We start from the raw sequence: 123,162 nt of genomic DNA on the forward strand, positions 1-123,162 counted from the left end.
AATTCAAACTTTCGCGCTCAACTTCATCTTTGACAGATTTGAACCAAGCAAAAATAAATTGTTTTAATATTTTAATTAACTAAAAATAACATTAGTTTTATAAATATTGATTCATATAATTGTTACATTATTATTGTGTTAAATTACATTTATTTATTTATTTATCTTTAACATAATATGTAAAAGTGAACATTATAAATATACAAAATTTAAATTCAAATTTTCGCGCAATTTCAAGTCCGCCATATTTGACAGTTCTTAGATAAAATATAAACTGTCAACGTCAACAGTATCAAAACAAACAAACATTTTCTGAAAATTAATTAACAAAATATTGATAATTGATTTATACAAGTTCTGTCTTATTATTTATTTAAATCGCATTTAATGCATTTGTTGATCGTAAATTTCAAAATACTGAATCCGCCATTGTTGATCAACAGAGAACTGTCAAAGTCATAATTAAAATTAATTTATAAATAATCAATAATTAGGTTATTACTTAAAAATTATAATAGTATTCCTTTGTTACTAGGCAAATTGAATTAGGAATATTAAACTGCGTTTTGGTTTACCAAATCGCCATAAGTTTTATTCTAGGTTACATTCTACATAGAAAATGTCAGAATCCCTTAGTGATCAATCATCAGAAGTAGATCCTTTATCCTTAGATGATGTCACAGACGAACATTACGATGTCGAAGAATATTCTTGTGAAAAATGCGACTTCAACACATCCTCTCTCAATTCTTATGAAAAGCACATCACCGACTGCAAAGACCTAGACCCAGACCAACTAGAAGACCCCTCCGATAAAAATTTTGAATGCCCCATGTGCAACCAAAAGTTCGCTTTCCTAGCTTATCTATCCCGACACATGAACAAACATCATGTAACAGACAAAGCCTTTCATTGCGATGTTTGCAAAAAGACTTTTCAGGGAAAAGAAGTCTCGCTATGCATATGAGGGTTCATAAAGAGAAAGAAGTTCATCAGTGTCAGGAGTGTCCCAAGACATTCAAGAGTGAATTGGAGTTTGCAAAGCATATGATTTTCCATAAAGGTGAAAATCCTTTCGAGTGTGAGGTGTGTCATAAGAGGTTTGCTGTGCCGAATACGTTGTTGGTGCATACTAGGACTCATACAGGGGAGAAGCCTTATAAATGCAGTAATTGTGATAGATGTGTTTTCGACGTCCAGCTATTTAACAGTAAGCAGTAAATACATACCATATATATACTTATTAATAGGCCCTAGAAACATTCATATGTGGTATGCTTTGCAGTGGGGAAACCTTCCATACAATTTGTAGTAGGTGCCCCTTTTATTTATATACCACGTGCTTTAATATATAAACATATATATAAATAAAATACGTACTATATGTATATATATACTTATGAATATGCCCAGGAACATTTATATGTGGCTCGTGCCCCTTTTATTCATATAACACATACTTTCACAGTTACAATCAGTTATTTTATATCCTAAGAATTATCTAGAAATATATATGTGTATACTAGATGTCCCAACAGACACTATTCCTATGTGTATCATTCAATCTGCCGTACATATACTGTATCATTCATTATTTTAATTTCTGGCACATCTCAGCTGCTTTTTGGCAATAATAATGTAGACATTTCATTTTTCTTATTCATAATCATGAATTCATTATACATATTCTAATATTGTCTATGCTCATAAGTAAATTGAAATTTTTGGCAGATGAAAGTTTTCATTTGTTTTTCAATGTTTAACAATGACATCGTTTTTTTTTTTTGCGATTTTTTTCATTTATTTCTACAATATTACTCTATTTTTATAATCACATACTCCTAAAAAATTCCCTTAACACACTTCAGAAATAAACAAATAAAATAAGCCTTTTTATTTCCTGCCTTTTTACATATTTTTACAGATTTTACAACCTTTAGAAAGATTGATCAAAATCCGAATAATCGTTCAGGAGTATATTTACATACTTCATTACAGAAGAATTTTATATGTAAGAATATATATATATATATATACTAAATATTTATATAAATTATTTCTAGAAAAATTAGTATAAAATTTCTAGTATAAAAAATAACAAACTGATTATGTGTGTAGGATTATGAATCTATAAATAAAAGGGGCGGCTAACACTAATCAAAGGGATGCCACTTATAAATGTTTTTTGGGCATATTAACAAGTCAATGCAACCAGTCTACTCAGAATCTGTTTTTATTTATAGAATTTGCCCCTAGCAAATATTAAAACTCAATTTCTAGTTATTATTTGTGGTATCAGCCGAATTTTCTTTAAATTGTTGTCTGTTAAAACTCAAATTAAATTATTTGACAAACTGACTCCTTTGATTGATTCCAAATTTAAGATATAAAATTAAATAACCTGAATAAAATAATAATATAAACTTGAAAATGTTTTATAAATACAAATGAGTATAAAATTATAGAAATAAGTTTATTCAGATACATAATTTGAATTAAATGTGATTTGCAAAAAATGAGTGTTAAAAGCCTAAAACTGTATTTTCATAGTAACATTTTAAAAACGTTTATATTTTGAGTTTCTAATAACTCTTGCAAACCTATACTTGCGAAAACTGTTTACTATAATTAAATAATATTTATCTAAAACATCTTGTTAAATTTTATTGAACATAATCTCTCAAAACCATTTAACATTTGACGTATGAGCTGCCGTACATTGTTTTATTTTAAATTATGCTTCTCCAAAAAAAATTTAAATCATAAATGTAAAGTTTCTACGCGGTTTTGAAATAATATCTGACCTTTCCCACAACCTCTGGATTAGCACAAATATTTCAAAACTAAGAATGGCCAAATCGGTTTAGCCGTTTTTGAGTTTTAGCATACTTAACATAATGTAAAGCACCATTTTTATTTCTGTCAAAACATTTGGCTTTTGACGTATGAGCCGCCGTACATTGTTTCATTTTAAATTATGCTCCTACAAAAAATTTTAAATCATAAATGTAAAGTTTTTACGCGGTTTTGAAATAATATCTTACCTTTTCCACAACCTCTGGATTAGCAGGAATATTTCAAAACTAAAAGTGACCGAATCAGTTCTGCCGTTTCAAAGCATGCCTAACATAATAGCAAGCTTCACTTTTATTTCTGTCAAAACATTTGACATTTGGTGTATGAGCCGCCGTCCATTGTTTCATTTTAAATTACACGCCTCTGAAAAATTTTAATTAAAAATGTAAAGTTTCTATGCGATTTTGAAATACTATCTCACCTTTCCTCACAACCTCTGGATTAGCACGAATATTTCAAGACTAAGAATGGCCAAATCGGTTCAGCTGTTACCAAGGTTTAGCATACCTTACATAAAATCGAGCTCCATTTTTATATGTAAGAAGAGGATATATATTGTAGGAACCACCGATGACACCAAAATACCACCGAGGATGCCAAACGTTTATGTTGGCTCTTGCTGCTGCTAAACAAAGCCATTACCAAAGCTGTGGAGGCTTGATCATTAACACAGATGATGGCGTTTGATGTTTTTGTTTATTTCATGACTTCTTCTTTACTTCACATATAACTTGACTTAACAACTGAACTTGAATATGAATCTATTGATTAACTAAAATACTACTGAGCTCATATTGATCTGAACTTTGTGAAAACTAACCCTAAATGACGACTGAACTCAAATTGCGTCATAGCTTGGTTTTTATGTGCTTTCTTCAAAGTGACATTGCAATCCTTGTTCAATGTCACCTCATAGTGCAATTCTACGCTTAGTTGTTAAGGCGTAGTTAAAAATGAATTTTATCAATGCTTGCAAGGTTACTGCAAGCATACCAAGTTGTAGCATGTGTAATTCTAAACTGCGTTGTTTGTATTCTGACCGTTTATAATATTATTTATAATTATTATGAATGGGTGGATATCCACTACTTTTACCTTTTACCTTTTTTAGGTTCATATGAGGAGCCACACCGGAGAGCGCCCCTTCAAATGCATTCTCTGTGAAAAATCATTCACCCAATCAACCAGTTTGAAAATACATTTTGAAACTCACAAACAACAAGACGACAAAGAACTTTTAAAACGTTTTTCATGTGAGTATTGTGAAAAGAAGTTCAAAACGAAGCATGTACTTCAAAAACATACGAGGCTTCATACAGGTGAAAGGCCTTACAAATGTGAGCTATGCGATAAGACTTTTGTACAAGCCATTAATAAACAGAGGCATTTATTACAACATAGTAAAAAAAAGGAAGGTAAAGGGGCTCCGAAGAAGAGTAAAAAGGTTGTGAAGGATGTGGAGGAGGGTGGTCAGCATTTTTTAGTGAGTTGATGAGTAAATAAATAATAATAAGACTGTGATTACATTTAATTTTACAAACTATCTATAGATATAGGCAATTATCTATAAATATGAGAATTATCTATTATAATATATAATGTATTTTATTACTACTTGTATAGTAGTACTAAAATCCATAAAATATGGATTCTATGAACAAACTTTATAAATATTATATGAATATTATTCAAACAAACTTAAATTTTTGTCTGATGCTCGTTAAATCTTACAACAAAACTTATTCCTGGTGATCTAGGTGCATTTTACAGACCTTGGCGTCAAGCCGAAACGGTGTGATAGTATTGACCTTAACTGTCCTGAAAAAAATTAGAAATAAAATTGTCTAAATTAATTATAAATGTTTATATAGTAATTGCAAAAAAATCGAAAATGAATTTTTTTATATATCTTTACGTTTCAGAGGTTTCTGAACATTTTGGCATATCTTAGAAAAAATTGATGTATGTGTGTGTGTATGTGTGTGTGTGTGCGGATACAAATTTTCGTCGACGATTTTGGAAACACCCATCAACCGCTTTGAATAATTTAGAAAACATTCGATTCGTATTGATAAAGAGACTGTATGTAGATTTTGGCATAGGCAGGTCTAGCCGTTTCGAAGGTACGGAGCAAAAAATTGCCACAAATGGTAACTCAGGTTTTAAGAGAACGGAGCGTCCGATTTTAATAATTCAAAAAGCATATATTTTACTTGTATTGACAAGATGAAGTACTGATTAATTTTGCATAAAGACAGGTTTAGCAGTTTCGGAGATCTAGTGAAAAAAGTAAAAAAAATGGCATTTGGCGGTCAAAAATGATCATTAGACATAAGCACATAAAATTATCAGATATTTTATAGAGATTTTAACAATAAGTATAAATTTTGTTTACATTCCTATGGGTTCTGTACCAATGTTTATCCGTTAGACGGCGACGCGGCGCATACGCGCTTTGATATTTCGTTTTCTATGCAGTTAAAGCAGTACGATTGCTTTGAAAAAAAGCTCAAAATTTCCAAAATAAAGAAAAAATTTTGTGAAAAATTTATAGTTTCTCTAAAATTCTATTTTTCCAAAGTAAATTTTTTTCAAAAATGTTAATCTTTAAAAAAAAAAATTTGGTACGGGAAGTTCCAGCAATTTGCCTTAAGGCACCATGCCATGCGCCCCACTAGTTAGATAATTAATTCTATAATATAAGAATTGTCGTGGCGAAGATCGTTAACGCGCGGTCACATATGGATGGGGTCGCGCGTTCGATTATCCGCTTTGGCAATCCGACATCGAGCAGCGCGATGTCCCTTTTCAGTTGAAACTAGTGGTGTATGGCATCGTGTCTTTAGGCAAATTGCTTCCCGTACCGTAACGAAATGTTCGAGAATTTTTTTGAATCATTCAAATCGGATGCTTAGTTCTCTCGCACAGCAATTTTTTGTACATTTAGTTCTGTATCTCCGAAACGGCTAGACCTGCCTTTGCCAAAAACTAGTCACCACTTCTCCCCATCATTACGAATTGAATGTTTTTTGAATCATTTAAATCGGATACTCCGTTCTCTCAAAAACTCGATTTTTATTTTCTGGACTCTTTGCTTCGTATCTCCGTAACGGCCAAAAATTAATCAGCACATCAGACCATTTTTTGCACATTTAGCTCCGTATCTTCGAAATTGCTGGGCCTGCCTTTACTAAAAACTAATCACCACTTTTCCCAATCATTACAAACAGAATGTTTTTTTGATCATTCAAATTTGATACTCTTCTATTCTCCTAAATTCTAAATTTCTATTTTCTGCATTCTATGCTCCGTATCTCCATAACGGCTGGACTTGCCTTTGCTAAAAACTAATCAGTACGTCTCTTCATCAATAGAAAACGATTTTTTTTTTAACGAACGAAATCTTGGACGAAAAATTGTATCCACACAAAACACACAATCATCCATTTTTTCTAAGGTATTCCAAAATGTTCAGAAACTCTAAAACGTGAAGGTATGCAAAAGTTTATATTTTCGATTTTTTGACCATTACTATAACTTACCCCACGGGAAGTTGATAATGATGATAAATACCCCGGCGCCAGATATAACCTCAAAATCTGTTCAATGATCACTTGACTTTAAATCCGCTACTTGAAAATCAATCTATGAATGAATCAATAATATTTATTACAGATAAGATAAAATTGTAAAGATCTTATGATATTACTCACAGTCGAAAGAATGTCAAGAATTTTTGTTCTATAATTTTTTTCCGCTTTGTTTCGCGAAATTATTAATCTTCTATTGTTCGTTCGAAAGATAAGATAAATGATGTGATATATTTATATTGGGTGCGTTCGACTTGGACGCTTACGCGCTGTGAGCGCTCACGCTTATAAGCACGAATTTTTAGCGTTCGACTTGGCCGATAAGCGCTCAGAATCGATAACTAAATTCCGTTCGTTTTGGAAACTGTGAGCGTCAATAAGCATCAAAATGGCGGCAACTGGCGGTAACGGTAATTGTGTAAATTTTATTACTTTCTGGATCATTCAGCGGGATTATATACAATTTAACAATTAATGAATAAATGAAATTTGGTTAGCTTATGCTTAATTATTAGTAATATTAAAATTAAAATTTAAAATTATTTAAAATTAATTGAATTTAAAATTAATTAATATTAATATTAATATTAAAAAATAATTGTGATATACAACTTGGCATTTTTGCGGAATTATAAAGAATTTAACAATTAATGAATAAATGAAATTTGGTTAGCTTATGCTTAATTAATAGTAATATTAAAATTGAAATTTAAAATTATTTAAAATTAATTAAATTTAAAATTAATTAATATCAATATTAATATTAAAAAATAATTGTGATCTACAGCTTGCCATTTTTGCGGAATTATAAAGAATTTGACAATTAATAAACAAATGAAATGACAGATAGTAAAAACAACTGACGCTCACGCTCACGCTGCCCTACCTCTGTGGCGTGAGCGTATGTGAGCGCAAAATATGTGCTACGAGCATCCTACGATGGTGCTACGAGCGTACTTATGTGACACTCACAGCGCCAAGTCGAACGATGAAAGCGCGCTCACCGCGCGCTCACAGCGCGTAAGCGTCCAAGTCGAATGCACACATTGTGTCATCAGGCAATACTATGGACTCTATTTCTATAGAAAGTTTTTGTTTTCACCAAAAAATGCAATTTACTAATTTTAAAGTTTTACGACATTTCAAGTCATTCTGAACCGCTTGAAACCAAATTAGACAAACTTCGTGTGTGTATGTATATCAGCCGATGTTTGACTTTTCATTTTTGCAAAACGGCTGCACCGATTTCAAAAATTTAAAAACCAATCGATGGTACTCGATTGGGACTTGCATTTATCAGTTTTGCGCGATTGTTGCAGCAGCTTTTTTTTTTAATTTAGCGCAGAAAAGTGCAAAAATTTTGAAACTGATTTTGAAAATTTAAAAATTATCCGAAAGATTCATTTGGGAGTCGTGCTGATTAGTTTTATGCAAAGATCGGCCGTTTCTTCGTTATTTAATAGTTTTTTTGGCAATTTTAATGAAACCTTGTATGACAATTGAGATCTTAGTCTTAAAATATTAGAGGCCTACGACAAGTGATATTTCATTAAGTCGTTTATTTCCACATGTCCACAAGTTCTTGCAAATTGCATTAAGGAAAAATGCCACTTACTCCTAGTTAACTTACGGTAGGTTAAGTTATATAGTGACGGACGAAAAATCGAAAATGAACATTTTTACATTTCTTCACGTTTTGAAGGTTTCTGAACATTTTGGCATACCTCAGAAAAAATGGATGTGTTTGTATAATGTATGTATGTATGGATAAAATTTCCAGTCACGTTTTCGGGCGCACGGATCAACCGATTTGAATAATTCAAAAAACATTTGATTCCTATTGATAAGGAGATGTGCTGATTAGTTTTTTGCAAAGGCAGGTCCAGCAGTTACGGAGATACGAAGCAAAAAGTGCAGAAAATAGAAATCGAGTTTTTGAAAGTACGGAGCACCCCATTTGAATGATCCAAAAAACATTCAAATCGTAATGATGGTGAGATTTTGTGATTAGTTTTTGGCAAAGGCAGGTTCAGCCGTTTCGGAGATGCGTAACTAAATGTGCAAAAATTGGCAGTTTTTGAGAGAAATAAGCATTCGATTTGAGTTATTCAAAAAACTTCCTGCTTGTGTTGACAAAACAGTTGCCTTTGGAAAAAAAAATCAATTTTTAAGGTTGATAGTGTTGCCTGATGGCGACTATTATGCAATAATAGTGCAATAGTGATGTGCAATATCGTCATACTTTGAAATTTACACAAATCTCATCGAAATGATTAATTCCATTTGTTTTCCGAGTTGTTTAGAAAATAAAAATAAAAATCATGTTACGTTTGATAAGATATGGCGATAAAACAAAAGATGATTCAAACGAATGCCTCTCCATTCATTCCGAAACGATTACGTGGTTTTTCCAAAACAAACTTGTATAATTTGGCATTCGTCATCACTTTTAAAAGGTTCCGAACCATTATAAAAATCAATAAAAAAAAATAAAACAGGTGTAAGTGGCATTTTGCCTTAATGCAAATTGCATGAACTTCTGGACATGTGTAAATAAGCGACTTAATCATTAAGTCCTAAACCTACCTTTGTGAAAAACTATCACTTCTCCCCATCATTACGAATTGAATGTTATTTAGAACTTTCAAATCGGATGCTTCGTTTTATCAAAAATTCAAATTTTCTATTTTCTGCACTCTTTGCTCCGTAACTCCAAAACGGCTGGAGCGACTTTTGCCAAAAACTAATCAGCACATCTGCCTATCAATAGGAACCGAATGTTTTTTTAACCATTCAAATCGGCTGAACCGTGCGCCCGAAAACGCGGACGAAAAATTGTATCCACACATATATAAACACACACACACATATCCATTTTTTCTGAGGTATGCCAAAATGTTCAGAAACTTTCAAAACTTGATGATATGCAAAAAAATATATTTTTGATTTTTGGACGTTTACAATATCTTGCCATACGGGAAGTTAATTATAAAAATCTATTCAAAATTTTCAAAAAAGTCGAATTTTATCAAAAAATTATAAAGCTTTTAAGAAGAATACGGGAAGTTCCAGCTATTTTCGAAGGCATAATAATAATAGGTGTTCCATGGCGCTAGGGATAGCGCATAGTCTTGTGTGGAGAGGGTTGTGAGTTCGAACTCTCGTTTTGGATATCATGCAGTAGTGATATCAATTTTCATTTGAATTCATAGATTTCAAGAGCCTCTCATATTATTCTTCCCAGAATCGAGTTGGAGTTTAACTCATCTCACGGACCTACCCTAGGAGAGTACTAACCATCATCATTATTATTATTTAGCTATTTTATCCGAGAATTGGACCAACATTGTGATTTCGTTTAAATCGGTTCCTTCCGCGAATCCCGATGTCGGCACTCGTGTCGTGTCCGTGTCTGTTTTCTTTTCGTTTCGTTAGATTAATTTTCGTCCGAAGCAATTCAGCATTTTATCACTAACTCCCAAGTCGTCTGTCTAATCAGCAAATCGGCAAATCAGCTGAGTGGGTGTCCGTCGAAATATTTATATATTTATATTTATATTTATAAATGGCCAAGAGGAACAGATGTGCTTCTCGAGAAATTATTGAAATGCGATATGCGACAATAGGAATTAAATTTGGATACGTAATTACACACACACACACATACACACTCGCACGTACGTAGGTTCAACTAGGTGTAAGTGGCATTATCCAAGAGGCAAGATGCAAAAAAATTCACTATAAGTGTAAACTAGTTGGTATTGGTATTTTGCCTTGAAGTTACATGAACTTCCCAAAATGTGTAAATAATCGACTTAATCAATAAAATATAAATTAATTTATGAGTGATTAAAAGTATTCCGAGTGGATTTTTTACACATAATTGAAAATGAATGAACACGTTTACTCGGAGTATTTTCTAAAGGCAAATTTTCAAAATTCAACAATTTTTATAATTGAACCAGTTTCCGTGGGACTTTAATTAAGTACTCTATCAGTATACCAAGTAAATCGTCTAATTTTAATTTTAACAAACGTCAAATAAACTACTCATTTCCTCAAACTTTAATGAATTTTTAAAATTAAACTACTTGTCGTAAGGCCGTAATATTTCAGTAAGTTCTATAATACCATGATATATACGCCAAAAAAAGTTCCATGAAAATCGGCTTAAATTTTTTTTCAACAGTTAATTACAAGAAAACGGCTCGGCAGATTTTCACCTAAAACTAATCAGTATAATATTCCCAACTAATAACTGTCGAACAGTTTTTGATTTTTTAAAATCGATTCGGTAGTATGAGCTTAAATGTGGACGAAAAGTTTAACACTTTTTTTCAAATTACAAAGAAACGGTTCGGCCGATCATCGCACAAAACTAAGAAGCGATAATCCTCATCGAAAACATCAAATGGCTTTAAAAATTTCTGAAATCGGTTTAGGCGTTTTTGAGCAAACGTCGATGAAAGGTCTAATTTTGACAAATGCCAAAAAAAACGATAATAATTTCTGCAAACTTTGACGAATTTTCAAAATTAAACGACTTGTCGTAGGGCCGTAATATTTTAGTATGATCTATAAGACTATGGTATCATTCATCAAGGAAAATTACTGGAACTTCACGTACCGTAATCCAACATTTTTAATAGCTTTAAAAAATTTGAAAACTTTGAAAAAAATAGGTTTTTGAGAATCTTGAAATTTTTGAAAAAAATGACTTGAAAAATTTTATTTTTAACTTTCAGTAGGGTAAGTTATTGTAATCGTCCAAAAATCTAGATTGAAAATTTTTGCATATCTTCACGTTTTGAAGGTTTCTGAACATTTTGGCATACCCTTAAACGGATGTTGTATGTATGTATGGATTCAATTTTCATCCACGTTTTCGGGTGCACGGATCAACCGATTTGAATGGTTCAAAAAACATTCGCTTTCCATTGAAAGGGTGATGCAAGTAACATTTCCTTTAAATACTCATTTGACTTTAATGAATAAACCTCTTTTACCTTTGCATATGGCAACACTATTTTTTTAATTTTGGCAAACACGTAGTGGGCTATGTTCAGACAATGGAACAAATCTACTTGCTCCTTTGACGTAAAACCATTTTTTGTCTATAAATACAAAAATTACTTTTATAGTTATTTTTAGCAATCAAACAATTTAATTATAGTAAACCATGTTCTAAAATAAGCATAAAGAACTGTGTTGTTTTAACTTAAACAATCGACCTAATCTTATTGTTAATATTTAATTAATAAACAAATATTTAACAACGCTGACGACGTCATAAGATTATAGACGGCGCACTTTCGTAGATCGGAAAAATTTATTTAAAAATAAATTCACAACAACGTAATTGATAAAATTTAAAATTGTATAAAATGTTAATAATCGAATAGTATAAAACTTATATTTAATTATTATGGTGTTCCATGGCGTAACGGTTAAGCGCACCCTCTGTTAAAGATAACTTAATATCATGCAATAGTGATATCAATTTTCAATTAGAATTATAGACCAAACATATGTTTCCAGTTGAAAATAGCCTATTTTGGGCACTGCGGCATTAATTGGCAATGGGAAATCTGTCAGTTCTTCTGAATCTAGTAGTAGTTTACACAAAGTTATTATATATTTTATTATATGGCAATACTAATTTTTACCTTCCCCAAGCTAAGGTTCATGTTTTTGCCAGAAAATCCGACTTGTTAAATATTTATTATCTCAAAATTGGAAAAAATATGTGTGTTCTAAATTTCATTTTTAACTTCCTGTGGTTTCAATTCAAGTTATAGTAATCGTCTTAAATTTGTATATATCTTTACGTTTCAGAAGTTTCTGAGCATTTTGGCATACCTCGGAGAAAATGCATGCGTGTGTGTGTATGCATGGATACAATTTTTCGTCCACGTTTTCGGGCGCATGCATCAACCGATTTGAATGGTTCAAAATATATTCGATTTCTATTGATAGGGAGATGTGCTTATTAGTTTTTGGCAGTGGCAGGTCCAACCGTTTTGAAGATACGAAGCAAAGATCGCAGAAAATTGAAATGAGTTTTTGAGAGAACGGAGCATCCGATTTGAATGAATCAAAAAACATTCGATTCCTATAGATAGGGAGATGTGCTGATTAGTTTTTGGCAAAGGCAGACCCAGCCGCTTTCGAGATACGGAGCAAAAGGTGCAGAAAATAGAAATCGAGTTTTTGAGAGAAAGGAGCATCCGATTTGAATGATCCAAAAAACATTTAATTTGTAATGATGGGGAGAAGTGGTGATTAGTTTTTGGCAAAGGCAGGTTCAGCCATTTCGAAGATACAGAGCTAAATGTACAAAAAATGGCAGTTTTTGAGAGAACTAAGAGTCCGATTTGAATAATTCAAAGAACTTTCTGCTTGTTTCAACAAAATATTGCTTTTGGAAAAAAAATTGTTTCAAATTTTTTTTTTCAAATTTTTTTTTTGTATATTGAAAATAATTAAGATTTTAATTTTAATTCGGACTAAAGTTCTAATATACTTTGAACAAATAATTTCAACTTTGCAATTCAGTTTATATAATTCTTATAAAAAAATATTAGACAATGTTACAGTATTTATAATTATCTATTTGAAAATATTTAATATTCCTGAAACATTTTGTTACGGTACGGGAAGTTCCAGAAATTTACCTTAAGGCTCGAGGCCATGCACCCCACTAGTTTATTTATTTTTCATGTAAACCTATTTAAGCGTCATCGTCTAATTCATAAACCTTTATATTTTGTCTATAAAATAGGAAAAATGAAAGTTACAGTATTTATAATAATATATTTGAAAACATTTAATATACTTCAAATATTTCATTACGGTACAGAAAGTTCCAGCAATTTGCCTTAAGGCACGATGCCATACACCACTAGTTAAATTATAAGCAATTATTAACTTCCCGTAGGGCAAGTTATAGTAATCGCAAAAATATCGAAAATGAAAATTTTTATATATCTTTACGTTTCAAAGGTTTCTGAATATTTGGCATACCTTAGAAAAAATGGATGTATGTGTCTTCGGATACAAATTTTCGTCGACGATTTCGGGAACAACGGATGAAGCGATTTGAATAATTCAAAAAACATTCGATTTGTATTGATAAGGAGACGTGCTGATTAGTTTTTGGCGAAGGCAGGTCTAGCCGTTCCGAAGATATGGGGCAAAAAGTGCCAAAAACGGTAACTCAGTTTTTAAGAGAACGGAAAGTCCGATTTTAATAATTCAAAAATCATTTTACTTGTATTGACAAGATGAAGAACAAGACCTGCAACAAGATGCATGTCTAGCGGTTTCGGAGATCTAATGAAAAAAGTAAAAAAAATGCCATTTGGCGTTCAAAAATGATCATTAGACATATGCACATCAAATTATCAGATATTTTATAGAGATTTTAACAATAAGTATACATTTTGTTTGCATTCCTATGGGTTCCGTACCAATGTTTATTCGTTAGACGGCAACGCGGCGCTTAAGCGCTTTGACATTTTGTCTCTATACGGTTAAAGCAGTACGATTGCTTTGAAAAAAAGTTCAGAATTTTCAGAATATTTCAAAATAAATGATTTAAGATAGAATGATTTAATATGGTTCGAAATTCTATTAAAAGTTTCGAATCATTGATCAACTTTTATTGATTATTTTTAATTACTCGAATTTTGAATTGCGGTACGGGAAGTTCCAGCAATTTGCCTTAAGGCACGATGCCCTAATTGCCTTAAGACAGAATTCCACTTACAGCTAGTTAGCAATTATATTCAAATTCTGTAACTTTCACCACTTGACTGTATCCTTATCAAATCGTGTCCATACCTCCCGGACTATTATCACGCACACTTATCACCGTCCTTATCCCACCGCTTATCGCCGTCCTCTTCCCACTCTCTCTATCCTCTCATCCGTCTCTGTCACCCGTATTAATCGCCATCATCTCTCTCTTTCACCGTCGCCGTCGTCGTCTATGTCGTCGTCTCAGTTCGTCAGTCGCCTTTGGGCAAACGTGGAGAGAGGACTGAAATGCGCCCGGTACTTTTGTAATTTAAAATTTTAAATAAAATATTATAGCTTAGTATTTATTACATCTTGTTCTTTAAAAGAATGCACGTCGGTCGGGTTCGGTTCTAGCCGTCTGCAGGAGTTGTTCGGTTGTTGTTGTTGTTAATGTTGATCGTGTTGTTGTTATTGTTGTTGTGATTTGTTTATGTTGATGCGATTGACTTTATATCAATTGTGATGAAAGTGCGGTAAAAAGGGATTGCAAACAAATTTCTTTTTGTTGTTGCGAAAGGAGGAAGAAGAATGGTTCGGGTTGTTTCGAGGGTAAAACAATAATAATAATAATAATATATGAAAACTAGTGGTGTTCGACATATGGTAATTAGATTTGAATTAAATGAATTTTATTCAAAAAATTAGATTTTTGAAAATATTGAAAAATTTGATTTTTTGTATATTTTAAATATTTTTGGAAATTTTGAACGTCTTTTCAACGAAATCGTGCGGATGTAAAAATATCCGTACGTTTTGTAAATTTAATTAGTGTCATCAATACGTAATTTTATGATTCAGTTTAAATCATCTTGAGATTTATAATATTTATCTAATTTCTTTTTGTTGTTGTCGCGAAGGAAAAGGATAAGAAAGTTTCGGGTTATTTCGGGTTGTTTCGTGTTGACGAGGGTAAAACTATGAGTAATTTTATATAAAAATATTCGTACGTTTTGAATTTTAATTTGTGTCATCTTAAGTGACAATAATTTATTAATCTACTCAGTTTTATATTTATACGTCACAAAATTAATTTTTTACATCATCCTCAGAGTTACGTTAATATTAATTTAATATTTTATGTTAATATGTTTGGAAATATAATTTAAATATTATTTTTTTTTAAATAACTTGATATTTTATATCTCAACGTTCTGACATTTTATTTGCGCCAACTTCAGATTGAAAATTTTATTTGCGCTAACTTCACATTGATGATTTTTATCTAATTAATAATTTAATTTTAATTGCCTTTGGTAATGACAATGAATTACTTAATTAGTTAATTAAGTTAATATTTCTCTATATAATATTTTATTTGTCATCCATACGTTTTGAGATTTAATCTAATAATTTAATAATAAATATATTATTTATATTATAATATTTAACGTTTATATGTTTTATAACGGTTATAATTATTTAGGTAATTAATTACATGATTTGATAATATCTTCTAAATATTGGTAAGTTTAGATTTTTTATTTGCGCCAACTTCAGATTAATAATTTTCCTATTTATCATTTTACATTTAGTCATTTAGTACACTTTAAGGTCTGTGTCAACGAAATAATACTAATAGTTCATTTATTCAATATAAATGTATATTTGTTTTGATTTTTGATATACGACATTATGATTTAATCATAGATAAAAGAAGAGTATAAAGTATGAGTAGATTTAATTATAACTTCAAAAAAATTCAATTTTTTATATTGGTACGTTTTGAAGTTTTGTTTGCGTCAACTTCAGGTCAATCATTTTTTCCTAATTAATTAATTAATTTAGAATTTTACATCGTTTATATCCATACGTTTCGAAATTTAATTTACCACATCCTTAGGTCAGTGTCAACAAATTAATTAATTAATTTTTTATTTATTTATTTTAAGATATCCTTAGATTTGTGTAATAATAATTTACATTTTTTTATTAATCAGTGTTAATTACTTAATAATATTTTAATATTTTTTGTCCATACGTTTCGAAATTTAATTTACGACATCCTTAGATCAGTGTCAACGAATTAATAATAAATAGATTATTTATAATATAATATTTTACGTGTGATGATTAATTAATTTTTTTTCTAAATAATTTGATATTTAATATCTCAATGTTCTGAAATTTTATTTGCGCCAACTTCAGTTTGAAAATTTTATATGCGCCAACTTCAGATTAATAATTTTTCTCTAATTAATAATTTAGTATTTTATATCTATACGTTTCGAACTTTAATAATTAGATTATTTATATTATAGCATTTTACGTTTATACGTTTCGATTTATGATTTACGACATTCTCAGGTGTGATGATTGATTTTTTAAAAATAATTTGATATTTTATATTTCAGCGGTCTGAAATTTCATTTGCGCCAACTTTAGATTGAAAATTTTATTTACGCCAACTTCAGGTTGATCATTTTTATCTAATTAATACTGTACTATTTAGGGTTTTGTTTACGCTTAGCGTTTCGATTTATGATTTACGACATCCTCAGGTTTGATGAAAAAATAATTAAATTAATGATTTGATAATATTTTCTAAATGACATAATCCAATATTTTATATTCCAATGTTTAGAAATTTCATTCGCGTCAACTTCACATTAATGATTTTTCTTACAGCTCTCTTTTTTTGCAATAAGCTAGAAATAAGATAATAGAGCAAAGCTTATTCTTAGGCATATTTTTTATTGTCATTTAACTATTATTTTCTTAAAAATGCACTTAATTTTCTTTTATTGTTGTCAAGAAATTAACTAAACAAAATTCGATTCAAATAAATATTTTAAGCGTGTAATTTAATTTACTCCGAACTCGATTACAATTTAATTAACCAATAAAAAAACCGTGCACATAATAATTTTATCATTTGATTTAATTTATTTTATTCACATTCAAATCGTTCCATTTTATTATTTTATTATTGTTATAACTTGAATATTTATGTAAATCAATTATTCGAACCGTTTAATAACTTAATTTATTATAACTTAAAGTGATTCGTTACACTCCCACGCTACGAAAAAATAAATTTGCCACCATTAATCATTTTAATATATTTATTTAATAGCTTAAACATATTAAAATACAGAACCTTTATTATTTCCTATTTCGATATTTCGATCTAATTTATTAACGTAGTTTCGTGTACTTTGAATGTACAGCTTTTAGTTTTTTTTTTCTTACGTTGGAATTGTTTCATATTTTGCTAATTTCATTTTGTAAAAAATGCTCCTACAGCAATTTCATGAAGTTTGTCTTTATTATTTTAATAATTATTATATACTTCTATCCCAATAATAATATTTTATTTAATTTGATTTATTTTATGCTTACGATTCAATATAATATTTTATTACATCAGACAATAATTCGTTTTTCCTTACGTTGGTAGTGTTTCATATGTTGCTGTTTTCACGTTGCTTAAAAAATGAAGTTTGCCTTTACTCTTTTAATTATTATGGCATATTTCTATTTCAAATACTATTATTTTAATTTTGATATAACATTTTACAGATCATGATTAACATTGTGAAAATTTAGTTTATTTCGATCTAATTCAATTTTTTATGCGCAATTTTATAGCAACTTAAAATCTAAATTAATATTTCATATATTTCAACATCCAGCTCCCTGGCAATTTGACATCGGGCAGCAGCGATGTCAAATTTCGCTTGAATTATAGATCTAAAATATATTTTCATTTGAAATGAAGCACATTTCTGGTGCACTGCGAAGTGAAACGGCAATGGAAAATCTCTTACGCTATTCTTACCTGAATCGAGTTGGAGTTCAACTCAGCTCACGGATCTGTCCTAGGGCATATTTATTTTATTCATATTTCAAAATATTAAAAAAAAAGTTAATGTTGGTAATACTGGGAAAGTTATATTGGTAACATTGGTTTTTCAATTAATACATTTTATTTCATTGCTCGAACTTCAGATACGTTTCTATAAATAATGTTGCACTTATTTTAATATATTAAAAAAATAGTTGTTCGTAACACCCGTTAATTTAATATAATTTAATATTTATCTATAAAATTATTAAAAGTATGTTTTTATTTCTTTAATATATAAATCAATAAATAAATGAATAAATTTATTATCCATAGTGAAGTTGTGTACGTATGAAATCAATCATGGCGGCCAATATGGCGACGAGAAAACTGTAATTCAGCCAAAATGTTAAACTTTTATTTAAAAACTGTTAACTTTAGTGACTGTTAAATCAAATAAAAAGTGATTTTTAAAAAAAGTGAAAGAATATGCACATGGAGAGGATTTTAATGGTGAGTTGAATAATAATAATTTAAACATAAGATAACATATAGAGAAGAATTTAAGTTATGTCGTGTACTTATTTTTAAAATACGGAAAGTAGTAAGTTAAAAAAAATCCATTAATCCTAACCTAAAATTATCATTTTAATTCCTCGAAAAATCACATTCGCCGTCGTCACATCCTGTCGCATCCCACTTACGTGTCCGTGTCTCACGATCATAAATAACTCAATTCATAAAACCTTATCTGATCGGATCGGAGGTCCTTTTTGAAAATTATAAAAATGTAAACAGTCATCATCGGCGAAGGGGGCTCTCCTCGGGCTACTACCTATTTTGTAATTATTTCGGGACCCTGTGAGGTCCACGTACCGTTTCCTTTTGTTCCTTTTTATTTTTATATTGCCTCTTATGTCTAGACAGGGATAATGGGATCTTGATAAATTGACCGACGAGGAAGGAGGAGGAGCAGGGAAATTGTCCAACGTTTCGATTTTTAATTCACGAAAAAAAAAATCAGAAAATTGAAATTCTCAAAAAAAATTAACCCTTATAAAGACGAGTTTTATGAATAATGACTGTTAATATTTTATTTAATTTGTTAGTTAATATTCATTAGATTTTTTTTTAAATACTACGTTTCGCATTTTAATTCAAGTCATTATCAGGATCCAGAATTTTTAGATGATTCAAAAACAATAAAATCTCGTAAAATATTATTAGTTTATGTTATGTGTTCTTTTGAAAATGTGATTTTTCTTTAATAAATAAATAAAAAAAACAATTAATGTTGGTAACACTTTTTTTATTTGTCCAAACTTCATTCCTAATTTAAATGTTAATATTTAAATGCTGGCAATACTGCTTTCAAATTTTATTTTACGTCGTAATATAGGTTTAAAATAATATTAAAATTATATATTTTTTTATTTATACGTTGTTTCGACATTCAATTAATGCCATCTTCTGATTCTCATCCCTTCATCAGGATTTAATTTTTGACATAGAAGGTGAAACATTTCGTCTATTGTAATTAAAATATTACAAATATTTAGATATTTAATTCACATCATCCTCAGGGTATAAAGTAATATTAAAACTATTAAAAAATATCTAATGTTTCGTCTTTTAATACACGTTGTCTTCAGGGTTCAGTTTTTGTCTAAGTTTTTCAATTTTTCAATTTATAATTTAATTTCCAAGACACGACTTCTTATAAATTGGTCTAAACAATTTATATAAAATATAAATAAATTTAATTATCATAACAAAAAAAATTATCAAAAAAAAAAAATTTATATAATTTACAAAAATGGGATTTGGCAATATGAAACGTAAGAAGTATGAATAATTAATTATTTAAAAAAAGCAAATTATTTAATGCTACTTTGCAATAGGAAATGTTTAATGTCAAATTTATTCAAATGACATTATTTATATTATATTGTTAATGTCAATAAATCAGCCCATGTGCCCACTGTCTTATCAAATTTCCATACAAAATACTAATATAAGGGTGCGGACACACTTGTCTATTTCGGTAAATTGACAAAATACATTTATTATTATTAAATAAATCTTATTATTACTTATTTATAAAGTATTTATTTAATTGTTCAATATACGATTTTCGTTTTACGTTCGGAAATATTTTGAATTTATTTACATTTTTTGTTTCAAAAATACTATTTATTAATTCATGAATCTTTATTTAATCATAGTGTTAGCCACTTTTTTGTATCCTTCTTCAAGTATTATTATTATTTTTTTGTTTCACATTGTTGTGTTTCAAATATCATTTAGATTTATCTCTATCTTTATATTATTTTCTTTCTATCCCACTTCTAGTATTATTTTGATTTTGGTTTCAATTTTTTACTTTTCAAATAATATTTGGATTTATTTCTATTTACCATTTCATCTTTATTTTACCCCTAAGGCTGCTCTGTGAAAAGTCCATTTAAATATTAAACCTGATTATCTATTGTGATGTCAAAATTTAACGATCGCGTCAAGTACTTGTCCATTGTTGTCCTAAGGGTCATAAAGACCTCCTCGAAGGAAATAAAAAAGGATACGACTACCTGGGTTGAATTATAATATGAAGCTCGGTGTAAGTGGCAATTTGCCTTAAGAAAAATTTGAATAAATATAATCGACTTAATCAATTGAAAAATATTAACAAAAATATTTAATTCAAAAGAGTTTTTCAAAATTTTTGACATATGCCATTTTTGTAATTTAAATATTTGCAGGAACTGCTGAGTTATGACACGTATTAAGTGTCAAAACGTTTAATTAAAAATTTTCATATATACTTATATAAATATATTTGACATAATTTTATCTGCGAATGTTTCTCAGAAAATGATTCACATTTCCAACTCGTGCGCGTATGACAAATGCAAATCTATTTTTTTCTCAAATAATTTGTGGTTTTATTTTATGATCTATTTAGCTTCTCGGAATAATAATTCATGCGCTTTTCAAATTACTCACTTCATTCATAAAATAAAGATAAAAGACACAAACACATTTATAATAATAAAATAAAATAATTGTAAAAAAAACATGGTGGTTGCCGACATTTTGTTTTTCATATTTGCTTTATATAAAAATTATAAGAAATATTATTAATGAATTTTAAACAAATTATAGATGTTTTTGTATATATATAATTTATTTTTAAATATTTGTTCACAATTTAAAAAAAAACTTTTTTTTCTGTCAAAATCTTTTTAACATTTAAACGTGCCGCCATTTTGTTTTTTTTATTTCTTGTTGTTTAAGTTTTTAATAAATATTTATTAAAAAATATTAATACAAATACTTGCTAAAATAAATTTACACTTTATTAAGTATTATTTTCACTCTATATTTAACATAAAATACATTTTACTTGAAACATAATTAATTGACAATTATAAAATTGACATTTGACACTTGTCAATAAAAATGGAGTTTAGTAAAACTTAATCAGTTTTACTAAACTTTATTTTTATATACAAGTTTTTATGTTTTTGTATAAATTTTGATTCCAAGATAATATTTATATAAAATTCTAACGATATTTATTTTTTTAGTTAGTTTTAGTTAAATTCTTATCAAAACCTTATTAATATTTATTAAATTATAATAAAATAGTTTTAGTTAAAACAAATCTGAAGTTTATTGTAAATGTTAACACGTTCTATATTTCAATTATTACTCGTTGTTTGCAATTAATTCTAAATTAATTCTTATTTAAATTCTAAATAAATTACTTGAAGGTGACACAAACTTAGTTCCGAAACGTCGAATATAAATAAATCCATTAAAAACTATGTTTTGACTTCAGATATAATTTATTTATATTATATATTTATCAAAGTATGTAATGAATATAGCCTATTATCAATTTTTATGTGTGTAGTGAATATAGCCTATTATCAATTATTATTGTTGTTATATGAAACAACAATTGACTGAAGATGACACAAACATATTTACGAAACGTCGAAAATAACTAAAACACTTCGAAAAAACATTTTAAATCAATTTGGCTTTAGATATAATTATATTTATGTACTTGTCAAAGCGCGTAATGAATATAGCCTATTATCAATGTTTAGTGTTGCCATATGCAATAATTGTGTATTTAATAGAAAACTTGATGATGAAATAAAATTTGTTATTTATATATTATTATTATTATATTATCTTTTTATTTCAGAATGATGTCAAATGAAAGAAGACGCCGGCATGGATTTATCTCTCTTAGGATTACGGATTGTACGGAACCCTTTAGGGTTCTTCTTTATGACGATTTTAATCCTTTTGTCAATAATTTGTTCAACAAGCGCAGAAAGCAGAGTCGGAATAGGTAAATATAGATATTAATATACAAATTTATTATTTATTAATTTAAATTAATATATAAATAAAAAATAATTTCATACAAATGGCTGCCTAACTTTAAATGGCTGCCAAAAATTTTAAATGGCTGCCAAGAAAAACGTTAGATGGCGGACCCAAAAGAAAAGTTTTATGTTTTGAATATAATTTTTGGAATATTTAACTGTTAATAATGGAAAATCATTTCATGAAAATGGCTGCCTAACTTTAAATGGCTGCCAAAAATTTTAAATGGCTGCCAAAACAAAATCGTTAGGTGGCTGACCTAAACATTTTTTTTATGTTTTTAATATAATTTTTGGAATATTTAATTTTTTTTATTCTTTCAATAATTTTTTGAATATTTAACTGTTAATAATGGAAAATAATTTCATGCAACTGGATGCCTAACTTATAAATGGCTGCCAAAAATTCTAAATGGCTGCCAAATAAAAAACGTTAGGTGGCAGACCCAAAAGAAAATTTTTAAGCTTTCAATATAATTTTTGGAATATTTAACTGTTAATAATGTAAAATAATTTTATGCAAATGGCTGCCCAAAAAGACTTTAGGTGGCGGACCCAAAAGAAAATCTATTTGCTTTGAATATAATTTTTGGAATACTTAACTGTTAATAATGTAAAATTATTTTATGCAAATGGTTGTCAAAATTCTAAATGGCTGCCAAAAACAAAAACGTTAAGTGGCATCCCCAAAATAAAATATTTTACCATTGAATATAATTTTTGGAATACTTAACTGTTTAATGTAAAATAAATTTATGCAAATGGCTGCCTAACTTAAAATGGCTGCCAAAAAAACGTTAGGTGGCCGTCTCAAAAGATTTTTTTTTATACTTTGAATATAATTTTTTGAATAATGGAAAACAATTTCATGCAAATTTTAAATGACTGCCGTTAAAAACGTTATATGGCGGACCTATAAGAAAATTTTTATGCTTTAAATGTAATTTTTGAAATATTTAACGACTAGATCTACATGTGTTTTTTTCTAAAGTTTCTCATTATTATTCTTTGTAATAATTTGTCAGAAAATAGTTTTTTGACGATTTTAATTAAACTTCGCACCGTAGAAAAATTCGTGGTTTAAACCTAAACGAACATATTAAAATATTATTATAGGCCTATGAAAAGTGGTTTCTACTTAGCCCTTATCACATACACCGTGCTTGTTCTAATATCAATTTCTACATAAGTTTATTCAACTTGCCTCAATCCAAAATGCCACTTACAACTAATTTCCTATTTTTTTCTAAACAAATCCTTTATATTTTTCCTAGAAATCTAATTGTAAGTGAAATCTTTCCACTTGTAACGCCATAACCTTGATTCGATGAAATCGCATTGAAAATTGGAAATTGGAGCATAAATATTATTCTAAAGAATATAAAATAAATGTATCTGCTTCGTTTTAAAAGTTAGACGGAAAATAAACTATGTTATTGTTAGGTAAAGAGTTACTTAACTAGGTGTAAGTGGCATTTTTCTTAAGTCAAGTTGCACGAACTTGGTGAATAATCATTTTAACCAATCAGATCTGAGATTTAGATATTTAGTTCAAATTTTCAATGTATTTTCAATATATATGTATATAAATGTATATATGTGTATATATTAATATTTGCGATGACTAAGGCAGATTTCGTTCTCGCAATATTTTTTTAGACTAAACATACAATTCATAACTTTAGTGGGCTGTCATCGTAAAACATATATATTTTGATAAATGTATATATAGATTACTTTTGTACAAATACACTTGAATATGTAATATATATATATATATATATATATATATATATATATATATATATATATATATATATATATACGTGTATATTCGCAGCGTTTTCATTCATGGGATATCCCCAAAAGATTAAATCCTTATGTAAATATATACATAGCCAGGAGCGTATTAGGATATTTTATATTTTTTTTAAAATATATTTTCAATTTACTCTTAATTCTTAAACGACGTGATTTATAATGATGGCAACCCAAATGGATAACTATGTGATAAAATTATTCTCACAATTTCTGCCATAATGATAACTTTATCAATGTTGCATATGTACCGGGTAAGGTCACTTGAAAATATATTGCAATCATTACTTTTAAGTGAAAATTGATGTACTACACTACTGCTTGACATCAGGCTGTCCGGCAATTGACAGACAGGACCGTATTAGGACATTATATATATTTTTTATACGTTTTCAATTTAACGACTCCTATGAGCTGTTGTGCTAACTTTAAACGACATTATTTTTAAAGATGGCAACCCAAATGGTTGTCCCACCATTATTTGACAAAATTATTATTACAATTTCTGCAATGTTGATAACTTTATCAATGTTACATCTGTACCGGGTAAGGTCACTTAAAAGTGTATTGCTATCATTATTTCAAGTAAAAATTGACGTCACTACTGCTTGACATCAGGCTGTTTGGAAATTGACAGACAGGAGCGCATTGGGACACTTTATATATTTTTTTAAATATATTTTCAATTTACTCTTAACTCTTAAACGGCGTGATTTTTAAAGATGGCAACCCAAATGGTTGTCCCATCACTATGTTATAAAATTATTATCAAAATTTCTGTAATAATGATAAATTTATTAATGTTGCATCTGTATCGGGTAAGGTCACTTGAAAGTATATTGCAATCATTAGTTTCAAGTGAAAACTGATGTCACTACAGCTTGACATCGAGGTGGGTAACGCACTTGGAACTTCTGATTCGAAGCACATAGCTCTTACCTTAGACACGTTTTTGTGAATCGTTTTAACGAGGTTTTTACTGTATTTATATAATCTTAATCTTATATAACTTTTTCCATTGGAAAAAATACACGGAAATTTACCGTTTACAAACAATACGAACAATATTGATTGTTAATTATCGGATCGAAGAAATGCATTTAAATAAAGTTTTAAAACAAATAATATTTATATTTTATTTAGCCAAACATTTAGAGTCCATTGTGTTTGGTCTGACGCCATTGTTTTATCGATAATTTCAAAACTATCGATTACAAGAATAAATATTTGAAAATCAATTTTTTGTCGAACCTGTTGGGAAAATAAAGTAATAATAATATAATACGTTTACATACATATATATTATAAAATATAATTTACGATATAAAATTATTTTTGTTAATGACACATGTCAAAATCAAATTCAATATGGCGGAATTGTCAAAATTGTTTTAAATTTTCTAAAATATAAATAATAAAATAAATAAATTTAGTAAAATCCTCATATATTGACTACTAACTAATTATTGCTTATTATGTATTATTCAATTATGATAATTATTATTTTTAAATTTACTACTTATTTATGCAAATTTCGTATTCTAAAACGTAAACTAATTCGTTATTAATCAAACAGTAAAAATAATTTAATGCAATATTTAAAGTACTCAAGATATTGAGAAATAGCTGTTTTGATAAAATATTGTCGGTTAAATTACTAAGTCGTTTTTTTTGTAATTTAGTATAATATTTTTAACAAATTCGCCATTTTGAAATATTAAATTATTTTTGCAGAATTGGAATCAAAATGGCGGACGTTAACTGTCAAAGTTGACAAAAAAAATGAATTGTTTTTTTACGAAATAAATATTTTAGTAACATTTTATATTTGTATCTCAATTAAATGTGTTTTGTGGTTGTAGAACAAGTTAATAATTGATATATTAAAACTGTTAAAATCGAATTCAAAACTTTTAACTTTTCAACTTTGAAACTTGTTTTACAAATACGCGAATATTTTTTTCATTAATAATCATATTAATAAGGTGAAATATTAATGTATTGATTACTAATGAATACTTTTTATTTATTTATACTAGTTATTACTTATATTTATTATTTATTTATGCAAATTTTTATTTTTGGCCTGAACTTTAAAATTCAAAATAAACTAATCAAAGAATCAAATTCAAAACTTTCAACTTTTCAACATTCAAAATTAGTTTAAATTTCGCGCGAATATTTTTTTTTATTACAAATATTAATAAGTTATTAATAAAGTAAAATATTAATACATTGTCTACTAATGAATACTTATTATTTATTAATGCTAATTGTTACTAATATCTATTAATTATTTATGCAAAGTTTGTATTCTTGGCGCGAACTTCAAAAACTTCAAACTTCAAAATTTCAAAAGAATTTAAGTACTCGAGATATTGTAAAAACTGTTGTTTTGATAAAATATTGTACTTAGCCTATTTTTTGTAAATTAAAATAATATTTTTAACAAATTTGTCACTTTATATACAAAAATAATTTAAAATATTAAATTATTTTTGTGTAATCGAAGTCAAAATGGCGAACGTTAACTGTCAAAGTGGAAAGAAGTGCATTGTTTTATAAAGAATAATTAGTTCTATGAACATTTTATATTTATATATCAATTAAAAAGTTTTGTGGTTCTGGAACAAGGTAATAATTTAATAATTCAAATAAAATATGAACCGACTTTATTATCCAACTTTCATTCATAAAACTAGTCCTCCGTCAATCGATCGTAGCCCCATTAGCGCATTTTATAGCAAACCATAAACCTTATATATTCATTCGCCCCCTTAGCTGAATTATTTTATGTGTCTGAATTGATTAAATCATTTCTGCTACTCGAGGACTACCGCCCACGCTAGACATTCGATACGGGGGGAGCCAGAGAGCCCCCCAGTACATTCAGAGGGCTTCTCTTGTAGTGGACCCCCCTACCAATATATATAGAGTTCCTCTTGTAGTTTCGTACATTATTTGTTTTATTGCATGTCATAAAATCCTGTAAGGGGGCGGTGAGGGATGACGTGGATGATTGTTCGTTTTATGCGGAAACTCGAAGAAGTTTAAAATGGAACTAGGTCTTAGTGGCATTTTGCTTTAAGACAACTTATATAAACTTTCCCTTTTGCGAAAAACATTTTTTAACTTTGCGTAGGGTAAGTTATTGTAATTGTCTAATAATCGAAAATGAAAATTTTTGCATATCTTCACGTTTCAGAGGTTTCTGAACAATTTGGCATGCCTTAGAAAAAATGGATGTGTGTATGTGTGCGTGTGTGTGTTTTGTGTGAATACAATTTTTTGTCCACATTTTCGGGTGCACGGATCAACCGATTTGAAGTATTCAAAAAACATTCGATTCCTACTGATGGGGAGACGTGCTGATTAGTTTTTGGCAAAGACAGTCCAACCGATTCGGAGATACGAAGCAAAGAGTGCACAATATAAAAATCAAGCTTTTGAAATCGCGGGCATCAGATTTGGATGGTTCAACAAACATTCAATTCGTTTTGATGGGGAAAAGTCGTGATTAGTTTTTGTAAAGACAGGATCAGCCGCTTTGAAATTCTGTTTTGTTTTCGTGAAAATATCAGATTTGTTAATTTTATGTTTTCTCGACGTTTCAAGTCGTTCTGAATCTAATGAGACCAAAAGTATGTGTGTGTGTGTGTTTTCTTTTTATAAAGCAAAAGAAATGCATTTACGCATACCAGACTAGGTCTTTTGTCTGGTTATGTTGGACTCATTATAAACAATACCAACTAAAACTTCCGCTTATATCTTGTCTCTTGTCTTATGGGGGGAGGCTCTAGATTACTATAATTCCCTCTCTCAATTAAACTTTCGTCCAACTTGCTTTAAGACAATATGCTACTTGCAGCTAGTTTATAAATAAATTTAACAGTTAAATAAAATAATATAATAAATTCAAGTGTTGATAATATTTTTTTATTTCCAGATGGAAGTCGTGAGCCTTGTTCCAACGAAGGCGAAATTGTTCCAGTGGAATCCATCAAGGATATGAACTGTTTCAAATGCATTTGTAAGGTGAGTTTTGATCATAATTAAAGACTTTAATTTTACTATTACTTTAACTTAAAGTAACTAGGTGTGTATACTAATAAAAATAAAATTGTCGTTTTTGTATAATAACAATTATGTAAAAGGTAAGGCGGTTTGCTTATTATCTGTATGTGTAAATATGTATACTTATATGCATAAATATATGTATATATATGTACATATATACAAATATATATATATATATATATATATATATATGTATGTATGTATGTACATGTACAAATATTTATTGTGTATTGTATTGTATATAGAAATAATAAATGCATAACAGGTCAGGAGGTCGTCCATTACTCTATGCACTAATCTTACAAGTTTCTCAAAACAGTTTTATCTAATAAAAAGAAACAGACCAAACACAAACTGTACAAAACAGAAATATGTATATATATACTAGGTGACCCGACAGACGTTGTCCTGTACCCACGTCTACAATTCGAAAGTTCCAATTTTTTAATATCTTATCTTATACTTTTTAATATCCTATTTGATGTCCTGTCTTCGTGATTCATTTATGGTTTTAGCATATGCAGTATAAGAAATCCAGAAAAAAATAATATAGTATCTGCGGTAAAAGAACGATATCACACTTGATTTTACTACACAACATAATTGCTTCAATAATTCAGTCTATAATTTTCTTAATCTCGTACGACATATTAGTTGCTTTTTGGCAATCATAATTTCTAAAGTACATTTTCTTTACTAGTAATTAACAAACGTGATTGTTTATGTTCAAATCTTAGGTGAATTAATTTGTAAAATCTAGTTCATATGTGCACTATTCAATCTAAGATCAACTTACTAAATATTTCATATCCAATGCTACCCAAATAAATTTTTGACACATGAAACAAAATTCTAAATCATTTTTTTAATAAGTAGAAATATTTTTTTGTGTTGTTAAATAATTTAGTAAAGTAAACCCAAATGCGACAAGTTTAAAAAAATGATGTATATGCAATTTTGGACTTATTGCGTCATTTATTGAACTGAATTATATAATTTCATCTGCCAACATTTACTGTTGTCAGTATCTTATATTATTTTAATTTCTGGCACACCTCAGCTGCTTTTCGCCAATAATAATATAGACATTACATTTTTCTTGTATATTACATTCTAATATTATCTAGGCTCATAATTTCAGCTAAATTGAAATTTTAAGTGAATTGACATTTCTCAGTTCCAATATTTACAATGTCAAACAATGATAAGTGTTTTTTTGTTATTTTTACCATTTATTTCTACAAAATTACTATAGTTTTATTGTTCATTAAATCTCAAAAACTTTCTTTGACAAACTCTAAAAAGAATTATCAAAATGCGAATAACCGTTTGGGAGAAGTATCAAATCATGCACCCGTACAGAAGAATTTTATATATAAGTAAATTTATTGCCCGACATTTCATTCGTGGATAACTTCGTTACATTGCCAACTTGCAAAATTGAAATTTCACCAGAACGAAGTTAGCCAAATGCAAGTGCATTGTTCAAATTGTTTAAATTATTTGTATTATAATATTACGATAAATATCATCAATTTTCAAATTTGTTATTATAGTATTTTTATCAAGAATTAACATATTTAAATTACAAACAGTTGTAGTAAAAATGTTTTTAATAAAATCCCCAATATTTGACAATAGATAAACAATTTTACTATTTGCCTTTACGGAAATTAGCAATTTCTGGAAAAACATAAACTTTTTCTTCAAGAAGTTGATAATATTTTAAGTTTTATAATTTATTAATTAATTATTCATGAATTTATTACCTGACATAACATTCGTTGATAACTTCGTTATATTGCCAACTTGCAAAATCGAAATTTCACCAGAACGAAGTTAGCCAAATGCAAGTGCATTGTTAAAATTGTTTAAATTATTAGATTTAAAATTTCGATAAATATGATGAATTTTAGTATTTGTTGCTATACAGCATACTTATAAAAATTAACATATGTAAGTTACAAACAGTTGTAGTAGAAATGTTTTTAACAAAATTCCAAATATTTAAAAATAGATATTATATTTTAGTGGAAATTAGCAATTTTTGAGAAAAATAAACTTCTTCGAGAAGTTGATAATATTTTAAGTTTTATAATTTATTAATTTATTATTTATAAATTCATTGCCTGAAATTTCATTCGTTGATAACTTCGTAACATTGCCAACATGCAAAATCGAAATTTCACCAGAATGAAGTTAGCCAGATGCAAGTGCATTGTATAAATTGTTCAAAATTACTTGAATCAAAATTACGATGAATATCATCAATTTTAGTATTTGTTGTAAAAAACATACTTATCAAAAAAATTAACAATGAATAATCAATTTCAATATTTTATTTTAGAAATATGTGTGTGTATAATTTATTGTGTGTGTGATGACCTTCTGCAGCAGGATATTTGTCGTGTTGAAATTGAAAAATAGTTTTGATAAATCCAACTTTTTATTTCCTGTTTCAGATAATAATTCTATATATTATTAAAAATATATTTCATTGACAAATAGAATAATAATAAAATTTAAATTAACTAATTATTTTAAATGATATAAATTAAACTAGGTGTAAGTGACATGTAAACAGCTGTGTGTCAGTACGATTACTAACAGATATCTTTCGTACAGTTTTTGAATTTCAAATTTGGTTCATGAATTTTGCCGAAAACCTTGGAGTTGAAAATTTTTGTAATAATCTACTAATTTAAAAAAAACTTATCGAGTTTCATCAAATGCCTTTTATAATTAATAACTTGACCCGTCGAGAAAACAGGAAAATACCAAGTCAAATTTTCTGAAAAAAAAACAAACGTCTTTTATAAGTTAATAATATTTAAAGTTTTATAAATTATTAACTTATTATTTATTACATATTTATTATTAATTTATTATTTATTATACATTTCTTTTGTTGCTAACTTCACAACATTGCCAACTTACAAAATCGAAATTTCACTAGAATGAAGTTAGCCAAATGCAAGTGCATGCAGTTTTTTTTATTAAAAACAAAATGTTCCTATACAATTTCATAAAATCATCCATGTACATTATATCATTCTATACATTAATAAAAATAAATTCCATTGACAAATATAATAATCTAGTGCAAATTAACTAAGTACTTCAAAATATATAAAATAAACTAGGTGTAAGTGGCATGTTAACTGGTGTAAGTGAGTACAATTTAAAACAGATATCTTTCGAACAGTTTTTATATTTTAAATTTTGTTCTTGATTTTAGCCGAAAACCTTGACGTTGAAAATTTTTGTAATATCTACTAATTAAAAAAAAAAAACTTATCGAGTTTCATCAAAAGCCTTTTAAAATTGTTATTGCAGTTGTTTTTTAAAAAAATCATCAGATGACAAACGATTCAGAATAACTTGACCCGAGGAGAAAACATGAAATGACAAAGTCAAATTTTCTGAAAAACACAAACTTTTTTAGAAGTTTTATAAATTATTAATTTATTATTCATCACCTGACATTTCCTTCGTTGATAACTTCACATCATTGTCAACTTGCAAATTCGGAATTTCACCAGAACGAAGTTAGCCAAATGCAATTGCATGCTGATTTTTTTTTATTAAAAACAAAATGTTCCTATACAATTTCATAACATCATCCATGTACACAAGAAGTTTTTTTTGTTTCGCATAATAAAGAAGTGGAGCTTTGCAATATTTTTTGGCAAAAGTCCAGGAAGGATTTTTCAGGGAAACTCAGTACATTCTAGTAAACTTTCCTGTTAACATAATTCTAAAAGGATTAAGAAAGAAATAAAGTAGTAAAACAATAAACAGGATCGTACACTGAGGGTGAAATAGGAAATATTTTTTTATTTATATTTAACCCTTTCCACTCGGATGTCGCCGCTGCGGCAACAAAATGCATACAAATTAAAATAAGAAATAAAGTAATAAAGAAATAAACAGAATCGTACACTGAGGGTGAAATAGGGAATATTTTTTTATTTATATTTAACCATTTCCATTTGGATACCGCCGCTCCGGGCGACAAAATGCATACAGTTTTTGAAATGCTTGAGAGAAAAGGGTTAAAGAGCTTTCTGGGAAGTACTGATAGTAATAAATTACTGTAATTTAAATATATGTATTGTACTTTAATATGTTTATCGTGATGACAAATACTAAAACTGATGTCATTTTTTGTAATTTGTAAGATATTAATGATTTATTAATAAAAAGTAGATACCATTAACCATTTGCCATTTACATATGTTAATCTTTGTTATGTTTTCTATGAAAACACATATTAAAAATGATGATATTTATTGTTATTTTAGTATAAAGAATAGTGCCAATAGTGCCAAAATACAGTGTTGCCAACTATCAGGATTTAATTTTTTTTCCACAAAAAAATACATAAAATATCTAAAATATTTATATAAACGTAAGGGGTACTCAGTTCGTACTGGCTCTTTACATCAAGCAGTAGTGATATTCAAATTTACAGATTAAAAATGTGTATACAATTAAAAATGACTCATATATATATATATATATATATATATATATATATATATACTAGATGACCCGACAGGCGTTGTCCTGTACCCACGTTTACAATTTTTTTAATATCCTACTATTTATTTACCCCCCCCCCCTATTATTTTGACTTGTTGTAACAGTTCATTATTAAAATTAAACTTCTCCTAATTGTTATCGTAATAGCAGAATTGTATGTATTCATCTTTACTTGACCATTTGCTATTTTAAAGTGAAATTTGTAACATATTTTAAAAATATTGTGCAAAGATTAGTAAAAGATCCAAAGAAATTATATATTTCCTAAATTATATTGAAAAATATATTTATATATTGAAAGTTTCATACCCGAATCTTGTGTTGGCGCCCCCTAATGCGTGCGCTCGTATTTTTCGCATGCGTCGCATTCAAGGTAGGACCAGCTCTGATTATTACTTAATTTCATATTTTAAGTGAATTAATTTGTCAAATCCTGTTCATATGTGTATCATTCAATCTGCCATACATATACTGTATCTAATATTATTTTAATTTATGGCACATCTCTGCTGCTGTTTGGCGATAATAATGTAGACATTTCATTTTTTTTATTCATAATCATGAATTTATTATACATATTTTAATATTGTCTAGGCTCATGAGTAAATTGAAATTTTTGACAAACAATGCATCAAATATTTTCAATGTCAAACAATGGCATGTCGGTTTTTGCAATTTTTTCCATTTATTCCTACAATATTACTATATTTTTATAATCACATACATCCTAAAAAAAATCCTTAACAAACTTCAGAAAGATTTATCAAAATCCGAATAATCGTTTAGGAGGAGTATATTTACATACATCATTACAGTAGAATTTTATTTATAAGATATATATGTATATATATATATATATATATATATATATATATTATCTAGTTTTTCATCCCTCTCTGCATTTTCAAACTACAAAGTTAAAGGAAATTTATCGCATCGTTCGCGAAATTAATGTTCCCATTATATTAAATGAATTTATGCTATTGCTCCTTCATTTTTCGGACAAAAACACTAAAATTTAATTTGAAAAATTAATATTTATATATATATATAGAAATATTCATTTTATATTATATTAGATGCCAACAGCATAAAAATAAAATAAACCAGATTGTTTTAACTAACTTCATTGATATGGTTAAAGAAATAGTTTTCCTTTTCTCAATGAAGTTAGTTAAAACAAGGTTTATTTTATTTTTATGCTGTTGGCACCTAATATTTTAATATAAAATAAATACTTCTATTTCTGAAATAGTTTCTACTATTTCTGAAATAGTTTCGCCATTTTGAAATTATTTTAATTTAGGTTATATTAGTTTTCATTTCATTATTTAGCACTAACTGAATATAATAAAAAAATACTCTTTTTTACTACTTTCATTCGTAACCTACCCAACAAAATTTTATTTAACATTTTGAGATTGAATTAATTAAAATTAGTAAATTATGAAACCGTAATTTGGTACCAACTGCAAAAAACATAAATAAACTAGTTTTTTTGTTACTAACTTCAAACTTATTATATGAACGGAATGTTATGTTAATTATTTCGTACCAATTGCATAAAACTAAAATAAACTAGATTTTGGAGTAATTGCATAAATTATAATATTCGATAAAAAAATTTATACATACATACATATATATATATATACATATATATATGTATATAAATTTTAATATGTGTGCGTAAGAATTTGATCTTTGATTGTTTTAGTATAAAGAGAAAGCTGCCAGTTGTATTGCAACATTTATCAAATCTTATTATTATACATGTATATATATATATATATATATATATATATAATCTAGCGACTAAATTTAATAAATAAACGTTTAAACTATTAAATTTACTATATATATATTTGTTTACACACAATACTTATTTTATTACGATAATAATAGCAGATCCTAGACGTATATTTGTATAAATTAAGTATTTGTCAACTTTTTACAATTAATTTTTTTTTTTATTTTAACATTAAGAGAAATTATGTTGTTGCGCCATCAGGCAACATTAAGGGCTCATATTTTAACATATCCTAACATTACACCATACCAAACTATGGGGCTAATACTCCGATAAAATAGAAATGTTACGATCCTATCTTCATATGAATTCGTAGTAATAAGTGCTAAATGATACGTGTTTAATGCGCGATCGGGCGATTTACACATAAACCTAATTTCATGTTAAAAAGATACGCTAATGCGTAATTTCATGTTTCTACGTTTTGTAGGTTAGGTTTTATGTGTGAAATGTTTGATCGCACTGCAAATACAAAGAATTACTATTCATACGAATGTAGAACCATAAAACTTCTATTTTGGCCCCTATGTATAAATATAATATAAATAACAAGAAATATAATATAATAAATAAATATAATATATATATATATATGTATATATATATATATATATATATATGTATATATATAACACTAAATTTTGGTTTTTTCTTCATTGGGCAACACTAAGCAATTATATATTGAGACAATTTCAAACATTGACCGTACTTGTTCCTCGTGCATTTCAAATGTAAGTTTTTTAAACATTTGTGGACAGTACAAAAATAAATTACAAAAATATTTATACATTAACGTAAATGTTGCGTTTTAGGTTTATGAAGTAAAGAGAATTTATTATTAATAAAAGAAATAAATTATATGTATATACTATATATATATATATATATATATATATATATATTTGTGTGTGTGTGTGTATTTGTGTGAATTTTATTATATGATTTACGTCATATTGAAAAAATACATTTTAGTACGTCTGTCAAAATAATAAGGTTATTATATATATATATATATATATATATATATATATATAATATATATATATATGTATATTTGTATATTTGTATATATAATATGATAATATGCAAATATTTCGTTGTAGTGTAACTTTTAGCCCGCGGCAAGGACCATTCCAATACAGAACAGTGCTCGCGCACTTCTTCGATATGGGGGGCCCCTTTTATAAATATACACACATATTCATACATATCTACCTGTATATAATTTGTCATCCCAGTGAATGAGTAATCAATTTTCACTATTTTGCAAAGCTTGATTTTAAAGTTTTATTACTTGTGTAATATCGAGTATTTGAAATTAATGGTTTAAATTTTATATAAAGTGCTTAATTAACGTTTGTTCCTAACCAATAGTTTTTCAATTTAATAAATATTTTCAAAGAAATAGTTAATACCGCGATTTAAAACATTTCTGCCGAGATTTTTGTTTATACATCGAAAATTTGCATATTATGTTTTCCTGCTGCTTAATCGACAGAAATTAATTCTGAGTAGTACAATACCTAACTCCAAATTTAATTTGAGAGCAAAGGGTTAATATTGTTTTTATATCGGCAAAATACTGGTTAACCAATATTTACTCTATATTGTTTTATCAACAGTTGCCAATATGGGCCCCATATTGGGGTAAATAATATACAGCCAATATTCAAAAATAATAAAAATAATATTTAACTTAATTCTTATTAGATTTGTACTTTTGCTTACGTAGTTATAGAATTTATTAAAACTCTCCTTCGATAATTCAGGTTGTTGGATTATAATTTAACCCTTGTAGCTGTGGACTGTATTAAACACTGATTTGTTTGTATATTATGTATTTGTTGCAATTCTAATTACAATCACTGATTTGTTACTAAGTTATAATGAAAGAAGATATATTTATTTTTATTGGTTATTTACATGTTGTTAAGCGGACTTTACTTTTTGAAGTGAACAACTAGTTCAATTAAAACAATCCGCTATCCCCTTTACCAGGGGTATCAACCATCCCGTGTAAAGCTTAATGCCCTGAAGTTTGTCACATTCATGGCCAATATAATAAAACGAAAAGATGTCCGAACAAGATTTTTTATTAAAAATTCATATAATAGTTAATATATTGAATCTTTTTAATTTAATTACACACAATATATTAATGTTTATGTTCATAGGTTCTAAATTAATTAAAATATATTCAATATTTCTAACAAAACATTTTAGATCATTACGACAGACATATTAATAATCTTCTAGTCGTGCATAACATTATTAAAAAGCATAAAAAATAAAAAATATTACAGATGTATATAATTTATTCTGCGTATATGTTTATTTTTCATAAGTTGAATTTTAATAATATTACGATTAATTTTTGTTTGAGGTTATGTTCAAGCAGTTTGCAAGCAGTGTTTAAATTTTTTAAACACAAACACACATATAACTTGTATATAAGTATATAAATGTATAATACGAGTTATATAAAGTATTTTTCGCTTGCATAAAAACTAATATAAAACATAATTACTATTTTCAACATTATTTCATTCCAGACTAAGATATGTAATGGAAACTATTACATAGTCAAAAATTCTTTTACTTACATATATATATATATATATATATATATATATGTATATATTTGTATATTTTTGTATAAATGTATATATTAGGCGCCTGGCGCCTATTCGACTACATATATTCGTGAAGAGATCCGGGTACTATACATTTATATATACATACATACATAAGTATATATATAAATATGTATAAATATGTCATGTAGATTTCATTTTTGGTTTTTCTTGGGCTTTGACATTAGACAATAATAAAGTTATTTAATTAATTGTTTATGCAAAATTCTTGTTTACATATGTTTCAATATTTCCAACGACGCCATATAATTATATATATATACATACACATACGTATATATATATATATATATATATATATATTTATATATATATATATATATATTATACTATTAAGACTATAACTAAGAACGTATTACTTTTATAAAGTATCGCCTTTCAAATATATTAAATTGGGTGTCCGTTGCCTTAACCACGTGACCATCTATCAAGACTATAACTAAAAACCTGATATTTTCATAAAGTAACGTCTTTAAAAAATATTAAATTGGGTGTCCATCGCTTTGACCACTTGACCATCTCGTTTGAAACCCTTGTATTGCTCACAACCGATTTTTCTACACTTTAATTATTTTTAGTAAATAAACCGCGTCTCCTAGGCCTATAATATTTTAGGAGGTTCATTTTCAACCGGATCAAAAGGATGTCTTAAACAAGAAAACGTATTATGATAGGGACAATATGTATGTGCAGTGATGATGTCAGGCATAAACGTCTTAACAGGGTTTTTCCTGCCCTTGAGCGGAATTTAAATATTATGATAAGGACAATATATTTTATAGTGCAGGGACATGAATAAGGCGGCGAATTAGGCGGGATATAATTTTTATCATAAACGTCTTAACGGGGTTCTACTGTATATTGAGAATACATATATTTATATATGTTAGTGTGTGTCTAAGAGTATTCAAAGTGTGCAAACAAAATATATATTCCGCAACGGCAACAATGTCTTCTCGTTGTTGACTTTGGCTTATTAAAATAATCCTTTGATGCAAAAAGGCACTTGAATTAATGCTATGTTTGTTTAAAATATTACTTACTCTTCAAATATTGTAAATATAATACACTATACATGCATATGTATATATATATATATATATATATATATATATATATATAATTATGTGAGTTTAAAGATCGGGCGTCAATAAAAAATAGTTTTTAGAAAATTTAAAATTCATACGTTTCATTCATACGGTAGGGTTTTGTCATTTTTTAATAAATTTTGACACGATATTTAAAAACCACGTATTTGTTTCGTCCAGTGCCACGTGTTTGTTACGTTCCACAATTCCAAAAATATCCCCACAGCGAATCATTTTTTAATTAAGTTTTTTTTAAAATGTAAAATTTTTGGTTTAAAAAATATATGTTATGATTTAAATTATTTATCTCTTCGGTTAACATAGTCTTGAATTGTGTGCATTGTTTAACACATGTTCAAAATTTACAAAAAATTAAATAACGATGGGATTTTGTATTTTTTTAAAATAAATTTTGACAGGCTATTTAGAAACCACGTATTTGTTGTGTTAAACAACTGCAAAAACAACCCCTCAGCGAATCTTCTTTTAAATAAGTTCTCTTCAAAATGTAAATGGACTAACGAAATCTATGTTATGATTTACCTAATTTATTTATATGTTCGGTTAACATAGTCTTGAATTGTTTGTTTTTTTACGCAGAAATAACTCAAAAAAAGAAACAAATAGTTAGAAGTCTTAATGTAACGGCCATTAGTGTGAATCAATTGGATTGATAACTCTGTGATAGCACCGGGTGAATATTTTCTGTTTGCCAGTAAATGTAAACTATGAAGTTGGCTAATAATGAAATTATTAAGTTGGTGGATGATATGGGTGTTTTAGTATAATTTTATGAAGAAAAATAGAGAATCACATTACACTAGTAATTATAATATATGATTTCTTTATTTTAATTGGTCAAATCAAATTTAAAAAATTTGTGTTATTTTGGAAAACCAAGATGGCCTCTGCAGGTTTCGTTGTTCAACAAAAATATTAAGATCTCCCAACAATTTATTATATTATAAACAATTGCATTATGAACAAAATCTATACATATACAATTTGATTTATTTATTTATTTATGTAATAATATTTGATTTATTTTCGGTATTTATTTCGACAGAACGGGTTCGTCGAGTGTCAGCCCGAGTACGAGTGCCCGCCTGTCGACAACTGTTATATGCAAATCGTCAAAGCCAAAAATGAATGCTGTTATAAATGCAAAGGTAACAAATATTTCTTTTATTAACATCAATTCAATATATATATACACTTACAGTTATATATACATATATAATAAATTATATCTATAACAGTTTGTATAAACATTTTAGGTTAGGCCTAAAAATTACAAGTTGTACAACATAAAAATGTTATAAATTCGAGAAAGTTATAAATATATTTATTTACCATGTGGTGAAAAGTATATAATATAAAAATATAATTGAGTACAACTCGCTTAAGACGATTTTTCAGGTAGCAAAAATTCAAAAAACATTTTATTTGTAAGAACTGATTGAATTTTTGGAAAGGCAGGTGCAGCGGTTTTAGAGATCCGATAAAAAGTCATAAGAATACTATTTGGCTGTCTAAAATGATCATTAGACATAAGCACATAAAATTATCAGATATTTTATAGAGATTTTGATAATAAGTATAAATTCTGTTTACATTTCTATTGGCTTAGTACTAATGTTTATCCGTTAGACTCCGACGCGGCGCTTACGCGCTTTGTTATTGTTTGGTACGGGAAGTTCCAGCAATTTGTCTTAAGGCACGATGTCATACGCCACTAGTTTTACTTTTTAATATAAGATAATGTTAAAGTTCGTTAAAGCTTAAATTTGTCTAAAAGAGCAACTTGCCAATTGGCAACACTTTTGGGCATGCGACATAACACTGTAAAGATTTCAAAAAGACGAATACAAATTTATGGGGTAATTCTGCCACAATATAGCTCATAACATAGCGTTGTCATGGCAACGCTATCCTGTGCTTGTTTATTGGCAGTGAAAATTGTGAACGTGTCTATTTAGCAGACGTATTTTACATATAAACATGCAAGGTAGAATCGGCGATGATGCAGGTATCACAATTTTCACTATTAATAAACAAGCATAAGATGGTGTTGCCATGACAACACTATGTAATAGGCTCTATTATGGCAGAATTGCCCATTAGTATTTGTTTTACCCAATTTTTTTTTTATTTTACTCAATTTATATATTTTTCCAGGGTGCACTTACGAGGGGGCCCGTTACCTCAGCGACTCCTCCTGGCGAGACAAAAAGGACCCCTGCGTGTCCCTGTCTTGCGAGGCAGGGGTCGTCACTTCTTCGAGGGTCACCTGTTACACGCCCTGCGAGAACCCACGGCCCCCCAAGGAAGGGGAGTGCTGCCCCACTTGTGACGGTGAGTAACTGGATGAATTATTTTGCAGTTTTTGTGTCTTGTAACATTTCACCTGTTCGATTGATATGGACAAGAGATAGGGAAAAGTAGTGCACGTATCAACAGGCCGATTCGGACTACTTGACATCATGCAGTAATGACATCAGGTTCCACTTGGTTAAAAATTTATTTAAAATTAAAAAAAAAACTTTTCATGAGTGTGCACTGCGATGAATGAAGGCAATAGAATATCTTTAACTCTTAGAAAGTCAACTTGGCTGATTTGTCAGTGGTGATGTAATGGTTAAGAACGTGTGCTAACACAACCTACTCTGGGATTTAATTGAACATCGGCCAGCTCGATATCAAGCAGTATGATATCAAATTCCCACTTGAGGTTCACTAGATCTCAAATATAATCTTAAGTAAATATCGCTTTTCTTGGGCATTTCTGCAACACATTATGTGTGAGAGGGATTTGTAGATAGAGAAATTATCTATAAGATTGTGTTTTTCCATAATGCTCTAGAGCAACTCGGTATACTTTAAAAACGCATTGGAAAACAGAAAATTTTAAACCGTAAATTTATATGGTTCGTAAGAGCCTATGCATTTATTTACTGTTTCTCTTGTAACTTTTGAACCGTTCGATTAATATGGATGATGTGTGAGAGAGATTTGTAGAAAATAAGATTATCTATAAGATTATCTTTTACCATAATGTTCTAGAGCAACTCGGTTTACTTAAAAATGCGTTGTAGTGCTGCAACTTCAACCGTAAATTAACTCGCTACTATTTGTTGTATGCATTATAACTTTTAAACCATTCGATTAATATGAATGATGTGTTCAGGAAGCTTGTACAAAATTAATTGATCTAAAATTTTTTCTAACAACAATACACCCTAGAGCAACTCTGTATACTCATAAATTGTAATAGAAAGGGAAAGATGAGACCAAAACTTCAAAAAAGAAAGTTAAGTAAGATCAAAATAATTCAAAGAGATGCAATACATGTCAAAGTGCAGCGATCAATGTAAAGTGGCGTATTAAGCGAGAAATCGTGTTAAACATCATTATTATTTCCACCATATATATGTTTTATAAATGATTCACTGATTCCAAAAGAGAAGAAAAAAGATTTATTAGAATTATCTCCGAGACGATGAAAAAACAAAAGAATGTTCGGACCGAACAAAAAATCTTAAAATAAATAAAAAATAAAATGAATGAATGAATTTAAAAGCAAAGAAAAAACGTTCTAAAAAATCTTCATCTTTTGTTTTTCAATTTCTTCTCTCTTGGGAGGTCTTCATTATCGAAAATATTTATATATGTACATACATATACGTATGTATACATCCATACATATATATGTATGTATACATACATACATATATATGTATGTATACATACATACATATATATGTACGTATTCATACATACATATATATGTACGTATTCATACATACATATATATGTATGTATGCATACATACATACACCTGTACGTATACAAACATACATTTGTATATACAGATATACATATATTTTTGTCATTTGTATGTATTTTTAATTTTCATAGTATTTTATGAGTATGCAGAGTTGCTGCAGGGCATTATAATATTAGACAATATTGTAGATTATTTAATTCACAACAAATTCGCCGAATACATCATCTATATTAATCGAATGGTTTAAAAGTTACAAATATTTAGGTAGGTGGATAACTTTAAGTACTTTTTTCACTGTACTTTTTCAATTCGATTTGCAATTTTATAAACTTGTTCCAACAAACATACTTTATCTTTCTCCCTTTGGACCCTATCTTAATATCAGCATATGTATGGTTCAACCGTACCCAGTCTCCCCTATTTGACTGGTTAGTTAGATTTGATCCAACATCGGCTAGCTCGATATCAAGCAGTATGATATCAAATAGGTTAGAAGTCACAAATATTCATGCAGGTAGATAACTTTTTAAGTTATTGCTGTCAAGTACTTTATATGTATAGGATTCAATTTGCAATTTTAGGAACTTATAGATAAGCATACTTTATCTTTCTCTCTTTGGACCCTATCTTAAAATCAGCATAGGTATGGTACAACCGTACCCAGTCTCCTCTACAAGGGTTTTTACTGGTTAATTAGATTTGATCCAACATCGGCCAGCTCGATATCAAGCAGTATGATATCAAATGGTTATAGATCTCAAATATAATTTTAGGTTAAAATCACTTTTCGTGGGCATTGCTACAACAACAACATATACGCCAACACTATTAGATATACATATCTAATATTTATATATAGTATTAGAGTATATCGAGTTGCTTTAGGGACTTTTTGTTAGTAAAACTTGTAAATTATTTTATCTTGCACAAATCTCCCGTATAGTTCATTCATATTAATCGAATGCTTCAAAAATTACAACGGATAGAGTAAAGTAATGCACTGGCAACAGGGCGACTCGGACAACCTGACATCATGCAATAGTGACATCAGTTTCCACTTTGATAGAAATATTGTTATAATTAAAAAAGCTATTTTTGTGAGTGTGGACTGCGTTGGGTAAAGGCAACAGAATATATTTTTTTTGAAACGTCAAAAGTTGGCTGATGTGTCAGTCGTGATGTCGTGGTGTAAACACAGACTACTCTCGGATTTAATTCCACATCGGCCAGCTCGATATCAAGCAGTACGATATTAAATAGATCATAAATCTCAAATATAATTTTAAGTAAAAATCGCTTTTTTGGGCATTGCTGCAACAACGACATATATACCAACACTATTAGATATACATATCTAATATTTATATAAAGTCTACACATAAAAAGAAAAGCGTTAGAGTATATCGAGTTGCTCTAGGGACTTGTTTGTTAGTAAAACTTGTAAATTATTTAATTATTATAAAATTATTTAATCTTGTACAAATCTCCCGTATACTTCATTCATGTTAATCGAATGGTTTAAAAATTGCAAGAGATAGGGTAAAGTAGTGCAGGCATCAACAGGACGATTCGGTCATCATGCAGTAGTAACATCAGTTTCCACTTTGATAGAAATATTGTTATAATTAAAAAAAACTATTTTTGTGACTCTGCATTGCGATGGGTAAAGGCAATATCTATAACTCTTATTAAGTCAACTTGGCTGATGCGTCAGTAGTGATGTAACTAATATCAACTACTCCCGGATTTGATCTAACATCCGCCAGCTTGATATCAAGCAGTATGATATCAAATTCCCACTTGAGGTGCACTAGATCTCAAATATGATCTTAAGTGAATATCGCTTTTCGTAGGCATTGCTGCAACACATATACGCCAACAATGTTACTTATACATATCTAGTAAATATAGTCTACACATAAAAAAGAATAGTGATTGACCATTGGGTTGCCCTCTCAATAATAATACTATGGAACTATGGAGTACCTAATTAAATATATATAGCGGTTGACCACTGGGTTGTCCTCTCAATAATAATACTAGAATAGAACATGTAATTCTGGTCGCTGTTAAAAAATACTTGGATCATGTACCTGCCTTCGGACGAAGCACCGAATTAAATATATATAGTGGTCGACCACTGGGTTGCCCTCTCAATAATAATTATTTATATATATATATATATATATATATATATATATACCTAAGTCAGTTTTTACACGGAGATTGGTTCCAGAAGAAGCCGTGTAAAAAAAAAACGTGTAAAAAAAGACATTGATCTTATACAAAAATGGGTGATTTGTTCCTAATCTCTAAAACCTATTAAAATTGGTGAAAAACAAGAATTGTTAAGAACAAGAATTAAATTAGTGCTATTCACATTTGCTTTGACCAGTAAAAATTGTTTGTACGCGCTAAAGGGGAATTCACTAAAATCTTTAAGCTAGTGTTCGCAAATTATCGATACTATCGATGGTTTCGGACTTTTTTCTTTCACAAATACTTTTTTGTGATATGAACATACTTCGCAAAAATTTGATTTGACAAAAAAAATTTAGGTACATAAAATTTCAAATCGTGCTAAATGGAATAAATTCGTGTAAAAAAATTAAAAATATTCAATTTTCAAACCGTGTTATATCAAAACCGTGTACAAAAAGACCGTGTAAAAACAGACTTAGGTGTATATATATATGTGTGTGTATGTATCTAAATAAGCCATCATTACCTCAATTACGGCAACAGCGCGTTGCGGGGGTTCCCCGTGTAATTATTTTAACGACATCATTTCATCTTCTAATATTTATCTCGGCGTGGAGCCCCCTTCGAAATTATTTATCATCTCATCGACGATTGTTTCTTTTTTGATGGACATGAAAATTGAAATAATGATACAGGACGAGAAGAAGAAGATGAAGATGCTGAAAAAAGGACCCCCCACATGATAATGATCCTAAGGTTCTTACAAATAAATGATTTATTCGGTTTGGGTGAAGTGGCTTTGAGGGGAAAAGAGATAACCAGGATAATGATTTTAAATTACTGAAGGACAAGTGATAATTTTGCCATAAAGTATGGATTATCTGATTTTTTTCTTCAAATCAGTCTGAATCGTTTGACACTGAAATTGGCACAAAGTATGTGTGTAAGAGAAAATTTGACGTTTTCCCAAAATCTATTCAATTCATTTGATCAAAATCAATAAAGACTCGTGCTGATCGATTTTACGAGATGATCGGTCGAGCCGTTTTTTCTAAATTAGCAGAAAAGTGCAAGAGTTTGCGTCAACGTTCTCGTCAAAAATCGTGTTCTTGATTTTGAGAATTCAAGAACTGATCAAAAGATATCAAATGTGCAACTTGCTGATTAGTTTTTGGTGAAGATCAGCCAGGTCGTTTTTTTAGTAGTCAATGATAGAAAGTGAAACATTGTAACGGAGTGATAATGTTCATGGTCTAAATGAATACTCTAAAATATTATAGGCCTACGAAAAAAGGATCAATTATAAAAATTTATTCAACGAACGGCGCCAGGACATACACAGTGTATGCCCTAACCGATTTTGACCATATTTTATTCTCCGATAAATATTTCAAGAATTTGATTGACTTATTTTATTCAAACTCTGACATCATGTAGCAGTGATATCCGTTTTCACTTACTAATGTAAATTTGGAATCCAAGTTCAATTCTTCCTATTTTGTAATCTTTTATCTTTGTATATGTATATATGTGATTTTTAACTTATACCACTATCTGCCTAATCATCTTCCTCAATCTACTATCTTTTTTAGGTTGTGTGATCAATGGACAGCAAGTGACGGAGGGCAGAGATGTGACAACCCCCGAAGACCCTTGTTTGAGGTGCAGCTGCTCTGGAGGACGCCTTACATGCTCCAAGAAAGCCTGCCCGGTGCTCCAGTGTCCACCTAGAAACCAGATCAGAACACCCGGAGAATGCTGCCCCAAGTGCGAGAAGGCGAGACTCCTCATGGATAAACAAGGTTGGTGAATGAAAGAAATAGCCCTACATCTGGTTAAAATCACCTGTTATCAATCTATTTTTCCTCCAGCAACTTCTTGTCTCTTCAACACCGCCTACCATTCCCATGGAACTTCTTTCGATGCTGATCCCTGCAGCAACTGCACTTGTATCAACGGGACTTCCATATGCCAAAGGGTTACTTGTCCAGTTTTGGAGTGCAGACAGGAGGTGCAGGTGCCTGCTATGATGTTAGGGGCTCCTGGAAGTGCAGGAGCCACGAAACTAGTCAAATTTTCTGGAATGGGAGGAGGTGCTAGCGTTTTGGGAAAGGTGGTTGGTGGAAACACAGGTAGGAGGAAATTTTTTTATGAAATAGGAATATATATATATAATTTGATTTTTTTTTGTAAGGACCCTTAGCAATGTTACATGATGATGGATTGAACTCGATGTGCTGTCCAAGATGTCCACCAGCTGAGAAAGTTAAAAGAAGTTGTACATTCCAAGGAAAAACATACAAGGTATATATGCATAAATATAAATCTATCATAACCAATTGATTTCCATCATTAATTCTTCCTCAGGATGGTGATTCGTGGAAACTGGACGCTTGCAAATCTTGCCAGTGTAGAAGTGGTGAAATCCGTTGTGCTATGGAACGTTGTCCGAAGACTCCAATGGGTGCCATTCCACAAAACGGAGGAGCTACATTTCAAGGAGGCGCCAGTGCATTTGCTATATGCCCACCAGGACAGAGACTCATGAGAAGACCTGGACAATGTTGTCACCAATGCGTAGAAAGTAAATAGAAGAATATAGATTAATGGTTTTTAACCAATTCTGATGGTTCTGTTTTTTGTAGATGATGGTGTCTGTACAGTATTTGGAGACCCTCATTACAGAACTTTTGATGGTGCCTTCTTCTCACACAGAGGGTCTTGTAAATATCTACTAGCAGCAGACTGCTCCAACAGTACATCTGGAGGCTTAGGCGCTTTTTCTATACGAGTCACTAATGGGGGCACGCGTAGACTTTTGTGGCGCGTCAAGAGACGTAAGGAGAATAAAAAACCTGATACTAGAACACGAAGAGACCTTGTGGACACAATTTTGATCAACAATTCTTCTACGGATGATTTGATTCTAACAAATAGAGATGAAAATTTTGGTCTTGAAAGATTTAAAAGAGATGATGTGAAGAAACAAAAATTGGGAAAGAGTTCTGGAGGTGCAAAATTGGATCGTTTGAATGAAAATGATTCTACTACTAAAAGTGGACAGAAAGTCAGGTTGTCTCATAAAGTGTCAAGAAGGGATGGAGATGCTTATATCATGACTGCTTCGGCTTGGACAAGAACTATAACACTCAGAATAGGTAAAAGAAATTAATATCTAGTTGTTCAAGGACTATTTTGTAGACTATTCAATGTTGATCCAATTTATTAACCAGGTTATGGACTGTAAATAATTTTGTTAGCAATTATACAAGTTAATTTGTTCGTTTCAGGAGATGATTTGAAAGTGAATTTGGGCAGAAGACAGAGAGTCAAGGTAAATGGGAAACGAGTTGAATTACCATTTTTCATGCCAGATAGATTGAGCATTGAGAAGACTGAAGGCAATATTAAAGTGGATACAAATATTGGTGAGTAATTTTATTTAAATCCTTTACATATTTAATTTATTATTATTATTGTTTTTTGCAGGAATATCATTACTCTGGGACGGCGTAAGCTTTTTAGAAGTTTCTGCTTCGACCGACTACAAAGGAAAGTTGTGCGGACTTTGCGGCAATTTCAATTCCATCGGACGAGATGATTTGATCAGTCGAGGAGGTAAGTCCAATCATATCTAATATATGATTACCATAATTAATATTTTATATCTGCTATGTTTCCTTTAGAATCGTCCATCGATTCTCAGCCCGCTCAAGAGATAGACATCCACAAGTTTGCCGAATCCTGGCGAGTTGGCGGCAAAAAAGCTTGTTCGTCGATCCCTCGGTTTCCACAAAAGCCTCAGCAAGGGAAGAAGACTTCTGTGAATAAGCAGAAGAAAAATAAACAACAAGGGAATGGAAAGAATAAATCCAAGCAAGATTTGTCAAATGATTACTTTTGGTATCAGGATTTCAAATGTGACAAAAGGATGAGAAAGCAGGCTAATTTGCAGTGCAGATTGTTAAAGGATAGCGAGGTGAGGGAAAATGATACAAAAAAGAAAAATACTGCAGTAGATGGCAACATATGTGTATCTGTTTTTTTTCTAGTTATTTGGAGGTTGCGATAGTCGTTTGAATCCCCAGAACTTCATCTCCGCCTGCACTCAAGACGTCTGCGAATGCCAAGCCCGCCTCGACTCTCACACTCTGGAACTCAGCCGAGTAACCCGATCCCATCTGGACAACCCGTCATCCGACGACAACTTCAGCATCTCCGACGAAGAAATCAGCACACCAACATCACCATTCACCATTAACCAGGGTACAAGTGACAGAACAATATTGACTGAGTCAATACTCAAAAACAGTTTCAAACTTCTAACCGACGACAGCTCCACTGTCAGGACTGTCAACAGACGTCTGTTTACCAACGATGATGACATTGTCACCAAACGCGTTACAACCCATGGCGGTATATTTACAAGTGGTGATATTTTGAGGGATTTTATGAGATCCGAGGAAGAACAGTGATGTGAATGATTGGCATGTGGGTAGACAGCAGAGTGACAGGGATTTTAAGATGTCCACTGTTATTGTTGGTTGTCATTGTGCAGCTTTTATGGCTTATGCCAGGTCTTGTGCCAGGTTGGGAGCAGCACCTGCTGTCCAGTGGAAGAACATCACGGGATGCGAGAGGAAGGACAGCAGTGTGGTGCAGCATGAACTACAAATGGACAGGTACAGGCAATAAATGATACCTGGGAAGATTATTTAATTGTTTTAATATTGGTTTATCAAAATATGTTCTGACGACATTTTTGTAGAAACTCCTGAACAGATTTTCAAAATTCAAAAACGTTATAAAAAAACGTTGCCAAAAGTTATCAGCTGGTGGTTAGTTTTTGGTAAAGATCGGTCGGGGCGTTTCTTTATAATCATTGTACAAATGATACTTTTAGTTCTGCTCATAACAATGAAACTAAAGTTAGAAACATTTGTTAAATAAAATATTGAAGTAACGCTTACCATGCATATCCAAACCTAAGTAAAAACTGGAGAAACTGTATAGGAAAGCGTTGTGTTAGGTTCGGACGACATGGCAAGCACTCGTGTTTTTTTAGAAATCAAATATTTGTCTTTTGAATTCTAAAATTTAAAAAATTAATAAATATAAATTATCATTTTCTGCCCTGGTTTTTATCAATTACTTTCCTCTTATTCAGGTGGCACAAAAACCAACAGCGGAGACGCAAACTGCAGCCTTATGCAACGTTGGTGACACCTAATGGCCGTACTGCCAAACATGACAGACGTGTCATGCAATCATCTTATGAACCCAGAGATGTTTCACTTCAAATGGCTTATGAACTTGCTTTGAGGGAGCACTTGTTGCCTAGCGAAGGAGCAGGTAAGAGGCGAAAGCACCCTCCTCCGGGACTCTATTAGAAATGATATTTATATATATATATATATATATATATATATTTATATTGTATGTAATTGTTATCATTGTCTATATTATAAATTTTAATTAAGTTTTAAATTAATTTAATTCATAGCTTTAAATATAAAATATGTAATGACTAAATTTATTGTAGACATTGATAGTGATTATATATATACTTTTCTAATTATACATATTATATATATATATATATAATATATATATATATATATATATATATATATATATTATATCGTGTGTTTATAATCGATTGCTACTATTGTAACATCATTAGACGATGCATCTTATTTTCTGCTGAGGTTTTAATATAACTAAACTACTATTCAAATAAATTTGTTTTACAACCAATTAAATAAAATATAGTTAAAAGGTATGAATCTTAAAACCGTCCATTTTGTTTGATTAATCTATGAAACCTTGTAACGTAGCTGCCACGTAACGAACAAAACCGAAGCATCTACGTTCAAGCCGATTAAAGGTTACAACTAAACGTATTAATAACGTAACCATCACAACGTAACGACGTTTCTTCTGTGCTACGTTATTTTAACTTTTCTTTCTTACTGGGATGATTTTCTTTGGTTGTATAAATGTATTCAAGTCTTACAATATTATCAATCGATTGCAAACATCTTTTTAAATTAAATATATTACTTAATTGTAAAATTTATAGGAATTTTTCCTAGTCACCATTAAAACTAGATTTAATAACAAAAACACTTACTATGTGTACGTTTATATTTATATAGTATTTATTATTTTAAGTAGCAACAATTACAATATAATTATAGTATTACTTAATTTTTATTAATTTTAATTCTGTATATAAAGTATTACACACAAAATTACATAGTTAGCTCAATTTTTTTTATCATACTCTTAATTCTAGTATTAATAACATGTATATATATTAAAAACTTATACATATTTAAATTAATATTAATAATATTTCCTTAATAGATCTCAATATTTAATTGTATAAAAGTTTTTGATAAATTCATATGAATAGCTTTTTGCAAACAATTTCTCGACAATAAATAGATAGATTGATAGATTTTTCAACTTTTAAAATGGCAATAAGATATTTGATAATTTAATAAATTAAAATTATAGGGTAGGGCGGGGCACAAAGGTCGAATTTGACTTTAAGAAAAAATCTTGTCCAATCTACATTATAACACAGATCAAACAAACAACTATCTGACCATGCTCAGTAAAACTACCAGCTAATTCATCAGTGTAGAAATGTATTTTTTTGCTGTTTTTCAAAAAATTGTAACCTGGTCTTTTTTACCCCATAGGCTGGGTAACATGTACAACCAGGGGCCAAACAGGTCCAATGTCTAATTTTTAATTTTAAAGGGATTTTACGAAATAATAGCTACAATATTCAACCAATGCAAAATGTAAATTTCATGGGTACATTTTTTCCTGAGATAACACTGTATATAACCTTGATCTAGTGTTTTGTTTAGAAATACTCATCAGCAGAGTTGGAATAACTATTTATTTAATTTATCTCTTGTAAAATTGCTTTTGCTAACTTTTTACTTTTTTAATTGTTTACACCTTTGCAAGAGTAAAGGTTCAGTTGGTCCTTTTTACCCCACCCAGGTGCAAGCTTTTATAGAGGTTATATGAAAAACTGTTGAATCTAACTTAAAACTAACAATATGTGTTACAAAACAATTAAATAACGTATTCTTAAAAATTATATTGAGGTCTCGTAAACTAAACAACAGTGCTCACGACCAAAAAGACTAACAAGGGAAAAAATTTTGTTTTGGATTTTTAAACATTTGCTGTTTATTTTCTGATAGCAAAGTTGTAAGAATCAAGGTTATGGCTGGTTATACATCTTTTGCCCTTTATAAATTTTTGCCCTTTAAATATTTTTGGTGAAAAATTTTTAACTTTACTTGTTATTGAAATATTGGTGGTAGACCTTTTAACTTGCGGACCTTTGAACCCCGCTATACTATAATATAATTTTATCGTTTTAAGGGTTCAATTCTCGGATAATACAGAAATGTTATGGTAAGGCTATTCTACAGGTCTATATTCCTATAAGTTGCTATGCTAAAAAAAAGGAAAAGAAAATGCTATGTTACGGGTCTATATTCGTATCAATTGGTAGTCACGATTTGTTAAAAATCTACATATTTGCGAGCGTTCCAGCGTTTTACACATAAAACCTAACCTCCAAGTTTCAAATAAAAATTTTATCATAAGTGCAAATTCATGTTGTCTCATTCTTAACACATATGTGAAGTTAGGTTTTATGTGTAAAACGCCTGATCAAACACAAAAATACAGATTTTTAGTAGTTCCTGACTACCAATTGATACGAATATAGACCCGTAACATAGCATTTTCATTTTATCCAAAAATTAGCCTCTAAAATTTGATGTTTGAAGTTAAAATGTGTATTGAAGATTATTTTTAATATTATCAAATATCTTATTACAAATAAATATATAAATATATCAGGGTGGTCCTTAATATGGATGTTTTTAAATTTTTTTGCTCCCAGGGGTTTAAATGCTTCCAAATTGATAAAACAAAATCCTATGAAAGTTTTAGCTTTTAATATTATAACTTTAAGATAGTCCGCACTCCAACCAAATTTTTTTGGTTTTTCTTCCTAGGTAAATACTTATTTTAAAAAATATATCAAATTTTTATTGCAATTTTTTATATATTGTCAAAATAAGCAAATACAATGTTATTTTCAAAATTTTGATTCACTTGTCGCTAAGTTATAAAATTCTAAAAAATCAAATTGAATTTTACCCATAAGAAGCTTTGGTTGGAGTACGGACTATCTTAAAGTCAATATTAAGAGTTAAAACTTTCAGAGAATTTTCTTTTATAAATTTGGAAGCATTTGAGATCCTGGCAGCAAAAAAATTTCGAAAAATATCCATATTAAGGACCACCCTAACACAACTCGTATTGCTAAATCAATAAAACTTTAGATAGTCTTTTTTTATAAATCGTGCAAAATGTTCTTTAACTATAATTCTTATATTGAAATATTCAAAAATTTAAATGATTATATATATATACAATATATATATATATATATATATATATATATATATATATATATATATATCGTATATATATTATTTGGGAATATGAAAAACAACACTCTTTTGTGCACTAATTTATTAAATAATAATTTTCACAAACGTTTCGAGACTAGGTTTGTGTGTAACGGATAACACATAATGCTAATTTAGGTTTCCAAATTTCAAATTTTAAATTATAACACACTGATGATGAGACAAACCTAGTCTCGAAACGTTTGTGAAAATTATTATTTAATAAATTAGTGCAAAAAAGAGTGTTGTTTGTTCATATTTCCAAATGAATATCTATTTATCCACTCAGAATACATTTGTTATACTCGTATATATATATATATATATATATATATATATAATTATTTATAAATTATATTTAAAACTAGGTGATGCATTGTGATTCTATTACATAGATTCTAACTAACTAAATACATAAAATACAATAAGTACTACTTACTTTATATATTATTAAGTTTACGTACAACAATATTTTTTTATTTATTACTTTTTTTATATTCGACTTCTCAGATTATATATATTATTAAAATTTATTATTCGATGTATTATTACAATCGTGCCATAAATTAAAAAATATGAGTATCGCTTGTAAATATATTAGTTACCAGTTAGATGTAATTTTTGTACTCTCAAATTTTAATCGAAACCAAATTTTTGATTATTTTGATAATTGATAAGTAGTTTTAATTAAAATAGTTGGACGTTTGCATCTCAGATAAATTATATTAATTATTTTATAAGTTATGTATGCATTGTAATAAGTCACACTTACTATAAATTAATTTTTTAATCAAATTCTTGTGTATAATGTGTAAAATTTAATAAGTCTCACTATATATTTATGCTTATATATATAAAAAATATATTTATTTATAATTCACATTAAATTAAACACTTTTTTTATTATAAGAGTACCGGAATTTATGTTTTTTATGCTCTAAGACAATATGTACTCATATGATTATTGGGCTCTACCTTGTAAAGGACACGAGACTCCAAAAAATCGGTATTTAAGAATACCGCTCCATCTAATATATAGATATATATATATATATATATATATATATATATATATATATATAATATTCTGAAAAATTTCGGCATTAAGTAAATTAAAGGCAGTACTCTGCGGCGCATGTTTTATGCCGTTTCGTTGGGAGCTACTGATTACAGTTTACGTCCAGAATTGAATAAAATACATTTTTAGAACACGAGTTGCGTAGACTGTCCAATATAAGGAAATAACAGGTTTAATCAATGAGAAAACTATATATATATATATATATATATATATATAATGTATATATATACATTCAATAAAAACAGTTTTATTGAATGAAAATGTTTTTATTCATAGAACATACGTTTCGGTTCTAGATTTGACCCATCTTCAGTGCATACAAATAAATTTGAAAAAAAAAAACACAAAAACACACGAAATTGCACGAAAAAATGAATATTAAACAAAAAATTGATAAGACGTCGAGTTATGATAAATTTTAAAAAATATATGTGTCACACGTAACACATACTCCAAGCTGACAACATGTTCGTTTGGAATAAGCTTTTTTATAATAAAATATATTATTTATTTTAATTTTACAATTTTTTAAAATTTATCATAACTCGACGTTTTATCAATTTTTTGTTTCATATTTATTTTTTCGTGCAATTTCGTGTGTTTTTGTGTTTTTTTCAAATTTATTTGTATGCACTGAAGATGGGTCAAATCAAAACCCGAAACGTATGTTCTGTGAATAAAAACATTTTCCTTTAATAAAACCGTTTTTAATTACTGGATGGATGCCTAAGAAACAATTTTATCATACATATATATATATATATATATATATATATATATATATAATTATGAGTGAATTATATATATATATATATATATATATATATTATGAGTGAATTATATATATATATATTATATATATATATATATACCGAGTTGCTATTATAGTTTTAGTTAAATGGAAAAAGGGCGAAATTTAATATATTATATTTCAGTATTCGTATTCTGTTCAAAAAGACCTTTTAAACAATACCCCACATGCCACAAAAACACAATCTGAAATTGTTGAAGTAAAACTTCATTAGACTTAAATTTTAAATTACTGAGTATAAGTGCTATATTCTTTAAGACAATTTGCGTAAACTTCCTAGTATAAGTTTAAACTTCACTATTTGAAGCAAATACAAGTTTTAGACTTAAAATTTATGTCTATTTATGCCTTAGACAATATGTACTCATATGATTATTGGTCTCTACCTTGTAAAGGATACGAGACTCCAAAAAATGGGTATTTAAGAATACCCCTCCTATTCAACTAATATATATATATATATATATATATATATATATATATAATAAACTAAAAATTTTCGGGACTAAGTAAAGTAAAGGCAATACTCTGCGGGGCGAGTTAAAATTAATACAAAGTTATCACGTTCTGTGGTGTTTTGTTGGGAGCTACTGATCACAGTTTACGTGCAGACTCGAATAAAATATATTTTTAGAAGACGAGTTGCGTAGACAGTATAGGGAAGTAACAGGCTTAATCAATAAGAAAACAATATATATATATATATATATATATATAATTCCCAGTATGAGTAAATTTTAAGCATACTGAGTTGTTATTATAGTTTTAGGAGTAACAATTGGAGATTGAGATTATTTAAAAAAAAAAAAGAAATTTAAAATTTTGTTTTATTATTCGTATTCTATTCAAAAAGACCTCATAAACGATACCCCACATGCCGTAAAAACGCAATATCAAATTTTTGAAGTAAAACTTCATTAGACTTAAATTTCAAATACTGAGTATAAGGGGTATATTATTTAAAACAAGTTGCGTAAACTTTCCAGTACAAGTTCAAACTTCACTATTTGATATTTAGAAGTTTTATTTTCATGGTCTGGCAAATACAAGTTTTAGACCTAGAATTTATGTTTATTTATGTCCTAAGACAATATGTATTGATATGATTATTGGTCTCTACCTTGTAAAGGATACGAGACTCCAAAAATTGAAACAAATAGCCAGTACATATAAGATATATATGTACTGGATATATATGTGTGTGTATAAATATAAAAATAAACTGAAAATTTTCGGGACTAAGTAAAGTGAGGCAGTAATCTGCGGCGCGAGTTAAAATGGATACATGCACGTTCTGTGGTGTGTCCAGACTTCAATAAATGTACATTTTTAGAACACGAAATAAAAGAAACAAATGCTACTGATTACAGTTAACGTTCACACTTAAAAAATGTATTTTTAGAACACGAAATGGATAATATAAAGGTGCGCCACACCTAGCGAACGAGCACGAACGAACATGGCGTTTGACATGCGCGTCGTTCGCTTTTGACATAAAATATTGAAGAGAAAAAATATAAATTATGTAAAATAAAAATTCAAAGTTTACTATTTTTAAATTTTGCGCCATTACAAATCTGCAAACTTCACACTTGTTTTACTCGTTGACAATCTGCAGCCATCTTTAATTTTATCAACTGTCAAAAATGTTAAATATATATTTATAAATGTTGAATATATTACAAAATATTAAATATATATTTATATTTAATATTATAAATGCCGTTATTATGTGTATTAAGTGTTGTTAAAATGTCAGATCTTATGGAAGACGTAAGTAGTAAAAATATATCTTTGAGTATTAGAAAATCCTTTAGAGTTTGTTGATGTTTATTTTTCAGTAACTTTACAAGAACTTAGTCAATAAGAATTGAAATTCAGCTATGTTTTTGATAACATGTTCAACCTGCCTTAAGGCAAAATGCTACTTACATTATGTTTACTTATCTATGGCTACTTACAACTAGTTACTTGATATTTTAACTAATAGGTCTTATAGACGTAATTTAAAATATTACCATCGTATAATTAATAAAAAATATAAATGATGTAAAATAAAAATTCAAAGTTTACGATTTTTAAATTTTGCGCCATCATAAATCTGCATACTTCACACTTGTTTTAGTAGTTGACAATCTGCAGCCATCTTTATTTTTATTAACTGTCAAATACAAGCTGTCAAAAATGTTAAATACATAATTATAAATGTAGAAAATATTATAAAATAATAAATATATATATTATAAATGTTGTTATTATGTGAAATTAAGTGTTGTTAAAATGTCAGAAATTGTTGACGACGTAAGTAGTTCATCACAATTACAAAATATATCTGTGAGTATTGAAAATGTAGAGAATCCTTTAGAGTTTGTTGATGTCAGAATGGATACATTCTCAGAAGACGAAGAGATTTGCTACGACTCCGATGGGTTTGACAAAAATGTAAGAAAGAATGAACAAGGTGAGTTTGTATGTACAAAATGTCCTTTTACAACAACCTCTAGCAATGGATACAAAACCCATATAAAGTTATGCAAACAAAAACACCAAAGAACGAAATCTAGAAAGTGCAAAAAGCCTGCAATTGTAGAACCTGACCTCTTCGAATGCGACTTCTGTACCTCCACTTTCACATCACGAGAAGATTTCCAAGCTCATAAGAAAACACACAGGAAAGATGACACGTTTAAATGTAAAGTTTGTCTGAAGGAATTCAGACAATCGAAGACTTTAACAAGACATCTGCGCACTCATTCTGGTGAAAAGCCTTTTGTGTGCACAGTTTGCAACAAAGCCTTCAACCAATCCTGCAATTTAGTATCGCACATGCGTACACACTTTGATGACAAGAGACACAAGTGCCCCATATGCAGCAGGGAATTGAAATATTTAAGTTCTTTAAATTATCACATGAAAATAATACATAAAGTAAGCGAAGAGATCAAGCCTGATGATGCAGCAAGTATATTAACAAACTACTTAGACAGTTTAGACAGCGATAACATATACAATTGTAAAGACTGCACAAAAACATTCTCAAGTTTAACAGATTTAATAAAACACGAAAAGACTCACACAGAAGACAACTGGTTTGTATGCGAGTTGTGTAATAAAACCTTCAAAACAATAACAGGGCTCTCTTACCACATGAGAAACCATTCTGATGACACTCCTTACAAATGTAATGTTTGTGGCAAGTCGTTTAAGCATTCCAGAACTTTATCGTGTCACTCCAAAACCCATTCAGGTGAAAAAAAATACAAGTGTACAGTTTGCACAAAGGCTTTTGCAGATTCTAGTAATCTGGTGCGACATATGAGGACACATTCGGATAAAAAAGAATATAAATGTAAAATTTGTAATAAAAAGTTACAGTATGAGAATTCGTTGACGTATCATATGAAGACTCATGAGGATGTTATTGTAAAATAAATTAAAAATTAATATTTAAATTATAATAGATTAATATATATATTGTAATATATTTATGTAAGTAAAAAAGATTTTATTGAAACCTATACCATTTGCACTTAAGACTTTTTAAGAAACGAAAATAGTTATATACCAAATTAAAAACTATTTATGTGTTATATAATATATAATATTCATAATAGTATATATGTTCACACAATAAATACACTTGTCACTAGGTGTGAGTGGCATTTTGTGTTAAAGCAAGTCAGATGAATTTCCCTTGAATGTGTAAATAATTCAATATATTAATTTACGATTATTTGAAATAAAAAGTTTAATTTAAAATTTCATTTAGGTATACATATTATATTCAAAAAAACCTTTTAAACGATACCCCACATGCCACAAAAACATAATTTGAAATTTTTGAAGTAAAACTTCATTAGACATGAATTTTAAGTTACTGAGTTTAAGGAGTGTATATTTTAAGGCAAATTACGCACAGTTTCCAGTACAAGTTCAAACTTTACTATTTGATATTTAGCAGTCATTTTTATTTTCATGATCTGCCAAATACAAATCCTAGACCTAGACTTTATGTTTATTTATGCCCTAGCTAGACAATATGTACTGATATGATTATTGGTCTCTACCTTGTAAAGGATATGAGACTCCAAAAATTGGGTATTTAAGAATACCCTCGTCTGTCATCTAGTATATATACGCATATAATTATAAACTGAAAAATTCCGGCATTAAGTACATTAAAGGCAGTACACTGCGGCGCGAGTTAAAATGAATACAAAGTTATATGCACGTTCTGTGGTGTTTCGTTGGGAGCTACTGATTGTAGTTTACGTCCAGACTTAAATCAAATACATTTTTAGAACATCGGTTGCGTAAACTTTCCAGTATGTGGAAATAACAGGCTTAATCAAAACAATATTATAATTATTCATGAGTGAATTATAAGTATACTGAGTTGCTGTTATAGTGTTAGGAGTAACTATTGGAGATTATTTATAAAAAGTATTGTTTCAGTATTCATGTTCTATATACAAAAACATTTTGAGCGATACCCCACATGCCATAAAAGCACAATATAAAATTTTTGAAGTAAAACTTCATTTGAATTTACTAACAGTGGGTATTTTTTTTAAAAAAAAGTTGCATGAACCTTTAAGTATGTGAAAATAACCGGCTTAATCAATAAGAAAACAATATATATATATATATATATATATATATATAATTATGAGTGATTTATAAGTATACCAAGTTGCTATTGGAGGTTATTTAAAAAAAGGGGTGAACTTCAAAATTTTATTTCAGCATCCGTATTCTACTTGAAAAGACCTTTTAAACGATACCCACTTACATCTAGTTTAATGATAAATAAAAATCTTAATATTGTTCAATTTTGAACCATTCAAATCTGTTGATCCTTGCTCCCGAAATTGTGGTCAAAAATAGTATTCGAACATACATACACACACAAACATTTATTTTTTATAAGGTATGCCAAAATATTCAAAAATCTGCAAAACGTAAATATATCCAAACATTTTCATTTTTGTAATGGGCCAAAAATCGAAATTGAAAATTTTTACATTTCTCGACGTTTTGAAGGTTTCTGAACATTTTGGCATACCTCAGAGAAAATGGATGTGTGTGTGTGTGAATGTATATGCATGGATACAAATTTCAAGTCACGTTTTCGGGCGCACGGATCAACCGATTTGAATGGTTCAAAAAACATTCGATTCCTATTGATAGGGAGATGTGCTGATCAGTGTTTGGCGTAGGTAGGTCCAGCAGTTACGCAGATAAAGAGCAAAGAGTGCAGAAAATAGAAATCGAATTTTTGAGAGAACAGAGCATCCCATTTGAATGATCTAAAAAACATTCAATTAGTAATGATTGGGAGAAGTGTTTATTAGTTTTTAGCAAAGGCAGGCCCATCCATTTCGAAGATACGGAGCTAAATGTGTGAAAAATGGCAGTTTTTGAGAGAACCAAGCGTCCGATTTACATGATTCAAAGAACTTTCTGCTTTTTTTAACAAAATAATTGATTTTAGAAAAAAAAATTTGTTTCAACTTTTTTTTTCAAAAAAATTTTTTTGTATGTCGAAAATAATTCAGATTTTATTTTTAATTCTGACTATAGTTCTAATATACTTTAAAAAAATAATTTCAACTTTGCAATTAAGTTTATATAATTCTTATAAATATTAGACAATGTTACAATATTTATTTATAATAATCTATTATACATTCAAAATTCCTCGAACATTTCGTTACGGTACGGGAAGTTCTAGCAATTTGCCTTAAGGCACGATGCCATGCGCCCCACTAGTTAATTTTTATATCACTTATCCTGCCTGAAGTTAAAAATTTATTAAAGTTTGGAACCACTGGTATTGACCTTAGGACATACACCGTGTATGTCCTAATCCAAATACTTATTAATTAAGTCGATTATTTACACATGTTTATGTAACTTGCCTCAAGGCAAAATGTCACTTACACCTAATTTAATAATAAATAAAAATAATTACATTGTTTAATTTAATTATTTATATTTATTTGTAAATAAAAAATGTCTGCCTACGCCATGTCCGCCATCTTGAATTTGCTGTCAAATAAATGTTTTGAAATAAATTTCATTTCGATGGAGAAATGTGTTATTTTCTTTGTTTTATTAAGTTAATAAAACATAATAATAATAAATATGTATGTGCCTAATTAAATATTGCAATATTTAACACCTGTGAGTAAATATGAATGAAAATATTGGCGAATACATTCTTCCCGATGTAAAGTTGGAAAACGTTTACGTCAAGGAAGAAATAGTTTATGAAATTGAAGAAAATGATTTAGATCCTTCCGCACTTTACCCAGAAATTGATATAGAAGAAGAAATTAAACAAGAACCTCCTTCAAGTAGTGCCTATCAAGCCTATCAAGAATTCAAGTGCTTAAGATGTTCCTTCACAACAAATTTCTTTCCACGAAATCGAGCACCATACAAGATCCTGTCCTCCGGAGCCTTCAAACCCATGCAAAAACCTCCCCCAAACAACTCCAGACACCAACCAACCAGTCATTTACTACCCCCACAATTCATTTTTCAAATGCACGATGTGCTCCCAAAAATTCAAGCACGAGAAATTTGCCATAGCCCACGCCCGAGTCCACATAGATGCAAAATCCCCCGTAAGGCAATCTTACAGATGCACCGTCTGCAACGAGAGATTCAGGTTCGAAGGAGCTGCCAAAAACCACATGCTAGCACACCTCGGTGTGTTCGCCCATAACTGCACATTTTGCAATGAAGGCTTTGCCACTACTCGGGAACTTGTTACCCATTCTAGGAAGCATACAGGGGAGAAGCCTTTTGCATGTTCGAAGTGTGATCAGGCCTTTGCTGATAGGGATGAGTTGAGGGCTCATAGTTTTAGTCATAAACAGAAGTACCTGTATAAGTGTGATGTTTGCGGGAGGGAGTTTAAGACTGTGACGTGGTTTATGCAGCATAAAAAGACTCATAAAGAGAAGATGTTTAAATGTGGGATTTGTAACGAGGGTTTCGATACTAATGCTGATTTGTTGGAGCATGTACAGATACACGGGGAGGTAGATTTATAAATATATATGATAAAAATTATAATGCTAAAAGAACATTTGTGGGTTATGTTAACCCATGCATGTTTTTATGTAAATATCGGAAACTATTGGAGTGAAGTTTTGTGAAGAAAAGGTGCTTCTAGGACTCTTGTAGATATAACACTCGGGTAATTATAGTTAATTTTATACACAATCTAAAACATAAAAATTTAAAATGCTATTACTATTATTTATCAGTGAAATATATTAAAAATTGTAAATAAATTGGAGTTTTATTGTAAATATATATTTATATATGTATATATATATATATATATATATATATCTTATATTATATATAAACTTATTCTGTAATGACGTATGTAAGTATACTCCTCCTAAATGATTATTCAGATTTGGTTAAATCTTTCTGAAGTTTGTTAAGGGATTTTTTCAGGATGTATGTCATTATAAAAATATAGTAATATTCTAGAAATAAATGGAAAAAATAGCAAAAAACGACATGTCATTGTTTGACATTGAAAATATTTGAGACATTGTTTGGCATTGAAAACAAATGAAAACTGTCATCTGCCAAAAATTTTCAATTTACTTATGAGCCTAGACAATATTAGAATATGTATAGAACAAAATCATGATTATGAATAAGAAAAATGAAATGTCTACATTATTATTGCCAAAAGCAGCTGAGATGTTTTTAAAACCGGTTTTCAAAAACCAAGAAACCCTAGGACATATACACCATAAGGTAAGTTATAGTAATTGCAAAAAATGTGTGTTTGTGTGCGGATACAAATTTTTGTCGACGATTTCGGGAACATGGATCAACCGATTTGAGTAATTCAAAAAACATTTGAAACCTACTGATAAGGAGACGTGCTGATCAGTTTTTGGCAAAGGCGGGTCTAGCAGTTTTGAAGATACGGACAAAAAGAGCCAGAGATGGCAATTTAGTTTTTGGTAGAACGGAGCGTCCGATTTGAGTAATTTAAAAAATATTTTATTTGTATTTACAAAATGAAGTACTGTTTAAGTTATTGCGAAAGCAGGTCTAGCGTTTTTGGAGATCCAATAAAAAAAGTAAAAAAATACTTTTTGGGGGTCAAAAATGATCATTAGACATATGCACATCAAATTGTCAGATATTTTATAAATATTTTAATAACAAGAACAAATTTTGTTTATATTCCTATGGGTTCCGTACCAATATTTATCCGTTAAACTGCGATGCGGCGCTTACGCGCTTGGATATTTCTACTCCAAATACAGCCTAATTATAGTGTTAGAAGTAACTATTGAAAATTATTTGAAAAAAATAAACGAAATTCAAAATGTTATTTTTGTATTCGTATTCTATTCAAAAAGACCTTTTTAACGATACCCAACATGTCATAAAAACACAATATAAAATTTTTGAAGTGAAACTTCATTAAACATAAATTTTAAATTACTCAATGTAAGATATACCCCTCCCTCTTTAAAGTTTACAGTACAAATTCAAACTTCATTATTTGATATTTAGCCGTCAATTTTATTTTAATGATCTAATAAATACAAGTCCTAGACCTAGAATTCATGTTTATTTACGCCCTAGATAATATGTAATGATTATTGGTCTCTACCTTGCAAAGGATATGAGACTCCAAAAAATGGGAATTTAAGAATACCGCTTACCATCATCTAGTATATATTTATACAATTATAAACTCAAAAATTCCGGCATTAAGTAAATTAAAAGCAGTACTCTGCGGCGCGATTTAAGATGAATACAAAGTTATAATATGCACGTTCTGTGGTGTTCCGTTGGGAGCTACTGATTATAGTTTAACTATTGCTAATAGTTATATATATATATATATATTTCTGCTCTAAAACAGACACGCAGCACGATTGCTTTGAAAAAAATTTCAAAATTATCAAAAAAAAAATCGAAAAATCAAATTTTTCAAAAAAGTCATTTTTTTTCAAAAATTTTACTTTTTGCGGCGCTTACGCGCTTTGATATTTCTTCTCTAAAACGGCCATGTAGTACGATTGCTTTGAAAAAAATTTCAAAATTTTCAAAAAAAAAATCGAAATTCGAAAAATCAAATTTTTCAAAAAAATCAAGTTTTTTCAAAAGTTTCATTTACGTGCTTCGATATTTCTACTCTAAAACAGCAACGCATCACGATTGCTTTGAAAAAAGTTCAAATTTTTGAAAAAAAAGTATAAAAAAAATTCAAATTTTTCAAAAAAGGAATTTATTTCAAAAATTTCACTTTTTGCGGCACTTATGCGCTTTGATATTTCTTCTCTAAAACAGCCACGCAGTACGATTATTTTTAAAAAAAAGTTCAAAATTTTTTTAAAAAAAATCAAAGTATAAAAAAACGAAATATAAAAAAAATTCAAATTTTTCAAAAAAGTCCAATTTTTTCAAAGTTTACATTTTTCCAAAAAATGAAGTCAAAATTCTGAAAAATCTTATTTTTTCTAAAGGTTTTTTAAAGAGTTTTATTTTTCGGTACTGTAAGTTTCAGCAATTTGCCTTAAGGCACGATGCCGTGGACCACTAGTTCCAATTGTGATGCAAAACGATTCAGAATGACTTGAAAAAAGTTACATTTTTTCAAAATATTTCGAAATTAAAAAAAAAAAATTAAAGTATAAAAAAAAATTCAAATTTTCCAAAAAAGTCACATTTTTTCAAATATGTTATTTTTCAAAAAAATGAAGTCAAAAATAAAAAAAAATCAAAAATCTCATTTTTTCCAAAGTTTTTAAAAATTTTAATTTTTGGTACGGAAAGTTTCAGCAATTTGCCTGAAGGCACGATATCATGCACCACTAGTTCAAATTCCGATGCCAAACGATTCAGAATGACCTGAAACGTCGAAAAACGATAAAATTAGCAAACATAAATTTCCCATCCAAAGAAGTATATCTACGCCTTTTGTTTCTAACAAACAACGTTTCTTATTGTTGACTTTTTTATAATTGTTATTATTTATTCTTTTACTACTTTATAAACAAAGCGAAATTCTTTCGACGTCGAAATTGTTTGGAAATTTTTTATGAGTTTCGCTTTATTGCAATAATTTTAATTGGACGTTTAGTTTTATTTTGTCGTTTGGAAATTACAGTTAATAATATAGTAGTTATAAATAATTTATAAATTATGCTTAAACATATATAATTTATTTAAATATATTATTATATTTTTATAAAAATTTATATGTTCATAAAAAAATATTTTTTTGAAAAAATGAAGTTGCAACAAGTTTTAGTGTGCTTAGTATTTTATTTTGGTAAGTTTCTTATTTATCTATTAAAAATCTTACTATTTCTTAATAAATATTATAAGGAGTAACTTTTTTAATAAACATTATAAGGGATAATTATTTTTTAAAACTATTAACAACCGTATACAAATACAATTCTTTTTTTTAAGTAAAACTTCTTTAGGCGCGACTAGGGTGTAAATCCGTACAAATGCAACGGAAATGCGTAACACCCAAACTGTACGTCATTCGCTCTCGATGTGTCGATTGTGTCATTTTACCCTGTTTCTTGAAAATAATAAAACAAATTAAACATTTGTGCCGTGTACTGAACGTAAGTTTATTGGTTAGAAATTATTTTTATATTATTCGTAGTTTCTATAAATCTTTGAAGTTATTAAAATGGAAGATATTTTTTAGGCAAGACAGATATTACAGCTGTAAAAAGAATGAAATATCGCCAGCGAAAAAGTAAAAAATACAAAAAGTCAATGAATGTATGTTAATTTTAATTACATGAAGTTCTTCAAACACAATTACACGATGAATGAAGTTGCGAAAACAATATTTGTTTAGGCGTTGTTTAACATAATCCACTGTGTGAACGAATATTATAGAATTTATTAATCAGCAATTATTCCTTTCTCTAATGAAGATTCATTTCTAAATCCTAATTACAATGACAAACCGATCATGTCATACTTGAAGTATGACTTTAATTGTATTTTTTTTAAAATATTATATATTTTTAATGCTATTATAAATATATAATTGTATAATGGTTGACACTAATAAATGTGTGCATTACAAGTGTTACCATATTACTATAATAATCATTATTCAAAATTGTTTTATGATGTATTTATTTTCACTTAAATGCCATCTTGTACAGTAGCAATTAAGTTTTACTTCAATCGCGTGTGAACCTTACGCGCACTCTCTTTTTTAACTTTCCGTAAAGTAAGTTATTGTAATGTGCCGAAAATCGTAAAAAGAAAATTTTTGCACATCTTCATGTTTCAGAGGTTTCTGAACATTTTGGCTTAAAAAAATGAATGTGAATGTATGGATACGATTTTTAATCCACTTTTTCGGGCGCGCTGATCAACCGATTTGATTGGTTCAAAAAGCATTCGATTCATATTTGATTCCTATTGATAGGGAGATGTGCTTATTAGTTTTTGGCAAAAGCAGGTCTAGCCGTTTCGGAGATACTGAGCAAAGAGTGCAGAAAATAGAAATCGAGTTTTTAATCGAGATTTGAATGATTTAAAAACATTCAATTCGTAATGATGGGGAGAAGTGGTGATTAGTTTTTGGCAAAGACAGGAAAGCAACGTTTGCTGGGCCAGCTAGTAATCGTTCAGTAATCTAATATGAAAATTTTTGCATATCTTCACGTTTCAGAAGTTTCTGAACATTTTGGCATACCTTAGAAAAATGAATGTGTGTATGAATGTATGTATGGATAAAATTTTTCATCCACGATTTTGGGCGCAAGGATCAACCGATTTGAATGGTTCAAGAAACATTCGATACCTATTGATTGGGAGATGTGCTGATTAGTTTTTGGCAAAGGTAGGTCCAACCGTTTTGGAGTTACGAAGCAAAAAGTGCAGAAAATGTAAATCGAGTTTTTGAGAGAACGGAGCATCCGATTCGAATGATGTTAAAAACATTCGATTCCTATTGTTAGGGAGATGAGCTAGTTAGTTTTTGGCAAAAGCAGGTTCAGCCGTTTCGGAGATACGAAGCAAAGAGTGCAGAAAATAGAATTCGAGTTTTTAATCGAGATTTGAATGATTCAAGAAACATTCAATTCGTAATGATTGGGAGAAGTGGTGACTAGTTTTTGGCAAAGGCAGGAATGCAACGTTTGCTGGATCAACTAGTATTTTATATATTATTAATATTTTTTATTATTTTGCAGGTTTTAGTAATTCAAGTAAAGAGTTGTTGCAAATTTCTCCTCGGGACATAAATCTTCTCGTTGGAGAAATCAAAGAATTTTATTTAATATTTGGGTAAATAATTTATAATTGTTTATAATATATTTATCATATAATTCTAATATAATTATTTTATTTTTAAGGGATCATGTGAACGACACCTTATACGTGATCCTGGAAGCAGACCATAAAAATGTTCTACATATATATCCAAAGGCAGTGGCTCCTGAAAATTCTGAAAAATTCAAAATTGAAGCTATGGGATTGAGTCCTGGGTTAACATTTGTTACATACAATGTTAGCGATTTTAATAATGAAAACAGGTAAAAAATAAAAATTAAAACAAAAGATAATTGGAACAATTGTTTATGATTGATATATAATATATGATGCTGGTCAGAAAATCATCATCACGAAGTCTGATTGCTTTCCTGGACAATTAATTTAAAGAATTGCTGCAAATTGTTCAATTAATTGTTTCGGAAAGCAATCAGGCTTTATGATGATGATTTTCTGACCAGCAACCTGTATATGGACCAGGTTGCAGTTAAATAATTTCAGAATTGGTAACAAAGTATTAGTTAAGTATTTAAAAATAAAAATAAATTTTTACTTAAAAAAACTATACGTAACGCTTACCCTGCACGCCTAACCTAAGCCAAAATGTACGGAGAAGCCTTGAGTTAGGTTCAACCGACACGGTAAGTGTTTTTATCAGCCAGCTTCTTCTGAATCCACGTTTCTGATCCGTGCAGAATCACAATATCATAAAATTAGAACTTTATCGGCTGAACCGATTTGGCCAGTTTTGGTCTAGAAATACTCGTGCTAATCGAGAGATTGTGGAAAAGGTGAGACATTATTTTAAAACCGCGTAGAATCTTCACATTTTTTACACGTTGGTACACATGTCTTGTGCATATGTTCACTGCTGACTCTTTTACCGGTCACCTTCTTCAGAATCCACGTTTCTGATCCGTACAGAGCTACGACACCTTAAAAGTAGCACTTTATCAGTTTCTGCAAAAGACTTTCAACGATAACCTCAGGTTATCCTTGTCTAGGATTTTGATGAAACTTCGCATGGTAATAGAGTAAACTTTGTTCGAAAAAGGCTGAACCGATTTGGCCAGTATTAGTCTAGAAATATTCGTGCTAATCCAGAGATGGTGGGAAAGATGAGACCTTATTTTAAAACCTCGTAGAAACTTACATTTTTTTCACGTTGGTCCTGTGTATGTTCACAGCTGACTTTTTTATCAACCACCTTCTTCAGAATCCACGTTTCTGATCCTCACCTAGCCACAACACTCTAAAATAGCACATTAATATCATCTTGTGCAAAAGACTCATAAGTATTTTTATGAAACTTTGCATGGTAATTGTATCATCTTTATTACGTTGGTACACGTGTCGTGTATATATGTTCACAGCTGATTCTTTTATCGGCCACCTTAGAATCTACGTTTCTGATCCTTACAGAGCAGCAACACTCCAAAAGTAGCATTTTATCAGTTTTTTATGCAAAAGTCTTACAGGGATATCCTTAGGTTTGTTTGTCCAGGATTTTGATGGAACTTCGCATAGAAATAGAGTTGATAATGAAATCGAATCTTTTAAAAAATTATAGGCTTACGAGAAGTGATTTAAATATAATTTTTTTCTTCCAGTTCGACCCGTGGCCGATCCTTCCTCCGAGCCGTTGTCCAGCGCGCCTACTGGATCGACACCCTGTCGACTGCTGTGGGCTGGTTGTACTTCCTGGCCTGGTCGATATCCTTCTACCCTCAGATCGTGACCAATTGGAGACGTAAGAGCGTCGTGGGTCTCAATTTTGATTTTGTGACCCTCAGTGTCGTCGGATTTGCCATGTATGCCTTGTTTAATGTCGGACTGTACGCTTTTCCTACAGTGCAGGTAATAAATAATAATAAATATTGAAATTTAAGGTAAAAATAATTACTATATATATTATATGTTAAATTCTTCTGTAATGATGTATGTAAATATACACCTCCTAAACGATTATTTGGATTTTGATAAATCTTTCTAAAGTTTGTTAAGGGAATTTTTTAAGATGTATGTGATTATACAAGTTTCGGATATGAAATTTTCAATATAGTTTATAGTTAGATTTCTAAACATTTTACTTCATAGATTATAATCTGTACAGATTATTTTAGTAATTGTTAACATTTATTATTTTATAGAAACAATACATTGCCAGATATCCTCGTAGCCTGAATCCTGTCCAAATCAATGATGTGGTCTTCTCGGTTCATGCCTTTATTGCAACTGTTATTACAGCTGTACAATGTTTCATATACGAGGTAAATATAGACATATATATTATAAATTATTTATTTATTTATTAATTATTTGATTATTTATCTGTTATATAAAAATAAGTCAGGTTTTCCTTCCTGACGATATAACTCCAGAATGCACGAACCGATTTAGACGATTTTGCATTCGCTGGAAAGGTCTCGGACTCCGTAAGGTTTATAGCAAAAAAAAAATGAAGAAGGATTTCAACAGAAAAGCGAGAAACATTTTATCTTTTTTCATATACAGCGCCATCTCTGATACTTACCATGCACTACAAACTGAAATTTTTTGTTTGACTGCTACTCATTTGTTTGATAGCTACTCATTGTTCTCTGGTCAGTTAATTTCATGTGACAAACCAGCATTGTGTTCACTATGAAATTGTGCAAAAAAAGTAAAAAAAATAAGTTATTCGTTTCCTAACATTTCAATTGGAAACCATCAAATCAATCACGTGTATCGTGCAAATTTTTATTCAATTTCAACAGAAGTCAATTTTTTTCTTCATCTTTTAAACAGAAAACGAAATGCTACATAAAATGAAACCATCTGGTGGTGAAACGGAGTTCGCCCGGTTCGCTAGTTGTTTTTATAAAGTTTATAATATTTATATAAAGTTACTGTATTTCATTAAGATCGTCCTGAACACAATTGATTTAGAAAAAGGATCTTAAAATTACATACATATTTTTTTTTAGCGTGGTGACCAAAGGGTGTCATCAGTTGGCCGGTTAATATTGGCAGCATGCTTCTTCGAGTTCTCAGCAAGTTGGTGTCTTATGACAGTCGACTTGATTTTACCTCTGGACTTTTTGTACCATTGCAGTTATATTAAACTGGGGACAACTATCATCAAATACATACCACAGGTAATAATGTAAAATGAATAATATACATAATGTTTTTCAATTTTTTTTTACGCGGATACAAATTTTCGTCGAAGATTTCGGGAACAACAATCAACCGATTTGAATAATTCAAAAAGCATTCGATTCGTATTGTTAAGGAGACGCGCTGATTAGTTCTTAGCGAAGTCAGGTCTAGCCGTTCCAAAGATACGGGGCAAAAAGTGCCAAAAACGGTAACTCAGTTTTTAAGAGAACGGAGCGTCCGATTTTAATAATTCAAAAAACATTTTTTTTGAATTGACAAGATGAACAACTGATTAAATTTTTGGGAAGGCAGGTCCAGCGGTTATGGACTCTCAATAAAAATAAGTTAAAAAAATGTCATTTGGCGGTTCAAAATGTTTATTGAACATATGTACATCAAATTATCAGATATTTCATAGAGATTTTAATAATGTGTACACATTTAGTGTAAATTTTTTTAGGTTTCGTACCAAGATTTTTCATTACGGTACGGTAAGTTCCAGCAATTTGCCTTAAGGCGCACGATGCCATGCACCCCACTAGTTTTTATATAAAAACTAGCTATAACAGATAAAATTTTAATTAAAAATGCGATTATCTTACACATAGTTATCAAGAATAAAAATAATGCACGGATTTTTTGTGATTGATCGTTGAAATGCATTAGATGCATCATCGAGTGAAATATCGCATTCAGCATTGCAATATAAAAGCTTATGAGCATATCAGTATATTTGACTTTCGGTATAAAATTCTTTGGTACGGGTGAATGAATTGAATCTTCTTTTAAACGGTTTTTCGGATTTTGATAAATCTTTTTAAAGTTTGTCAAAGGATTTTTTTAAGATTTAATGAACGATAAAACTGTAGTAATATTGTAGAAATAAATAGCAAAATTTTTGACATTGAAAACATTTAAACTGTCATCTGCTCGAAATGTCAATTCACTTGAAATTTGAATTTAGCTGAAATTATAAGCCTAGGTAATATTAGAATATAATATACAAGAAAAATGTAATGTCTACATTATTATTGACGAAAAGCAGCTGAGATGTGCCAGAAATCAAAATAATATAAGATACAGTATATGTTTGGCAGATGATACAAAATTTAATAACAATCTTAAACTATTGCTCATTATTATTCTAAACGAATTATGAATAGTATATCAGTAGATTATTTCATTATGCTTTTTATTATCATTATTTAAGAGTTATTTCAAGTAGTTAATTTTTAATTATTATTTATTTTGAAATTTTCAAGGCTTATATGAATTATGAACGCAAAAGCACAATTGGTTGGAGCATTGGAAACATTTTTCTGGACATTGCTGGTGGTGTTTTGAGCATGCTGCAGATGATATTGAATGCCTACAACTTTGGTAATTATTAAAATAAATAAATAAATAAATATATGTATATATATAAATATATATATATATATAATTATTATTATATTTTTGTAGATGATTGGATTTCGATCTTTGGTGATCCAACCAAGTTTGGTCTCGGTTTGTTTTCAGTGATATTTGATATTTTCTTCATTATACAGCATTATGTTTTTTATAAACAAAAGTAAGTAAAGTTTAATGTATTTTATATTTTTTAAACTATTTCTTTACCATAATTTTTCTTAATTAATGGTAAAGGAAGTTATCAGTATTAGTTGATATATAAAATTTGATGATGATATAGCTTTAAAAATATACAGCATATGTATATTGCATAAATAATTTTTTATACTTATACTTATATAAACATTGTATAAAATATATTGTTAAATAGTCGTTGTGTTACATATAATTGTGAAATGTTTTATTTTGATTATTATTTTATATTTGTTATTCATTTAGTTATTATAAATATTTAAAATTTTATATTAAAATGTTAGTATTTGCTGTTATAATTTAAGTACTTTCAATCTAGTGATTTTAAATATAAAATATTATAATTTTAACCAAATTTTGAAAGTGCTTTGGACGGCATATTGGAAATCTGTCACAAAACTTAGAGTTGAAAATAACCTGCTTCATAATTAAAATAATTTACTGTACATTTTCTATTAAACATGATCAATAATTGCTATTTTGAAATATGTACTTCAAATTTAATGTGGTTTTAAATAGAAAATATAATTTTAAACACATTTTGAAAATGTTTTTGACGCTATATTGAAAAACTGTTAAAACGCGTTAGCAGAAGAATAAATAATAAAATGATGTAGTCTAAATTTTTTAATAAGCAGAATTAGTATTTGCTATAATAATATAGGTACTTTAATTTAAAGTGATTTCAAGTACCAAATATTGCAATTTAAACAAATTTTGAAAATGCCTCGGACGCCATATTAAAAACTGTATAAAACTTTGGCAGATAAAAATGATCTGACTTGTAAATGAAATGATTTAGTGTAATTTTTCTAATAAACATGATAAGAGTTTGCTATTCCAATAGAAGTAATTTAATTTAAAGTGATTTTAAATATAAAATATTATAATTTTACCTAAACTTTAAAAACTGTTTTGGACGCCATTTTGGAAAACTATGAAAAAACGTTGACAGTTGAAAATGACATGCCTTATAAATAAAAGGAATTAGTGTATTTTTTTCATCAAACATAAATAATAATTGCTATACTAATAAAAATGCTTCAAATTTAAAGTGATTTTGAATATAAAATTTAATTTTAAACAAATTTTGAAAATGTTTGAGACGCCATTTTGGAAAACTGTCAAAAAACTTGACCGTTGAAAAAGACCTGCGTGATCAATTAAATGATTTAGTGTTAATTTTCTATTAAACATGAATAAAAATTGCTATTCTAATTTAAGAACTTCAAATTTAAAGTGATTGTAAATATGAAATATAATTTTAACCAAATTTCAAAAATGCTTCGAACGCCATATTGAAAAACTGTCAAAAACTTTGACAGTTGAAAATGACCTGCCTTGTAAATAAAATGATTCAGTGTGAATTTTATAAAAAAACATGATTAATAATTATGCCGTTTAAGTTCTTTAAATTTAAAATGATTTTAAATATAAAATATAATTTTGAGCAAATGTTGAAAATAGTTCGGACGCCATATTGGAAAACTGTCAACAAGCTATGACAGTTAAAAATGACCTGACTTATAAATAAAATGATTCAGAGTGAATTTAATAATAAACATGATTATTATTTGCCAATCTAGTATAAATAATTCAAATTTAAAGTGATTTTATAAATTAAATTATTATTATTATGACAGTTGTTTTGGCGGCCATCTTGCCCAACTGTCAAATGTCACTGACATACTTTATATTTATCCAAAATGTCAATCTAATCTAAATTACTAATCTAAATAGTTGCAAAGAATGCAATATACAACAATAAAATTTTATCTATTTAATCACCATAATTTTATACTTATTTAATACTCTAATTAATATTTAATTATTACTAGTGACATATGTGATATTTGTGTGCAAAAGTGTTAACAAAAAAGATTCCTGTCATGTTTTTGTAATCAAATAATAAAATTTGAGGTATGTACAATATTAATTACAATATGAAACATAATTATATAGCTTCAATAATTTGTAATATTTAAAATTTTAAATCCCGCGCCCAAAATGAATCATCCCTTCTTTGTGCCAGAACAGGACAAGAGATCCCTAACGCAACCCTCATGTTTATTAGAATAAAATATTCGATACGTTTGTCAATAATTCTATTAATACAAAATCAAAATTAATTGATTTTTTAATGTTATTAATTGTTTAATAAAATGTACGAATGTTTTAAGAGTGATTATCGATGATTTTATGCATAAAAAGGGCTACCAGAGGGCCCCATAATAAGATCTTTTGTTGTTTGACATGTCTTTAGAAGATCCATTTTTTGTAGTTAAAGAGTAAGTAGAAACTTTTTGATAAAATTTTGTAGTTTAGGTAAAATATTTACTAATTTATATGTTTTATAATGTGTTTTTGTGACTTGGGAGAAATTTGCAATGTGAAAGTTGTTTGTGAGTAAAATTGTTGTGTTTGACTTATGTAAGCATATTTATCATGATTTATCTAACATACACTAAAATCCTTTTATAAATACATTAGGTAAGCTTTGTTTAAATGTTTTTACATATTTATTTCCATTTAAGCTCAGAATTTCAACAAACCAGTGTTTGTTTATGTATTTTCTTACATCATCTTAGTAGTCCATCGAGGGGCTCCAGGAGGACTTAGAAATACAATTACAATGATGCTGTGGGAGTAGTAATGATTATGACAATATATTAAATTAGAAACTCCCAACATAATAAAAAAATATAAATTTATTAACTGTAAAACCAGCCTGCTTGATATCGCCACAATGCTAAATTGAATATAGTTCAAATAATGTGTAAATGGAGCCCAAAAACTTGTGCATATGATCATATAAATTTAATAAATACATATTGGTATCTTTTTTAGTTAATTTACAAAATATTATGAAGACTACAAGTGAATTTACAACAAGCAACATATAACTTTATAGAAAAAATGATAAAATCATATTGTTTTCATAAAAGAACTTGGTTTGTTAAATTTGGTTAAGTTTGGTTATTAATTTATTACATAGTTCACAAAGGAGCTCTCGAAGGACTTACAAATACATTTTTAATAATATATGAATCTTTGTAAGTATTTATTTACATTATATTAAATACTACAACAAAGCAAACATAAATTTGTAGAAGACAATAGCAAAACCAATATTGTTTGTATAAAACAAGTTTTATTCTTGGTTTTCTTAAATTTGATTTGATTAATTGACACTAAGACAGACAGTTTGTTTATTAACTATTATTTATCTACAAAGTGGCTTACGGAGGACTTTCATAACAAGCCACATATGTATTCATAGAAGAAAAGAGCAAAATTAATATTGTTTATATACAATAACTTAATATTATTATACCTGCTTTCCATAAATTTTGTTTGTTAATTTAGCAAATGCCTGTTTATTTATTAATTTGATACAAAGTATACAAAGGGGCTCTCGAAGGACTTTTATAACAAGCCGACACGTGTATTTGTAGAAGAAAAAACAAAATTAATATTGTTTTGTATACAAGAACTTAATATTTATGCCTGATTTTCATAAATTTGATTTGATTAATTGACACTAAGACAGACAGTTTGTTTATTAATTATTATTTATCTACAAAGGGGCTCCCGAAGGAATTTTATAACAAGCCACACATGTATTTGTAGAAGAAAAGAGCAAAATTAATATTGTTTTATATACAAGAACTTAATTTTTTTTACCTGCTTTCCACAAATTTGGTTTGTTAAGTTGAAAGAGGATTGTTTATTTATTAATTTGTTACAAAGTTTACAAAGGGGCTCCTGAAGGACTTTTATAACAAGCCACACATGTATTTGTAGAAGAAAAGAGCAAAATTAATATTGTTTTGTATACAAGAACTTCATATTTTTATACCTGCTCTCCATAAATTTGGTTTGTTAATTTGACAGACATTTGTTTATTTATTAATTTGTTGCAAAGTCTACAAAGAGGCTTCTGAAGGACCTTTATAACAAGCCTCACATTTTTTCGTAGAAGAAAATAGCAAAATCAATATTGTTTTGTATACAAGAACCCAATATTTTTATGCCTTCTTTCCATAAATTTGGTCTGTTAATTTGGCAGACTCCTGTTTATTTATTAATTTGTTACAAAGTCTACAAACTTGGAGAAGATGGTAAAGAAACAAATGAAAAAGTACTGGGAGAAGAAAGAACTTTACTGACAACAATCCTGAAAGGAAAACTGTGTCGGGCCCTTTCTGCAAAAAGAGTGCCTCAAACATGACGTCGGCAAAGGTAAAATAAACTAAAAGGACTGGGTAGAAGAAGAATGCAGAGAATTGATGATTCAAGAGAGAAGAGAAAATACAGGAAACTTTGTAATAAATTGATAAATAAACTGTCCCTCTGTGTGTCAATTAATCAAATCAAATTTATGAAAAATAGGAATAAAGCATGTTTTATATAAACAATATGGTTTTGCTCTTGTCTTTTACAAATACATATGTTTCTTTTAGAAAAATCACTTGATACATGCTTTGTAGTCTTCTTAATGTTTTGTAACTTTTTTTTTTGTTAAAAAAGATAATCTTAATAATCTGAACAAGTACTCTATCTTTGTTTACACATTGTATTATACTTAATTTTGTGTTAACAATTAGTATTTTCATTATGTGTTATAACAATTGAATTTATAAGGCCTTCGGAAAGCCCTTTGTAGACTTTGTAACAAATTAATAAATAAACAGTTGTCTGTCAACTTAACAAACCAAATTTATGGAAAGCAGGTTTAAAAGTTAAGTTATTTTATACAAAGAATATTAATTTTACTCTTTTCGCCTAGGAATACATGTGGGGCTTGTTATAAAAGTCCTTCGAGAGCCCCTTTGTAGACTTTGTAAGAAATTAATAAATAAACAGTTGTCTGCCAAATTAACAAACCAAATTTATGGAAAGCAGGTTTAAAAATTAAGTTCTTTTATACAAACGATATTGATTTTACTCTTTTCGCCGAAGAAGACTTTGTGGACTTTGTAACAAATTTATAAATAAACAGTCGTCTTTCAACTCAACAAACCAAATTTATGGAAAACAGGCATAAAAAACAAGTGCTTTTATATAAACAATGTTGATTTTGCTCTTTTCTTCTACGAATACATGTGTGGCTTGTTATAAAAGTCCTTCGGGAGCCCCTTTGTAGACTTTGTAACAAATTAATAAGGAGCCTACAAATAGTTCTTGAATGAATGAATGAATGATAGGAATAGTATAGGTTCATATATAGTACAACTGGCTAATTAACGCCAAATAATATTACATTTTTAACTTCCCGTGGGGTAAGTTAAAGTAATCGCAAAAAAATCGAAAATGTAATTTTTTATATATTTTTACGTTTCAGCGGTTTCTGAACATTTTGGCATACCTTAGAAAAAATGGATGTATGTATGTGTGCGTTTGTGTATGTGTGCGGATACAATAATTAGTCGACAATTTCGGGAACACGGTTCAACCGATTTGAATAATTAAAAAATCATTCGATTCGTATTGATTAGGAGAAGTGCTGATTAGTTTTTGGCGAAGGCAGGTCTAGCCGTTCCGAAGATACGGGGCAAAAAATGCCAAAAACGGTAACTCAGTTTTTAAGAGAACGGAGTGTCCGATTTTAATAATTTAAAATACATTTTACTTGTATTGACAAGATGAAGAACTGATTAAATTTTTGGGAAGGCAGGTCCAGCGGTTATGGACACTCAATAAAAATATGTTAAAAGTGGACTTACACACATCAAATTATCAGATATTTTATAGAGATTTTCATAATGTGTACACATTTTGTGTAAATTTTTTCAGGTTCCGTAGCAAGATTTTTAATTACGGTACGGGAAGTTCCAGCAATTTGTCTTAAGGCACGATGCCATGCACCCCACATAGTTTTTTTTTTTTTTAAATCCTTACTGTTTCTCACAATCTTATTCATAATTTGGCTTTATTATAATTAATGTTGATATTTGTAATTATAGATAAAGTTTGTTCTTTTCTGATAACGATTGGATCAGAATAGACAAAAGACCATATATATATTTATATATATATATATATATATATATATGTGTGTGTATATATACATATATATATATATATATATATATATATATATATAAACATATATCCAAAGATTAGACTAATCAAATTTATCTACTACTTATCAGTCTAAGAATGATAACGCAAAAATTTGTTTGCAAAACAAACTGTTTATTGAAGTCATAATGATATATATTATGTTTTGAAGCAAACATTATGTTACTAATATAAAGCAAATATTATCTTCATTTATAATTTTTAAAATTAAGTGATTTCATTATTATTACAATGATTACAAGTGAGACTCTAAATTTGATTCACAGCGAAGTCTTCAAAGCCCTAAACAAGACTCGAGGTCTTTATTTACGTTGGCTCGAGTTGGGAGATGCTTCCAGTAGTCTCGGAAGTGCTGAGGCAGAATGGACCACCACTGAACTGAGGAATGCCCTAAGAAGTATCGAGTGGGATCTTGAAGATCTAGAGGACACTATTAATATCCTTTTGGAAAAAATAATTTTATAGTAGAAATAATATCAAGTGCTTGTTTATTTTTTTAGTTCGTTTTTTTAACTTGCGGTAGGGTAAGTTATTGTAATCGTCCAAAAATCGAAAATGAAAATTTTTGCTTATCTTTACGTTTCAGAGGTTTCTGAACATTTTGGCATACCTTAGAACAAATGAACGGGCTAAATATGCAAAAAATGGCAGTTTTTAAGAGAACTAAGCGTCGATTTTGAATAAATTAAAGAACTTTCTGCCTGTTTCAACAAAGTAATCGCTTTTGGAAAAAAAATTTTTGTTCAAATTTTTTTTTTTTTGTATATCGAAAATAATTCAGATTTTAATTTTAATACTGACTAAAGTTCTAATATACTTCAAACAAATGATTTCATTTTTGCAATTCAGTTTATATAATTGTTATAAATAAATAGTAGACGATGTTACAGTATTTATAATAATCTATTTAAAAACATTCAATATTTCTCGAACGTTTCGTTAAGGTACGGGAAGTTCCAGCAATTTGCATTAAGGCACGATCCCATACACCACTAGTTAAACAGTGTTTTGTGTATAATGCATGTTTTATGATGTTTTTTTAACAGCGATCAGAACTACTTGTTCTTTGAACAGTGTTTGCTAACTTGCACTCCTAGTCTTCGAAGAGTTAACCTAGAATTTTAATTTTTATGTATTTTTATTAAATATTTTCCTTAATGTTATATATAAGTATTGTAGAGAAAAATCCTTCAAAGTTTAAAATTGACAATAGAGAATTATCTAGTCGAAGGAACTTCATAGACAGCACTCGACATGAAGTCAAATCGATGAAAGATAAAATGAGTTTTAATCGATCCAGTAGGACACCTTTATTAGGTAAGAGAAGTATATATATATATATATATATATATATATATATATATATATATATATATATATATATATATATATATATATATATATACATATATATATTATATATATATCAGATGGTAGGTCTTGGATTTGTAAATATTTTGTAGAGATTCGAACAAAGAATCCAAAAAGTAATAAAAAACCGAAAAAAGTTTTCTGTTTTAAAAAACCATTTTTTTATTTATTTATTATTAGATTAGATTACAACCATTATACACATTTATATAATGATAAATTATAAATTATATATTTATAATAGCATTAAAAATATGTATAATATTTAAAAACAATAATGCAACTAAAGTCATACTTCAAATATGACATGATCGGTTTGTCATTGCAATTAGCATTTAGAAATGAATCTTCATTAGAGAAATTAAATAATTGTTGATTAATAAATTCTATAATATTTGTTTAAATAGTGGATTATGTTAAATAACGTCTAAACAAATATTGTTTTCGCAACTTCACTCATCATGTAATAATTTTGTTTGAAGAACTTCATGTAATTAAAATCAACATACATGCATTGACTGCTGGTATTTTTTTTACTTTTTCGTTGGCGATATAATCTCATTCCATTTTATTAACTTCAAAGATTTATAGAAACTACGAATAATATAGAAATAATTTCTAATCAATAAACTTACGTTTAGTACATGGCACAAATGTTTAATTTGTTTTGTTATTTTTAAGGAACAGGGTAAAATATTCTTCTGATTCAGGTATTTTTCATTAAATCAAGATTTGTAGTACGATGTAACTTTAAAATGTTTATTTATCTATGCCGATTTCCTTGTTGATATTGGTACGTATACAACGTTGATGACGGTACGCATACAACGACAGATCTCTATTCTCATACACGACGACTAATCACAATCGACCAGTATGGAAATAATATCATCGAGAGCGAATGACGAAACATTGGCACTCGACTCTGCCGTAACGCACTTCCGTTGCATTTGCACGGATTTGCACCCTTGTCGTGCCTAAAGAAGTTTTACTTTAACTAAACAAATGTCCCAAAAAATCTTAAGGGCGGCCAACCCTTACTACTTGCGCGTATGAAAAAAACATGTTATCCTATTCTTAGTCATACTGAATGCAATTATAAAATTTTATTAAGATCGGTCAAGCCGTTTTGAATTTCTAACATCATTTTTCTCCTTTATCTAGAAAACTCCTCAACCTCAATAATCATGAACAACTCAAGTTCCCAGCAACCTCGACACAGTTCGACAAAATACTCAAAACTAGAAAACAACATCGATGACATGAGCCCCAGACATTATGCCTCTCGAAATGGCAATGGTGGCTTTCTCGATAGCCCCTCTCACAGCATTGTTGGTGAGAATGTGTCCTTACAACAAAGGATGATCAGAGGTCAGGATGAACAATTAGATGTACTGTCGGATTCTATAGGAACTTTAAAGACTGTGTCGAGACAGATTGGGGCGGAATTGGATGAACAAGCAGTGTAAGGATAATGGACAATGGTAAGGTGATGTTTTTTATGTGGTATTTGATGTTGTTTTTGGATTTTAGGATGCTCGATGACTTTGGACATGAAATTGAAGGGACCGAATCCAAATTAGATTCAACAATGAAGAAAATAGCCACTGCAATGCATTTATCAAATGGTGAGTAATCAAATTTGTTGAACAGGGATTTGGGAAATTTTGGAAAATGTATTTTTAACTTCCTGTGGAGTGATTTATAGTAATCACAAACAAATCGAAAATAATTTTTCTATATATCTTTACGTTTCAAAGGTTTCTGAACATACCTTAGAAAAAAAATGGATGTATGTGTGTGTGTATGTGTACGTGTGTGTGTGTATGTGTGTGTGTGTGTGTGTGCGGATACAAATTTTCGTCGACGATTTCGGTAACAGCGATCAACCGATTTGAATTATTGAAAAAACATTCAATTCGTATTGATAAGGAGACGTGCTGATGGCGAAGGCAGGTCTAGCCGTTCCGAACATACGGGGCAAAAAGTGCCAAAAATGGTTCCTCAGTTTTTAAGAGAACGGAGCGTCCGATTTTAATAATTCAAAAAACATTTTACTTGTATTGACAAGATGAAGAACTGATTAAATTTTTGGGAAGGCAGGTTTAGCGGTTATGGACTCTCAATAAAAATAAGTTAAAAAAATGTCAATTGGCGGTCAAAAATGTTCATTGGACATATGTACATCGATTTATCAGATATTTTATAAAAATTTTAATAATGTGTACACATTTTGTGTAATTTTTTTGGATTCTATACCAAGATATTTGATTATGACACGGAAAGTTCCGAAAAAGTAGTGGTGCATGGTATCGTGCATCAAGGCAAATTGCTAGAGCTTCCCATACCAAAAATTAAAATTTTTCAATTTTGTTTTAAAACTCTGAAAAAATCGATTTTAGAGATTTTTAATTTTTTTTAACCAAATTAACCTCTTTGAAAGATTTGATTTTTTTATACTTTGAAATATTTTGGAAATTTTGAACTTTTTTTCAAAGTGGCGTAGAACGAAATATAAAAGCGCGTGGGCGCCACGTCGCAGTATATCGGATAAACATTGGTACGGAACTCATAGAAAAGTAAACAAAATTTTTATTACTAAAATCTCTATAAAATATGTGTTAATTTGATGTGCATATGTCTAATGATCATTTTTGTCTGGCAAATGGCATTTTTTTCATTTTTTATTGGATCTCCGAAACCGCTCCGAAATCTCAAAAAAATGATCAGTTCTTCATTTTGACAATACAAATAAAATATTTTCTGATACATACAAATCGGATGCTCCGTTCTTTCAAAAAATCAATCATCATTTTTGCATTTTTTGTCCCGTATCTTCGAAACGGCTCGACCTGCCTTTGCCAAAAACTAATTAGCACGTCTCCTTATCAATACGAATCGAATGTCTTTTGAATTATTCAAATCGGTTGACCAGTGTTCCCGAAATCGTCGACGAAAATTTGCCAGGCACATACACACACACATACACATACATCTATTTTTTCTAAAGTATACCAAAATGTTCAGAAACCTCCAAAACGTAAAGATAGATAAAAATTTTCATTTTCGATTTTTTGCGATTACTATAACTTGCCCTACGGGAAGTTAAAAATAGGGGTAGGTGATAATGAAGTAAAAATTTAGGGTTGTATCTATTTTTTAATGCCACATAATAGAAAAATAAACAAAAAATTGTACGAAAAATTGAAGATAAAATTTAAGGGTGAACAAATCTTGCAAGCAAGTTACTTAGGGGTATGAAAAATAGGTATTTACCAATTCTCAGACCTATTGAATACGCATATAAAATTTGGTAAAAATCGGTAAAGCCGTTTCGGAGGACTACGGGAACGAACTTTGTGACACGAGAATTTTATATATAAGATATCTATATATATTAAGGTGGTCCTTAATATGGACATTTTCTAATATTTTTGCTCCCAAGAGCTCAAATGCTTCCAAATTAATAAGAAAAAAAATCTCTAAAAGTTTTACCTCTTAATATTAACATTTAGACAGTGCGCAAATCAATTAAGTTTCTTACTTTTATTATTCACATATTTCATTAAGTAAATTCTTGCGCCATCTGTAATAGCAGACTTTTAGCACTTGTAATTTTGATGGCAAATTAACACTGATAATTAGATTTTTTTTATTAATTTGGAAGAATTTGAGCCCTTGGGAGCAAAGAAATAAGAAAATGCTATCCATCTGTGATAGCAGATTTATATACATATATATATATATATATATATATATATATATATTCTAATTTTTTTTTTCGTTTTAGATAAGCGACAGTGGATAGCGATAGGAGTTCTGTCTGTAATTCTGTTGATTGTGATAATTTTATTCTTGGTGTGAATACAAGGTTTGTGAGTTAATTTATTATTATTGACATTCAAATACAAGTACTGAAGGCTACTTTTTAATAACCAAACTACAAAAAATACTGCATCATAAATTTTAACATTTATCAAGGTAAACTAATTATATATATTTATTTTTTATTTTATAATCGATCAAAGGTTTTATCAATATTTTATGATATTTCAATTCGGTATAGACTGGGATATGAAAAAAGGTTTTATAAAAAGTATTATGATTGATTGTCATTAGATTGTAGGTAATTAGAAATATATATATATATATATATATATATATATTTATGTATATCATATACATATATATGTATATTTATATATATACATAGTAATAGATAGATATATTTATAAATTATTAAAAACGTGCAAGTGTAAATGTAAAAATTCTATCTAGTGTATAGTTTTAATTTATTATATTATTTTAATCATCACACAGATACATCAAAATATTTTTTAATTTTAATTGTAGGTGCTAAATGCGTAATATTATTTAAAAAAATATATATTTAAATTATGGAACTAATAAGTGCTTTGTGCAAAGGCCAATTGTTGATATTATCTGGGGCAAGAAGTTTTTTCTTCTACTTTTACTTTTTGTATAATTTTTATAATTAACATACATATTTCCGATATTTTATAAATTTTCACAGATTTTTTTTTGATCTCTTATCACAAATTTGCTACTTTATTAAAGCTTTTTATTTTTATTTAATATTTTTTCCTTGTTTTAATTGAGCACAACACTTATATGTTTCTAATAACAAAATACATCACAAAAGTATATATATATATATATATATATATATATATATTTAATTTATATACATATACGTATTTTATATTAATTTTATTTATATAAATATTTTCTATCCTGATAATTATATAGACGACATTAATTTTGTCGTTAATCGAACAAAACGCAGCTGTTAACATATGCAACACAATATTGTATCAATTAATACTAAAAATAGTTGTTAAAAATTATTGTAAATAAGCTTAGAATATAAAATTAGTAAATACAAATTATATTGTTATAAAACTCGAGTCACACTACTTGAAGCAAAAAACTTTCAACAATTAATGGACCAATGTTATGGCAAGACTATGTTATGAAGAACTTACCATATTAAATATTGACATAATCCATGTGGTTGCTGTGCAGTTAGGCGTTTTTCTCAGGTTGTCAGATAGAAAATCTAACCTAACGATAACGATCTTAGATAACAGGGCCTTTCTGACCTAGCTTCATAACATACAAGTGACGTTGCAGTTTATGTGTAAAACGCCTGAATGTACAGCAATTACATGTCATTTTGACAGTATCCAGTATCATTCAGTAGCATAATGTATTAAAGTTGGAGCGTAACATGGCCTTGCCATAACATTGGTCTGTAGGGCGGCAGAATCGGCCCATAAAATCAATCCGAGATAAAATAATATTTCTTTTTGAGCTCTGCTTAATTTATATTTTTAACACATACTTCTACCCTTATATATTTGTGTATTTATGCACAAACTAGTCCTGGTTTGATTTCTAACATCGGCCTGCTTGATATCAAGTATCATATCAAATTTCCACTAGAGGTTATAGTTGATATATTAAGTAATTTTTTGTTAGAATTGAGCCCGCCGTGGTTAAGGGCGTGGGCTAGCACAAACTAGTCCTTGGTTTTATCCGATCAAGCAGCATGATATCAAGTTTGAAATTATAATTTTCAAATATAATATCAAGTGAAAACCGCTTTTTGTATGTGTGGCTTTTGTTACGTAACAGTGATAATTTGTATTTAACTTTCATATATATATATATATATATATATATATATATATATATATATATATATAATACCTAGTTATCTGAGTGTTATCGAAGACAAAAAAATCATTCCCAAAGAATTTAATAAATTTTATGAAGGCCATATATATATAAGCAACAAAATTACAAAAAATAAAAAGCAAAATTTGAACAAAATATTTATTCCTTTAATCACATGATGATATAAATATAAAAAAATATTACATTTTTGGATAAATACGTCAGCCTTCTGAATATTTTGGCATTCCTTAGAAAAAATAGATCTGAGTGTGTGTGTGGGTGTGTATGAGTGTTTTTGTCGATGATTTCAAGAGCTTGGCTCAGCCGATTTGAATGATTCTAAAATCATTTTGCTTGAGTACTTGATTTTTGAAATGGCCTAAAAACTATGGTCGTTGGTCTTTGGTGGAATGTGTATATGTATGTATGTATGTGCGGATACAATCTTTTGTCGACGATTTCAAGAGCTTGGCTCAGCCGATTTGAATGATTCTAAAATAATTTTACTTGAGTATTTGATTTTTGATATGTTTGAAATGGGTGAAAAAGCAAGCACTATAGTCCATTACTTTCTCACGAGATTGAAATGAGTGAAAAATCTGGATGTGGTACATTAGTTTTTTTTTTTGTTAATCTTGCTCTATAAATTCATGAAAAAGGTTGCATTAATCGTGTGTCTGTTTTTGAATTTATTGTTGATGGCATCACCTTCATACAAATTGATTCAACAAAAAAAAAAAAAATTACAATATTTATTTAAGTCTTTTATTTAAGTAACATAAAAATATATAATATTAGTTATAATTATCCATTTCCTTATTGTATAATTTTCTTCGTAGTATCATATATATACTTCTTAAAACTCAAAAACACCTCGACAGCCTCTTGCTTAACACCTGAACTATTATTCTTCTTCTCCTTTAACATTTCAAAAGTCTTCTCCCCCAAACCATCAGGAATCCTCAATTTAACTTTACCACTTTGACCAAACGTGCTCTCGATAAAACCATGCTCACCGGTTGACAAAGTTATTTTTAAACCAATAAAAACTTGTAGATCTGTTTCTTTATGAAACATGTTTCTAGCTATGACTTCGTATTGGTTTGGTGCACGTTCTACAATACCTGTTTTGAATCTGTCTTTGTATATCTTGAGTTTGGATAACGTTGTTTTGTCCAAGTCTTTGAAGGTTTGTTTTATGGTGCCCCAAAAAGCTAAACGACACGCGCTGGTGTGGATGTCTGTGTCTAATTTGGAGGCTATGAAAGTTGACCCCACTTGGGTCAAAACAGGAGTCGCAAATTCCAGCAACACGTATTGTTTTTTGGAGCCTACGTCATCAGTGAGGTTGAAGCTATATTCATACTGATCGTCGTAATTAAAGTCCTGGTTTGTTGTTGTTGATGCAAAAAAGGTGACAACAGCAACAACTGTGGTGTGTCCTAAAGTAATATGGAACTTGGACTTAGTTGCAACATCTTGTTTATAGTATTTGATCTTGTATACTTCAGCAACAACCCCTTGGACCTCTTTTATATATCCAGGACAACATATGATGCCCCTTTCGAATAATTTTGGATCGAAATGGGGTACACAAATGCCTATGCGATCGCCAGCGCAAGCTTTCTCCGATGGTTTTTTGAACATTTGTATAGTTTTGATTTTACGTTGGGTTTTTAAAGCAGGTATTTCAATAGAGTCGTTTACTTTGATGTTGCCTTGTAAAATAGTACCTGTCAGGATAGTTCCTTTTCCTACAATTGCAAAACAATGGTCAACAGCACACAGGAAAGGATCCTCGACGTTACGTTGGGGAACAGTAATAAAGTCTATCATACATTGGAGTAAATCCTGGAGTCCTTCGTGCCCAGCTGTACTGACAGCGACAACTGGTGATCCCTTAAACTCCGTTGGCGCTATAGTAGCCAAAACCTTCCTACGCATCTTGTTAATACTTTCTCGTTTCGTTTTCTGTGGCAACAAATCAGTTTTATTCAAAACAACAATCATCTTCTTGCAAGTGATCTCACCAATAATCAGGCATTCAGAAGTTTGGGTTTGGAAGCCTTTGGTGACATCAACTACCAGCAACATGAAGTCTATTATATGCGCTCCACCCATGATGGTTTTTATTAAACTGGCATGTCCAGGACAGTCGACCAAGGTGAATTGGACCTTCTTGTACCTATCTTGTAGATGTTCAGGTGCTGGACAAGATAAAGCACTGAAGCCCAAGTCCAAAGTTATCCCACGTTGGCGGGATTGTGGATTCTTGTCGAAGGAAGCTGTGCTGCCAATTTCACTCAGGAGTTTTGCCAGGGATGTCTTTCCGGCGTCCACGTGGCCCAGGATGCCCACGTTTATATTTAGCCGCATGGTAAGTAGATTTACTAAAATAAATAATTTTTTTACTTTCTTATTTCTATCTTATTATTTTAAGTTTTCATTATTAGTGAATGAGGATGGAAACGTACAAGTTGGTGTAAAAAACAATAGAATTAATTTTAATGATATAATTAGATAATATTATCTAGATAATGGTATTCATTAATATATTTTGGATAAAAACAAATGAAAGAGAAAGTAACTAAATTATAGCACCTATACTGAAAAAGGTAACGTAACCTTTTTTTATTAACTTCTTCAGATTTCTTAGAAAATTTATAAGACAGGTTTTCGAAAGTCCTTGATATTTTTTTATACAATTTGTTAATAACTTTATCTAGATAACTTTCATATAAAGAACAAACAACGTGACTTTATATATTTTTTGTTAAAATACAGGAGTCCTTGAATAATTTTTTATACCATTTTGAAAATAATTCTATCTAGATATTTGTATTTTTTGTTGAAATATGGAAGTCCTTGAATGATTTTTTATACCATTTTGAAGATAATTTTATATAGATAACTTTCATATAAAAAACAAAAAAAGCGACTTTGTATCTTCTTTTGTTAAATTACAGAAGTTCTTGAATAATTTTTTATACTATGTTGAAGATAATTTTATCTAGATAACTTTCATATAAAGAACAAAAAAACATGACTGTATTTTTTTTGTTAAAATACAGGAGTCCTTGAATAATTCTTTATACCATTTTGAAAATAATTTTATCTAGATATTTGTATTTTTTTGTTAAAATATGGAAGTCCTTGAATGATTTTTTATACCATTTTGAAGAGATAATGTTATCTAGATATTTGTATTTTTTTTTTAAAAATATGGAAGGCCTTAAAGAATTTTTTACCATTTTGAAGATAATTTTATATAGATAACTTTCATATAAAAAACAAAAAAGCGACTTTGTATTTTTTTTGTTAAAATACAGAAGTCCTTGAATATTTTTTATACTATTTTGAAGATAATTTTATCTAGATAACTTTCTTATAAAAAACAAAAAAACGACTTTGTATTTTTTTGTTAAAATGCAGGAGTCCTTGAATATTTTTTTATACCATTTTGAAGATAATTTTATTTAGATAACTTTCTTATAAAAAACAACTTTGTAATTTTTTTGGTGAAATTCTTGTGTAAAATATCTTGTGATTTTTTTTTCTTATTTATGAGAATTCTTTTAATTGGTTTTTATTAAATTCATTTGAAGATAAGTTTATCTAAATAAATTTTGTCAGAAACAAAATAATTATCATGGAAAAAAAGTTCTAGATACAAAATTAAAGAAAAAAACGTACTTTTATATATTTTTTATCTTTTCAAAATTCTTGAAATATTAATTTTGGTGATTTTTTGTAGGATGTCTTCTAAAATCGTATTATATTTTTGATTAGATATTAGATAATTTTATCTAGATGATTTTTGTCTAAAACACAAAATGTGCCTTTACTCGGAAAAAAAAGTTATTGAAACAAAAATCAAAAATAAAACCTAACTTTATCCCTTTATTTAAGAATATATTTTTTTTGTTTAGACAAAAGTTATCTAGATAAATTATATTTAATACAATTTCAAAGGACATGTCTGCAAGATAATCAAAAAATCGAAGTCAACATTCTGCCAGATAAATATTTGAAGGATTTAAATATGATGTAATATGATTTTTTTTACTTGATTTTCTATTTATAAATTATTTTCCAAAAGACTCATTTTTATGTCTTGAACAAAAAGTTACCTAAAGAATTAAATTTAATACAATTTTCCAAAAAAAAATTACAAGATAAATCCAGATTGATAAGTAACACTTTTATCATTTTTTCGAGCAAAGGCAAAATTTATCTAGATAAAGTTATCTGTGAAATAGTATTTAATAATAGAAATATTTATATAAAATATATTTGCCTTTAGTTTTTTTTTAACAATTGGAATGATATTAGGTTTTAGCATTTTTTAAACTTATTATTTATTTATAGGTGCCAGAAGATACTTGAATAGATTAATAATGGCACAGAAACTACCAAAGCAGACAAATTTGAATTAAAAGAATCAAATATAAATTATTAGCACAATTAAAAAGAAAAATGAGGATTATAACATTTGAAGAAGGCTTGTTTAATTTGAAGACTTTTAAAGACATCAAGAAAAAGAAATAAATATATAAAGATACTTCGATAGGTTTGTAATGACACAGGTATTGCAGAAGCAAAGGTAAAGTATTTTATCATTTTTTTAAGGTTTTAGTTAGAATAATAGTTTTAAAAACAACAAGCACTTATAAATATTTTTTACACTTGTAGTGTGTCAGTAAACTAAAATAAACTTTTTTTTTTATCTTTCAGTAATTTTAGTTAAACACAGTTTAATATTTATGATTAACTAGACGACCCGACAGACGTTGTCCTGTAACCACGTCTACAATATTTTAATATAATACTATACTAATATTTACCGTTTACGCAAAAATAATTATTATTGTTTTTTTAAATTACTCTTCTTCTTATATATGAGCGATGTTAAATGTAGAACTGCTTTAAATAAAATGATGATTTAAACACTATATTGGAAATTAAAGTCTTTTAAACAGTAATAATCTAACCATAACCATAGCTTTACACTGGTACTTATGTTGGATTAAATTAATTAAATTTTTTAGTATTTAAGATATTCATATATTAAATAATAAAATATTATTTAAGATATATTAAAAAAAAACTATATTGAAAATTTAATATCCGAATCTTGTGTTGGCGCCCCCTAAGGCGTGCCCACGTATTTTTCGCATGCATCGCATTAAAGGTAGGACCGGCCCTGATTAATACTTAATTTCATATTTTAAGTAAATTAATTTGTCATAACGTGTTTATATGTGTATCATTCAATCTGCCATACATATTCTCTATTTTATATTATTTTAATTTCTGGCACATTTCAGCTGCTTTATGGCAATAATAATGTAAACATTTCATTTTTCTTATTCATAATCATAAATTTATTATACATAATATAATATTGTCTAGGTTCATAAGTAAATTGAAATTTTTGGCAGATGATAATTTTTATTTGTTTTCAATGCAAACAATGACATGTCGTTTTTGCCATTTTTTCTATTTATTTCTACAATATTGCACATACATCCCAGTACTTCATAATCACATACATCCTAGAAAATTTCCTTAACAAACTTTAGAACGATTTATCAAAATCCGAATAATCGTTTAGAAGGAGTATACAGTGAGTGCTTGCAATTTAATATGAACTTTATATAACAATAGAGCTCAAATTGATTCTACGTTTTAGTTAGAACACGTTTGTATGAGGAAAAGAAAAGGCCTGTTTTTAGGGTTTTCCCGGCAATTATTAGATTTTTTCTCGCCGTAAGAACCATCCTTGGACTTTAACAAACATTTTAAAAAAATAATTGGCCAAATTGGTCCAGGCGTTATTGAGTTATGCGCTTACCAACACGGGGTATTCTAATATTGTCTAGGCTTACCAACACATTTTGCGATTCATTTTTATATATAAGACTACAAATAACTAACTGAAAAAAACAAAAGACTATCTGCAACATTTGTAAAAGAAGTTATATAGGCTTGTCGGAGAGAATATAAATAGTACATTTTTAGAGCATTTATGAACAAACATATACTTTTTTATGTTACCAGTTTCTTACTTATGTAAAATGCAACATTTATAATTAAATAAATATCTCAAGTCAACAAACACAGTTCAATATTTATAAATAACTGCAAACAACTAATTTAGAGCATATGTGAAGAAAAATATACTTTTTTACAGCATTTATATATAAATAAATACTTTTTAACATATGTTATATCAGGGAAAGTTTTCAATTCATTTGTAAAAGTTGAATTACGTGAATGCTATAGCATTCATTTGAATTGTGATTTATAAAGTCAATTATTTGGAATTTAATTTTATATAACCTTAGGTTTTTCTAATTATTATTCATGTCAAGATAATGACTAACTGATTCTTTAGGTATGTTCGTGTTGTCTTATTTTTTCCCGTAGTCACTAATTAGCTTGGACAAAGCAGATTGCTTGATAAAAGTGTAGTACTTCACGTGGATGCTGTAGCATTCATGGTATATAACGATTAAAATATGATAATGGTGATGACTTTGGGAAAACTCATTCTTAAGGTATTTTTGAGTTGTCTCATCTTTTCCCGTAATCACTAATTAGCATGGACAAAGCAGATTGCTTAATAGAAGTGTAGTACTTCACGTGGATGCTATAGCATTTTACTTAATAACAAAATAAGATATTTTGAAACAATTGTAAAAAAGTTATATGCGCTTGTCAAAACTCTTAGAAGAAATGACAGGTGTCACACGTGCGTTTTTGAGGTTATGTTTATAAATTCATTCAATTAGTAAAAAGTTTATTTTAGTTCCACTTGATATAAAACGATACTTATGAAGTAATATTTAAATATATTTATATGGTATTTCACAAGGTACTATATTAAATAAAAATTTAATAGTGCTTTTAATAAGTCTTGGACAAGCCTTGTTCAAAACTCAAGGGGCTTCAAAGGTATCAAAATTATTGATATCATTATTATAAATATAATTAATATACATAATGAGTCATTATTATAAATTGTTTAAAATCAATTATTACCTGAGCTTTTGTTGTATTTTATTATTTTATTTATATTTATTCATTACACACAAGCTGTCAAAACAAATGTCAAAAATGTCACGGTACCAACATTGCAGGAAAGTCTGCACTCTTAACAAAATTTTATACGAAAAACATTTGTCAAATGTTTTTGTAATTAGATTATGCTTATTTCGTTAAATTTTAAATTCTAAATTTAAATTTAAATTATAATTTTGTAAATTAATAAAAATTATTTATTTTACTTTTTTTCCTCTCAACTGTCAAATTATTTTTCAACATGGCGGCGCGTTCAGTGCAATGGTTGCTAGCGTAATGTCAATGTTAGTTGTTAGTAGTTTTTTTAGTTTTTAAAGTGTTTTTATAGGTTTAATTAGTGTAAGAAGTATAAAGGATCACTTGATAAAGGTTAGTGCTTTTATTTTTCTATATGTATTATATATTTTATTGGAAATTACGATGTCTTTTGTTTGGCGACTTTTCTTTTGACAACTGTCAAAATGTGTATATGGATTGTGAGGAATTGTTTTTTTGTTTGCCGGCGGGATAAATTATATAAAACGTGGTTAATATTTATGTATATATCCTTACAAATATTATACATACTTATATTAATATATATTACTTGTCCCGGTTAATTATTTTGGTTTGTCACAAAATTCATAAAGTTATGTTTTTAGGTCCCCATTTCATATATTCTAATATATGATTACTAAAAATAGTTTTAAATACGTTTATATGTTTTAAATAACGCTAATGCATACAAAATTTATTTAAAAATGTCAAATTTGAAAAATATTTTGTACTAGTTACAATTTGTGTCAATGTTTTACTTGTTGACGAAGGTGCCCCCTTGACAGTTTTTTCATTTATGTATTTATATAATATATAACAATTTTTATTTTATATATATATATATATATATATATATATATAAAGTATATATATTTACCAGAGATTATTTTAAAGTGTCGTTTGTATTTTAGGGCTCCATTTTATTTTTTTTATTTTTTTTGTTGCAAATTTTCACAGTTTTTAGTACCAAGAAAGAAGAATAAATTAGCGTTGCCATAACAACGATATGTTATTGTCTATGGTATCTCAGATTTGGACCCTAATTGATCTGTACTGTTTGTAAGTCTTCTGAAGCCCCCTTGATTAGATTTTATCAGGTTTTGAGGTATCTTTGTATTATAGAGCTTTGTTTAATAATCGTTTTATTCAGGGCCGTGCCTGGGTATGTGGCCGTCTGCGTGCGAGCATTTTTTGGCCGCCCTTGAAAATACCATAATAGGAAAATATCAAATATGTTCTCACAAAATAAATTGACTTGTAATTTTTGTTTTCTCTACGTTTCTAGTCATTCTGAATCGTTTGAGACCAAAATTAAAAAAGTGTGTATATGAGCTGATTTTTGACTTTGGCCAACGATTTCTCTGAAAATAGCTAAATCGATTTAAAAAATTTAAAAGTCATTTGATGTAACTAGATAAACGACTACCGCCTGTCAGTCGGCAACAATCGGCCAAGCCGCTTCTAATCAACAGAAAAGTGTACAAATGTTCGTACACGATTTAGCTAAAAATCCTACATCGTTTTTAAACATTTAGAAACTTTTTGAAAGATATCATTTGGGAATCGTGCTGATTAAAAAAAAATTAAAATTCATTTGATGTAACTAACCGCTTTTCAGTTTTGTGCGACAATCGGTCAAGCCGCTTCTAATCAATAGAAAAGTGTACAAATTTTCGTACACATTTTAGCCAAAAATCCTGCATCGTTTTGAAACATTTAGAAACTGTTTGAAAAAATGAGCAGCACCTTTTTACGTTTTTTTTATTTGAAAATTCGATAAAATTCGATAAGCACTCGTGCTGGTTAATTTTGCCTCACAAATAATTTAAAATTAAATGTGTTAAATTTGGTAAATAAACTTAAATTTGTTTCAAGATGCAAATAATAGTGTTTTAAGGCACAATTTATAACATAATCATTACATTTTTACACTTTTGTGTATTTTTGATATTTAGAGGTGCCCCCTTGACTTATTAACTTTCCGTAGAGTAGTTGTAGTAATAGGCCGAAAATCGAAAATTAAAATTTTTGCATATCTTCACGTTTAAGAGGTTTCTGAACATTTTGGCATACCTTAAAAAACGAATGTATGTGTGTGTATGTATGGATATAATTTTTTGTTCACGTTTCCGGGAGCGACGCTAAACCAGTTTGAATAATTCAAAAAGCATTCGATTCCTATTGATAGGGAGATGTGCTGGTTAGTTTTTGGAAAAGGTCAGTTCAGCCGTTTCGAAGATACAAAGTAAAAAGTGCAAAAAATAAGGTTTTGAGACAATAGAGCATATGATTTGAATGGTTCGGAAAACATTCAATTCGTAATGATGAGAAGACGTGGTGATTCTATTTTGGCAAAGACAGGCATTTTGAAGATACAGAGCTAAATGTACAAAAAATTGCAGATTTTAAGAGAACTAAGCATCCGATTTAAATGATTCAAAAAACTTTGCTTGTGAAGAAGCGACCAGTTTTTGGGGAGACATTTTTTTCAAAATTCTATTTTTTTTAAATTTACTTTTATTATATTGAAAATGAATTGGATTCCGAATTCTAGCTAAAATTCCGAAGTTCACTTATATACTTTAAATAAATTTATATAATTCATAGAAATATGAGACAAGGTCCTTTAAATCTAACTTTGCTTGATTAGGTTTTGTTTATTTAGTTTTCATGTTAACATATAGAAACATCGTCGTCCAATTTACATTTTTTCTACAAAGGGAAGTTGCCTTAAGGCACGATGCCATGCATTACTAGTTAAATTTTTCGTTGCTATGACATCGCTGTGTTACGCTCTATTTTATCGAGGGGTTGGTCCTTTAATTTAGTTTTCTTTTGTTTTTTAAGTTTTTGTAATTCAATTCCAAAAAATAATGTTCAAAAAAAAAAAAAAGAAAAAAAACTAGGAGAAAAACACTTTACCAACTGTGAAAATTTTTAAACATTAATATATTTTGTAAGACTTTCATTTACTCATAATAAAATATTAATGATATAACAATAATAATTTGTTACTGAGTATATTTTACACGTTAATACGATCAAGCCTAATACGATTTCCCGCATTAAACGCTAAATCACGCCTGTTCCTGCACGTTGAAACATATGCATGGTACGTTTTTCCGCATAAGACGTATTTATGGTACGGTATCTGGAAAATTGTCTTAACAGGGTTTTACTGTATATATAAATAAGGTGTTCGAATATAATTTTTTCATCAAAACCTGTCTCAATATTATTGAGCTTTTTGCTTAACACAAAGAAATAAATACAAGTACCGTTACTTCGCATGTATCATGAGCAAATTCTCACAGACAGATTCATCTTCGGTTCTGAACCGGTTAAAAGAACCGAACCGGTTATAATAACAACATATACCTACCATAAGTACAAATTGTCAAGAATTTCATCTAGGTTTTATATATTTGAATAGATTTGGAAAAACTTAATTATAAATTCAGTTATAGCCAAAAACGTGGAAAAAGTACACTAATCAATTTCAAGTTCTTTTTATTATTTCAGATTTTTTTTATTTCAATCAGACATGTGATTGAATGTAATTTTTTCGTCAAAAACTCGTTTTAAAAATCTGTGTCACTTTTTATCAAGAAATGAGACACGGAGATGTGAAATGTGGTCTTGATTCGGAAATTTTTCTTAAAAAAGTAATAAGATAAATAAGATTAAACATTAATGAATGAATCGAGATACTCAGGCTCATATACTAGGATAAGTTGCTGTGTTATCTTACCTGTAAGATAAGATAAGTTGTAATTTTTCAATTTTGGCACTTCAAAAACTCGCATTTCAAAAACTTCACATAAGTGGTTTAAGCAAAATATCTTGTTTTAATATAAGCAGCAAGTAGAATCTTGACAAGTATAAACTTGACATCATGCAGTAGCGACATCCATTACCAGTTTTAACCCCAGTAGAAATGAATCTTGGCAAGAGAGTTGGAAAATCGTGGGGGCAATATTTAAATCTTGGGCCCATATTAATGTTAAAAATAGTTTTTGTGTGGCATTTAAAATACTTCATATTAGTAATGCAAAATATTTTCTTTCAATATGAGCAACAAGTATAATAGGAGAACTTTACGTCATGCAGAAGCGATATCCATTACCAGTTATAACCCCAGTAGAAATGAATCTTGGCCAGAGAGTAGGAAAATCGTGGGGGCAATATTTAAATCTTGGGGTCATATTACCAATGTTGCCTCCTGCTCTAACCCATATTTAAATCTTGGGCCTATATTATCAATATTGCCCCCTGCTCTTACCCATATTGACTAATTATTTAGTTAAAAATATGTTTACAATTGAAAGTACGTGAGTATGCATTGCGATGTGCAAAGGGGGCGTCCATTAATCACGTGAGCGAGTTTTTAAGGATTTTTGGACCCCCTTTCCTTCCACACGTTATATTTTGTGATTTTTGGTCAGACCTCCCCCCCTCTCCCTGAAAACCTCACGTGATTAATGGACGCCCCCAAAGGCAACGGGATGATTTTGTTACTTCAGCTCATGGACCTGCTTTCAGGCACATAATTATTATTACATATTTATATAAGTATAACGATTTAATTTAACGGTTTTTTAAAAAGTTACCATGTCAAAATAAGAAAGTCTCTTATCCGTATCATCTTCATCTTCAACTCGTTCTTTTCGTTTTTTTTAGTTATTTGCATATATTTCTCGTTTTTGTAATCGATTCGGTACGCGGAAATTATTAATGGAGATACTTGTTTTTATTTATCGTTAAATAAATAGATAAATAAAAAATGAAGAACTAGATTACGTGACCTAGTAATTTTTGAAAATTGTACATTACTTCATTGAACACAGGACCGGACTTTGTGAAATAAATATTTTATTAACATTCAATATAGGAGAGACTGGGTACAGTTGTGCCCCTTTTCTTGATCAGCAATAATTCTGGTAATTTACCTGTTAGGTATTGGGGGCGTCCAATAACCACGTGAGCGAGTTTTTAAGAATTTTTGGACCCCCTTTCTTCCTTGGTGATACATGATGAATTCAAAATTATCCCCCTCCCCCATCAAACATCATTGTATTTTTAGCTTCGTGAAAAAACTGTAAAATTTTTGAATTTGTTTTGAAAATATTTGAACTTTTTTTAAAAAAAATAGTAAGAAATAAATACGCATGATGTCTTACTATACCCCTCCCTCTCCCACATGATATTTTGTGATTTTTTGCCAAACCCCCTTCCCCTCTTTACCTAAAAATCTCACGTGATTAATGGACGCATGGTAATTGAACATTTGTCTACTTGGAAATCCTGAAATACTGTCCTTAAATATAATGGATTAGCCGAAAAATCAAATGCAAAGACTCTGACTCAATACAATAATATAAACTTGTTCGAAGAAACATACTTCATCTTTCTTCCTTTGGACCTTATCTCAAATTCAGTATAGTTTAGTAACAACTTTGTTAATTTACTAGTTAGCTGGGAGAAAAGTAAATTAAATGGTGATTTGAACATTTATTGTGTTTAATATTTAAAAACAATAAGCTAAATAGTCATACTTCAATTATGATATGATCGGTTTGTCATTGTAATTAGCATTTAGGAATAAACCTTCATTAGAGTGATGAAGTAATTGCTGTAATAAGTAATTTGTTCACACAGTGAATTATATTAAACAACGCCTAAACAAATATTGTTTTCGCAACTTCACTCATCATGCAATAATTGTGTTTGAAGAACTTCATGTAATTAAAATTAACATACATTCATTAACTAATTGTATTTTTTTATTTTTTCGCTGGCGATATAATCTCATTCTTTGAACAGCTACAATATCTGTCTTGCCTCAAAAATATTTTTTATTTTAATAACTTCAAAGATTTATAGAAACTACGATTAATATAGAAATAATTTCTAATCAATAAACTTACGTTTGTACACGACACAAGTATTTAATTTCTTTTATTATTTTCAAGAAACAGGGTAAAATATTTTTTTGATTCAGACATTTTTCATTAAATCAAGATTTGTACTACGATGTTACTTTAAAATGTTTATTTATCGAAAAAAATCGAAAAAGAAATTATTGTTATATATCTTTACGTTTCAAAGGTTTCTGAACACTTAGAAAAAATACCTTACCTTACCTTAGAAAAAATGGGTGTAGGTGTGTGTGTGCCGTACACTACTAGTTCTGTCATTTTATTCTGGATGCTTTTTCCTTCTTAATTTAGGAAAATGTAAGAGATACAAAAAAAAACTTATTTTCATTTAATCTTTATCTGACGGAAGCGATTCCAATAAGATTCTGATTAGAATCTTACGTTTCGTTTTGCACGTCGTGCACTTTCTTATTAGAATCACTCGCCGGTCAGTGTCTGTTCTGATCTCTACTTGTGAAGTTGTTTAAATAATTGTTTATAAATAAATAATTATAAACAAATAAATAATAATTGGTTAAACAGTTAATGGTGTTCGTAAAAATGGTAAATTAATAATTAACAAATGTTGTTATTGTGAATAGTAAATAATAATAATTAAGTGATGATAAATAATTAGTTAGTGTTAAATAATAATAAAAATTATAATGATACGAAAATAAGAAATAAATTATTTAATAAAAAAATTGAATTATATTATATAAAAATATAAAAATTTAAATATTATTGGTATGACCTAATGGCTAATTCATAAATCATGAATTAATCTTATTATTGTTAATAATATTTTTTTTAATGCAATTTTATTCTGCAATTGGTATATATTATAATATTAAAATAATAAATAGTAAACAAATATTTATAATAAAACTGAAATAATTTATAAATAAATATTATTGTTGATCATAAATTATAATTACTTACAATTAGTAAATAATTAATAAATTGTGGTAATAATAACAATAATTTAATTTTAATAAAAGGCTCTTAATAAATACTATAAATTTTTTGAAGTAAAACTTATTTAGGCGCAACTAGGATGTAAACCCGTACAAATGCAACGGAAGTGCGTTACGGCAGATAAGATAAGATAAGAATCGAGTGCCAAAGATTCGTCATTCGCTCTCGATGAAATCATTTCTATACGGGTCGATTGTGATTAGTCGTCCCGTAGAGATCTGTCGTTGTATGCGTACCGATATCAACAAGGAAAACGGCATAGATAAATAAACATTTTAAAGTCACATCGTAGTACAAATCTTGATTCAATGAAAAATGCCTGATGCCTGAAATGAGAAATTATTTCTAGATTATTCGTAGTCTCTATAAATCTTTGAAGTTATCAAAATGGAAAATATTTCTTAGGCAAGACAGATATTACAGCTATTCAAAGAATGAGATCATATCGCCAGCGAAAAAGTAAAAAAAAATACAAGCATTCAATCAATGTATGTTAATTTTAATTACATAAAGTTTTTCAAACACAATTACATGATGAGTGAAGTTGCGAAAACAATATTTGTTTAGGCGTTGTTTAACATAATCCACTGTGTGAACGAATATTATAGAATTTATTAATCAGCAATTACTACATTTCTCTAATAAAGGTTCATTTCTAAATGCTAATTACAATGACAAACCGATCATGTCGTATTTGATGTATGACTTTAATAACATTATTGTTTTTAAATATTATACATATTTTTAATGCTATTATAAATATATAATTTATAATTTATTATCATATAAACGTTTAGTCGTCCACCATATTACTAATAAACATTATTCAAATTTGTTATATGATGTATTTATTTCTACTTAAATGCCATCTTGTACAGTAGTAAATAAGTTTTACTTCAATCTCGTGTGAACCTTACGCGCACTCTTTCTTTAAAAAAATAATATAAATTAATAAATAAATATAAATATATTGATAATAAATATTTAATAGAGGAGAAATAAATAAATATTGTTGTTATAAATCTTAAATTGTTAACAAAATAATAAAAGTTGATAATAAATTGTAAATGTTGATAATGAATAATACATAAATAAATAAATATGATTGGAAAATTCAAAATATAAATAAAAAATTATAGATAAATATGTATATTTATAATTGCTAATAATTATTTAAAATATGTGAATAATAATATAACAAATAATAATAATAAATAATAATTAGAATAATTATATCTATTTATATATTATCAATATTAATAATAAATCACTAAAAAATAATCAATAAATAAATAACCATTAGATAATTAATAGTGCCAACTGACGACGTTACTATTGAACATCAAAATTCCATAATCAATAAATATTATTTTTATCAATCAATAGACGTTACTATTGAACACCAAAATTCTATAATTAATGAATATTATTTTTATCAAACAATGAAACAAATATTTTTTGTTCATTTAATTAAATTTAAATTTATTGTTTTTTTCAATTTCAAAATCATTTTAGTGTTAAATTAATAATATTAGTAATAAATCAATAAATAATTAGCAATTAGATAATTAACAGTGCCAATAGATGTTACTATAAAACATAAAAATTCTATAAACAATAAATAATATTTTTATCAATCAATGAAACAAATTTTTTGTTTTTTTTAATCATAATTGATTAATTTAAATTTGTTGTTTTTTTCAATCTCAAAATCATTTTAGTGTTAAATTAATAATATTAATAGTAAATCAATTAGATAGTTAATAGTGCCAATAGACTATATATATTTTTTATCAAACAATGAAACAAATATTTTTTGTTTATTTAATTAAATTCAAATTTATTGCTTTTTTCACTTCGAAAATCATATTTAATGTAAATAATTTATATTCCACTTTATACATTTGGTCTTATCGGAATCTTACTGGATTTCACACAGGCCTATAATTGTTAACCTAGTTTATTTAAATACTAGTTTTGAGCGTTACAAAAACATAATTAAGTTTTCGTAAAAAATAAGACGGTATTACGAGTTTTAATAGATTGAATATATAATATAATTGAAATATTATTATATCTTAAGATATTGGTTTCAATATTAGTTTCAATTTTGGTTTCAATATTGAAACCAATATTGGTTTCATATGGGAAAATGTCAATCGAAAATACTGGGCCAATATTGATAAACTATATTGGGCCCATATAAAAAACTATATTGCGCCACGATTCATTTCTACTTGTTTTAATTTTTTTTATAAAGAATAAATCTTAGAAAAGATTTTATTCTATTTTAAAATTAATATTTAATAGAAAATGTGTTTGCTATATTGTAACCTTTAATTAGAATAAATTTTCTAATAATTATATTTTTTTATAAAAAATATTTTTGCAATTATAACTTTTTTTTTAGATTTGGTTGAGTTATTATTACGAGGTATTTCGAGTTTTAATAGATTGAATATATAATATAATTAAAATATTATATTTTAAGATATTAGTTTCAATATTGGTTTCATATAGGAAAATGTTAAAAGAAAAATATTGGGGCAATATTGATAAACTATATTGGGCCGACATAAAAAACTATATTACGACATAATTCATTTCTACTTGAGTTAATTTTTTTCATAAAAAAATAAATCTTAAAAAGATTCTATTCTATTTTAAAATTTATATTTAACAGAAATATGTTTTGAAATATTGTAACCTTTAATTAGAATAATTTTTCTAATATAGGGTCCGTCAAATAACTTTTTTTTTGAAAATTCTATGAAAAAACTACTGATTTTTTTTAATTTGAAATAATAGTTTTGGTTTGTGAGGTAAATGCAAATGGCAGCCTAACTTTTAAATGGTTGCCTAAAAAATCAAAATGGATGCCAAAAAATCAAAATGGATGCTAAAGATTCAAAATGGCTGCAAAAGTTAGATGGCGGACCCTTTAATTCTATTTTATATAAAAAATAATTTTGCACTTGTAGCAACTTAAGTTTTTTTTTTTTAATTTTGTTTAGATTTTTCGATGTGAATAGAGTAAATAGAGTGAAAATGTGTTTTTATATTGTAACCTTTAATTAGAATAAATTTTTTAATAATTCTATTTTTTTATAAAAAATATTTTTGTGAGCTTGTAATTTTTTTAAATTTCTTTTTTAGATTTTGTTTAGATTTTTCGATGTGAGTAGAGTAAATGGAGTGTGACTATGTTGATTTAGAAACTAAACTGATATCTCTTCCGTCACGCTCAATAAATTCTTATTGATCTTTTAAAATAAATAAATAAAAAAAACGTAAATATATAAATAAGGTCTAAATGGTTTTCACATTTTATAGGCCTATTCTGGGACAAATTTATTATTTTGTTTTATAAATCGTTTAAAATAAATTAAAAGTGTGCTGTTTTTTTATAATACCACGAATTCCTAGTACACCGTCTAAAATTTTTGTAAAGCCAATAAGATTCTAATAAGATTTTAAGCAAAATATAAATTATATAATCTTATCTTATCTTTGGGGATGGTAATTATTTTTATTTCTTTTTGGTTCCAATTTTTGCAGTATTTTTATTATGATGTGGATTGTAAAAGAGTGAGTTAAAAAGTGTGTTTTTTTATTAAATGTGACATGAATTGTTATTAAAAAACTTAAATTTGAACATTTTTTAATAAAAATGGTGCAAAATACAAAAGAACAACAAGTGGTGCCAGTGGCGTACGTGCCTGCAGTTTTGCGCAGTGGGAGGTACATTTTTTCAAAATTATGTTTTTTTTAATTATATTTTTAATAATCAATAATACTGGAATAAGTTTAAGTTAATTATTTTAAATCTTATAATAAATATATCTATATTATAGTTTATTTTTATGTCATCGCACACAAAATCTTATAAGATTCTGATACGATTTCCCTGATTATCAAGAATATTATAAGAATAAGAAACAATTTTATTAGACGTTATTTTTTACGTCTTAACGTATTTATTAATATTGTATTGTAAAATTATATATTGTATTATAAAACAATAGAGCACATTTATGGGATTCTTCAATTATCATTTGGGATGAAAAATGGTTAGTGATTTGTTATAGGAGGGTGAAAATTTAGGTTTATGTGTATTTTAAAACTGCGCCTTGTAAATAAGTAAAATAAAGGAAATTGGTCGAAAGAAATAATAACTAGTGGTGTATGGCATCGTGCTTTAAGCCAAATTGCTGGTACTTCAAGTACCAAATATTCAAAGAATAAACTTTAGTAAGAAAAATTTATTTGGAAATTAAGTGTCAACACAGGCAAAAATTTTTTCGAGTCATTCAAATCGGATGCTTAGCTCTCTCAAAAACTGCCACTTTTTGCACATTTAGCTCCATATTTCCGAACCGTCTGGACCTGCCTTTGCCGAAAACTAATCACCATTTCTCCCCATCATTACATATTGAATGTTTCTTGGATCATTCAAATCGTATACTCCGTTCTCTCAAAATCTCGATTTCTATTTTTTGCACTCATTGCTCCCTGTCTCCGAAACGGCTGGACCTGCCTTTACCGAAATCTAATCAGCACATCTCCCTATCAATATGAATTTAATGTTTTTTGAATAATTCAAATCGGTTGAACCGTGCGCCTAAAAACTTGGACGAAAAATTATATCCATACATACACTCATACACACATCCATTTTGTCTAAGGTATGCCAAAATGTTCAGAGACCTCTGAAACGTGAAGATATGCAAAAATTTTCTTTTTGGACGAATACAATAACTTACCTTACGGGAAGTTAAAAAATTGAGAAATTTTCACAAAACTGATCAGTTATAGGAGTGTGAAAATTTAGGGTTGTGTTCCGCATTACAAAAAATAAACTATAGAAAACCAGTCGATAAAGTTGGAAAAATAGTATTAAGGATGGATATAAGTTCTGGTAAAATTTACAAAAAAATAAACTATAGCAAATCAGTTGACAAAATTAGAAAAAAAGTGTTAGAGCTGGATATAAGGTTTGGTAAAATTTTAATAGGCGTGTGAAAATTTAGGGTTCCGCATTGCAAAAAAATAAACTATACCGAATCAGGCACCAAAATGAGAAAAATAGTGTTAGGGATGGATATACGGTTTGGTAAAATTTTAATAGGAGTGTGAAAATTTAGGGTTACACTATAGCAAATTAATCGAGAAAATGAGAAAAATAGTGTTAGGGCTCGGTATCAGTTCTCGTACGATTTTAATACTAATTTTATTATTCTACTTGATTATATGTATATTTTTTGAATGAATGTTAGATATTAATGTAGTATTATGTCTTATAAACAGGTTAGGTTTTTAATGTCTTATGAAAATAAGACAGATTGAACATCTAATACGAATCTTATTAAATCAAAAAGTATCTTACAGAAATAGATATTTTACAACAATTTCAAATAAATTTTTTCTGAAAAAAATCTCTCTATTTATTGCAATTTTAATTTCTTATGTGTATTTATAACAATCTTATTATTTTTCATCAGTGTGTCGTGACTTGTGCACATGTGCACATGATCATGTGAATTCCTTTTATATTGTTTATAAGATAATAATTATTATGAAAAAAAAATTAGATTACATAAAAGAACGACATGTTTTATAGTTACACAATTAGTTCACACGATTTTTTTATTTTCTATTGTAATTGTATTTAAATTTTGACTTAGTTCGCATTAAAGGAACTAGTGGTGTATGGATATTTCTGAATACATAGTTAATGTGAATCATCTTGAAAAGATTGGGAAGTCTTTGAATCCAGCAAAAATTGATTGTATTTTGGAAAAAAATCAAATGACTGAGCTTTATATAAACATTGTTTATATGAGAGATGGATCAATGACCTTGAATACTCTTTCGAAGTGCTTTTGGATCGTGCAAAAATCGTTTTCGTTTTAATTATAATTTGAACTATAAAATGCATTTGTATCTAAACTGTTTCTAATTTATTACAACGCTATTTAGTGTCATTTCTTTTTTTAATAAGCAAATAAATCTAAAGTTCTATGTATGCTTATATTATTTTCAATGAAATATTCATAACAACATTATATAAAGTCTTATACAAAAATAAAAAAAACTATACAAGGAAAAAAGAAATAAGAAATCTTATTCGCAGGAAATGTTTAAGATTTATCTTTATTAGAAAGCTTATTAGAATCTGATTGGAGAGTGCGTCGGTGAAAACTTTCCAATTGGATTTTTCTTTGCATTTTGCTTATTGCTCTGTTGATGCAGATTATGAGTACACCGAGTTGTTGTAGGGCATTATGGTAATAGACAATGTTGCAGGTAATTTAATCGAATGGTTTTAAAGTTACAAGGGTTATACTAAAGTGATGCACAGAAGAAAAACTGTTTTCTATTCTTTTAAAAGTTACCAAGTTGCTGTAGAGTTGTTGGTATTTATAAAAATTATAGATTATTCAATTTTGAATCAGCAAGTCTAACACATCATCAATATTAATCGAATGTTTCAATAGTTGTTCGAGATTTACTAGTCAACTGCGCGATTCATCATAAACAACTACCCAAAGCATTTCTTTTTTCTATGTTCAAGTATCTTTTATGATTTGCTCTAGGTCATCATGATATTAGACAATCTTATAGATAGTTTAATTCTGCACAAATTTCTCTCACACATCATTCACATTAATCGAACGGTTAAAAAGATACAACTATAAATAGTACGAAGGGCCAAGTACGCGCATACACGATATATTATTACTTTATTACATACCATGTTCTATCATAACAACATCTTACACTTCTGATTATCATATTTTATATTGCACTCTTTATACAGGGCCGGATTTAGGCAAAATATTGTTTAAAATCAAACTATTTTTTTAAAATCCATTGTATACCTTATATATTAATCTTAAACAAATATTTTACACAAAAAAGCATTGTCTATTTTTTAGAAATTCAATTTCCATTTTGAATTTAATTAGTTATATTTTTTTAAATTAATTGATTGTTTATTATTAATAAGTAATTTATTGCCACCAATATGTAGGTTCTTTCTGCTGCTAAACAAAGCTGTTACCAAACTGTGGAGGCTGATCAGCAAAACAGATGACGTTTGATGTATTTGTCTATTTTATAACTTTTTGTACACTTGATTACTTCAACATAAATTGTATATAACAAAGGATTTTCAAAATATAATGCGCCCTTGCGATTAGAAAGCCTTGAAAAAGACCGTTATTGTTAAACACGTGTTATGATGCAAAGGATATCTCGAGCTTACAATGTATAGCTTGAGTAATTCACTACAACTGCGTAGTTTGTATTCTGACCGTTATATTTGTAATATTTATTTATACTTATTACAATGGGTATCTACTACATTATATATTCTAATATTAAATTAATGGAGGCTGATCAGCAAAACAGATGAAGACGTTTGATGTATTTGTTTATTTTATAACTTCTTGTACACTTGATTACTTCAACATAAATTGTATTTAACAATGGATTTTCAAAATATAATACGCACTTGCGGTTGGAAAGCCTTGGAAAAGACCGTTATTGTTAAACACGTGTTATCATGCAAAGGATAACTCGATCTTACAATGTTGTAGCATGAGTAATTCACAACTGCGTAGTTTGTATTCTGACCGTTATATTTATAATATTTATTTATACTTATTACAAATGGGTGCATATCCACTACATTATATATTCTAATATTAAATTAGTAGTAGTTAGTAATACGTGAATGTAATGGCCATTAGTGCGGGTCAGTAAGATAGATGGCTCTGTGGCAGCACAGGTATAAGATTATCGAAGTATTAAAAGTGGTTGAATGTACTTAAATCTTACAATATTGATCTTAAATTAAATATTTTATAAAACTGTAAGGCAGTACACTAATTCTTATTAATTTTATATAAGATTCGAGTAAGATATTCACACGGCATCTTCTTATTTTCGGCAACATTAATTTTTGGCGATTTTTTCACATTTTGCAACGGTTCTGCATCAATATATAATCGTATACTTTTGCACATTTATTATCTATGTGGTGCACATAAATGTTTGTATGTGCCATATTTTGTTACGGTCGGCTAATCGGAATTAATTAGACGAACAATTAATTATTTAATGAGGGAATTTTATTACCTACTACTATTATCGTAAGAAGGGAATGAAATATAAAATCTCTATAGAGTGTGGTCTACAGGTACTTTATGCTATTAGATTTTGTATCAAGTTATTATATTTTACATTTTATATAATTTATTCTTTATTAATTTTTAAATTTTGCATTCATTTTATTTAACTTATTTTTTATTTTATTAAAAGTGCATTTTACATTTCAAAATTTCACATTTTCATGTTACATTCCACTCTTTATATTTTACATTTTACATATTACATTCAATACTTTATATTTTACATTCTACAAATTACATTCCATCCTTTATATTACACATTTTACACTCTATATTTTCTATTTTAAAATAAATTATTTTATTTTACATTTCACATATTACATTCCAAACTTTATATTTTACATATTACATTTTACACATTGCCTCCACACTTTATATTAATTATGATACACTTTATATTTTGTATTTTAAATTAATTTATTATATATCACATTTTACATATTACATTCCACATTTTACATTTTATATTTTGCACTCCACATTTTTATGCATTTTACACTCTATAATTTTCTATTTAAAGGTAAATTATTTCATATCACATTCATTCTACATATTTCATTCCAAACTTTTTATTTCACATTTTAAATTCCACAATTTTTATTTTAAATATCACATTTTACACTTTACAATTTACATTTTTACATTTTATATTTTACATTTTACACTCCTATTGATTGATTTCAATTGTATCGTGTATTAGTGTTTAGAGAATTTGTGTATTAGTGTTTGTGTTCAAATGTGTGTATGTATGTGTAATTGCGTATGTGCGTTAGTGTGCATGCATTAATTTGTGTATTTTTATGTGTATAAATGTGATTGTATGAATTCTTGTGAGTGTAAATGCATATGTGCATTTATTTGTGTGTGTGATGCAAATGTGTGCATATCAATTTGTATTTGTAAATATAGTAATTTGTGTATTAGTGTATATGTCTAGACGAATGCATCGTGTGTGTGTATGTGTGAATTAGTGTGTATCAGTGTATTTTTGTTTTATATTCGTGTATTATTGTGTGTTTTGTATGTTCTTTACTAATTATGTGTAAATATGTGTGCACGCTTATAAAAATTGTGCATTAATGTTGGTGTATTAGTGTCTTTGTGATTGAGCATTAGTGTATGTGTGTTTTGTATTTTTGCGTCTGTATGTAAATGTGTGCAATTTTATGTGTAGAGATGAATGCGTATAAATGTGTTTGTGTATTAGTGTATATGTTTAGTAAGTATGGGTGCATTAGTGTATATTTATACGCAAATAATGTAAATTTGTGATTACTGATTTGTAGTAGTGTATGTGTTTGTGTACGTCAGTATTTAAATGGATCAGTGTTTATATGATTGTAGTGTAGATTTATGCATTTGTGTGTTTGTGCATTTGTAAATTAGTGTTTATGTACAAATGTCTAAAAATGTGTGAATAAATGTTTGAGTACATTAGTGTAATATAACGGGTACCACCCTAAGGCAGGTCCGTGAGTTGCGTTAAACTCCAACTTTTTTTTTATAAGATTTTTTATTACATTTAATATGAAAAAATATATACAATCTATAAATTTGCAACATGAATATCTATCTTCATTTGAACAATTATTTAAACTATAATAAATTCACTTAACTATTACTTTAATCTAAATAATATTTTTTATGTGGCAAAAATATCACAAAAACCACAAAATTAAACTCCAACTCGATTCAGGGAAGAATATTGTGAAAAATTTCCCATTGCCATTTCACACCGCAGTGCCCGTAATCGGCAAATCTTCAATTCGAAACTTATCTTAGGTCTATATTTCCAAATGAAAGTTGATATAACTCCTGCATGGTAGATATCAGGTTATCCTTGTCCACACAAGGCAGTGCGCTTAACCGTTACGTCATGGAACTCCTTAGATCAGTATATGTGTATATAATTGGGTATGTGTTGGTAAATATAATATTTACGTATTTATGCATAATAGTGTACACATTTGTGTGTGTATTCTAGTGTCATGGTATTAATGCGTGAATTTTTATGTGTGTATAAGTGTGCGTATTATTCTTAATTAGTGTATACGTTTTTATGCGTCTTTATGTTTTTTTAGTGTTTATGAATGAGTGTATTATGCATTATTTCATGTCTTTTAGTATGTGTGTATGTATTTACATATAGTTTATGAGTGTGTGTGTGCGCATTACTTTGTGTGCGTATTACTGTGTGAGTGTATTACTGTGTATGCACATTAATGTGTGTGTGTGCATTAGTGTGTATGAGTTTTACTGTGTGTGTGCATTACTGTGTGTGTGCATTACTGTGTGTGCGCATTACTGTGTGTGCATTACTGTGTGTGCGCATTACTGTGTGTGCGCATTACTGTGTGTGTGCATTACTGTGTGTGTGCATTACTGTGTGTGTATAGAGTGTGTGTGCGCATTACTGTGTGTGTGCATTACTGTGTGCGTGCATTACTGTGTGTGCGTATTACTGTGTGTGTGTACATTAGTGCGTGTTGGTGTTTGTGTGTGTGCATTAGTGTGTGTTTATTTATGTGAGTGTGTATGTGTGGTGTTTCGAGTGAGATGAAGAATGCTGAAATGCCGCATTCTGCGAGAGGACAGTACCGTTTTGTCTTCACTGTGAGAAAGACACATAATATTCGGTGGAGCAAATTATTATTAATATATTATTGATAAATACAAATATTAAAAATAATAATTAGTGCATAAAATATTAGTGAACTCTTTAACATCTTTTACACAAATAAACAGTGATATATTATATTGTATATAAACTAAAACCACAAATAAACTAACTAGTTGATTAATAAACTATTTATTATTATTATCATTAATAAATAAACAATCGAATCAGACATTAATAAATACTTATCAGACAATTAGGACTCTGCACAATACATTTATTTTCATTACATTATAATAATTTTAAGCAATTAGGCAATTTTATAATACATTCATCTATATTAATGAATACTTAAAAATATTTGTTCAATAATTGACAGTGCAATGTTATAAATGTAAACAAAAACTTTTATTAAAATACACAAACTTTATTTATGATTTGTTAAATTGAAACAACATACCGGTGTTCAAACATTAATTTGTTTATAAATACTCATAGATAATAATCTCCTTACTTAAATTGTTGATAATATTGTTTATCATAAACAAACTGTGATAATTTTGTCTAATTTATCAAAAAGTTTTATCTGTATATATGTGTTTGAATTATGAAACTTTGAATAGTGTTGTGTGTTTTTGTGTACAAAATGGATATAGAAGTGATTAAATAGAGATTTGATTAGTTTTTTTGATACAGGTAATATTAAAAAACTAGCCTTAAAACAGAGTTAAAGGGTTATTCTGTCAGTCTTGTCAGAATCTCATAAATTGCAATTTATTCAATTGGAATCATTTTTTTATCTAACTATCTTACAAAATAACTAAAATGTGATTAATTTTGTTTTTCCGCCTTTTAAATTAATAAAGGTTGTGTGGTAAATTTATAGTCATAGCCGTATCTTCCAAACGGCTGGACCTGCCTTGGCCAAAAACTAATCAGCACGTCTTCTTATCAAATAGGAATTGATTGTTTTTCGAATTATTCAAATCGGTTGAACCGTGTTCTCGAAATCGTCGACGAAAAATTGTATCCGCACTTACATACACACACATACATACATACAGACACATACTTTACAATGACATCCATTTTTTCTAATGTATGCCAAAATGTTCAGAAGGCTTTGAAACGTAAAGATATATACAAAATTTTGTTTTAGATTTTTTTGCGATTACTACATGATGTTAATTAATTAATAAAAATCAAATAATATATTTCTAATTATCTTAATTATTGTATTTAATTTAAAAATAATTATTAAAGAATCCTGTACGAATAAAATTTGCAATTCTGTTTTAACATTAGTAACTTACATTTCCAATTTACTTCATATTAAATTAATAACAACTGATAACTTCCTATTTTTTTGAATTTTTCAAACTTTTTGTATTTTTTCTTCATTTTATAAGTATAAATCTTTCTCCATCAATTAAAAATGTATGTTAGTAAATCAAATTAGAATCTGACATGATTTTATTCATACAACTATGGTGTTATATTATGATTTAATTTTTATATTGATTTTGATTTCCAATAATTTTATTATTATTTTTTTTACAATTTTCCCCTAGCTCTCTCATTACTAATTGTGATCCGAATTAAATGTGGGCCATTTGTTCGAACAAAAAACTCGTTTTAATTTGAATTAAAATTAATATATACATAAATATGAAAATATATAAATTTTGTACGAGTATGTAAATATGTAAATGTGTGAACTTTAAAAACATTGAACTTGTCTTCGACTAATTTTTTGTACGTATTTTTAATGGAATGTCGTTTATGGGACCTGAAAATTATATTTTGACACAAATTAATAATGGATCACCGATTTATATATATATATATATATATATATTTAAAATGACTAATTAATTATTAAATAAAATTGTTTTTTAGTTTTCCTAAAGTAATTTTTATTCTATTTAAAAGAAATCTGCTGTTTATAGAAACTGGGGTTTATAGTTTGCAGGGTCAGCTAGTATATATATATATATATATATATATATATATTGATTTGAACCGTTTTAATTAAAAGGTCAATCAATTTTTGCTCGCAAAATTCTTTTAGCAATTACCGACTTTAATTGGTTCAATAAAAACAATTATTTATATTAAATAAATAAATGAATAAAAAATCATAACAAAATCCCATATGAAAATAATACATTCTTAAATTATTTATTACAATTTATAACAAATATTTAAAATTTAGTCCAAATCATATTTATCACAATCACAATCAATATAGTCTTTGATTTTTTAACAAGATTGATTGAAAAACCATCGACTACAGTTCTTATTATATTCCAATAATATTTTTTATTAATTTATTTAAATTTATCAGTTGAACTTAAATTAAACAAATTATTTATTATCGATAAAATAAATAAAAGAGTGCGCGTAAGGATTACACGCGATTGAAGTAAAACTTATTTGCTACTGTACAAGATGGCGTTTAAGTAAAAATAAATACATCATATAACAATTTTGAATAATGCTTATTAGTAATATGGTAAACACTCGTGATGGACACATTTATTAGTGTTAACCATTATACACATTTATATAATAATAAATTACAAATTATATATTTATAATAGCATTAAAAATATTTATAATATATAAAAACAATAATGTAATTAAAGTCATACTACTTCAAATATGACATGATCGGTTTGTCATTGTAATTAGCATTTAGAAAGAAGTAATTGCTGATTAATTAGAGAAATGAATTATTTGCTGATTAATAAATTCTATAATATTCGTTCACACAGTGGATTATGTTAAGCAACATCTAAACAAATATTGCTTTCACAACTTCACTCATCATGTAATTGTGTTTGAAGAACTTCATGTAATTAAAATTAACATATATTCATTGACTGGTGGTATTTTTTTACTTTTTCGCTGGCTATATAACCTCATTCTTTGAACAGCTGTAATAACTTCAAAGATTTATAGAAACCACGAATAATATAGAAATCATTTCTAATCAATAAACTTACGTTTATTACACGGCACAAATGTTTAATTTGATTTTCATGGATAAAATATTTCAGGGTAAAATATTCTTCTGATTCAGGCATTTTTTCATTAAATAAGTACTACGATGTAACATTAAAATGTTTATTTATTGATTTCCTCGTTGATATCGGTACGCATACAACGTTGATGCCGGTACGCATACAACGACAGATCTCTATACACATACGCGACGACTAATCACAATCGACCCGTATTGAAATGATATCATCGAGAGCGAATGACGAATCATTGGCACTCGACTCGGCCGTAACGCACTTCCGTTGCATTTATACCCTAGTCGCGTTCTATGTACGGATTTATACCCTAGTCGCGCCTAAAGAAGTTTTCCTTCAAAATATTTTTTAATGTAATCTATTTCTTTGTGTTTTTCATTAAATTAGATTATAAAAGTTCTTATTTTTTTTTTTTATTATTATTATTGACTTTGTAGACAAGTACATTTTTATTTTATTATATTTATAATATTTCATATTATTATGTTATTATAATTATTATTTCATTTCCATCTACTTTTATTTTTCATGTCTCATTAATTTTCTGATTGTAGTAGATTAATAAATGAATATAAAAATAACGAAACCCATTTATGTATAAATCTACAATAACTAGATCAACTTGTAATACTTTAATCTTGTTTCTAACTATTGCAAAGGTTGTTTATAAATATAAATACACCTGAAGACACCCACAACTTTGAAATTGTGAAATTTTAAACCAGTTTGCGTAGGATAAACAATGTCACGATTTGGATTCTTATAAGAATTCGATAAGATATATACAGGAAATGCAACATTCTGATAAGATTTCTTTAAACAGATTCATATAAAATTTCGACAAAAACCTGCCAGTTTTTTTGTAAATTTTGTCAAAAAAATGAGGATTTTATGAATTTTATTAATTGGATTCTTATAAGAATGCAATATGGTAGGGGGAAGTCCCCGAGTGCCGGACACCTAAAGTTATTTATAAATAAATCAAAAAATATTTTACGAAATGTTTATTAAATTATGACTTATGTTAGATAACAAAGTTAGAGATCAAACTAAATTAACAAAAACGCAATCTTTGCTAAACCATAATTAATACTATCAATCAAACTTTGGTAACAAAAAATGTCATTTTACTAAGTGGCACCTAGTACCGGACATTTCAAAATAACCACATATGTAGCCATCTCCACACTCTGGAATATCTGCAAAAAAATCACTAATTATCCACCCTTTTGGCTGGGCCACACCGATGCTCTCAGCTGGAGCATTCATCATAAGATTAGAAAATACGAAATATGGGGGTATGTAGTGACCGTTAGCACTCATACAGAACAAAATTAAATAATTCGAATTAAGTACGTCCATTCATTCTCACAAGAAATATCAATATGTTTACTGTCCGGCACTAAGGGACGACTTAGTGTCCGGTGCTAAGGGACAAATATCTAATAATATTTTACCATTTTACGGATAACAATCAAGTACTACTTTTATTTTTGAATGCCACTAAAAGATAAATGCATAAATACACTAGAATTACTTCCATTGATTGCGCCTAAAACAACAAAGGGTTTTTCCCGCCGTGAGTCTTGGCGTGTGATCCTGCACCTGTGAGCCCCCCGCGCCCCCTTTCACTTGTATTTTGAAATAACAAGATTTATACTCGCCTAAATAATACGGGTTAAATAGAGTGTCCGGCTTTAAGTGCCGTCCGGCGTTACGGGACTTCCCCCTATAGACAGAAAATGCAACATTCTGATAAGATTTCTTTAAACAGATTCATATACAATTTCGTAAAAAACCTTCAAATTTTTTTTGTAAATTTTGTCAAAAAAATGGAGGATTTTATGAATTTTATTATTTGCATTCTTATAAGAATTCGATAAGATATAGACAGAAAATGCAATATTTTGATAAGATTTTTTTAAATAGCAAGATCCATATAAAATTTCGACTAAAAGATTTATAATTTTTTTTAAAAAAAAGTTATAACTATGGTATAACTTTCCATACTAATTATTGACGATAGCCATGTGGTTGCTGTGCAGTCCGGCGTTTTTTTAGGTTGTCAGGTAGAAAACCTAACCGAGAAACCGCACAAATGTCAAAAAATCGATCTTAGATAACATGGTCTTTCTGACCCAGCTTTATAACATACGAGTGACGTTGCAGTTTATGGATAAAACACCAGAATGCACAGCAAATACATGACATTTTGACAGTATTCAGTATGATTCAGTAGCATAATGTTTGGAAGTCGGGGCGTAACATGGCCTTGCCATAACATTGGTCTGTTGTGCGACAAAATCGGCTCATTAATTTTTATAAAATTGTTGCCACAAAAAGTTGCCAGCAATAAATCAAATGTTTGCTTTTCGTCATAGATATTATTAGTATAAGTTATATTTATTTTTAATAACGAATTTTTAATAAACAATTTTTTTTACCAGATTGCGTATCCGTTACGTGATGCCACCACCTCCTCCGACTGCACATCTGACTCTTCGAGAAGAAGATGTTGTCCGATTGGCACTCGAGTTCCTGCACAATCGGGATCTGCACATTGCACAATTGGCTCTGGAGAGAGAAACTGGAGTTATAAATGGTAATTGGTAATTGATACAACTCACCAATAGGCTAAATAATAGTTAAAAGTGGAGCTGTAAATGGTAATAGTAATGCTTTTGGTAATTGGCTGAACATTAACACAATATGATGAATTCAAAAAGATAAAACTATTTTCACAAAAACCGTCTTTTAAGAGTACAATCTTCTCTATATAAAAAACTAGCAAACCCGACGAACTCCGTTTCGCCACCAGATGGTTTCGTGAGAAAGATGAAGAAATGTTTTGCTTGTTTTATATTTGAAAAGGAAAAATTTGATTTTATTATACAACAGTAATGAATTTATTTCGATTACAAAAATGAAGTGTTTTTTAGTTGAACTTCTCTAAGTAAATGAAAGTGAATCCGCAAATTATCCGTTTCATTGAAGTGCTCTTTGGTAAACCACATTTTTTGTTTTTTGGTCTGACGTTAACACAAACAAAGCGGATGGTTTTCCAACTCGTGAACAGGCAACTTATAACTGTCCATGTGAAAAACAATGATTTTCTAACTAATCTATTTGAAATTTATCCCGCAAACACTAAGCGATTGGCCTTGCGACTTGTTATTGCGAATGCAAGGCGAACTGGAAATTGCAATCGATTGAAGAGAAACGGAAGATAAGTCGGAATCATTGGTATGTCACCAAATCGCCAGAAATTTTTGATTGAATGGTGAAATTCAGTACGTGTACATCATTATTCTTTGCGGCAAGAATTGCTCGTTGACTTAACCAAGCATAATTCTGATAATTCTCACTAATGTCATTACTCGAATTTTTAATTACGGTGCGTGAAGTTCCAGCAGCTTGCATTAAGACACGATGCCATGCACAACTAATTTTCTTAGCTATAAACCTTGCGGAGCCCGAGACCTTTCCAACGAATGCAAAATTGTCGAAACCGGTTCGTGCGTTCTGGAGATATTTCGTCAGGAAGGAAAACCCGACTTATTTTTATATATATAGAAGATTAGGTCCAAAAACAAAAGAATGGGAATTTTCAATGGAATGTTGGACTGGGGTGCTTTGGACATTTCGGCTTTAATGGTGAAGAACACTCAATTCACCAATTGCACCATTGTTTGACCAATGTATTGTTTGTCACAATTTTTACAAACAACTGAATAAACTAAGTTCATATTGAATTTAGGAGGGGTTGTTGTTTTAGTTTTTGAAAACATTTCTTTGAAAGAATATGAAGAGGTTCCTGTAATTAAATTATTTTCTAGTTAAGTAAAAATCGATGAGTCTTTTTACAAATAAGCCTGGTTGTATGCAATTTGCTGCACTTTGAAGTATGCACAGTTGCATTCCAGTCTGGAACAATTAATTTTTATAGGATATTAATTTTTTTTTTCTGTTTTAGGTAATTTTAGCGATGATGTCCTATTTCTCAGACAGCTCATCCTTGATGGACAGTGGGATGATGTATTGGAATTTATACAGCCGTTGGAAGCCCTACCTGAATTTGATTCGAGACGATTCAGTTACATAGTTTTAAGACATAAATATGTTGAACTGCTTTGTATTAAATCAGAAGCTGCACAGGTAATTAAAAATATACTTAAGTATAAAATACTAAAATTAGAAGATTATACAACAAATGAAAGAATTCTTTCAAAATGACAAAACTTTCAAATTTAATATATAATTTTGTAATTGGTGAAATCACAGTTAGGTCGAAAACTTACATATATCAGGATGTTTATGGAACTTGCCTGAAGACAAAATGCCATTTACATCTAGTTTTGTTCATAACAACTAAAAAATCTATTAAAATACATTTGTACAAAAAATATTTAATTAACGCTTACTATGCATATCCAAGTCTAAGTAAAAATGTAATGCAAGCATAAACAATTTTTCTAACAAAACTACTTAAAAATTGCTAAACAATTTTTCTGACAAAACTACTTAAATGTTGCTAAAACTACAATCTGTTTTTCTAAATAGATCACCTGCACCTAGTTCACTAGTGGCTTTTATTCTAGGTTAGCAATGTTGACAGTGCAGTGGACGAAGTAGTTCGAGTCCTAAGTGATTTAGAAAAATATGCCCCCAGCAAAGACGAATACTCAAACCTATGTCTATTACTAACTCTTCCTCGATTGACAGACCATTTAGAATACAGAGATTGGAACCCAAGCAATGCAAGAGTTAGATGTTTCAGGGAAGTTTATCCCTTAGTTGAGAAATTTTTATCAAGTGCTACCACAACTAATGGTGCCTTGAATGGACAGGATAAATTTGGGGGCCAACAAGAGGCTAAAAATGATAGGCTGATACAGTTGATTATTAAAGGAGTGCTTTATGAGTCGTGTGTTAATTATTGTCAGGTGAGGAAAGGATGGAACGAACAAATAATAAAGTAGTAGATAAATTAAAGAAGTGGAACTTCGTAATGTAGAAATTGAAATAGGAAGAAATATTTAGTGTCATATTCTTTCCTAATTACAGAACTTGTTCATTATTGATTTACCAGATAAACCTAATTAGCATTGATTTACTAGATAAGCTTAATTAACATTTGGTAGATCATTTTTGAGTGATGAAATATAAATATGAAATGTTTGAGTCCTATTTGTTCACTATTTACTGCAGAAACTGCATCAATGGTAGAAATATTTAGGTTCATAAATTTTGCAGACAGTTTACTGCATTTTTACACCAGTTACTGCATTTTCAAACAATTTACTAACTACACTATCGGATAATTCACATTATCGGATGATTCATGTCATTTTCAAACAATTTACAGAATTTTTAGGACATCTACTACATTTTCAGACAATTTACAATATTTTCAGACAGTTTACAATTTTTTTATACTACATTACATTTTCAGACACTCTACTACATTTTCAGACAGTCTATGATATTTTTCGACAACATTTTTAGACAGTCTACAATATTTTTAGACGATCTGCAATATTTTAAGACATTTTACAATATTTTTAGACTGTCTACAATTTTTTTCTGACTGTCTACAATATTTTCAGACAATCTACAACATTTTCAGACAAGTTACTACATTTTTACACAGCCTACAACATTTTATACAGTTTACAACATTTTCTGGTAATTTACAAAATTCTCAGACAATATATTATATTTTCAGACAAACTATTGCATTTTCAGACAGCCTACAAAATTTTTAGACAGTCTACGACAATCTATACCATGTTCAGACAATTGACTACATTTTCAGACAGTTTACAGCATTTTCAGACAACTTACAAAATTATCAAATAATCTACAATATTTTCAGACAATTTACTACATTTTTAGACAGCTTACAACATTTTTAAACAGTCTACAATATTTTCTGACAATCTACAATATTTTTAGACCATCTACTACATTTTCAGACAATTTACAATCTTTTTTGACAACTTATTACTTTTTTACACAGCATTTTCAAATATTTTCTATAACATTTTCATACAATTTTTGACGTATTCAGAAAATTTACATTTTCAAACAATCTATAATATTTTTAATCTAAACTGCAACATTCTTGTACATTCTACAACAGTTTTTTACAATTTTTTTAGACAATGCACATCATTTTCAGAAAATTTATTACACTTTTAGACAATATACGACATATTCAGATAATGTATGTACAACATATTCAGACAATTCTCACAATTTTCAGACAATATACATTATTTTCAGAAAATTTAATACATTTTCAGACAATCTACAACATAATCAGACAATCTATGTACAACATATTCAGACAATTACCACAATTTTCAGACAATATAAATCATTTTCAGAAAACTTATTACATTTTTAGACAATCTACAACTGAGATTTTACAATAATTTTAGGCAATTTACAATATTTTTATACAATTTATTACAATATCAATCAATTTACAACATTTTCAGACTATTTAAACATTAACAACGAAATTGATAAAAAATTAAAAGTAATTTGTACAAGAATTAAGGAATTTAGTCTAAAATTTTAAAAATTGGATAAACATTAAAGAGCTTGAACAAATGAAATTGTCCTAAAATTAGAAATTCTGTCTAAACTGAAAAAAATCGAATAAAACTGAATTTGTTGCAACTTTTTATGCTTATTGAAAGTTGCAGTAGAAGTTTCACTTCAAAAACAAATAGAATCTTGAATAAGGAGGCATGATTAAGAATCTCGTACAAATGTTAAATTAATTTTTCCTGAATTTTGCTAAAAAATGAATACATTTGATCAAAAATTAATAAATCTAAAACATCCTTGTATCTTTGTTGGAAGTTGCAGTAGAAGTTTCACTTCAAAAACAAATAGAATCTTAAACAAGGCAGCATGATTAGGAATCTCATACAAATGTTAAATTAATTCTTCCTGAATTTCGTTCAAAAATAAAAAAAAATCGATCAAAAATGAATAAATCTAAAACATTTAAAGTAACCTTATTAGAAGTTGCACTAGAAGTTTCACTTCATCTTCAAATTTTGTACTAAAATATGTTTTTTACCTCAGGCAAAGGCTACAGGATCAACAGTTAAAGACACAGGATCAAATCCATCCACAAATTCGGGTTCCCAAACAAATTGTGGGTCCACAATAACACAAGAGATGAGTTTTTCAAGGCTGCTGGATGGTTCTTTAGGATTCTCTGACTCTGATTTAAGTTTGTTGTCCTGGTTGCAAAGTATACCAGGAGACACATTTGCTGTGCCTTTTGAACAAAGGTATAATTGTAATAGAAATAAATTTATGAAACCATGTTTTTATTCCTATTCAAATTTTTTTGTAGGACCTTAAATGTAGATGTTGAAAGATTAGAAAGGCCTGCACTGGATGCATCCTGGACTGAACATATGCTGGTTGTGCCGATTAAACCAAGAGCCTTTCCACATTCTGCAATGCCTTTTACTAGACCAAGAAGTGCTGCTGATGCCATGACCAGGTTGGTAAAAGCAATATTAAGACAATATTTGCTCCAATTAACTATGTTTTTAATATTTTGTAGATCATTGATGCCTGGTTTGGATGGTTTAGGCTCCACTGGACATCCTGATGGAGCAAACTCAGACTCAACAAATCCAGGTAAATAAATAAATTCTGCTACAGAAACTAAAACAATACTGAACAAAAAGTAATTTGTCTTTTTATCTATTTTTTCAGGAGGTGTTATGTCCAGATCAAGTTTTGCCAGTTTTCATTTAACCGGTGTTAGGAATGGTAAACTGATGTCTTCAAGTGTTGACAGGTTATTTGAAAATGCAGGAGATGGTGAAGTATTTTTAAGCAGTAGCTATGCTGATTTTCATAACCCTATGCCAGCCATACATGAAGGAGTTGCTAAATCCAGATCACCAGATCTGTCACAGGTAAATAAAAATGATAATGGTATATAGAAATAAGTGACATTTTGCCTTCCAGTTTTTTTTCACCATGTGTTTTAATTTTTATTTTATTATTTATCCAGGCATCAACACCAGAGCACCACCTGCCTCGTCCAAACGCTCCAAACAGTGGCAGAGACACACCACCTTCAACAAACAACTCAACAGCTCGGTCATCTAGGAGGGACTCCTTAAATGACTCCAATAGAACTTACGCAGTACCTCACCAACATCACACACAGCACAAAGAAGCCCCTCAGCAACAGTACCATGCAGTGGTCCACAATTCTGAAAAAATCTATGCCAGTCCCCACCAGGATAAAAACCAATACCATTCTAGCCTGGATCGAATGGGTGGAGGAGCCAGGAATGAAAGTCCAATACATAATAGGACTGTCACATCATCTCCTGTACTTGGGGGACAGATGAAGTCAATGCAGAGCCCAACAAGGGTAAGTGTTTAACAAAACTTGAGAACAACTAATTTTGTATTAACTCTATTTTGTTCTCCAGGTTCCTGGTGCTTCACCACCATTAAATCATAGACCTGTCCCAAATCAACAATCAGCACAAATCCCTTATGCCAACTCTGGTTTAGGGATCATCACATCCAACAATACCCAAGTGCAATATCAGCAAGCTAATGGTGACAATTCATCAGCAAGAACTGGTGAACTGTTAAGGGAGTACCATCAGAAGCAGAAGTTAAGAACCAGTGACACAAATGGGGGTCCCAAGGAGATGATGATGCAGCAGCACCAGCAGCAGCAGATAAGGGGGAAGCAGTTTATTCAGGGAGGAGATGGGTGAGTTAATTTGTTTTTTTTTATTTTCTCACCAACAATCACTATTTATTTTTCCTTGATTAAACTGTAAATATTAATTGCTGCCCACGCTGGAAATATCTTGTTGCCTTTTTTGGACATGAATGCAGACAAATGTGTGTGTTTGTTTTATAATGATGCAATTTGCATAAATTAATATTAAATGCGTTTTTAAATTCCTATAAACGATCGTGATATTGAAGTAAAACTTCTAGTGCGATTTTTTTAGAAATTGTATCTGAAAAGACATCTGGAAAAATTCAGTCTCTGAAATTTTTTTGAGAAGATGAAGAAGATTTTTGGGTAGATTGTTTTAAAATGTTGTTTGATTTTATAATAGACATATTGCAAAGTAACAAAAGTCCTGAGGAGCTCTTTGAAAACTACACTTCAGTTTTTGGAGTTTTTGGAGAATATTATGGAGATTTTGTCAAAATATTGTCAATATCTGAAAATTTTGTGAGGAAACCTATTAAATTTAATATTTTTGATCAAAGTAGACATATTGAAGAATAAGATATTCAATTTACAAGGATGTAGTACAAACGGTACGTCCTGAAGAGCTTTTTAAAAATTACACTTCAGTTTTTGTCTATTATGTATTATAAATATTATGGAGGTTTTGTCAGAGTATTGTCAATATCTGAAAATTTTGTGAGAAAACTTCTTAAATTTAGTATTTGTTATCATAGTAGACATACTGAAGTTTCAGGTATTCAATTTGCATGGTTGTGGTACAAACAGTACGTCCTGAGGAGCTCTTTTAAAACGACATTTTAGTTTTTGTACGCTTATAAATCTCACAGAACTTTTGACGGTTAATTGTTAGTATCCTAAAATTGTGTAAGGAAACTTATTTAATTTTAGTATTTGTGCTTACAATAGACATATTAAAGTATAACTTGTCCCAAATTCAAGGTCATAGTACAAACGGTACGTCCTGAGGAGCTTTTCCAAACGACTTTTTGTTTTGAACTATGATAAATCTTAGAGAACTTTTGTTGAATAATCGTTAATATCTTGAAATATTGCAAGAAAACTTATAAATTTTAGATTTTTTAATCACAGTAGACACATTCAAGTATAACTTGTCCAAATTTCAAGGTCATAGTACAAACGGTACGTTCTGAGAAGCTCTTTTAAAACGACCTTTTAGTTTTTGCACTATTAAAATCTTACAGAACTTTTGTTAGATAGTCATTAAATCCTTACATTTTGTCAAAAAACTTAATTTTAGTATTTGTAGTTATACTAGACAAATTCAAGTATAACATATCCAAATTTCAAGGTCGTAGTACAAATAGTACGTCCTGAGGAGCTCTTTGAATACGATATTTTAGTTTTGTATATTATTATAAATATCATGGAGGTTTTGTCAGATAATCGTCAATTCTCAAAAATTGTGGGAAAAATAATTAATTTTAGTACTTGTAGATATACTAGACATATTCAAGTATAACTT

The 123,162-nt window shown here is 28.7% G+C and overlaps 7 protein-coding genes across 7 annotated transcripts; 6 read left to right on the forward strand and 1 right to left on the reverse strand.

Annotated features, from left to right (window-relative positions):
- The first annotated feature begins 14,553 nt into the window (after nt 1-14,553).
- On the forward strand, nt 14,554-49,700 carry LOC113363438 (BMP-binding endothelial regulator protein-like). Its single transcript, XM_026605942.1, has 16 exons — nt 14,554-14,849; nt 18,367-18,543; nt 22,247-22,396; nt 28,198-28,286; nt 39,492-39,594; nt 40,604-40,780; nt 46,007-46,216; nt 46,286-46,546; nt 46,609-46,718; nt 46,782-46,998; nt 47,060-47,572; nt 47,705-47,842; nt 47,904-48,032; nt 48,101-48,393; nt 48,467-49,096; nt 49,582-49,700. Exons 3-15 carry the CDS (start codon nt 22,258-22,260, stop codon nt 48,887-48,889), a joined length of 2,802 nt encoding a protein of 933 aa, XP_026461727.1. The 5' UTR covers nt 14,554-14,849; nt 18,367-18,543; nt 22,247-22,257; the 3' UTR covers nt 48,890-49,096; nt 49,582-49,700.
- A 7,397-nt stretch (nt 49,701-57,097) lies between these two features.
- On the forward strand, nt 57,098-58,254 carry LOC113362988 (zinc finger protein 501-like). The gene has a single exon (XM_026605480.1). The coding sequence runs from the start codon at nt 57,103-57,105 to the stop codon at nt 58,252-58,254; it is 1,152 nt and encodes a 383-aa protein (XP_026461265.1). The 5' UTR covers nt 57,098-57,102.
- Nucleotides 58,255-61,340: 3,086 nt separating this feature from the next.
- Nucleotides 61,341-61,975, forward strand: LOC113363560 (gastrula zinc finger protein XlCGF64.1-like). The gene has a single exon (XM_026606049.1). The coding sequence runs from the start codon at nt 61,380-61,382 to the stop codon at nt 61,884-61,886; it is 507 nt and encodes a 168-aa protein (XP_026461834.1). The 5' UTR covers nt 61,341-61,379; the 3' UTR covers nt 61,887-61,975.
- Nucleotides 61,976-62,218: 243 nt separating this feature from the next.
- Nucleotides 62,219-71,855, forward strand: LOC113362990 (cystinosin homolog). Its single transcript, XM_026605481.1, has 7 exons — nt 62,219-62,223; nt 67,221-67,400; nt 68,748-68,994; nt 69,288-69,407; nt 70,104-70,274; nt 71,541-71,658; nt 71,743-71,855. Exons 1-7 carry the CDS (start codon nt 62,219-62,221, stop codon nt 71,853-71,855), a joined length of 954 nt encoding a protein of 317 aa, XP_026461266.1.
- Nucleotides 71,856-74,019: 2,164 nt separating this feature from the next.
- Nucleotides 74,020-83,292, forward strand: LOC113363291 (syntaxin-6-like). The gene is made up of 6 exons (XM_026605782.1): nt 74,020-74,171; nt 78,234-78,403; nt 79,138-79,284; nt 80,503-80,803; nt 80,872-80,966; nt 83,129-83,292. Exons 1-6 carry the CDS (start codon nt 74,137-74,139, stop codon nt 83,200-83,202), a joined length of 822 nt encoding a protein of 273 aa, XP_026461567.1. The 5' UTR covers nt 74,020-74,136; the 3' UTR covers nt 83,203-83,292.
- A 2,562-nt stretch (nt 83,293-85,854) lies between these two features.
- LOC113362991 (selenocysteine-specific elongation factor) lies at nt 85,855-87,415 on the reverse strand. Its single transcript, XM_026605482.1, has one exon. It carries the CDS (start codon nt 87,412-87,414, stop codon nt 85,855-85,857), a length of 1,560 nt encoding a protein of 519 aa, XP_026461267.1. The 5' UTR covers nt 87,415.
- Nucleotides 87,416-92,392: 4,977 nt separating this feature from the next.
- On the forward strand, nt 92,393-121,686 carry LOC113362992 (WD repeat-containing protein 47-like). The gene is made up of 10 exons (XM_026605483.1): nt 92,393-92,490; nt 115,354-115,508; nt 116,880-117,061; nt 117,505-117,849; nt 120,008-120,219; nt 120,285-120,437; nt 120,501-120,577; nt 120,656-120,861; nt 120,960-121,328; nt 121,390-121,686. Exons 2-10 carry the CDS (start codon nt 115,373-115,375, stop codon nt 121,684-121,686), a joined length of 1,977 nt encoding a protein of 658 aa, XP_026461268.1. The 5' UTR covers nt 92,393-92,490; nt 115,354-115,372.
- The last annotated feature ends 1,476 nt before the right edge of the window (nt 121,687-123,162 follow it).

This window comes from Ctenocephalides felis, unplaced genomic scaffold (genome assembly GCF_003426905.1).
Source record: "Ctenocephalides felis isolate EL2017-DRISC unplaced genomic scaffold, ASM342690v1 CF-g0.4_SCAFFOLD_00845, whole genome shotgun sequence".
Classification (NCBI taxonomy): Eukaryota; Metazoa; Arthropoda; class Insecta; order Siphonaptera; family Pulicidae; genus Ctenocephalides; species Ctenocephalides felis.

What these genes read in the sequence shown, in the direction of transcription:
- LOC113363438 (XM_026605942.1), top strand. Translation starts at nt 22,258, where the DNA reads ATGAAAGAAGACGCCGGCATGGATTTATCTCTCTTAGGATTACGGATT. An exon ending in ACTCCTCATGGATAAACAAG is followed by an intron (nt 46,217 to 46,285) that starts GTTGGTGAATGA and finishes TTTTTCCTCCAG; the next exon opens with CAACTTCTTGTCTCTTCAAC. An exon ending in TCCAAGGAAAAACATACAAG is followed by an intron (nt 46,719 to 46,781) that starts GTATATATGCAT and finishes ATTCTTCCTCAG; the next exon opens with GATGGTGATTCGTGGAAACT.
- LOC113362988 (XM_026605480.1), top strand. Translation starts at nt 57,103, where the DNA reads ATGTCAGAAATTGTTGACGACGTAAGTAGTTCATCACAATTACAAAAT.
- LOC113363560 (XM_026606049.1), top strand. Translation starts at nt 61,380, where the DNA reads ATGTGCTCCCAAAAATTCAAGCACGAGAAATTTGCCATAGCCCACGCC.
- LOC113362990 (XM_026605481.1), top strand. An exon ending in TACAATGTTTCATATACGAG is followed by an intron (nt 69,408 to 70,103) that starts GTAAATATAGAC and finishes ATTTTTTTTTAG; the next exon opens with CGTGGTGACCAAAGGGTGTC. An exon ending in ATTGAATGCCTACAACTTTG is followed by an intron (nt 71,659 to 71,742) that starts GTAATTATTAAA and finishes ATATTTTTGTAG; the next exon opens with ATGATTGGATTTCGATCTTT.
- LOC113363291 (XM_026605782.1), top strand. Translation starts at nt 74,137, where the DNA reads ATGTCTTTAGAAGATCCATTTTTTGTAGTTAAAGA. An exon ending in AGATCTAGAGGACACTATTA is followed by an intron (nt 78,404 to 79,137) that starts ATATCCTTTTGG and finishes TGTTATATATAA; the next exon opens with GTATTGTAGAGAAAAATCCT. An exon ending in CAGTAGGACACCTTTATTAG is followed by an intron (nt 79,285 to 80,502) that starts GTAAGAGAAGTA and finishes TCCTTTATCTAG; the next exon opens with AAAACTCCTCAACCTCAATA.
- LOC113362991 (XM_026605482.1), bottom strand. Translation starts at nt 87,414, where the DNA reads ATGCGGCTAAATATAAACGTGGGCATCCTGGGCCACGTGGACGCCGGA.
- LOC113362992 (XM_026605483.1), top strand. Translation starts at nt 115,373, where the DNA reads ATGCCACCACCTCCTCCGACTGCACATCTGACTCTTCGAGAAGAAGAT. An exon ending in AGAAACTGGAGTTATAAATG is followed by an intron (nt 115,509 to 116,879) that starts GTAATTGGTAAT and finishes TTTCTGTTTTAG; the next exon opens with GTAATTTTAGCGATGATGTC. An exon ending in CGTGTGTTAATTATTGTCAG is followed by an intron (nt 117,850 to 120,007) that starts GTGAGGAAAGGA and finishes TTTTTACCTCAG; the next exon opens with GCAAAGGCTACAGGATCAAC.